The 144,179-nt window shown below is 39.2% G+C and overlaps 10 protein-coding genes across 10 annotated transcripts in view; 6 read left to right on the top strand and 4 right to left on the bottom strand.

Annotated features, from left to right (window-relative positions):
- Positions 1–11,134: 11,134 nt before the first annotated feature.
- On the bottom strand, positions 11,135–12,118 carry LOC142425729 (olfactory receptor 7G2-like). The gene has a single exon (XM_075531448.1). The coding sequence runs from the start codon at positions 12,071–12,073 to the stop codon at positions 11,135–11,137; it is 939 nt and encodes a 312-aa protein (XP_075387563.1). The 5' UTR covers positions 12,074–12,118.
- Positions 12,119–24,538: 12,420 nt separating this feature from the next.
- LOC142424817 (olfactory receptor 7G2-like) lies at positions 24,539–25,474 on the bottom strand. Its single transcript, XM_075530464.1, has one exon. It carries the CDS (start codon positions 25,472–25,474, stop codon positions 24,539–24,541), a length of 936 nt encoding a protein of 311 aa, XP_075386579.1.
- A 19,452-nt stretch (positions 25,475–44,926) lies between these two features.
- On the bottom strand, positions 44,927–45,874 carry LOC142430861 (olfactory receptor 7G3-like). Its single transcript, XM_075535902.1, has one exon. It carries the CDS (start codon positions 45,863–45,865, stop codon positions 44,927–44,929), a length of 939 nt encoding a protein of 312 aa, XP_075392017.1. The 5' UTR covers positions 45,866–45,874.
- A 13,128-nt stretch (positions 45,875–59,002) lies between these two features.
- On the bottom strand, positions 59,003–59,941 carry LOC142430853 (olfactory receptor 7G3-like). Its single transcript, XM_075535888.1, has one exon. It carries the CDS (start codon positions 59,939–59,941, stop codon positions 59,003–59,005), a length of 939 nt encoding a protein of 312 aa, XP_075392003.1.
- Positions 59,942–69,031: 9,090 nt separating this feature from the next.
- Positions 69,032–78,147, top strand: LOC142424046 (olfactory receptor 7G1-like). The gene is made up of 3 exons (XM_075529460.1): positions 69,032–69,062; positions 73,477–73,582; positions 77,205–78,147. The coding sequence occupies exons 1-3, from the start codon at positions 69,032–69,034 to the stop codon at positions 78,145–78,147; spliced, it is 1,080 nt and encodes a 359-aa protein (XP_075385575.1).
- An 11,534-nt stretch (positions 78,148–89,681) lies between these two features.
- On the top strand, positions 89,682–90,515 carry LOC142423092 (olfactory receptor 7G2-like). The gene has a single exon (XM_075528628.1). The coding sequence runs from the start codon at positions 89,682–89,684 to the stop codon at positions 90,513–90,515; it is 834 nt and encodes a 277-aa protein (XP_075384743.1).
- Positions 90,516–103,867: 13,352 nt separating this feature from the next.
- Positions 103,868–104,761, top strand: LOC142422114 (olfactory receptor 7G2-like). Its single transcript, XM_075527800.1, has one exon. The coding sequence runs from the start codon at positions 103,868–103,870 to the stop codon at positions 104,759–104,761; it is 894 nt and encodes a 297-aa protein (XP_075383915.1).
- An 11,874-nt stretch (positions 104,762–116,635) lies between these two features.
- Positions 116,636–117,529, top strand: LOC142462160 (olfactory receptor 7G2-like). Its single transcript, XM_075564196.1, has one exon. The coding sequence runs from the start codon at positions 116,636–116,638 to the stop codon at positions 117,527–117,529; it is 894 nt and encodes a 297-aa protein (XP_075420311.1).
- A 4,463-nt stretch (positions 117,530–121,992) lies between these two features.
- Positions 121,993–136,763, top strand: LOC142461225 (olfactory receptor 7G2-like). The gene is made up of 2 exons (XM_075563371.1): positions 121,993–122,060; positions 135,725–136,763. The coding sequence occupies exons 1-2, from the start codon at positions 121,993–121,995 to the stop codon at positions 136,761–136,763; spliced, it is 1,107 nt and encodes a 368-aa protein (XP_075419486.1).
- A 4,769-nt stretch (positions 136,764–141,532) lies between these two features.
- LOC142460137 (olfactory receptor 7G2-like) overlaps positions 141,533–144,179 on the top strand; it is a 6,763-nt gene continuing 4,116 nt past the window's right edge. The window contains exon 1 of the mRNA XM_075562500.1: positions 141,533–141,676. Coding sequence (XP_075418615.1) covers positions 141,533–141,676 — 144 coding nt within the window. The remainder of the gene's footprint in view (positions 141,677–144,179) is intronic.

The following is a 144,179-nucleotide window of genomic DNA, read 5'->3' as shown; positions in this document are numbered from 1 at the left end:
GGAAAGCTTGTCTGGGCAGGTTCCAAGTCCATGAGTCAGATGTTAAGCTAGTGACTTCTCCTTCCTGACTGAAGTAGCTTTCGGGGGTGATAAAGTCAAATCATGAGGAAGAAAACAGACTTGTGACAACTTCATTAATTCAGATGGCAAGCCACTGACAACTCCCAGCATGGACAGGAAATGTGTCAAGATATTGGCTCAAATTTAAATAACTACAATCCGAGTAAAGGTACTGTCCCCCACCATGACATTATTACAATAGATTGGCTACTTATAGAAGAGCCAATTTTTGAGAGGATAGTATATGTTGGGTCATGTCATAGGGGTATTGTCAGGTTTTAAGTGCTAAATCACAGAGATTACTTGCCCAATCAAGTTGACTTGCCATACTAATTACTAATAGATCGGTATTTATTTTTTACTTTATGATTACATGTGTTTACTTCTTGATCTCCCTTTTGAAAATTTCTGTTCAGATTTTTACTTCATCTCTTCTATTTGCTTTAACTACTTTCGTCAAAAACAAACCAGTTATTTTTGACATCAATATTGATGTTTTTTTCCTTGATCATAAATTACCTTTTGCTTTCTTAATGCACTCTGTTCCTGATATCATCTGACAGTTCATCAGATGTCTAATTATTACAGTTCAACGTACCAAATGCCTTCTTGAAGTGTACTCTAAATTCAGGTGGGATATACTCGAGGTGGTAATTTGGCTCTCAGGGACACATTTTAACTATCTCAACTTTGACCTGAACTTGCATATTAGGAATTGATAGTCTGTTCTATGGCGGGCCCCTTGTCTTGGTTAGGATAATAATCTAGTTTGTCTTTTCCTATTGATGTAGTCAATTTGATTCCTGGGCATTCCATCCATTGAGGTTCATGTAGATAGTTGCTATATGTTGTTGCAAAAAGTTATTCACGATGAAGAAGTCTTCCAAATTCTCTATCATAGACCATACAGCTTTATTTCTATCATCAAGCCCATATTTTCCAATTACTAATTTTCCATCTTTTCTTCCAACTTTCAAATTCTAATAATCATTAATATTTTAATGCATCTTAGTTACGTGTGTTTTCAATTTAAACTTTAGTGGTTGGTGTGCCAATTTGGACAATAGATGTATTATTTGGTCTTTGTTGTTGAAGCATAAATATTATGCTATTATAGATATCATCTCACTTCAGAATAGATCTTGAAATGTTTTGTTTTGTTTTGTTTTGTTTGACAGTGAATGCAATCATGTTCCTATATACTTTGTCATTTCTGGCAGAGTAAACCACGTGGTTGTCTGGTTCAAAATACGGAATACCAGGCCATTTCAGTTCACTAATGTCTAGGATATTGATGTTTACCGGCTCCATTTAATTTTATACAACTTCCAAATTTCCTAGATTCATATTACTTACATTTAGTATTCCGATTATTCATGGATTTTTGCAGCCATTTCTTTTCATTTTGAATTGTATTCCATTAGGTCTTAAAAGCTTATTTCCAAACAAGCAGGCATCCAAGTGAGATGTCAACTAAATCCACATGGAAAAAGCACAACAATGTCCATGACCCAAAAATTGTAAATCATATAATCCAAAACCAAAGGAAGAGATAGTATCAGAGCCTAAATGATTAGATTCTGGTATACAGAAGCCTGTGGATGACAGTGATACATTTGTGTGATCTATACAGAAAATAAACCTCCAGTGATTTTCCTTTATCTATAATGGATGGATCAGAATAAACTGATTACCAAACAGAGTACTGGAGAGATGATTATAGGAGATCACCATTATACACCTGACTTGTACAGTTAAAACTTTGTCACTCGATCCCCCTCTGAGGCATATTTGGCCTGATTAGGTTTTCAACATTTTGGGGCATTTTTTCTTTTTATCATATTTGGGGTATTTCTGATTTCTTTTGTAATTGTGGATAGTCCTCTTCAATTTTGCTAGATGTTTTTGTGGTATCTGAAAGCCAGGATTGGGGAACCTATAGGGACAAAGAATAGAATAAGGTTCCTTGGGGGATCCAGTGGGCAAGGGGGCTAAAGGAACTGATATCAAACAGTTCAAGAAGGAACAGAAAGTTGTGAAACTGATTGGGGTAGCAATTGTACAATACTGCTTGATGTGATTGAAAAGTGAAATGAAATAGCATCTGTTTTACTTCCCAATGATATGGTTTTGGAAGCAACAAAACCCATATGGAAGAAGCACACTAGCATGTATGATCCTGAAGTGTCAACACGAGAAGGTATCAGGCATCAGAAGACCCAAAACAATCATACTGATGCAAACGAGTGGGGTTGGATACCCAAAGCTCATTTGTAAACAATTAGACATCCCTTCGAGGAGGGGTCACAGGGAAGCAAGGAATCAGCTAGACGAGGGTGCTGTACAGCACTGACGAGACGCACAGCATTCCTCTAGTTCTCTAATGCTTCTCCCTGTCCCCTCCCCCTTCCTGTCATGACCACAGTTCTACCTTCCAAACCGGGCTAGATCAGAGCATGTACATGGGTACACGTAAGAGTTCTTGATACACAGAATCAAGGCAAGTATGGGAGTAGTGATACTCGAGGGAAGGGGGAAGATAGGGGGAGAAGGGTGAGAAAGGGGGAACCCATTTTAAGGGTCGACATATAATACTCCTCCCATCCCCCTGAGGGAGGCAATTGACAGAAACTTGGGTGAAGGGAGGCAGCATATGGTATAAGATATGAAAACAATTTATAATTTATCAAGGGTGGAAGTGGGCGGGGGGCAGGGGAAAAGAGGAGCTGGTACCAATGGCTTAAGTAGAAAGAACATGTTCTGAAAATGATTGTGGTAACATATGCAAATGTGCTTGATATAACATGGATTGTCACAAGAGCTATAAGAGTTCCCATTACAATGATTTGTTAAACAAAAAGAAAAAGGAAATGTCTGGAGCCATGAGGCCCGGCCATAACCTTGCCTGTCCGGAGCCATGAGGCCTGGCCATTGTCTTGATCTTTATTGCCTGAGCTCTGTAACTTTCCACACACAGGAACTGTTTGTTCTGCGGTCATTGTTCTCAGGGAAACACCTGCGGCTTGCTTCCCTCATTACTGGCCTATATAAGCTGTAACCTTCCATTCAATAAAGGAGACTTTATCAGACTGCTGTCCTGTCTCCATTTCTTGTGTCTCTTGTCCCCTCAATTCCTACTCCCTCATGCAGGGTCAGCGTTGAATTTCCCGTGGGTCGGGACAAGAAAAAAATGAAGGTTCTGAAAATGTTGCTCTATTGTCATTTAGGCCAATTTTACTTTGAGGAGGACATTCTTCCCCAATCTTTAGTGTCTTCCAACCTCATCTTCTGCCACTGTATTTGAAAATGTTCTTCTTCTAGTCATGTTTCGAGGGACTAATGTCTCAGAAATCGACAGCATATTCCTTCTTCCTAGTTCTTTGCCAGTCTCAATGACACGTGTTCACCATGGGTGAGCTGGCATGGGGTGCCCTGGTGACACAGATTCTAGCTTCACAGCAGCATGCAAACCACCACAGTACAAAAGGCTGGCATTATCAGTGGTGGTTTATTTACATACCCCTATAAGGATGGCACAGGACCTAACAGTTGCTTCATTCTGTTGTACATAGGATCATGATGAGTCAGAACCTACTCATCAACCTCCAGCAACATGAATTGCCAACATAAAAACAAGTGGAAAATGCTAGGAAAAGAGTGTAGTGGACCCCTCTTACCTCCCTTGGTTACACAAGGAAGAAGAATCTATCTCTACACTAGTCAAGGTCAATAGCCACAAGTCAGACATGTGTCCACCTTCCATCTTTCTTCACAGAATTCAAACTCCACCCATTCCTCCTGCAACACTCTACTTTTCTGCTGTGTTCAATAATTCACTGAAAGGACTACACAGAACTCATAGACAACACTCAATATTAGGAGAGTTTCTTATGACAGTTCACATGTTACCACAAGGCAGGATTAGAAAACATTTATACACATTACATTCAGCATTGTCATATATTTCTGTAACCAATGGGAACTCAACATTGAATGTGAGCAGATATTCTATTACCTTTTGAAAACTTTACTATGAATTGTTCTTAGTTTCCAATTAGTAGCTTCAGTATAGATGTATTTTAGTTATTGTGTTAGAAAGGGTTCTCTAGAGAAAAAAACAGGACACTAATAATTTTATATATATTTATATAGATACATAGATAACAAGAAATAAACAGTTAATTAATCTATAAAGCAGTGCAAATGGCCCAGTGCAACTCAGTTCCATGAGACAGCTAGTACACGGCAAGTCCTTCAAGTCTTGAGGGCCATGGAGTAGTCCTCCGTGAAACAATTCAGGCTATCCAGCCACAGGCAGTAGAGAGCAAGCAGGTCACCAACAAAAGCCAGATGACAGGGTCCGACAGTCCCCAGCTCAAGAGTTGTACCTTCCAGTAGTGTGGAGAAGAAGGACTTGAAGGAACCTCAAGTGACAGTGACACAGTCCACAGGTTAGGTGTCCCACATAGTGTAGCTTACAAATGGAGGCACCAAACAGGCAAGGCAACCGCACACTGGTCTGATGATCAAAAAGCAAGAGAGAGAGGTGAGGCTTGCCAAGCCATTTATCTCTCCACCCTTCAACTAATCTCACATGTGTTTATTGCCCATGTTGGCACAACAAACCTACCTTCCACAATTATGAATTGAGATTGTGACTCTTAATAATGTTGAAGTAGATTCTAAATGGTCCAGTAATCAAACTGTGACACAATGCATGCGATGGGTTTAATCAATTATTGTTTGAGGTGTATTCCTTAAGACATCACTTGTGATGGTAAATGGTGTGGGGGTAAGGAAGTGGTATGGGGGGTAAGGAAGTGGAGTGTGGGGTAAGGAAGTGGTATGGGGGGTAAGGAAGTGGTGTGTGGGGTAAGGAAGTGGTGTGTGTGTGGGGGGGGGGTAAGGAAAACCCAGGGACAAGGGAACAACAAGTGATCAAAATTGGTGGTGAGGTAGGTGTGGCAGGCCTGGTAGGGCACGATCAAGGATAATGTAAGGAAGCAGTATTGCTGAAACCCAGATGGGGATGAAGCATGATAGTGGGACAGGAGGAAAGTCAAGGGAAATAGAGGAAAGAGCTGGGAGGCAAAGGGCATTTATAGAGGTCTAGACAAAGACATGTACATATGCAAATATATATATGAGGATGGGGAAATATATCTATGTGCCTATATTTATAGGTTTAGTATTAAGGTGGTGAAAGGACATTGGGCCTCCACTCAAGTACTCCCTCAATGCAAAAATACTTTCTTCTATTAAATTGGCATTCTATGATACTCACCCTCCTGACACAACCGCTGAAGACAAAGCGGGCGAATAAGCAAATGTGGTGAAGAAAGCTGATGGTGCCCGGCTATAAAAAGATATAGCATCTAGGGTCTCAAAGGCTTGAAGATAAACAAGCGGCCATCTAGCTCAGAAAGAACAAAGCCCACATGGAAGAACACACCAGCCTGTGTGAGCACGAAGTTCCAAAGGGATCAGTTAATAGCAATCAAAGAACAAAAAATCATATCATTGGGTGCACACCGCCATGATAAGATCGCTGAGGACAAACAGGTGCATAAGCAAATGTGGTGAAGAAAGCTGATGGTGCCCAGCTATCAAAAGAGATAGTGTCTGGGGTCTTAAAGGCTTGAAGGTAAACAAGCGACCATCTAGCTCAGAAGCAACAAAGCCCACATGGAAGAAGCACAGCAGCCTTTGTGATCATGAGGTGTCAAAGGGATTAGGTATAAGGCATCATCAGAACAAAAAAATAGCATAGGGAATGAAGGGGGAAGTGCAGAGTGGAGACCCAAAGCCCATTTGTCTACCACTGGAGATCCCCTTGCAGATGGGTCTAGGGGAGAAGATGAGTCAGTCAGGGTGCGATGTAGCACTGATGAAGAATACAGCTTTCCTCTAGTTCCTATATGCTTCCTCTCACCACCACCACCCCCGCACACACACTATCATGATCTGAATTCTACCTTGCAAATCTGGATAGAGCAGAGGATGTACACTGGTGCAGATAGGACCTGGAGGCACAGAGAATCCAGGGCGGATGATACCTTCAGGACCAGGGATGTGAGTGGCAATACTGGGAGGGTAGAGGGAGAGTGGGTTGGAAAGAGGAAACCGATTATAAGAATCTACACGTGACCTCCTCCCTGGGGGACATACAACCGAAAAGGGGGTGAAGGGAGACATCAGACAGGGCAAGATATGACAAAATAATAATTTATAAATTATCAAGGGTTCATGAGAGCGAGGGAGCGGGGGGAAAGAGGACCTGATGCAAAGGGCTTAAGTGGAGAGCAAATGCTTTGAAAATGATGAGGGCAATGACTGTACAGATGTGCTTTACACAATTGATGTATGTATGGGTTGTGATAAGAGTTGTATGAACCCCTAATAAAACGTTTCAAAAAAAGAGAGAGAGAAAAAGGATTTTGTGTCAATTTGGTTGAACTACCATGCTCAAGTTATGAAGTAGTCATCCTCATGATGAGGTCTGATATAATGTAATCACCTCCATGATGATTCCACTGTTTTGAGTAGTATTTATGAAAAAATGGTGTTATAGTGAATGGGTCCATTATTTTTTTTAATTGGTCACTAAAAGTACTGTAAAATATACTTCACAAAGGATGGAAAATAAATGGAATAGATCATATGAAAGAGATTTAATCATCATAATACATATTGTTACATATTGATAGCTTATTCCTACATATTGTCATAATAAATGAAAATGCACCACCAGTGAAATGTAAACATTAGGGCCTCCTGATCACAGTGTAAATTGATTCTATCAATCAGGGAAATTCTTTGGAACTACACGGAGAACAAGACCTTTTCTATACCTAACAATTCCACCCAAAGTATAAAATCCTTGGTCATATGTACCTGGGATATGTATAAAAATATTCAAATAACTTTATTCACAATTTAAAAAACACTAGCTACCAAAGATTTCATGGACATCAAAAATAACTAATTTTATATCATTTTCCATAATATTAAAGTACATAACATTGAAAAAGAAATAAATTAGTTCTATCCCAACAGTAGAATTAAATATTAAAAAGCACGATGCTGAAAAAAAATCAAGATCCAAAATGCACATTATGATTAAACTTTTAACAAGTCTAAAAGAGGCATATTTATTCAATAAAATGTATAGGGATAAATATGTAGAATGATACATAAGGCCCTGGTGGTGATGTGGGATGCACACTGGATTACTAACTACAAAGTGGTGGGTTCAAACCCATCAGCCACTCCATAGGAGAAAGATGAGGCTGTCTGCTCCCATCCAGAATTATAGTCTTGGTTACCCTATATACAGACTGAATAGATTTGTTGACAGGGGTTGATGGGTTGTAAAATGAAACGAAACAAAACAAAAAATTTGCACTGCCATCGAGTCGGGATAGACCAGTTCCTGGAGACCATACTTGATTACAAGGGAGGGGCAGTGAAAACCGGAAGGCCTCAAGGAGATGGTTAGACGTGGTGGCTGCAACAATGGGTCAGGCTTAAGAGCAATTAGAAGGATGTCACAGGACTGGTCAGTGTGCTGTTCTGTTGGACAGAGGCAGGGTCACCATGGATTGGAAATGACTCCACGGCACCTAACAGCAACACCACATCAACTCAATTCTGAGTCACATGGGTCTCGAAGGACAAAGTAGAACTGTCCCTTTGGGTGTTTAAGGCTATACATATTTACCTGAGCAGAAAGCTTTACCTTGCTCCTTACTTGCTGCTGTTGTTTTGGAATGCTGACTTTGTGGTTAGAAGTCCAATGTGGAACCACTATGCCACCATGTAACGGTGGTAAAAAGATACTATTGTACACTGTGAAAATGCCAGTGGGTAGGATAAAACTTATCAACAATTGAAAATGTCATAAATCGATCTGATAGAAAAAACATTAAAGAAAATGATCAATACAGAGTTCAGGAGAGTAGTTACCACTAGGAATACAGAAGGTGATGTGATTGGATGAGTGTTCAAGTGGAATTTACAGTGATGTTAATGCTTTATATCTTAACTTAGTGTTGGGTGTATGGGTTTTATTATATACACAGTACTCTCTAATATTTGCATATATTTTATATACCACTTTGTATATATAGTTTTATTGAAAGACATGAAAGCCAGATCATTACAATGCATATTAATTTGAGCAAGGTATGGAACACAATGATTCCGCTTAAGTATAATTTGACAATTACTATTGTGTCAGGTGTTTTAGTGTTTCTCACAGTTAAAGAGGTTGATATCCTTACAGAAATTAGTTTTCAGACCATAAGTCTGAGGTCCATCTAGTAATATTTATCCCCACACTAGGATGTGGATTAAAAGAGTAATGAGTTGGGAAGGAAAGTTTGTTTGTTTTTAATAGGGAATATTTAAAAACTTGAATTAGGTGGGGGTTTGCATTTCAGATCACAAATTTTGTATTCAGCTATTTAAACTGAAGCCTGTTGCTCCAAAATCTGTTCTCTTTGTTATGAAAGTTTTTGTCTTTTCCTCCCCTCTTTATCAGAGTTGTCTCATACAATATTTGTCCACTTGTGATTGACCAATTCCACCCAGCATAGTGTTCTCCGGGTTCATCGGTGCCATATGGGGCTTCATGGATCCATCGCTGATTTTTAAAACAGTTTTATTGGCATATATGTCACATAGCATACCATTCAAAAGTTCAATCACATCAAGAAGAGGTGTACAATTATCATCACAATCAGATTTAAAACATTTTCTTCATTCTTGTATTAATCATTATTAGCTCCCCATTTTCCTGCAACCTCCAGCAATACCCCCAAGGAACCATCAGTCCAGTTACTGTCTCTATAGATTTCATACAGAGAAAAGCAGTTTTTTTAAAATTACAGAAAATAACAATAACAAGGTAAGACAGATAACAAATTCGATTGAAAAGAAAGCAGAAAATTGAAAACTAGAAGATATTGAAAATGGATCAAAAAGGGATATCAAATGATGTAGTGTTAAGTTTGATGAATTTTACCAGAACTGCGGTTGCAATAATCTACTTTCCAATGCATTCTGCATGATAGCAAGGCTATTTATTTACATCCCTGGTCTATGGCCAGAGGGAATTCACCAGAGGCTTAATGCATGTGTGGATCCAGCAAAAGGATTTTGGGCTTCTACTGTCATCCAGAACCTTCTGCAAACAAGGTGCTCACAAATTAAGTTCTGATACCTTTCCTTCCTTCAAATTTGGATTTTATTTTTTACAATCCTTGGATCACACAGCCTGATGTGTTTCTTTCATGAAGATTTAGTTGATTCATGCAAAGTACTCTGTGGGGTGTATGCACCACCGTTTCTTTATTATTCTTCTGCTAATGGAGATTTAAGTTATTTCCATCTTCTTGATATTTGAACAGTGCCGAGATTAACATGGGTGTGTGTATATCTGGTTCTGCTAAAACTCATACTTCTTTAAGATATATAACCAGCTAGGTTGTGTGGAATTTATATATCCAGTTGTTTGAGGTAAGGTCAATTCACTTTCCACAGTGGCTGTACAGGTTTACAGTCACACCGGCATTGTATCCAGTTTTCAATCTCCCTGCAGGTCCTCCAGCACTTATTTCCTGCCTTTGAATTTGGCCCTTGATATCATTGTAAGTTGTTACCTCATTGTTGCAATGATTTGCAACTGGGAGGGAATGTATTTTAATTGCTTGATGAAGAGGTCAATTAACAATGGAAATTGGAAAAGATATTAAGTTTTCTTTCCATAGGAATCATGTTTGGATATACCTGCATCTGATGCAGCCATCAGGAGACTGCAAGGAGAACCAATTCCAGGAAGCTAGCACATCATAGATGATTAAATAATACACACTGTCCTGTTTTTGTTTTTGTGCATTCTCTACTTCAGAAGTTCCTATGTTGTAACAAAAAACAATGGTTCTATTGTTTGAACATATTAGGGTCAGGATTACATTTTCTTATTATAACTGCTAAGTTTCCACATTTAGGAAATGTAAGCATCTCAAAACAATCTCAACTCAATTGAGAGAATCTAATTAGCCACCTGGCAGATGATTAAACGAAGCATGGTGGAAATGTATGCTGTCCTGGAGAGATAAGAATTACCGGTGACACGCTTTATTGGTGCAGTACTTAGAGGCCAGAGTGACAGTTGCAACTCAGATGAAACCTATCAGGAGCAGACGGAAACATTACCAGGTCCTCTGTCATCATCAAGCCATCTCCTATCTTCCACTGATCTGATACTTCGAAGAATATGACATAGGATTAGTGCTTCCTGCAAACATGTCCAAAATACATTAGACGAAGTCTTGCCATCCTTGCTTCTAAAACAGTGGTTGTCAATCTTCCCAGTCCCTTGACCCTTTCATACAGTGACTCATGTTGCGGTGACCCCACCCCCAACCATAAAATTATTTTCTTTGTTACTTCATAACTGTAATTTTGCTGCTGTTATGAATTGGGCATCCCCTGTGGAAGAGTCATTCGACCCCCAAAGGGGTTGTGACCCACAGGTTGAGAACCGCTGTTCTAAAGAGTATTACTTATACCAACACAAATTTGTTATTCTCCTGAAAGTCCATGGTATATGCAGTATTCTTCACCAACATATAATTCAAATGAATTGATTCTTATAATGTCTTCCTTATTCATTGTCTTGCTTCTACATGCATGTGACGTGATTAAAAATACTTTGACTTGGTTCTGGCACATTTTAGTCCTTGAAGTGACATGTTTTTTCCTTTTAACACTTCAAAAAGGATTGTTATTGTTGTTGATGTTTGGCAGCTGAATTGCTCAATACAATACAAAACATTGATATCTTGAATGCTGCTTCCATGGACATTGACTGTAGGCCAAAGTAAAATGAAATTCTTGAAAAATTCAATATTTTATATCTATTATTTTTTCAATGTATATAGTCATTATGTATCTAGTCATTTGATTAGAACTTGCTAATGAAACAATACAACATCCAAGATAAGCTATATTCCTTCCACTTTGACCCATCAAAAATCCCAAGGGAAAAACACATCCACATTAACTGATCTTATCCTACTGATCTGATCTCACTGATGACTTTCATCAGGGCTTCCTTCATGTCCCTGTTCCTCAGGCTGTAGATAAAAGGGTTCATTATTTGAGGAACCACACTGTACATCAAGGAAGCTACTGCGATCTTCCTGGGTGAGTGTGCAAATGCAGAACTGATGTACACACCAAAGCCTGTCCCATAAAATAAGGATACAACGGACAGGTGAGAGCCACACGTGGAAAAAACTTTATACATACCACCGGCTGATGGCATTTTCAAAACAGAGCTAACAATCCGAGTGTAAGAGAAAATGATTCCTGAGAGAGGAACAACAAAAAATAGAGTAGCCACCGAATATGCCAGGATGTTATTGATGAGCGTATCAGAACAGGCAAGTTTGAGAACGGGAGCAAGTTCACAGAAGAAGTTAGGAATTTCCAAGTCTGTGCAGAAGGACAGGCGCAACACCATCAGACTCTGAAGCAGTGCATTCATAAGGCTCATGAGCAAGGAAAGTAGGGAGAGCAAGCCACAGAGGGTAGGGTTCATGATCATAGTGTACCTCAGTGGATGGCAGATAGCCACATAGCGGTCATAAGCCATTACTGTAAGGAGAAAATTTTCCAAACCAGCAAAAACCAGGAAAGAGCAGATCTGTGTGAGACAACCTGTGTAGGTGATGCTCTGATTCTGAGCTTTGATGTTGGCCAACATCTTTGGGATTATGGTTGTGCTGAAACAGATGTCAGTGAAGGAGAGATTAGAAAGAAAGAAATACATGGGTGTGTGGAGGTGGGAGTCAAAGCTGACAGCCAGAACAATGAGTAGGTTTCCCAAGAGGATGATGAGGTATATGGACAGAAACAGGGTAAAGAAAAGCGGCTGCATTTCTGTGTCCTCGGTCAGACCCAGAAGAAGGAAATTTGAAACACTTGTATGGTTTCTGTGTTCCATGTTGGTGAATCTTATGGAAAAGATGCAACGACAGATAATCAAGTGTGTGGATCCTGACTACCAGCAATATCAATACCTGGGGGTCTTGTTTGAAATATGGCTTCTTGGTACCAACTCCAGTATTTTACACATTGTAACAAGGTGGGAAGATGGACTAAACATTAAGATGTGCTCTTCTGTCCTTCAGAATTATTCCATGTCTTCAAATGAAAAAAAAAGATACAATCTGCTTTTACAGTGTTGTAATCAAACTGTGTACTGCTTAGAATCCTTCTAAGGTCTCGTGAATATGTTAGTTCATGCTGCCATGAACCTGGCAGCATGTCAAAGGAAGGTGAAGCACAACAGACACAAGGTGCAACGTGAACGATAATATTGATTTCCAATAGTCACAGTATGTGACTGCTGTGTTGATGCTCCCGAATTATCTCTGTGAATAGTTCCTTATAGAGCACCATTAACACCCGTCATTAGTCACTCCGGGTAAATCAATTTCCTTCAATTCTTCTGAATGAAATGTTTTCCTTCTGGATATTTCTATGTCTGCCAACAAAAATCAGTATGCAGTTGGTGAATGACATCCATCCAGGTTCCCATTCTTGTTCTGAGATGAAGAAAAACATCTTCTAAAAATCTGGAATTAAAAAAAAAATCCTCATGGAAGCATGAGTCACCTATCTGCATTATTGTAAGAGAAGGCAGGGAACTGCATCAATGGAAACCTCAATTCTCTCATTATGAATCAATTATCATTTGTTAGTCTGGCGCCCTTTGATGGCATAGCATGCTGGGAGTTATTCCATGGATCTTTCAAACAGCAGCAGGGGCACCCGTGGTGGACAGGTTTCAACAGAGTTCCACATAAAGACAGTGTAGGAGGGAGTAGCTGGCAATCTACTGCTGGAAAAAAACAAAAACTGTTCAGAGAAGCATTCAAAAACAAAAGGAGAATACTGTCTGATAAAATGCCAGAAAGCGATCCACTCAGGTTGGAAGGCATTCAAAGCACATGTGGGGAAGAGCTGCTTCCTCAAGAACTGAGTTGGCTTCACTTATTCAATATGCATGCTGGGAAAACTTGTTGAAAAGCTGGACCAGAATAAGAAAGAGAGGACGGCATCAAGTTTAGAGAGCATTGTTCACTAACAACCGTAATTTTCAAATATCATAACCCTGTCTGCTTAAAGTGAACAAGATGTGAAGCAATTATTTATGAAAATTCAAACATAGCCTTCTACATTATACCTTGACAGAAAGAGAAAAAAAATTGTACTTCAATGAAAATAAAATAAGCCTCACAACTTGACAAATTAGAACACCGTAATAAATACAGAAAATACATTGCAAAGGATTTGGTTTTACTTGAATCTGTAATCAACACCCATCAAAGCCGCAGTGAGAACATCAAAGATATACGTATTGGATTAGGCAATTTGCTGTGAAAGGTCTCTCTGAAGTGTGAAAAAGCACAGATATCACTTTGAAGTGATACCTCATATGGATGTGAAGTTGGACAATGAGTAAGAAATGCTGTAAGAGAATTCATGCTTTTATATATAATATTCGCATGAGTAATAAGCCCATCATTGACTGCCAGAAAATGGAAATCTTCAAAGGAGCAGAGCAAGAATTCTCCTTAGAAGTGAGGATATTAAGACTTCTTAGAAAAGTGGGTGAAGGGAGATGCGGGACAGTGCAGGATATGGGAAAATAATAATAATTTATAAATTATCAGGTGTTCATGAGTGATGGGGAAGCAGAGAGGGAGGAGAAAAATGAGGAGTTGATATCAAGGGCTCAAGCAGAAAGCAAATGTTTTGAGAATGACGATGACAACAAATGTACAAATGTGGTGGACACAATGAACGGATGTATGGGTTTTGATGAGATGTATGAGCCCCCAATAAAATTATTTCAAAAAAAGACTGATTGTATACTTTAGACTTGTCCTCGGGAGGCGTTCCTTTCTTGTAGACGGACATAATGATCATAGAAGTAGAGGGTCAGCAAAAAGGTTAAAACCCTCAATGAGACGAGTCACCACAATAGCTGCAGAAACAGGCCTGAGCTAGGCACCACCGCGAGCCTGGCAAGGACTAGGCAGAGTTCTGTTCTGTTGTAGTGAGGTTTGTTATGAGCAGAAAAAACTTAGCTACCACTCCAATAACAACAATAGTGAAGGGAGGAAAGTGGAAGAGGGAATTATGTTTAGAAGGCACAATGTATTCTCCAAGTGCTCAAAGGCTTTGAAAATTGTTATCAAGAATGACCACACAACTTGAACATAACCAATATCCCTGAAGGGGATCTGCTGAATTTCTGAATGTTTTGCTCCATATATTTTCTTTTCTTTTTTAATCCTTTTATTGTGGGCTCTTGCAGCTCTTATCACAACGTTGTGTATATTTTCAACAAAATCAAATGGTAAACTTTACAGACGTCTTTCAACGATTAGAAATTATTAGGAAAACAAACAACCTGTTCAGTGCGTAGCATATGGGACCCTAACACAAACACTTGTCCTCCTGTGGATTTGTGTGCGAGTTATAATAGCAAACCCCAGAACAGAAACAACCACAAAAACAAACAAAAGAAAAACACTCACTGTCATTGAATCAATGAGGACTCCTTGGGACCCTGTGGGAGTTCTGGTCTCATAATGGTTCCCCATTGATGGGCGAACTGCAAGGTCAGCACATAAAAACCACCACCCGCTCTAGGGGAAATAGGGAGCTTCTATTCCTGTAAGAGTTGCTGTCTCTGAAACCCACGGGGGCAGGTCTACTCTGTTCTATAAAGTCACTAGACCTCAGCATCAACTCACTGGCAGTGAGTTTTGTGTAACCTTATAGGACGGAGTTGAGCTGCCCCGTGGGGTTAACAAGACTGTAGACCTTTACAATCAGAGAAAGCCTCATCTTGCTAGATGGAATAAAATAAAATAAAAACCCTTATATAGGTCTTGCAATGATTAGAAATTATTAGGGGGGAAAAGAACGTGTAGAGTGCTTAGTATATTGGACCCTAACTCGGAGAGCCCTAGTGCGCATTTGTGTGTGAGTCACAAATAGGAAAATCAGCACAACTAACCCAAAGACCTTCTGTCATTGAATCAATTCTAACTCCTAGTGACTATGGCAGTCCTGGTGGCAGGCCTGCTGGGCTGCCAGCTACAAGGTCAGCAATTGAAACGACTGGACGCTCTCTCTGAGAAAGAGTGGGCTTTCTACTCCCGCAGCGAATTACAGTCTCAGAACCTCACAGGGTCAGTTCTACCCTGCCCTAGAGGGTTGCCATGAGTCAGAATTGACACGATGGCAGTGAGTCATTGTTTATAGGACAGAGCGGAACTCCCCCCTGTGAACTGACAAGACTGTAAATCTTCAGGCGCTTACGATGTCTCATCGTTCTACTGCCAAGTGGATGATGGTTTTGAATGCTGGCCGTATAGTCAGTAACCCAATGTGTCGCCCACCAGGGTTTCTTGTCATGAGCAATACTCATTTGTCACCTTTTGCTCTGAGGGCAGAGGCAATGCATGGGGCAGTTGAAGGAAGAGAGAAACAGAGAACATCCCTAGCATCCTCGCTGCAGACTTCAGGGAGGAAATTGCATGCTGACACCAACTCCCCTCCCCCAGGAGTTTTGATCATCTAGAAAAGCACTTTGAATAAACACATCATGGGCAGCTGAAACATACACGGCGATGGAAATACATACATTCGGGTCAGATGAACCTGAAAAAAGTGTGTGGGGAAAATTTATGACAACCACTCTACAATGTGAAAAATTAAGTCATTTTTTAAAACCTAGAACAATTAGGAGTTGTGTTTTTTTTTTTTTAAATCTGTGTATTGCAAGCAGAATGAAAAGTAGAGGGCGAGGCAGTAAATGGCTGGGGATACACTAGCCAATGCTATCAGCTGACACATTTGACCATCCGTACTGTGGATAATTTTATTGCAACAAAATAATAAAAGTATATTTGTTGCTACTCATTTTATGCATTTTGCTCAGTGTTGACTATTTCTTCCACAGTGTTGAACACTGCATAAACTTCATATCATTATGTCACTGCATGTTTTGATAAATTTATTAAATTCTTCTGTAAAGTTACATATATTTGTGCTTCAAAGACGTTTTATTGTGACTTAGGTAGCGGTTTATATATCAGATCATTTTTAAATTCAACAACTTCAATGACTTTTCAAACCTCTCCTTGGCTTGCCCAGCTCCCCCTGCGCTTCCTAAGTAACTGCCTACTTTGCTTGTTCATCTCCCTTTTTCATGCTTTATATAAGCACAATCATACTATATATGTAACTTTCCAGTTGATTTCATTAACAAGTTTTCAACGAATGTTGATACATTTAGTTCTGTTTTATTAAGTCCAGTTACAATATAACATCCCATGATAATATACAATATTCCACTATATTACACAACACTTTTTATTTATTCCCTAATAATTATTACAGGTGTTTTCCTTCTAAATCTATATACAATTTAAAATTTTTAATTCTTTATTATCTCTTCCTCCTTCTACCTACACACATACCTACCTTATTGCCTGCCTGTCTACCTATCTATCTATCTGGAGTCCTGGTGGTGTTGTGGGTTATAGGTTGGGCTGCTAATTTCAAGTTTTGCACTTTGAACCTACCAGCCTCTCTGCAATAGAAAGATGAGGGCTTCTGCTTATTTGAAGATTTGCAGTCTCAGAAATCCTATATAGGAGTGCTTCAGGTTAAAATTGACTCTACAACAGTGGGCTTGGTTTGACACATATACATCTATGGATAGATAGATAGAAAATAGATAGATAGATAGATAGATAGATAGATAGATAGATAGATAGATAGATAGATAGATAAAAAGAGTGTATGTGGGGGGGGTATATCAGAGAGAGAGAGAGAGAGAAACCATGCAGCAGGGAACCCGCCATATGCAAGAGGAGGCTGCTTCTGGGAGGGAAAAAGAGCAACAGAGAGGATGACAAAATAGAGGCTTCTTGCATGGACATTTGTGTTGATTAAAAAAAAATACCTGGAGTTCTACAGCAAACATGTCACCAATTGCTCTTTCTAGAAAGGTATAAGAGGCAGTCTTTTTTCCCCACTGTCCAAAGTGTGTACAGTTCTATTTGAAATATTTGGTGATTTTGACAAAGACAGACAGGTAACGTACCACGGCAGTCTGCTAAGTCTGCCGGGATCTCCATTTCCACCTCCTGAGCCCTCAATGCCGGCCTCCTCGTGTAAACCAAGTCACCCCTAAAGACTGTGCCAAGTACTGTGAACCCCAAACCAAATGCTCTGCGCGACGCTGACTTGCTGTGCTATCGTGGATACTCATCGGATTTCTCCCCCCTCCCCTCCACGTCAGAGATTTCAAACGAGCAGGAGAAAGAGGAAGCATTCTAATCCCATAAAGAGTTCTGTAACATCACTGAAGATCATGGATAGGAAGATAAAATGAAGTTCACCAATGCTCCTCCCTACGATCTTCACAAGAGTACAAGTAAATGCCAGAATTGTGTAACCGCAATTTTGTTTGAGAAAGGGCAGATTCCTGCTCAAGAAGAATATGATCCTTGGCACTGTCGAGAGAGAGTAAGAGTCTAGTTGAATGAGGATATTTGGATCAAACTAAAGAAATGTGCCAAGAAGGTGGAAAACAGCCCCATCTTTCATCCAATGCCTAACCTGCAGCACCAGCATGACTCCTTTGGGGCTATTGGTACAGAGATAAAAGGAAACATGTCAGGAAGATGGAAGCTAGGAAGGGGCCTGAGAGTGACTTGATTCTAATAATTTTATGCATTACAGTTTCCTATGAATGAAGTTATTAGTTAAATCTTTTCCTCATTTTTCAAACATTAATGGCTGCCAAGTTACCTGGCTGGCATCACTGAGGAGTGGTGCTTGACAGCTCTTCCGGATGTTGGATAAAGGCGAAGGGACCCATGTGGGGCACCAGATAGCCATCTGGACTTGTGGATTATTCCTTAGAAGTTTTAGATCCAGACTGGAGAAGGGCTGTTGAAAAAGGCTGTCAAAGGCAGACTATTTCACTCTACATTTCCCTGGGGCTTCAATATCCAAAGCTCCTCATTAACCAAACCATTTTATTGTTATTTTATCCCAGGGAAGTGAAAATCCTGAAAGCCTAAGACAATAGTAGATGGGAGTTCAGGAGGCCTAATTTCCTGAGCCTTAGAGGCCATATATCTGTCTATTTCTCCTCAATAATATTTCACATACCTTGCATATCAATCTAAAGGCATCTCAACCACATTAATGATATTAGGAAGCCTGATTCCAATTCAGAATGTAAACATGTAGCTCAATGATATGATACAAATAATATAGTTATAATAGCAAAACTATGGGAAAATGGAAATACGCAGGAATTTATCTTTCTGAGAGAGGAATACTTCCTGAAACGTAATCTCTTTGTGCATATTTTATAAGAGAGATTTCAATGTATTTATCCTTTGTGGTCATTTCTTTCTATGATCAGTATATACAGACACATTCCATTCCATTTTGAGTTTAAAAACCTCCTTTTCAATTTTTTTTCTCCCCAAACAGTCTCAATGCATATTTTCTATACATTAAGAGACTATGAGTTTAAAGTATGGTTCTTCATTTCCAATATTGCTGTGAGGGAAACATGGTGTTGCTGGTTAGGCATTAGTTTACAGTTTAACAAAATTTTAGTGAATATAAGGAAATGGCATTGTGTACTTCATAAGTGATGATGGAGTTTCACATCACTATCCACTTAACTAATCTCCTGTTTTCATGAGTTCAATACTTTCATGTGATTATGATGTATTTTACTTTATGTGAATGGCATCCATATAAACTCTTTTAATATGTAGTTTCCTCAATATTTCATTTGTATGAGTGATTAAATCCTAAGGCATCTTGTTTCTGGAAAACTATCATCTACAACAGGCCCACTAGCATCCTTTTGAGTCATTGCAGAGATTCAGATGCCATTTTAATTATGTGTTATCTTATCTATGTGCTGTTCATTAAACCAAAAATATGACTATACAAGCCTAGGGAAGAGAAGTTTGGGTTAGTTTTAGTAATGTTGAGTTAAAGGTTGGGGTAATTCAAGTCCAATACATCAAAACTCCAGAACCAATTAACCTATAATTATGCCTCATTTTAACCTGTAAATGTATGCATATCCCAATCATGGTTCTTTCCTGCTTATATAGTGCCACTATTGTCGACTAAGGGAGCATTCATGGTATAGTTATTACAAGTTTGGCTGCAATCATCATGAACCCCCATTCGAAACTACCAGCAGCTTCGCAGGAGAAACACTGGGCTATCTATATTTTGTCTCAGAAACCCACAGCAGGTCACAAGGAGTCAGCATTGACTCGATGGCAATGAGTTGAGTCAGTGTCACTTAACCTTTGAATCTTTATCTGACTTTATTAGCCAAATAAATAAAGCGGACCCTGCATGCAAGAGAAACAAAGATATTTAATTGTCTGCACCCACAAGGGTACCCATGACCAAATAGAGTAGACTGTCTGAAATGAGGCACCTGGACCTTTAAGCCCTTTAGATTTCTGGGATTGTTCCTACCCCACCCTACATTCTAGCCCTCCTGTGTCCATAAATGGTGTTCTGGCTGCTAAGTTATATTTTCCCAGCTGTCCTCTAGATGCACCTCTTGATTCAAAATTGGGCTCAGGGAGCAAGGTGCATCAGGTAATGTGCTCTTTTCCAGTGATTCTTGGAGTGGAGGGTAGCTGGACAACACTGATGTGTGGACTACTCCTGCTCTCAGATCTAGTTGAGGCTAGAATGAGTTTCTAAGAAATGCTGATGGCCAGGAATTCAAAGATTAAGGATTTACATTTTTTAAAGAGTGACTGCTAAGCAGGAAGTCAAAGAAAAGGGGATATTGACTTAAGGGTTTTACCATCTGCTACAGCAATGAACTGATTTCCCAGCCCAATCATGATCTGGATAGGCTGTGGTTTAGGTGTTCGATTACTAGCAGCAAGGCCAGAAGTATAACCCTGTCAATTTCTACGGGAGAGAAAATTGAGGGTACATGCCCCCATAAAGATTTGTATTCTTATAAACACAAAGGGTCAGTTGGACTCTGTGATACAAGGCTGTTTTGAGCCATAATGAACTTGATAGGAGTGGGTTTTTGATCATCTTGATCTTGTGAGGATTTCCTTTGTTCTCTAGAATGTACAATGAACACCATGAGCAATTCAGGGGATTCCATCTTCCTCTGCATTGGGTACCATTACTGGCCAACCGTTTGCTTCATCTGGATAATAGCCTTTGGCTACACTTTTGTCTTTTCTTGTCTAAAGCAAAATAAAATGGCTCCTATAGAACAGCGTAAATCTTTTTCTTTTACCCTAGCACGCTTGAAACTCAAAGATGGCATTTTGATGTCACCCTTTGCCATTTTAACATCACTCACTTTAAACACATGAAATAAAAGATAAAATATACGAAGATATAGAGTGGTAACTTTAGAAAGAGACAAGAAGCATTGTCAAAGGGCCCCCCAAAATTATAGCTTGAGCACATAAAATGATTGATTTAGAACCTGCCCTCATAACCTATTCTAACTTATGCTTTAATATATATATACCATTTTAGTGGGGGCTCTTACAAGTTTTATAAAAATCCATACATCAATTGTATCAAGCACACCTGTACATATGTTGCCATCATTTTCAAAACATTTTCTTTCTACCTGAACCCTTGGTATCAGCTCCTCTTTTTCCCCTCCTTGCCCGCATCTCCCATCCTCATGAACCCTTGATAATTCATAAATTATTCCTACATTACTATTTTACACTGCACACTGTCTCCCTTCACCACATTTTTGTAAAAGAGCAATTGTATATTGAGAAAGCATCCCAGCCCAGTCCAGATCAAGTCTATAAGTCCAATATTAGCCCATAGGTCCAATACTAATCTACAAATTCCTCTTCAGACTCACACAACACATGCAATGATGTCAAATGCAGGAAGTCTCAAGGCATGTGGGTGGAAATTCTTTTGGATCTAGTGGTAGTGGAAGCACTTCAACACTGGCAGGGATCTCCACGTGGCTCCTCCAGCTCCAGGGTTCTAGCATAGGTCCATGTGTCTCGTCAGCAAGAAGATGAAGCAGAGAGTGTGTATGTATGTGGACTCCGTGAGCTATTTATTTCCATAGCACCGCCAAATGATGTCATCAAGCTGCGACCTGATTGAAAAGCTGGACTCCACCCCTTCCCAAGTTGACATGACATTATGTAACTGCCACATCTATCATGAAGGATGGATGATACATTGCCACACCTTATTTTAGTTAGCCTTAACAATGTATACTGAGATCATGACTCAAATGGTAACTGAAATCAGTTGTATAGAATTTCTTCAGGATATGTTAACAATATATGCAGTGGTGGCTTGTGTGCTGCTGTGATACTAGAAGTTATTTCACTGGTATTTCAAATGTCAGCATGGTCACCCACAGTGAACAGGCTCCAGCTGAGCTTCCAGACTGAAATCAGACTACAAAGAAAGAATTGGCTTCCCACTTCAAAGGAAATAGCCACCGAAAACTTTAAAAACAACTTTGATACTGAAGGCCTAACAAATGGAAACAGAACATTGTCTGAGATCATACCAGAGGATGACAACTCACGTCATGGACACTCAAAATGTGACTGTGGAGGAACGATGTTCTCAGAGTGGAATTCAACATGGTGACATGAGTGGAGTAAAGCCCACAGGAGTGGAGTCTTAGTTTGCTGATGGCACCTGACTAAAGATGGGAAGAAACAGTTGCAAAAATATACTAATGATATTAACTTAGAATGCATGATTATGAATCTAGGAAAATTGGAAATTGTCAAAAATAAAAATGGAATGCATAAAGATTAATACCCTAGGCTTTAGAGAGCTGAAATGTACTGGTATTGACCATTGTAGTCAGAAAATCATGTGACTTACTATGCCAGGAATGATACTGTGATAGGTACGTTGGTTGTACCAACATGGCTAATGAACACATGTGAGACTGGTTGAAGGGCAGAGAGATGAAAAGCTTGGTGAACCTCACCTCTCTCTCTTTTGCTCTTTGATCACTGAATGAGTGTGCACCTGCCTTGCTTGCTCTGTGCCTCCATTTGCAAGCTACACTACCTGTGGGACACGTAACCCATGGACTGTGTCACTTTAACTTGAAGTTCCTTCAAGACCTGCTTTGCCACACTACTGGAAGTTACATCTCTTGAACAGAGGACTGTCAGACCCTGTCATCTGGCTGACTGTTGGTAACCTGTTGCTGTTTGCTCCCTGTGGCCCGATAACCTGAATTGCTCCACAGAGGACTACCCCACGGCCCTCAAGACTTGAAGGACTGCTGGTGTACTAGCTGTCTCACGGGAGTGAGCTGCACCAAGTCATTTGTACTACTTTATAGATTAGTTAACTGTTTATTTCTTATTCTATCTATCTTTATAAATATATAAAAATTATCAATGTCCTGGTTTTGTTTCTCTAGAGAACCCTGTCTAACACAGATACAATAAAAACAAATGGAGTTGTATTCATTGTTGAAAGGCCCATTTCAAAATCATTGTTGATGTACAATGCTGGATTTCATGGGATTATATCTGTCCACCTTCAAGGAAATTCATTCAATACAACTACTATTTAAATATATGCACCTTCCACAGAATTTAGTGATGTAGAAATTAAAGAATTCTATAAGCCGAGTTTTTCAGAACATTTTTATACAGTTTTTATGCTAAAGTTGAGTGCATTGACTGATACTCAGGTCAGTATATACTCGAGTATATACGGTTGAGTGTATACAGTATGTGTTTTCAGTTATTAGTATTCTGCAAGTTCTAGAGGTACATTTTATACTCTACATTATATGTATATTTGTTGTGGTGAAAATAAACCTAACAAAACAAACACAAGTGCAACAATTTCTTCTTGTACAACTCTGAGATATTGCTTAGATTTTTCACATTGTGGAACCATTTTTACTATCATTTTCTAGTTAAATTCACCAGCTTTACCATAAAATCTTATGTGCAAAACTCCCCTTTCATCTCTCCATCCCTTGTCCAAACTGATCATCTTTGTTTTGAGTTCATTTATTTATTTTTGCTTAAGTAAGATCATCCAGTATTTATGCCTTTGTGGTAGGCTCATTTTACTCAGAATTGTGGTTTAAAGGTTCATTCATGCAATTACATGCATCAAAATTTCATTTATTTTTATGGTTGAGTCATAATCCATTATAAACACATGCCACGCCTGTTGATCCTTTCATCTATTGATGAGCATTTTGATTGTTTCTACCTTATGGATATTATAAAGAATGCTACAGTGAACATCTGTACACAGGTTATATTGATATTTTGACAAGTACAATTGAGCCAAATATTTCACATTTCAGAATGCAAATATATTCTCTCTTATATTATTCTAATATTAATATTTGGCTTCTCAGGCTTCAGAGTGTATAAGAATTTCATAAGGATGTAATTAAGCTGCTCACCCTTCTCATGCCTCTCTAGAAACAGAAATTTGTTTCATAATATTCAGGATGATCATTTACAACCAAGGGTTTCAGGTGTCGCCTGTACACAAGTGTTCTATGAGTGTCAATGGAGAAATGTCTGAAGAACAAGGTACCTTGGGTACTAAGTGAGGAACTCTTCCCCAGCGGACTAACACAGCCTTCCTCTCTTACCCTAGTGATGAACAATCAGGAGAGCACTCTACAAACTCCTTAATTCTCCTGTGACCCCTCCATTTTCCTCTAAAACTGTAGACACAATTCTGACTGATGGACGCAATTTGTATATTTGGGTGAGTGGGGTGGTAATGTGATCCTACTAATCCCGCCAACTTTTCTTTTCTTCCATCATGTTTACAATTCCTGCTTGAAGTAAATTTCTTCTCTGCAGAAAAGCTTGTTTTCTTCATAAACACCATTTGAGATGGGTTACTGAGATTCTTAGTACTTCAATCAACACTCTAAATCATCAGTTTTATTTTTCCAGGTTCCATAGAAGCAGAGACTAAGGAAGGAATTCATTTTCAAGATTTTTAGATAACAATCTATAAAGAAGCAAAGCATGAGACAGTGGATAACTTAGTGTTAAAAAATACACGTTGAAAGCTGTGGCTTACCTAGAGATTATCTCCATCTTGATCCTGTGCTTAAAGCCATGTGAACAGAAGCCAAAATTACTCCCTAATTAGTCCTAGTGAGATGAAATTCTTGGCATCTCCTTTTTTTTCATTAAGATGATAAAATATACCTAGACATTATCTTATCTAGTCATTTTTAGCAGAACTTGCTGATGGAACAGTAGGCCCTCAGCATCAGAAACATTCCTTCCATTTGACTCATCCTAGAATCCCAAGTCAAAGCCACAAAAAAGAATACCTAAATTAATCTTATCCTATTGGTGAATTTTTTCAAGGTTTCCTTCATGTCTCTGTTCCTCAGGCTGTAGATAAAGGGATTCATCATTTGAGGAACCATACTATATATTATTGAGGCTACCGCCGTCTGCCTGGAGGACTGTGCAAATGTAGAACTGATATACACACCAAGGGCCGTTCCATAGAATATAGAAACAATGGAGAGATGAGACCCACAAGTGGAAAATACTTTATACTTTCTACCTCCTGATGCCCTTCTCAAGACAGCAGATATGATCCGTGAGTAAGAGAAAATAATTCCAGATACAGGAACACCACCCAAAAATGTAATCACCAAATATGCTAGGATGTAATTGATGAAGGTATCAGAACAGGCAAGTTTGAGAACGGGAGCAAGTTCACAGAAGAAGTTAGGAATTTCCAAGTCTGTGCAGAAGGACAGGCGCAACACCATCAGACTCTGAAGCAGTGCATTCATAAGGCTCATGAGCAAGGAAAGTAGGGAGAGCAAGCCACAGAGGGTAGGGTTCATGATCATAGTGTACCTCAGTGGATGGCAGATAGCCACATAGCGGTCATAAGCCATTACTGCAAGGAGAAAATTTTCCAAACCAGCAAAAACCAAGGAAGAGCAGATTTGCATGAGACATCCTGTGTAAGTGATGTGTTGATTTTGAGCTTTGATGTTGGCCAGCATCTTTGGGATTGTGGTTGTGCTGAAACAGATGTCAGTGAAGGAGAGATTAGAAAGAAAGAAATACATGGGGGTGTGGAGGTGGGAGTCAAAGCTGACAGCCAGAATGATGAGTAGGTTTCCCAAGAGGATGATGAGGTATATGGACAGAAACAGGCTAAAGAAGAGAGGCTGCATTTCTGGATCCACGCTCAGTCCCAGAAGAATGAATTGTGAGACACCTGTGTGGTTTCTTTGTTCCATATTGGTGAATCTGGTGGAAAAGATGGGATGACAGATAATTCAATGTGTAGATCCACAATACTCAGCAAGAGCATCCACTGGTATGTTGTGAAAAACCCACGGTCTTGGTACCCACTCCAGCCCTTACTGATGATAAATTCTGGAAGAGGATCTCCCATTCTATTTTACGTACTTTTTACCAAGCTAAGTCGGTATTGTTGTTAGATGATGTCAAATCAGTTCAAATTCACAGGGACAATGGCCACAAGGGAATAAAACACGGCCCGGCTCTCCACTACCCTCAAGATCATTTTTAATGGTTGTGCCAACAGCTGCAGAAACTGTGTCTATCTACTAGAAAGTCATGCTCTTTTTTACTTTACAGAGCATTATTTCCTTTACTAGGAACTGGACTGTACTTATAATATTCCCAAGGTATTTGTTAGCCAAAAAAGCATAAATATATCACTGGCTGTCAGAATCATGAACAAAACTGTCTTCGATGAAGTACAGCAAGAATTCCCCTTAGATGTGACATGGTGAGGCTTCAGATCATGTGTTTATACTTGTTCTCAGGCAGTTTCAATCTTTAGAGAAAGACATCACACTTGGTATAGAGAGCAGGGGAAAAAAACTAAATTCCCCAATAAAATGTATGAGCATCGTGGAAGAAACAATATATTTTAATATATGGACCTGTGTGGGGTTAATATAGGACAAGACAGTGCTTTGTTCTGTTGTACATAGGCTTGAATTGAGTGGAAACAGACTCAATGGTACCTAGCAAAAGCAATAGTGATGAGAGAATTGGAGAAAGGGGAGTTGTGCTTAGGGCATGTGGCATGGATGCTCCTGATAGTGGGATATGTGGGGAACAGACAGCACATAACATGAGTGTAACCAATATCATTGAATTGTAAACGTAGAAACTGTTGAATTCCGTTATGCTTTATTGTACATATTTCTTTATTATGTACAGCTAAAATGGAATTTAAAACCTTATTGAAGTTTTGTATTCCTGATAAATGATTAGGAAAAGAGCAGCTTGTACAGTACAAAGAGCCCTGGCAGCTAGTGGGTACGTGCTGGGCTGCTAACCGCAAGGTCTGCAGTTTGAAGCCTTCAGCCAGGTCTGAGGAAGAAGGACAAAACTTTCTACTCCCATAAAGAGTTAGTCTTGGAAACTCACAGGGGCAGTTCTATCCTGTCCTATCAATTTTCTATGAGTCATACTTGACCTGATGGCAGTGAGTATAGTGCTTATCTTATGAGATCTTCATAACAGCATGTCCTATTTTGATTGTGTGTGTGTGTGTGTGATGAACAATAGTACTCCTAGGATACAAATAATATATGAAGCAGTTGAGGGAGGAAAACAACAGAACACTCTAAGCCTCTTAACTCCAAATTTCAGGAAAGAAGCTAAATTCCCCTCTGGGGGATTTATATATGTAGAGAACCTGAAGGAGGTAACACCTTAAATGAACATCAATGATATGAATATTCATTTGGCAAGGACAGATGATAAAATACATATAAATAAATTGGGTTCACCTGAACCACCACAAGTAATGGGGAAAATTGTATGGCAAGAATTCTAAGGCTTGTAAAAAATTAAATGTTAAAATATATAAAGAGATTTGCTGGGGTTTTGTCTTATTATAATTATGGATAATTCAAGCATAATGAAACTTACACCGTAAATAATGAATGGCTAGTTATCCATCAGTTGGTGCTATTGGTTCACACACTTATTCAGCTTCGATCGAGATATTTTTTTATTGAAAAAATAGTATAAATATATTTTAAGCTTCCTAAACTTTGCATTTTGCTCACTATTGACTCATTTCCTTCCCCAGGGCTAAGAAATGCATTCACTTGATATCCATGCTTCTATATAATTTTAATACACGCAGTACTGTTCTTTAGGTTTATACTGTTTTGTCTATTAAAAGCTTTATATAAGCACAAGATTATTGCATACGTAATTTGAGAATTGGCTCTCTTACAATGTTTATTTTTCTTTACTTTTATATGGAACTATAATTAAAATAACGCACAAATCCATGGTCCAAACATCTCAAGGAAGGCTGTGCTGTCATCACAAAACATTTTTGTAATCATTTTTAAATGAATCTCTATACAGTCATTTCTGCTTCCTTAATTTTTAAAATACAATTTGATAGTACACTACAATTTATTTCTTCATTCTCTAAATGTGAGTTATTTTATTTAATGCCTTCTAAAATCTGTGTGCCACTTTCAATTTATAGCTCTCTCTATCTCTCTGTAGGGGACCTGGTGACTTGTTGGAGGACTTGTTGTGACCAACGGGTCACTCTGTGAACTAAAGACTAGGGTTTTTATTCTGCTGCAATTCACAGCTTTTGGAAACCATGAATAATGCTGCTACAAGTGAGAGTTAACTCAGAGGCATTGAATTAGTTTTGATTCATTAATTGATACACACATATATCCATATATTACACACAAACATACATATATAGTCTTAGTTATATATGATGAGAGAAAGATAATAAAATCATGCGTGGGAAATAATATCACCCCACAATTGCTGTTTCTGGGTGGGAAAGAGAGCAACATAGAGAATCACAAAAAGAAGGCTCACTGCATACATATTTTATCACTAAAAAATACCCAGAGCTCTACAGCAGAACATCAACAATAGTTCAGGAAAGGTGTCACTGGTGGTCTTTTTCCTCTTTATTAAATTATCTGTATGGTTATAATTTAAAATATTTGGTAATTTTATCAATAGAAACATCTAAGCAGCCTGCTACTTGTGCCTACTTTATCTCCACATCCATCTCTTGAGCCTCATAGCCTTCCGCCAGGGATATGACCAAAGGACCCCTAAAGGTGGTGTATCAAGAACCACAGATAAGAAGATAAACTTAAGCTTGTGTACTCTCCTTCCCGTTAGCCACACGAGTACACATAAATTTCTGAGATTTTGTAAGTCTTTCTGCTTGAGAAAGTGAGGTTTCTGCTCAGGAAGAAAATTATCCTTGCCATTGTAGAGGAAGAATGAGACTAGTTCAATAAGAGGGATAATCGGGTAAAACTAAAAAGAAGCATGTCAAGAAGGTGGAAAACAGCTTCATCTTGCTGCAAACGCCTAATGCACATGCCGCCAGGGCTTCTTTGAGGATATATGTGCAGAGACAGAAGGAAGCATCTCAGGACAATGGAAGCCAGTTAGGCAGGAGTCCATGGGTGTTTTGATTTCAATAATTGTATGCATGGATGTATTCCCTTTGGTTTCCCATAGATGAAGCTATAGGGAAACACCTGTCCTCATTTTCAAATATTAATCAAATGATTCTAGATTACCTGGATGGCATCACTGAGGATTGATACTTACAATCTGTCCTGGATGTTGGACAAGACAGCAGCGAGGTCTGTCTTCAGGAGAGGCAGAGGGACCCATGTGAGGTATTAGCTTCCTGGGCATGTGGAGCATCGGTGATCAGAGAGGTTGTTGAGTTGGAAAAGACAGATTATTTCACTTTGTGTATGTATCCCTAGGGTTCAATATCCTAGCCTCCTCATTACCAAACATTTTTAGTGCCATTCTTATCCCAAGGGAATACAAATCCTGGAAGACCAAGACAATCAAAGGTAAGAATTTAGGATGAGTGATTCCCTGACTCTGAGAGGGATATGCCGCTTACTTCTCTCTGCCTGTTTCTATTCAGCAACATTTCACATCCCTTGCACGCCAGTCTTCCTTTTTTTATGTACAGCTAAAAACAGCAGTAGCTTATCAATGATATTAGGAAGTCCGATTCCAATTCAAAATATAAAAATATAGTTTACCTATATGATAAGCAAAAAACAAGCTCACTGTTTGCCATTGAATTAATTCCACCTCAGTAACCCCGAAGGACAGGATAGAATTGCCCCCATGGGTTCTGAGATGAACTCTAAGGGAGTAAAAAAAAAGTCAAGTTTCTCTCCCTTGGAACAGCTAGTGGTTTCACACTGCTGACCACATGATTATGAGCCCAATATAGAAGCACTACACCCACAGGGCTCCTTATATACAATGCAAATAAGGTATTCATAATAGCCAAAAGAAGTGAAAATGCACATACTTAGATGTTTACCTTTCTGGGAGGTTGAATGGTTCCTGAACTTTAATCTATTTTCTGCCTATTTCATGCATCAGATTCTAATGTATACTTTGTCATCAATACTATTAGCAATCAGTATATCCAAGCCTATTGCATACTATTTTCAGTTTCATAATCATCTTTTCCAATTTTGTCAAAAGAAATCTCAGCTGTATCTGTACATTATGAGGCTATGAGTTGAAAATATGGTTTTCAACTCTGGTTTCAAAATATGGTTGAAAATATAGTGTGAAAAATCAGTGTCACTGGCTAGGCATAAGTTTATAGGATTATCCATACTTTCAGTGAATTTAAGTAAATCACAATGCATATTTAATGAGTAGAAATGGAGCTTCACGTTAATATTCACTTTAAAACAGTTATACTTTAATGGACTTCAACATTCTTATGTGCCTATCAATTTCCATGCCACAAGTTAACTCTGTCCACGCGAACCCTGGTAAAGCATGGTCTTCTCTATTTATAATCTATATGGCAGCTTGCATTCTAAAGCACTTTGTGTAAAACTGCCATCTGAAGCAGGCACCGTAACTCCACTTCGAGTCTTGACATAAATCCAGACCCCATGGATTATTTGTGTTCCTTCCCCAATACTTGCTGACCATTGAGTCTACAATGCAGCTAAGCTTGAGCAAATCAAGGCAATCCTAAAGAAGGATAAGTGGCCCTCATTTGTTGTAAGTTAGTTTCCATATGGTTTTCAGTGCCTAATCGCTTGAAGAGGACAACCTATTCCTTCTTAGTGGCCTGTTCTTAGTCGGGAAGCCCTGTGGAAACCTGCTCACTTTGGGTGACCCTGTTGGTTTTTGAAACATCAGTGGCGTAGCTTTCAGCACCACAGCAGGACACAAGCCACCACAGTACCAAGAGCTGACAGACAGGTAAGTGGTGGAGATTACTTTGATGAGCCTGAGCCAAGCCATGATATTTTCAATTCTCTTGTGTGCTTGTGAAAGTTGGACATTAAATAAGGAAGAGTTAAGAAGAATCTATGCATTTGAATTATGGTGCTGGTGAAGAATAATGACATGGAGTGAGACAGAAATCTGTCTTGGTAGAAGTATAACAGGAATGCTCCTTAGAGGCAAAAATGGTAAGACTTCTTGTCACACATGATAGACGTGTTTTCAAGAGAGACTAGGCTCTGGAGAAGGACATCATGCTTACTACAGTAGAAGGGCAGTGGAAAAGACCTAATGCAAGGATTGACACAGTGGCTGCACCAATGGGTTCAGACATAAGAACACTGCTAGGGTGGCACAGGACCAGACAGTGTTGCATTCTGCTGTGCATAGGGTAGCCATGGGTTGGCAGCACCTCAGTGGCAACCTTTAACTCCAAGTTAAAGCTTGAGATACTGGTATCACCTTTTAACTGGTATTATCTTGTTAAAATTTTGTCACTATGACTCAGAGTTGTGTAACCATGAGTCATACCTCAATCACCTAGAAGCCATCTAATCAAAATTCCAGAACCTATTAACACATTAGACACAAATGGAAACCATAGAAGGAAGAAATCAGTGAATTAGAAGTCAAGGACTCTGAGATTACTCACTTTGAAGACCAAGTGTGAAATAATGAATGGGGCATTAGGCTCTGTTGGGTCCCAATTTTTCACACATGAGGAGAAATAATATACACATAATAGGAGTTCCTGAAACTGAAGAGAGGAAGAAAATTCTGGAAGATATTTTTAAAGAAATAATCATAGAAAAATGCCCAAATCTGGAAGATGGGCTCATCATCCAAGGTGCTCAACAAAATCCATGTAGATTAACCCTTAAGAGAAGAAGCCCTAGACATACCATAATTGAACTTACCAGGTACAAAGGTAAAGAAAGACTTTTGAAAGCAGCACAGAATATGGGAAATGCAAAATTGCTAATTTCTCACCAATACCTATGCAAGCAAGAAGGCAATGGTGTGACATAAAAATCCTCGAACTAAAATACCTATCAACCAGAACTAATTTACTCAGCAAAATTATCATTCAAAACTGAGTGTGAAATTAGAATTTTCCCAGATAAACAGAAATTAAAGGAATTTATAACCACTAAACTAGCCCTGTAACAAATATTAAAGAATATTCTCTAGAAAGAAAAGATGAGCCTAGCCCACCAATCCAAAATGATGACACAAAATAACCACATGAATACATCTAATATAATAGATTTTCAATCAGATGAGAAATCTGGGCTACACAATTGTTATTGACAATAACATAAAAATAAAATGGTGATATTTGTATGGAGAAGAGAACTTTCAGTTGTTATAGGGAGCCTAAGTGATTTGGTAGTAAAATTTTTCAAAACATAATGCCAAAGGAAAAATATATTCCTAAAAAGAACTCAACAGCGTAGATGGAGTGGGTGGGGGAAATGATTAACAAATTGTTTGAAGTAAATGATTTATTGATAATTAATTTCAGTTAATATAAATGGATTAAATATTCTACCACGAAACAGTGGTAGACTGGTCTATGACACATCTGTATGACAAGGGGCATACCTTAAGTACAGGTGCATAAATAGATTAAAGTGGGGGTGGAGCTACTTGATGTAACAAGTAAGCAGTAGTACAAAGCGAACAGGAGTGGCAATGTGTTGATACGTGCCAATAAGTTTTCAGTGAAACTTTATTATGAGACGAGGATATTATATGCACCACCTTCGGATGATGGATGGAAACATTTTAAAAGGGAATAAAATAACATAATACCTGCATAATATTAACCATTTGGACTTAAAAGACGTAGGACACACCACCAACAGTAGCATGGTACACACACTACATGATTGCACATATGCTTAATGTAGACTATTTTTAGACCCAAAGTAAAATTCAGTGAATTTTAAAAAAATTGAAACTGGCAAGCATCTAATCTGACCATAATAGAATGAAGCTACAAGTCAATAACTAAAAGAATGAGGAAAGCTCAATAAATTTATGGAAAGTAAACACTACTAAAATTTAAAATCCATTGAGTTATCAATGAAATCCAAAGAAATACAGAGAATCTTAAGATTATAGTCAAAGAGGTAAAAGTCATTAAATTTAATTGAATTTCGATCCTAGAGTACGCATCATTTTAGTAGCCTATGTGACGAATTGGGAAGGATATTTTATGTGCTTTGCTGTAGACCCAAATAAGATGCTTTCACTGCAGAAAGCTCTTGTGCGATTAAGTTGTGAGTTGGCCTACCCACAATGAGTAGCAAACAGGCGATGGCTATTTAAACATAATCAATTGGCAGACAGGTTCTCAAACTGCCTGTTTCTTCAACTGAACTAACTGTTCGTTGCCATGACAAAACGTAAATTACAATGCAGAAAGTAGGATTATGGAGAAATCTTTCCTGCCACCAGCGCTTCCCTTCGGGTGAGATAGATGGTGACATTAACATGTGAATTTTTTTAATAATGTCATGCCAACATTTAGAAGTAATGCATACAGCATTACTTGGTGAACCAGCATCTTCCAAATTTTACTAAAAATCCATTATAAATGAAAAAGTCCAATTGATTTTTAATGGAATAGTATAAAAAGGATATTGGTGAAACGATAATTTGTCACATTTGGGTGTTGTATCAAAGTGTTATTCCTGGAATGATATTAAAATATTTTTTCTTCACTCAAAATATACCCTGAAGTAGCCTCAAAGTTAGCAAACTTGTCTGAGCATTATTCTATTTTTACACCAGTTTATGTGGGATCAAATTTACAAAACATTCTTAAAAATTAGAGAAGGACTTTATAGGGGAATGAGTTTGTTGATAAGAGAGGGGACAAGTAGTTGTACAGCATCAAGAAAGTAACAAGTATCATTAAATTGTAAATGTAGAAACTGTGTTTTACTACGTGTGCTCTCAACAAAATAAAATTAGGAAAATCTTCCCTTTCCAGCTATTTGTGTGAGAACAAATTTTCTAAAGCTCCCTGGTGGTCTAATTATGTCAGTAATTTTGTACCCAAAGCGGTACATTGTTTTGCATAGCATTTGTTGTTTTAGAATGTAGGCCTGTAATTCTTGAGAAATTACTCGTTTTAATATCTCTAGTAGGCATTCCAGGTATGATAAACTTCTTCCGACAGTTAACATTTACCCCAAGTCACACTCAGGATTACCGCCAGGGAGGTTTTAAAGTGATTTGCAAATATTAAAGTGACAGCTCACTGAAAATAAAGGCATTGCTAGTTATTGGTGATTAGAAAGCCAAACATTGGAAATAAAATGGAAGGAACAACAATTGGAAGATATGACCTCAGTGACATAGTGAAGGCAGGAATAGCATGACGGTCGTTTGCAAGACCAACAACCTTTTTATAAATCACAAATACCCTTTTCAGCAATACAAAAGGCAGTTATCCCTGTGTACTTCTCCAGATGGAATACACAGAAGTTAAAGTTGACTACATCTATGGGAAGAGCCAATGTTGTGGTTGTTAGGTTCCATCCTGTCTAGTGTGACCCATAGCCACCTGATGCACAACAGAAAAACAGTTCAGTCCTGGGCCACCCTCAGAATTATTCTTGCTTAAGCCCATTGTTGAAGTCACTGTGTCAGTTCATCTCATTGATGGTCTTCCTCTCTTTTACTGCCCCTCTACTTGGCCAAACATGACGTCCACTTAGAGGAACTGATTTCTCCTGATAACATGTTCAAAGTACATGAGACAGAGCTCACCGTCCTTGCCTCTAAGGTGCACTCAGGCCATCTGAGGTAGTTAGCTTGTTGTGCCAACCTGCCCGATAAACTCATGTGGTGTTAATTGAAGGGCAGAGGAACAAATGCCTTGGTGAGCCTCATCTTTCTAGTTCTCGGGCCTCTTGCTTTTTGATGGTCAGACCAGGGTGCAGTTACCTTAACCAGTTCCTGCTTCAGCTGGCTCACATCCTGCAAGACATTCCTGAGGAGAAGCCACATGGCCCTACCCTGATGCAGCCCTGGGTGCTGGAGCAGCCATGTAGAGACCCCCGGCAGTGCTGAGATGTTTACTGGTTCACTGATTCAGTTTTTCTCCTGCAGTTGGCACATTGTGTGTGTTTTGTGAGATGGAGGAGATCTTCGTGGATTGGTGTTGGTCACATGGGCTAATATTGGACTTGTGGGCTTGGGCAGCACTGGGTTGGGATGTTTTCTTGTTGTGAACTTACCATTTATATAAAACTCTCTTATACATATGGGTTTCTGTGGATTTGTTTCTCTAAATTACCTAGACTAACACACCATCCTTCTTCCAAGATAGATTGTTTTTCGCTTTAGCAGTCATGGCACTTTCAATATTTTTCAACAGCACTATAATTCCAATGCACCAATTCTTCCTCAGTCTTCCTAATTCAATATCCAACTTTCATATGCATATGAGGCCGTCAAAAACACCGTATCATCAGGCAATACTCTAAAGAGGTCTTGTACTGCAGATTTACCAAATGCAATGTCTTTTGATCTCTTAATTTCTGCCCTCATGAACATTGATTGCATATCCAAGTGAGACAGAATCCTTGAAAACTTCAACTTTTTTCCATTTAGCATGTTGTTATCATACCTGATGTCCAGTGGTAAGGAGTTTTGTCTTCTTTACCTTGAGTCATAATCCACACCGATGGTCGCAATCCTTGGTCTTCATTAGCATGCACCTCAAGTCCTACTCACTTTCAGCAAGCAAGTTTGGATCATGTTTATATTGCAGGTTACTAAAAAGCCTTCCTCCGATCCTGATGCCTCATCATTCACCATCGAATTCAGATTCTCTGAATATTTGCCCAGTGTATAGATTGAATATGTATGGTGAAAGATACAATGATAGACAATTTTCCTCGTTGTAAACCAAGAAGTAATCCCTTGGACTGTTAGCCTAACTGACTCTTGACTCATGTACAAGTTCTACATGAGTACAATGAAGTTTTCTGGAATTTTAATTCTTCTTAAATTAATTCCTACTTTGTTATGATCCACATAGTCAAATTCCTTGGTATACACAATAAAACACAAGTGAACATCTTTCTAGTATTCTCTGCATTGAGCCAAGATCTATCTGACACCAGCAATGATATCCCTATTCCTGTGCTCTACTAAACCCAGCCGGAACCTCTGGCAGCTTGCTCCCAATATAGTGTTGCCACCATTGTTGATGAACTTCAGCAAAATTTTACCTGCATGTGATCTCAATGATATTGTTCCATAATCTGAATGTTCAGTTGGGACTTCTTTCTTTGGAGTGGGTGCAAATATGGATCTTTTCCAGTCATTTGGCCAAGTAGCTGCCTTCCAAATTTCCTGGCATAGATGAGTAAATGCTTCCAGTATTCTCAGCCTGTTGAAACATTTCAATTGGTTTTCCATCAATTCCTGGAACCTAATTTCCTGCTAATGCTTTCAGTGCAGCTTGAACTTCTTTCAGCATCATTTGCCCTATTCCATATGCTACCTTCTGAAATGGCAGATTGTCAGCCAGGTCTTTTTGGTACAATGTCTCTGGACTATCATCTTGTGTTATTTCCTGCATCATTCAAGATTTTGCCCTTAGAAACTTTCAATATTGAAACTCAAAGTTTGTATTATTTCTTCAGTTCATTTGATTTATGATATGCGTTGCATATTGTTCTCTTTGGTTTTTGTAGCTCTAGGTTTTTGTGCATTTCATTATAATATTGGACTTTATTTTCTCATGCTATTGCTTGATATTTTCTATGAAATGTTTTTACTTTATCTTTTCTTCCATTTGCCTTAACTACTTTAAGAGCAAGTTTCAGAATCTCTTTTGACATCCAATTTGATCTTTTCTTTCTTTCCTAATCAAGTACAATCTTGAATCTCCCCCACCTGAATTTTGAGAACATCCGAAGAACAAATTTGATGCATTGAATACTGATGACAGAAAACCTGATGAACTGTGGGAGAACATGAAGACATCATTCATAAAAAAATTCAAAAGGTCCTGAAAAAGACAGAAAGACTGTTTATAATCACACTATCAGAACGGTGAAATAAAATATCTGCCTGTTTATAAACATACTTTAGTAGATAAGTACTAATACATCTGCTTTCAATGTTGTTCCAATTTAGATAAGTACTAAAATATCTGCTTCCAATTTTGTTCCATATTTGCTCTCAAATTTCACTCAGCCTCTTGCTTTTTATCCCACCTGGGAAAATGATAAGACAGCTCCTGTACTTTCTCTTCAGAGTGTGATCGTAGCTTTAAACTGGGCAAGCCCCATAGCCGTACTAGAACACCTGTTCCAGATTCAGCCACCATACAAGGCACCAAAGTATGACAAACTGACTGCAGAGTGGTAGGGAACAGCCAATAGACAGGCTTAATTAGAACACAGAAGCATAAAGGAAACTGTGACAAACATATAATTGCCAGTAATCGACACATGAAGTTGTAGGTGTGAGTACAGAATTGGGACTCAGACCTTGATTGGGACATGTGCATTACTCTAGACAGAAAGTTAACAATATTAGTTCAGGACACTATGCCCAAGGCAGTCAGGGTATGACTCATGACTGTGTAACTGTTGTTGCTGTTAAGTTCTTTCCTGTTGGTTTTGACGCATAGAGACACAATGTAAAACAAAGGGAAACACTGCATGATACTGAGCCATCCAAAACATTGCTTAAATTGAGCACATCATGACGGCCACCATGTCTATCCTTCTTGCCAAGAGCTCTCCTTCCTTGTACCCAAATTTCCATTGCCACCCTAGAATCCCATTTTCCATAAAGGTTACACAGATTAAGTCCCTAAGGGCTACACAGCCTCTCTCTGGACTGGCTAAATGTGATACTAACCCATATCCTAATACACTCTGCTTAAGGGCAAAGCTGTCCACATTGCTGGAAAAATGGTCAGAAAGCATTCAATGGAGGTTAAATCTACTTGAAGGCTTAACATATATTTAATGTTTTCACTGTAAACCTTAGCCTTCTGCAAACTTGGCGCTAAGAATTTAAACCTTAGTACAATAGAGATACCTCAATATGTTTATGGAGGTAAACCATTCATCCTAATATCATAATACTTACAAGATATACATGCTGCTACAGATCAAAAAATGTTAAAGTAGAGGAAAATCCTTTTTTGAGACCAGAGCTGGTAATAAAAGTTAACATCAAGCCTCTTTCTCCAGCAATCACTAGCTTAATTAAAATCTTCCACAGCTCAAGAGTTTTTTTTACTTAATACCTTATTTTTATATACTGTCTGAAAAAATATTGAACGACAATTTTACATAAAATATATGTATTAAAAACTCTATTTTCTTTCTGTTTTTCTTTGAAACAAACTTGTATGTCAAAAATAATCCAATTCGTTTTCACTTTTACTCCTTTTAGTCACTTAGACCGTTGTTTAGTTCTGATGGGCAAGGAATCTGGAGGGTTTGTATGGCTGTGACCCTTCTCTTTCTCTCTCTCAAAATATTTAACTTTAATGATTTTTTTTTGTTTTTATTAACTTATATATTTATTTTCCCCTTTTGTGGAACATAGTGCATACACATAAAAACGTATGGAGTTGAACAGTGCCTCTGAGCAAATCAGTGACAATATATTTAAAGAAAAATAAAACACCTTTATGTGGTTCTTTGTTCTGATTGTCCTCTATTCCTCCCTCTGTCTTTCTCTCCCCCCTTATTTTCCTTTCTCTTCCTTCTCCACCCCCGTGTCCCACCCAAAGCTGGCCTTATCAGAGTCCTTGGTGTCTTAACTTTTGGTGTGAAACCCATATTTATTTTTTATTTTTGATAATAATGTCATAACATATTCACCAAAATGAGGTTCTCTAACTTTGTCGAGCATAATGTTCTCTAATTTTGTCTGTAGGTGTTTGACAGACTAATCATTGCTTTGTGCGGATATAAGCTATTCAATTATGTGCATATGACAGAGTTTATCCATTCCATTCCAAGCAAGGTTTTTTGAGCATTACCTTTTTTTTGCTATTATAGAAAATTCTGCAATAAAATGGGTGTGCATACATCTGTTCAAGTTTGTTCTTTATTTCTTTAGGGCATATACCAAGTAGAGAGACTGCAGAATCATAAGGCATTTGTATTTTCACTTGTTTAAGTGAATGTCATACTAAGTTTTAGTTTGGTTGTACAATTCTGCAATCCTACCAAGAATGTAGGAGCATTCCGATCCACCATTTATTATTTTCTTTTTTAAAAAAAATTGGTGAGTGTTGGTGTGCGGTGATATTAATTGTTTTAATTTGGATATCTCATGTTGCTAATATACAGAAACATTTGTTTGTAGGATTGTGAACCATCTTGATGCTATCTTAGTGAATTGTCTGTGCCCATTTTTGATGGAGTTATTAGTGTTTTTCTTATTTAACTGTTGTAGTTTTCTATAGATTTTTGAAATTAGAACTTTATCTGATATATCATTGATAAATATTTTTCCCAATATGTGGGTTCTCTTTTTACTCTTTAGATGAAGTCTTATAATGTACTTAAGGTTTTGATTTAAAAGGTCCCAGTCCTCTATTCTGTCTTCTGTAATGTAGTTATTTTTCATTGTAAGATACTGTAGTTATTCCTTAAGTTTTCTAGGGTTTACATTAAGCCTATAATTCATCTTGACTTCATTTGTGTACATGGTGTGAGGTATGAGTTTTATTTCATTCTTTTGCAGGCAGAGATCCAATTTTTCTAGCACCATTTATTTAAAAGTCTATCTTCCCCCTATCCAATGTATTTTATTGCTTTATCAAATGCCAGGTGTCTGTGAATACTTAGATGCATTTATAGGTTCTTAATTCTTATCTACTGGTCTATATGTCTATCATACCAATACCAAACTGGTTTGATTTTCATGGCCATATAATAGGTTTTAAAATCTGGAAGTGAAAGGTCACCTACATTGTTTTTAGTTTTTATTATGTATTATTAATTTTTATAAATAATTTTATTGGGACTCATACATATTTCATTTATACTCAGTTTCTTCCTTTCTATATAAAATTGGTTATTAATTTTTCCATTTTTTGAAGAGTTGTGCTGGTACTGGATCAAGTTGCATTGAATTGTTTCTGATAATATTGACAATTTCAGTATATTTAGTCTTCCTATCCACAGAATCACATATTATTCCATTTGCGTAAGTTCCATGGGTTCTTATGGCAGTGTTTCATAATTTTCTTTGTATAAAGTTTTTGTTGCTCTGGGAAGATTTATCCCTAGATATTTTATCCTTTGGATTATTGTTGTTGTTGTTGTTGTTAGGTGCCATCAAGTCAGTTCTGACACAGTGATCTTATGCACAAGAAAATGAATCACTGGCTGATCCTGTGCCATCCTCACAAATGCTCCTGTGCTTGAGCTCACTGTTGGAGCCACTGTGTCACTCAGTCTTGTCAAGGGTCTTCCCCTTTTTTTAAAAATCTTTTTATTGGGGCTCATAAGGCTCTTATCACAGTCTGTACATACATCAATTGAGCAAAGCACCCTTATACATTCGTTGCACTCGTCATTCTCATAATTCACCTTCCACTTGGGTTCCTGGAATCAGCTCGGTTTCCCTTTTTTCCCCCATCCCCCTCCCTCCCCGATCCCACCCCTGGTCCCTTGATAGTTTATAAATAATTATTATATCTTATCTTACACTCCCCGGCGTCTCCCCTCACCTGCCTCCCCATTGCCCATCTCCCAGAGATCTCCGAGATCGGTTCTCCCTTTCTACACCCCCTTCCCTCCTGGTGTCGCCACTCCCACCGCTGGTGTTGAGGGGTTCGTCTGTCCTAGATTCCCTGTGCCTCCAGATCCCCACTGCACCGCTGTACATCCTCTGGTATAACCAGGTCCGCAAGGCAAGGTAGAATTGGGGTCATGATGATTGGGAGGGGAGGAAGCGTTCAGGAACTAGAGGAAGGTTTTGAGTTTCATTGTTGCTACACTGAACCCTGAGTGGCCCATCTCCTCCACACTACCACTCTGGAAGGGGTGTCCAGCTGTCTACAGGTGGGCATTGGGTCCTTCTACTTTACCAAACATGGTGTCCTTCTCCAGGGACTGGTTTGTCCTGAGACCATGTCCAAGGTATATGAGACAAATCTCATCATTCTTACCTCTAAAGAGAGGCTGTACTTCTCCTGAGAGAGAGATTTGTTTTTCCTTTTAGCAGTCCATGATACCGTCAATGTTCTTCTCCAGCATCGCAATTCAAATACATCTGTTCTTCTTTGGAATTCTTTATTCAGTGTTCAACTTTCACATGCACATAAGCAGGTGAAAACACCATGATTTGGGTCAGGTGCACCTTAGCCTTTTAAGACAAATCCACGTTTTTCATACTCTAAAAATGTATTTTACAGCAGATTTATCCAATAAGACATTCTTGAACTGCTACTTCTCTGAGCATTGATTATGAGTCCAAGCAAGAAAAATCCTAGACAAACTTCAACCCTTTCTCCATTAATATGCTGTTACAGATTGGTCTAGTAGTGAAGATTTTGGTCTTCTTTATATTGAGTTGTAATCCACATTTAAGGTTCAAATCCTTGCTCTTCATCACCAAGTGCTCCACATCCTCCTCACTGTTACCAAGCAAGGTTTGTGTTATCTGCATATTGAATATTATTAGTAAGCCTTCCTTCAATCCTGCTACCACATACTTCTTTGTATAATCCAGCTTCTCTGGTTATTTTCTTAGAATACAGATTGAATAAGTATGCTGAAAGGATACACCCTGACTCACTCCTTTCCAGATTTTAAACCATGCACTATTCCCTTGTTCTCTTGTACAACTAACTGCCTCTTGATCCATGTACAAGTTCCCCAGGAGCACAATGAAGTAGTCTAGAAGTCGTTTAGGTAATCATTGTAAATGTTATTATTATGATAACCGCATCATCTTTTATTACAATAATCCAACTGATTTCTGTATGTTTATCTTATAGCCTTCTATGTCGCTAAATTTTTCATTTAGTTCCAGCAATTTTTTCGATAAATCTTTGAGGTTTTCTATATATAGGATTATATCACCTGGAAAAAAAAGAGAATTTTGTTTCTTTTGTGTCGATGATATGCCTTTAATATCTTTTGCTGTCCTATCACTCTGGCGAAGACTACCAGGGCCACATTAAATAAGCGTGGGGATAAAAGGCAACCCCATTTGGTTCCTGATTGGGGACTTGGGGGAGTTCAAGTTCTCGCCATTCAATGAGATGCTAGCATTTTATTCCACATATATGAGGCCTTTATTGTGTTGAGCTATCTTCCTCCTATTCCAATTGTATTGAGTTTTTAAAAATTAGGAATAGATGCTGAATTTTATCAAATGTCTTTTCTGCATTAATTGATATAAATGTAAGGTTCTTATCCCTTTTATCTTTATAGGGTGGATTGCATTATTTTTCCAAAATTAAACTAGCTTTAATAACTAGTGTGCATTCCAATTGATCATAGTGTCTGTGTGTGCATGTTCTTTTATTTATTTTTGTTGTTGTTTGGATGAATTCTACTGGCTAAAATTTTGTTGGAGTAAACATCTTTTCTTGAAATGTGTTATTTTCACATCTTAGCTTAACTGTAGAGGAACATTTTCTTAGATATTTGTAGCTTTTAGTAATTAACCTTGAGAGGAATGAGAAGTACACAACACTTTATTTTGCTTATGCAGAACCTTTACATGGATCAAGAGGCAGTTGTGTGAACAGAACAAGGGAATAATGCGTGGTTTGAAATCAGGAAAAATGTGCTTTGGAGTTTTCTCCTCTCACTATATTATTTAATCTGTATGCTGAGAAAAAATGCTGTTTAATGAAGGTTAAATCATAAATGTTAAAATGAACATCTAATCATAAATTCTGGATTATATGAAGAAGAATTAGAAATTAGAATCGGAGGAAGTCTTATTAACAACCTGCGATATGCAGGTGACAGCCTTGCTCACTGAAAATGAGAATGACCAGAAGTCCTTGTTGACCAAGATCAAAGACTACAGTCTTTGGCATGGATCACAACTCAAGGTAAAGAAGGCAAACAAACATTCCCACAACTGGAGCAATAAGTAACAACATGTTAAATGTAGAAAAGCTTGAAGTTGTCAAAGATTTTTTTTTTTCTTGCTTAGACTCACAACCAATGCCCATGAAAGCAGCATTCAAGAAACCAAAAGATGTATTATAAAAGGAAAATCTCCTGCACAGACCTCTTTATAGTATTGAAAAGCAAGGATGTTACTTTAAGGACTAAGGTGCCCCTGACCCAAGTCATGACATTTTTCATGGATTCGCATGCATGCCACAGCTGGGCTTTGAATAAGGAAGACAGAAGAAGGTTGAGGAGAAGGAGAAGGAGAGGGAGAAGGAGAAGGAGAGAAGCTTTTGAATTGTGGAGCTGGAGAAGAATATTAAAAGTACCATGACTGCTAACAGAACAAATGAATCTTAGGAGAAACAAGGTCAGAGTGTTCCTTAGAGGTAAGGATGGCAGTACTCCATCTTACATTCTTTGGATACGTTGTCTGCAAAGACATTCCCTAAAGAAGGATATCATGCTTGATACAGTGGAGGGGCAGCAAAAAGGAGGAAAACCCTTAACAAGATGTATTGATGCAGTGATACAATACGTTACAACAAGGGGCTCAAGCGTGGGAACAATTGTGAGGGTGTCACAGGAGAGTGCTCTGTTGTTGTTTTTTTGTTGTTGTTGTTTTTCTGTTGTGCATAGAGCCACTATGGCTTGGAACTGATTAGATGACTCCTGATCACCACCACAACAGCAATTAACAATCAGAAAACAGGAGCTTGTCAGAGAATCAAATATGAATTTACATAAAAATGAATATGTAATTCTTCTTGAACTTAGATAAATTTAATCAATCAATTTGGGTTAAAAAGCCCACATGGAGGAAGCACACCAGCCTGTGTGATCCTGAGGTTTCTATAGTATCAGGTATCGGGCACCAAAGACCCAGAACAATGTGAATGAGGGGTAGGGCAGAGTGGAGATACAAAGCCCATCTGTAGACAATTGGACATCCCCTTACAGAAGAGTCACAAGGAAGGGACAAGTCAATCAGTGTGCAGTATATCACCTATGAACTACACAACTTTCCTCTGGTTCTTTAGTGCTCCCACCCCCACCCCAGCTCTATTATGATCTCAATTCTACCTTACAGATCCAACCAGAATGGAGCATGTACACTGGTACAGACAAGAGCTTGCAATGCAGGGAATCCAGGACAGACAAACCCCTCAGGACCAATAATGAGAGTAGCAATATCAGGAGGGTAGTAGGGAGAAGGTGGGGAGAGAGAGGGGGAACCAATCACAGTGGTTGATACATAGCCCCCTCGCAGAGGTCAGACATCAGACAAGTGGTTGAAGGGAGACAGTGGCTGGTGTAAGACATGAAAAAATTAGTAATTTATAAATTATCCATGGTTCATGAAGGAGGGAGAGCTGGGGAGGGAGGACAAAATGAAGAGTTGATACCAAGGGCCTAAGCAGAAAGAAAATGTTTTGAAAATGATGGCAACATATATAAAAATCACACAATGGATGGATGGATGGATTGTAATAGGAGCTGTCCAAGCCCCAATTTTTTTTTTAAATAGTGAAAGAACAACAGGAGGATGCCATGAATTCTTGTTTACAAATCCATTTATTAAGCCTTAAAGACAACAAAGATTAAACAACCACAACTATCTGGATTTGGAAAGCCATTAACGTGAGGCTAAATAAGTTCAGTGACTTATGGCCTTGATTTTGGGATTAAAATGAGACCATTGTCGTCTCTACTCCAGAACAAACAAGCAGCGTACAGGGATGGATCTGAGGCTTTGACTGCCAGGATACATGACCATACAGAATCTTAGTCATGGTCACCAGGATTCCATTTCAACTGAAGTCAGATGACACGTGGCTTCTTATTAGTAAGTTCCATTACATGGAAGCCAATGCACAGTGACCTTATGTAGAAAAGAGGGATACCCTGCCCAGTTCTGTGCCATCCTCACAATTGTTACATGTGAAGTTGTTGTTGCAGCCGCTGTGATCACCCACTAAGACAACTACTGTCTTCACTTTAAGCTTCAAAGACACAGATTGCTAAAATTTTTCTTCTACAGTCTCTGTGTGAATTAGAACCACAAAATTTTAAGTTTGCAGTTCAGTGCAAGCCACACAGTGATAACACACAAGAAGTAAGAATAAAATAATGAAGAAACAGATGTTTTACCACTAACCAGTATAATATCTGAATCCCTACAACAAGGGAGTTACTCAGAATTTCTGAATCACTATTACTTATTTTGTTCTGATATCGTTTAATAACTTAAGCCACAAAAGTGATATGTCAATGGAAAGAGCACGTTCTCAAGATGAGTTTCCTCAAAGCCTCCATCATGTCCTTGTTCCTCAGACTGTAGATGAAAGGGTTCAGCAAAGGGGTGACCACCGTGTACATCACCGAGGCAACTGCACTCTTTTGAGACGAGAGAGAAGCTGCACTGCTGAGATAGACGCCAAACCCAGTCCCATAGAATAAGGAAACCACAGAGAGGTGAGACCCACAGGTAGAAAAAGCTTTATATCTTCCACCAGTTGATGGCATTTTTAAGAGAGAAGAGACAATTTGCATGTAAGAGAAAATAATCCCAAGAAAAGGTCCCCCACCCAAAACGCTAGTCATGAAATACAGCAGGATGTTATTCAAGAGGGTATCAGAACAGGCAAGTTTGAGGACCTGAGAGAGTTCACAGAAAAACTGGGGAATTTCCAGGTCTGTGCAGAAGGACACACACAACATCATCAAACTGTGGAGCAGGGCATTCACCATGCTAATGCACAAGGAAAGTAGAATGAGCAGGGCACAGAGGTGGGGGTTGATGATGGCCATGTACCTCAGTGGATGACAAATGGCCACATAGCGATCATAGGCCATTACCGCAAGGAGGCAATTTTCCAAACAGGCAAAGATCAACACAAAGCAGATCTGGGTGAGGCAGCCTGTGTAACTGATGGATTTACTCTGAGTCTGGATGTTCACCAGCATCTTAATGATTGTGGTGGTGCAGAAACAAATGTCAGTGAGGGACAGGTTGGATAGGAAGAAGTACATGGGGGTGTGGAGATGGGGATCTGAGCTGATGGCCAGGATGATGAGCAGGTTCCCAGACACGGTGATCAGGTACATGGTCAGGAACGTCCCAAAGAGGAAGGGCTCCAGTGCTGGATTCTGGGAAAGGCCCAAGAGGAAGAATTCTATTACAGCTGTTTGGTTTCCTGTTTCCATGTTATCAATGATCCTGGTGGGAGGAAAAGAGAGGGAATAGGCAAAACAGATGTACAAAGATGTCTTATTTGGAAGAAACACGCTAGCATATACTTCAGAGGAAAACACTAGCATATACTGTGAAGTGGACTGAGTGTTTTTTCTGTGATTACCTCCCTCTAGTTCATCTTTCTCTGTGTTGTCTTTCTTCCTACACTCTCATTTTTTTCTGTCCTCTTCCCACCACCTCTTCTTTTTTTTAGTCGTTTTATTAGGGCTCATTCAACTCTTATTACAATCCATACATCCATCAATTGTGTAAAACACATCTGTACATTCATTGTCCTCATCATTCTCAAAACATTTGCTCTCCACTTAAGCCCCTGGCATCAGGTCCCCATTTTCCCCTATCCCCCACTCCCCCATCCCTCATGAGCCCTTGATAATTTATAAATTATTATTTTATCATATCTTGCCCTGTGCAATGTCTCCCTTCCTCCACTCTTCTTAATCACATATTTTTCAAAGTTCCTTAAGTGCCTAATCTTTTTTCTGCATTTGTCAGCTAACCAGAGTACACTTTGAAATGCCATTTAATTTTTTTTTTCTACAGAAAAAATTAAGCTCATTAAACCAGCAAAAGATTGAAATTATCTGTTGGTTAATATGTTTTTTAGAGGATCCGTTCTCAAACTACCTTAGTCAGACTTCGTTGAAAGACTTGCTGAAAGTGGAGATTGCTGGGGCAACACCCTGAGTACAAGATTCAGAATGTAGGGAATTAGGGTTCCACAATGTTCCTTTCTAGTAAATTTCCAACTGCAGAGAGGTCTTGTGCAGCACATTTACACAATGAAATATATTGATTAAACTTTTGACTGCTGCTTCCATGAACACTGGCTGTAGATGCAAGCAAGAAAAATCCTTGTCAACTTGAATGATTTCTCCATTGTGAATATTTTTTTCCTTTACATTGAGTTATAAACCATACTGGTGGCTGCAATCTTTACCAGCAAGTGCTTCAAGTCCTGCTCACTTTTAGCGAGCAAGTCTATGATATCTGCGTATTGCAGTTGTTAGTTAGCCTCCCTCCAATCCTGATACTACATTCTTTTTCATATAATCTAGCTTCTCTGATTCTTTGCTCAGATTGAATAAGTATGAAGAGAGTATGCAGCGCTGAACACTCACTTTTCCTGATATTAAACCATGCCGTATTCCATAGTTCTGCCTCTTTATCCCTGTACAGGTTAGACATGAGCACAGTTAGGTGCTCTGGAATCTCCATTCTTCCCTAGGCTACCCAGATCCATGATTGGAAGAGATCCATATTTGTAAGCATTCCAAAGGAATGCGACCCAACTAAAATAAAAAATTGACTCTCTAAAATGATATGTACTCCCAACCTTCCTGCAAAACAGAGGTATGGGGGTAAAAATAAAAGGGATATGATCTTTAAATCTCTAACCCAACTAGAATTTTAAAGTAAGAAATACACAGGCATGCAAGTTTCTTGGTAGGAAGAGGGGAGTAGATGTTTGCTAAGTCAACCATAGAAGGGAAAATATATGTGGGGCGAAGTAAGTACACCAAGCAATCTGTAAATCTTTACAGGATAAATAGCATCCTTATTATCATCCTTAGCAGCTACTGGGTCTGAGCCACTGTACTTATGGTTAGCTGTACAATATTTAACCCACGACGCCACCAGCGTAGCTTTTAGGGTGTGAAATAATTGTTATATGTAATTACCAGGATAATTGGATAAGACAATGTGGTCTAATTTTTATGAAAACCTTATCTTACACATATCATACACAGTCATTTAAGAAGTAAGTACATAAACACTCTTTGCTGTTTTAATATTATTTATATTTTCAAATGAGTGAAATAGATAAAACAACATACAATTTTAAGTTGTAAATTTATAGGAGTAATGAATAATCTTAATTAAGGGATGACTTCTTCTAGTTTGTTATATTTCCTTTTTTAATGAACTTCCTAGATTTCCCATGAATTCTATGCCTCAATTCTGTTCCCTCTGCTTGTGACAGATGATGGCATTTCACTCCCTCTACTTGTGGCAGAGATGATTAATCCTCACTACTCAGAAGACTGACTCAATCCATATTCCCTTTAGGTTTTGAGTCATTGTCTTCAATTTATAATTACCAGATCATGTTAGAAAAAGGCATACTGAAAATCAATTGTGGAATTTCAGATCCTCCTAATCTAGTTTCCGGTTTATCCCATCAAAGTCTGACTAGGCCAGTGTCTTTGTTCACTGGATCCTCTAGGAATCCTGAGTCTGTATGCCATATATTTCCATTACCTGTGTTAAGATGAGGCCCCTGTGAATTTGATCACTAGATTCTCAAAAGCTGGCTAGGCTTGATAGCATATGTCTTGTAATGTTTATATATTTAACTATAGTTTTGCTTATGAACCAATTATTTAGAACAAGTTTCCAAAGGAATCCAATAAAGGAGCAGTTCATGAAGATTCTTTTGTTTAGGGTCAATGGCCCTAGTCAAGGCCTGTTTCACAAACAAGAGCATCTAGGCCCTAAATATGGGATGTGACAACAATCAACCCTAACAGAATCAGTAATTTACTGGAAGGTTTGGAATCAGACACGTGAGGCTGTTCCCAGCTCTAGCACTTGGTTTGGGAATGAGAAAGTTTTCACAGTTCTTCAAGAAGTCTCAAACTTCTCCTTTGTCTAGTGAAAACCATCCTAAAGTCTTATAGGGATATTGCAAAGATGAGAAATTAACAGACACATCATCAAGCACATTGCTCATCTTATGACACCCTCTCCATGTTTCTATTATCATTTGTTTTATGAGGGCCTGGCCTGACAGCCTGGCAGTGATCATTATGGAAGAAGTGAGACCACGTGGAGTCAGATTAATGAGGTCAAGGGAAAATAATGTAACCTTCAGGAAGCAACGGAAGAGTTTAGGAAAGGAAGACTGGGTCAAACTGCACTGGGAATCTTCCTCACGCACAGGGGAGCAATCCTGCAGGAAGAGGGAATAAGCAAAGTGGCCGTCAGTATAAAGGGAGCCCGGTGCCCACAGATCAAGAGTTTGGCTGAGAGAGGACAGGTTAGCAGTTTGAACCCACTAGCAGCTCTGTCAGAGAAAGACCTGGCAGTCTGATCCTGTGAAGGTTTTAAGTCTTTGAAACTCTGTGGGGAAGTTCAGCAGCTCCCTCTAGGGCTGCTGTGAGTCAGTCAACTGAACGGTGATGGCTTCATCGTATAGCACTGTTCCTTCGGCATGGACGCAGGATGCAAATGCTATCAATGAAGATGAATAAATTAAACCCAGACACATTTGGAAACAAAAGCAAAAAGAAATCTCTCTAGCAAGCCCTATACAGTGTAGGAAAATTAAAATAAGATTTAAAATTACACATAAGCATTTTCATTTTTGTTATGAAATATATTGACCATACTGAAAAATGCACACAAAAAATAAAGGCCACATGATGTTCCACTTAGCACCAAAAAATTAAAATATATGATCATGTTTGCATTAGATCCTTTGAAATATCATGGAATTTTCCATTTAGTTATGCGCTTACATTTATTTAAATATTTTTGTGTGATTGTGTATAACGTATTCTGTATTTCTAAAGGGAAATGTAATTCTTCAATGCCTCCCTGTTTATTATTTTAAAATCTATTTTCTCACCACCAGGGGAACCAGGCCACTGAACGTGGTGTTTCTTATTCCCATGTGCTTTCACTACTTTCAGCCTGATTTTCTCAACAAACAATGTTATTGTTCTATGTTTCCGTGATTTACTTTCTGTTAATATCATTTCACCTTTGGTTTCTTAAAATTTGATGTCATCCATCTTAATGTATGTCAGTGTGGTTCGTTACCTTTACCTACATTAAGGTGTTCCATTCATTCTTCTAATTCATCAGAAATTGCTTTTCACTCAACAAAAGAATGCCATTTTTATTACGCTTTTCATGCATCAATGCCTGAAATATATCATATTTAATATTGGTTGCCAATGGAGAAAAAAAGACTATGAATGGAAACGGAATTGAATATGAAAAGGAGATCTCTTTGTGGACATTATTTTTTACGTTAAGAAGAGAATTGTGATAAAGATATTTGTTGTGGTTGTTTAAATTCTAATAGAATTGGTATGTAAGCGTTTCTCTCATAATGCTGGTTATCCTATCTTAAAATATTTCTAGAGAGGATTAAAAGCACCTATTGATAACAAGATTGAACTCTGAATCTTAGTGCCGTATTATGTAATAACCAAGTGAAATATATCCCCTAAAAAGCACACAAAAACAGATAAGAAGATGATAACATAAGAAGCATCCTGCTAAAGAATCACAAGAAAATTCTAGAAAATCCATCAGGTCTTAAAGGGTATTTTTTTTCGTTGTTGTTGAGAACAGAAAAAAATTTTCTTGTAATTTCAGGTGAGAGTAGGATATTAGCAGAATGAAAGCTTTTCAAGGATTCATGCAAAGGTGCAAGGAGATGATGGAGAGTCACAAGAACGTCCATTCTCCTCATCTTCTGACGTACTCACCTCACAACTGTCATCAGAAAGACGAATAGACCAATTCATCTTCCCAATTATAGAAAAATCAATTTTGGGTCTCCGTACATCCGGAAAAGCATCACCAACAGCAAATGGCATCTGGTTCTCCTCTGTCTGCTGAAAGATAAAAAATGGTAATTCTGGAATCAAGAAACACAGAAGTCAGAGTAGAAGTAGATTCCTGTGGAAAGCGAGAGAAACATTGTTAGGCGTTCTCTCTCGTGACCAAGGCAAGAGTGTTGACTGCATGGTCAGAGGCAGACGATGTGCAGCCCCTGTGACCCTGGGGGGTTTCAATCTCCAAAGCTCCTCATTAGTAAATTTATTGTGTGATCATTCTGCTCCCAATGCAGTGCAATCCTTAATGAGCAAGGTTCATATGAAACATTTGTGTTGAAAAATTCTTCACATTAATAACACTGATGTATGCAGACACTTTGCATCTTAATCCACTCACACGCATGCCAAGTGCCTTACACACCTGGAAACACCTCTGTTCTATGATTGGATTAGTCTCTGTTTACATTCAAAAGTACTCCAATGCTAACAGCACCAGGAAGACTGATATCATGTTTAGCCTAATGTATACTTTTGATATCACTTTGAGGATAAAGGTGCATATGACCCACCCCATGGTGTTTTTAGTCTCCTTAGATGCATATGAAACTTGGACATCAAATAGGAAAACCGAACAAGAAAGATTGCATATGAATAATGGTGGCGGTAAAATGTAGAATGAATCACATTGTTATTTGGTGCTTTGAGTCCATTTCAACCCCTAGCGACCCTATCTACAGGGGAAGAAACCTTGCCCAGTCCTGTGCCATGCTTACAATTGTTCCTGTGCTTGAACCCATTGTTAGAGCCACTGTGTCAATCCAACTCCTTGAGGGCCTTCACATTTCAGTGTCCCTCTGCTTTACCAAGCATGATGTCCTTCTCCAGCACAGGTCTCTCCTGGACACATGTCTGAAATGTGTAAGATGAAGTCTCACTGTCCTTGTCACAAAGGAGCAATCGAGCTGGACTTCTGCCAGCACAGATGTGTTTATCTTCTAAGCCGCCCATGGTACTTTCTGTATTCTTCTCCAGCAGCATAGTTCTAATATATCAGATCTGCCGTGGTCTTCCTTATTAAATATCCAACTTTCACACGCCTATGAGGCCAGTGAGGATACCGTGGTGTGGGTCCGGCACACTCTAGTCCTCCTTGCTTTTCACTACTCTAATGAGGTCTCGTGTGGCGGATTTACCCAATGCAACAGCCGCCTATGTATTCTTCAGTATCTCACAATGTTTTGAAGTTATGCTTAAAGTTTTTAGTGGCTACTTGCTATGAAATGACCAACCACTTCCTTAATTTCCTGTTTTAGTTCAAAAGCTCTGTGAAACCTGTTCACTTTGGGTGACTCTGCTGTCATTTGAAATACCAGTGACATATCTTCCAGCATCATAGCAACACGCAAGCCTTCACAGTATGACAAACCGACAGGCAAGGGGTGAAAAGTACCATGGATCGTCAAAAGCCAAAAATAATTCCATCTTGCAAGATGCATAACCAGAATGCTCTTGATGTGGCCCTCCACAATTCTTAGACTTTCTTCTTTGTATCAATGATTTTTCTCATAATTCACCATTGAGACAAGTATCTTCAAGTTTACTGATTCAGGCCTACATTTCTTCAATTATTTTTGCTTATTTAATGTATTATCTATTTCTAATATCTTAGCATTGATCACCTGGATTTGTACTTAGTGTTTTTGTATAATTTCTAATTTTCTATTTATATTGTTAAATTGATCTTTTAGTATTACCTTTAATTCTTGTGTAACATATTTTTTCCACTTAGTTTGCCTTTTGTAGTACCTAAGAATCCATCTGCTGAGTTCTGTTTCTGGTTCCAATTCCTTATCTTCCCTCAAAAGGTCTTTGGCTCTAAATACTTGTTGTCTTGTTATGCCATTGTCTCTTCTTTGTATTGATTGTAATTGTCTGTTGTGTCTGCCACATCCAGGTTTGTTGTAGTTGTTTCTAAAGGTATTTTTATATTATTAAGCATACAGTTCTGGAGGGGGTGATAGTCCTTGTCTACTAGTTGAAGCTGTTAGTGGTGTATGTGTGACTAGGGCATGCATTGATAGTTGCCTTCAATGAGTGGAGCAATAAAAGTTTGATTTAATTTTTTTCTTAAAAGGACATTCACAAAAAGCCCAATTTACAACCGCAAAGTCCATGCAAACATGTTAACCAACAAATGTACTCACCATCACCACCACCACCAACCAAAACAAGAAAATGTTTTAAAAACAGAAAAAAAACCTCAAAATACATAATGATAATAATAAATAATTAGATGTAAATAAAAATTCAAGAAGACGATTCAGACCAGATGCAAGAGCTGTTTCCTCCTTTTTGGGGACCCGCACACGCTGTTCAGGATTCCGTTGTGCTGTGCGCTGTAGAAGACATTCTGAGAATATGTGCTCCCATCTAACCTGATGGTTTAAAAACATTCTGAACTTAGGGCATTAGCACAGGACCCCTGTGAATGTGTGTCTGCTTCTTTTCTATTACTTTAAAAAATACTGCTATGCTGACAAGTTCAAGCCCAAAGCCTTGGATCCCTTGACTCTATGTGCCCTGGCTACAGCACCATTTTCCAAAATGGCTATGCACTGGCTGTTTGGGCCAAGACCTAAGAAGCCCAGAATTTGTGTGCTCTAGCCACTGTGCTTCTTTCAGAAGTGACTGCAGGCCAGTTATCTGGGCCTGGAGTCAGAGAGCCCTAAAATTCATGCACGCTGATGCTCTGTTATTGCCAAAAGAAACTCTCAGCTGGCTCTTTGGGCTCAGAGAACTAGTAACTCTGGGCTCAGAGAACTAGTACCTCCACCAATCCCACCAGTGCCGATAAATGCCTGGCAGTCACTACTAGGAATATAAATGTGAGTCCAAGACCCCTCTGCACACCAGGGGGCCATGGAGAAATGGGAATGATTCAGGCTTAGGTTAAAAAAACCTCCCAGCCTGTTGGTGTTCATATTTCCCCTTCATTCTTGTTTTAAAATATCTCTGTTGAGGAGGGTTTACAAAGTAAGTCTGCCTAAGATGCATCTTTACTGGAAGCCCTTTAATTTTTCTGGAATTCTATTCTTGGCAATATGACCTATAGGGTGTTTTTGATGCACACAATCAAATGCCTTTTCATAGTCAATAAACACAGTAAAAATAATTCTGGTGTTCTCTGCTTGTAGTCAAGGGCCATTGGACATCAAATGTCCTCTTCTGAATCCAGCTAGAATTTCTGGCAGCTGCTTTTCAATGTACTTGTTGCCTGATTGTTTTTGAAGAATCATCAGGGAAATTTTAATTCTCTGTGATATTAATACCATTGTGCAATAATCCAGTTACTCGTTTGCATCACCTTATTTTGAAAAAGACACAGTTATATGTCTCTCTCTTCCAATCAGTTCCCAGGATAGCAGCTTCCAAATTGTTTGGCATTTGTGAGTGAGGCTCCCATTGTTTCATCAGCTTGTTGACACATTTCAATCAGCCGTCCATCAACTGCTGGAGTCGTGTTTCACAGTGAAGCCTTCAGTGACACTGTATTTCTCCCTTCAGCACCAGGGGGTCATGATCATATGCTACTCTTTACATGGTTTAATGTCTATCACTTCATTTTGATACAGTGACTCTGTGAATTCCACCTGTCATCTTTGATTCTTCCTGCAACACTCAATATTTTGCCCATAGAATCCTTCAGGTTTGCAACCGGAGGCTGTAATTTTTCCTCCGTGCTTTCAGTTTGAGATTTGCTGAATGTGTTCTACCTTTAGGCTTTCTATCTCCAGATCTTTGCACATCTGTCCCACCGCTGTGGAGGTTTATTAGGGGAGTTCATAGGTTATAGGTTTGCCCTAAGTCAGCATCAGAAAACATCAAGGATACAGTCATTGGTGCACAGCAACACTGCCCTTCAGCAAGCCCCCAAGGCTCTCTCTAGTTTGCCTCTATGCAATGTGGTCCCTCGGTTTCTGACACCATGGTTCAGGAAGCCAACCTACTGTTCTACCCCACAGCCTCAAAGCCTCACAGCCTCACAGCCTCACAGCCTCACAGCCTCACAGCCTCACAGCCTCACAGCCTCACAGCCTCACAGCCTCAAAGTCTCACAGCCTCACAGTCTCACAGTCTTTTTGCAACTCCTCTTCTCTGTCATAAGGTGTCTGGACTCAGTCTTTGATCCTAGCATGACATGCCCTCTGTTGCCTCTGGTCTCAGCCTCCAATTTAGACAGGTAACCTCACTTCCTAGGTCTTAGGTCACAAAGGAATAGCTTTCATGAAGGTGTGCAAACTTCATTTTAGCATTTCATTGTGTCTTTTGACTTCCCTTTGAAATGTTATGCTCAGCTCTTGAATTTAATATTTTTAACATTTGTTGAAGCTATTCTGCATCCAAGAACAAGTTTCAGAGTCTCATGACATGCACGTTGATTTGTTGTTTAACTTTGGCCTTTTAATGACCTTTTCCTTTTTTCATGTTTGCTTTACTTGATGTCATTAGCTGGTTCTCCAGCTCTTCCATCATTTGTGTGCAATGCATTAAATGTATTCTTGGATTGATATCTTAAATCAGGTATGGTATACTCAAGGTCATAACTAACTTCCATTCAGTTCATTCTGATTTATAGGGACCATATAGGACAGGGTAGAATTTCTCCCATGAGTTTCTGAGATGGTAACTCTTTAGTCAGTAGAAATCCCTGTCTCTCCTATTGAAAACACTGGTGCTATTGAACTACTAAGCTTGGGGTTAGCAGCCCAACATGTACCCACTGTGCTGCCAGGGATCATGAGCTTTTAATTCTCTTCAGGATTATCCTGAATTTGTTGTTTTTGTTGTTGTTTAAGGTTCCATTGAGTTGATTCGAACCCATAGCAATGCTGTGCAAAACAGAATGAAATACTGCAGTCTAGTGCCATTCTTACAAGTGCTCAGGTGCCTGGTCTCACTGTTACAGCTACTGTATCAATTTGTCGCATCAGGGACCTTCTGCTTTTTGTTGCCCCTCTGCTTTACCAAGCTTGATGTCCTTCTCCAGGGACTGGTCTCTCCTGACATGTCTACAGAATGTAAGATGAAGTCTTGCCATCCTTGCCTCTAGAGAGCACTCTGGCTGTACTTCTTGCAAGACAGATCAGTTTGTATTTTACATGTGAACAATTGATGGTCTGTTCCACCATTGGACCATGGCCTCCTTTATGCTACTGATAATTGAGCTTGTCTACCATCTCTTCCTACATATCTAGTCAATTAAAATCTGGTGTGTTCCTTCCAGTGATGTCTATGTATACATTAGCCATTGATGATGTTTCAATGAAGAAGTTGTTGTTCTTACATAATTCTATGTTGCCATCTTCAGCTTCGTTTTTAACACCAAAGCCACATTTTCCAACTTGTGTTTCTCTTTGTTTCTAACATTTGCTGGGTATCCTACCACATTTAAGGCATGTGCTATCTGTGCAGGGATAGAGACAACTGATGCAACACATGGGATTTCAATGAGTTGGAATTGATTTAAATAAATACGTTTGACTTATTTTTTAATTGCCCAGAAAAATAGCATACAACTCTAACACTGAAATGAGCTGTGCAGAAAGAGTACAACAGCACAGTTAGTGAATAGACTTGTATAAATAAGAAACTGGGGCATAAAATAAATGTAGATTCTTGTTCACATCAGTGAAAAATGTGAATTCCAGATAGATCCATGATAAAAAATGTAAAAGGGAAAATATAATTCTTTCATTTTGAAACAGGTTGGAGTTTCACAAACATGATCTACTTAGAAAAAGTCATATAAAATTGCTTGACAAAGTCGAATATATGAGGGTGCTACCAAAAGTTAATGGAAAAATTCTTTATCTTTTTATTGTATTTTATCAGTGAACTTTTGATTCAAAATTACAACTTGCACATGGGTTTACCAAAACATTACTGTAAAACATACTTTTAAAATTCCATACACCTAAGAATAAATTATCAATGTAATACATGACAAGTTACAATTATCCCAATTTAAAAGTGCATGTATAAAATTAAAAGAATGTAAATAGTACAATAGAAAGACTATGAACAAATATTTCATCAAACGATAAATGACATCAAATTCTTGGAAGATAAATGTGAGTTTATCTTTATAACATTTTTTACAAATAACCTAAGTGTAATGTACTGAATAATATTTTACATCTACTTAGGCTTCCACAGAAAGTTATGCTGTGAGGGTGATAACATAGGACGTTAGGAACTTCTATTGGGAGTGTAAATTGATTCTATCGCAGAAATCTCTTTGAAACTCCTACAAAAGGGTATACACACTTCCCTATATACCATCACTCTACCTAAGCATAAAATTCTGAGTTTTTCCCATCAGGGGACATTCTAATAGCTTAATTTGTAATAACAGAAAACCATGTACTAAAAATTCCATCGATAGGATAAAAGATAATTAAAATTATACAACATTGAAAATCAGCAAATGGATTAATGCTACACTCAAACCAGGATTCAACCTGAGAAAAGTGATCAAGACATAAATTCTTACTAAAATTATAACAGGTTCATAAAGAGACATATTTAGTGAACTTGTAGGTATATAAATATAGACAATAAAAACGTGGTTGAATATCCTGATAATGCCGTTGTTGTAGAGCAAAAATGATGAAATAACAGCAGTGTTGACATAATAGGAAATGATAAATATAAGATTTTATGATCATTATTGAATTCAGTCAAAATTTGAACAATCCAATTATTAAAAATAGGCACAATACTTTACTGGGTATTTCATATAGTGCATATCAATGCTCAGAGGAGTAAAACTAAAAGGATGAAAAATCAAAACTGTAATGAAATACACTCTTTACCCTCAATATGAACGCTGTGATTTTTTGTAAATGTAAATAACAGCTGCTAATAAGGGGTTGTGGTTGATCTATAATCGTTTGTCGATTTGAGGATTTAGAGTGTAGGGGTGGAATATAGCTTGTCAATCAGATCATAGCCAATGAGGCCTCTGTGTGGGCCTGGCCTTCTCGTGAGAATTCTGGGAAATCTGGTACTTCCTCCTTGGAGGTCGCAGACACTTCTCTCTCTGCTCACACACTGAGAGACAGAGCAGCTGATTAAGACACAGGGAAATGCCCTAGTGCCCTGAGCCAGACAATCCACATGGATGCAACCAGATCTCTGAAGTTGGAGAAGCCACAGGGAGATCCCTGCCAGCGGTGAGATGTTTTCAATGCCACTGGATCCAAAGACTTTCTCGCCACTAGCTTGTGATTATCTTGCATTTGGCTTCATTGCATATGTTTCATGAATCTGAAGAGGACTTTATAGATTGGTATCGGACATATGAGCTGATATCAGACTTATGGCCTTGGACTGGACTGGGTTGGGATGTTTTCCCAATGTCCAATGGCTCTTGTATATAAACCTCTCCCTTATATACATATGCATGTTTGTGAATTTGTTTCTCTAGTCTACCCAGACCAACACAGGGATATAGAGAAAGTGGAATTTCCAACCATTTCTCATGAATTGTAAAAATGGTACAGCTGCTGTGGAAAATTTAGCAGTTTCTAAAAAAAATTATACATTGAATTTTCATATAACACCAAACTCCCAAACTTAAGTGTGTACCCAAAAGAACTGATAATAGCAAAAACACAAAATAAAGCCCGTATAACACTACTCCTGGCTGCGCTATTCACAATAGGCAAAGGGTGGCAATATATTTACTTTTCTGTGGTGAAGCTGTTTTCATGGATCTGACCTTCATAACTATAAGACAATTTGTGTTATTTTCAGCCACTACGTTTGTAATCTGTGATTTCTTATAAAAGCAAAAGAAAACTTAAGCAGTGCACATGGCCCACTTCTAGCTGGTGATGAAGAAAATGCCTTCTGCATGATACTTTGGGAATACCATCTCACATGATAAAGACGCGAAGGAGAGGCAGCCATGCTCTTGCGTCTCCTTCTGCATCTCGAAATGACGTGTGTGCAACTTCAGTCCTGGGAGAACATCGAGGGATCTCCCTGAGGAGGAGCCTCACACATGAGAGAGTCAACTGCAGACTGCTACCTCGGGACCTGGGCTCACTCTGGGTCCAAGCTCTTTGTGGGCAACAATAATTTTTATTTTAATTAGTTTTTCCCCTAACACTTATCCTTGTGTTTGACACGTTTCCTTCCAAATAACTAAAACATTCTCACTGAGAAAATTGAAGTATCTCAAATCTTCCCAACCTTGCCAAATTGTGAGTCAATGGGATTTTGATAATTTTCTACATAAGGAAACAATTTAGAGGATTGAAATTAATTTTCAAACACCATGGAGCTCCGGCAAAACAGATTCAAACCATGGTGTTTCAAAGCTCTCAACGGCAACCATCACATCTCGGGTCTCCTTTTTCCAAAGACCTTGCTCAGATTTCTTTGAATGACTCATCATTTATTCTCTCTAACATGTTCCAGCAACATAAGGGTAAAGCTTCTGACACGTCAATGGAAAGAAAGAATTCTCCAGATGAGTTTTCTTAATGCTTCCATCATGTCCTTGTTCCTGAGACTGTAGATAAAAGGGTTCATCATAGGGGTGACCACCGTGTACATTATTGAGGTGATCGCACTTTTCTGGGTGGAGGGACTACCTGAAGAACTCAGGTACACCCCAAAACCTGTCCCATAGAACAAGCAGACAACTATTAAGTGTGATCCACAAATGGAAAAGGCCTTATACTTTCCACTAGCTGATGGGATTTTAATAACAGAGCAGACAATTTGAGTGTAAGAAAAAATTATTCCACAGAGAGGAATAACTCCCAAAAGACTGGTCACTACATAAACCAAGATGTTATTGATGAGAATATCAGAACAAGCAATTTTGAGAAGCTGAGCTAATTCACAGAAGTAGTGGGGGATCTGAATATCTGCGCAAAACAACAGCCGCAATGCCATCAACGTGTGGAGGAGGGCATCCAGAACACTGATGCCAAAGGACAATACAACCGAAAGTGCGCAGAGTTTGGAGTTCATAATGGCCATGTATCGCAGTGGGTGGCAGATGGCCACAAATCGATCGTAAGCCATCATGACTAGAATTCCGTTTTCCAGTCCAGCAAAAGTCAGGACAAAGCATACCTGGATGAGGCATCCTATGTAGCTGATGGACTTGTCCTGTATCTGGATGTTCGCCAGCATCTTGGGGATTATGGTGGTGCCGAAGCAGAGGTCTGTGAAGGACAGGTTGGAGAGGAAGAAGTACATGGGTGTATGGAGGTGAGAGTCAAAGATGATCGCCAGGATGATGAGCAGGTTCCCAGCTGCAGTGATCAGGTATATGGTCAGGAAAATCCCAAAGAGAAGGGGCTGCAGATCTGGATCCTGTGAGAGTCCCAAGAGCAGGAATTCTGTCCTATCTGATCGGTTTCCTGTAGCCATGCTGTCGATCAATATGCTAGAAAAGATGGAAACAGATAGGAAATAAAGGCAAAATAAATCTCTATAATCTTGTCAAATCAGTTTTAAGTATCTTCTTGTGCTTATTTTTCTTGTCTTCCTTTCCTCCCCTTCACGTACCTTTATTACCTTCCACTGCTTTTCTTCATTACTACATATTCTTTTTCAAGGAGTCACTGAATGAAAATCAAAGAATGCATTACATAGCAATCTGCTCCAAAAGATCTTTCTGAAGTGTTGAATAGCAAGATGCCACTTTCAAAATGAAGGTGTACCTGGTTGAAGCAATAGTGTTTCAATCACAATAGTGTTTCAATATACATTCAAATGCTAGACAATGGATAAGGAAGAATGGAGAATTAGAAATATAAAACCATTTATAAGGGATACTCTCTCATCAAAGAAGCTGCTGATACTGGGAGGAAAGAGAACAATAAAGAAGATTACAAACTGGAAGTTTACTGGGTGTTTAATTTATCACTTAAAATTACCTGATGCTCGACAGCAAGGATGTCAGTAGTTCGTGAAAAATAAATCAGTTTTAAAAATACATTATCTGCGTGTTTCCAATATTACTTCATACATTTTTAAAGAGAACAGATAAGCTAGTGCAGACCTCGGGTAATTATGTCTGTGTGTCCACTTTCATGCCTAGAGCAAAGCACTCCTGAAGATGACGCCTCAAGGACCACAGAGAGGAAGCTAATGTGAGATAACCACCTGTCCTCCCCACCATCAGCACAAGAGTGCAAGTAGATGTCAAATAATTTGGTAGCCGCCATTATTTTGTGAATGGGTAGGTTTACACTTAGGGAGGAAATGATCCCTGCCATTGTAGACACAGAGTACGAGACTAGTTAAGTAAGAGCTGGAAGAGAGCGTCCCGGTGATACAAAGGAACCTGTCAGAGTTTCCCTTGGACGAAGTTGTAGAGCAACATCTGTCCTCATCTCCAAAAAATGAACTAAGGGATTTAGGTTACCTGGTGGCATTACTGATAATTGGTGTTTGACCTTAGTGTCGGGTGAAGTAGCTGGAAGAACTGTCCTCAGGAAGGACAAAGGAATCCAGGTGAGGCACAGACTCCTGGGCAAGTGGATCCTCTGAGGGCAGTCTCAGATGATCTTGACTAGAGAAGGTTTGCTCAAAAAGCTTGTCAGAGGCAGATTCTATGTAGCCTGCGTATCCCTGGGGTCTCAATATCCAAAGCTCCTCATTAAGCAAACAGATTTGTTGTCGTTCTGATCCTTGGGAAGGGCAAATCCCGAAAGACCAACAGGAGATAAGAAGTCTGTATGACTGATTCTCTGACCCTTAAAGGGCAGGCACTTTCCATTTACTTCTGTCCTGTTTTAGCTCAACATCTCACATACCTAACACACCTCTCTCCTTTTTTGATGTACAGCTAAAAGCAGTTCTAGCTCATCAGTGATATGAGGAAGTCTGATTCCAACTTAAAGTGTTAAAATAGACTTTATGTATATAATACAAATGATATATTTTTAATAGACAAAAAGAACTGGAAAAAGCAACAGGTGGTTTTGAGTCATTGAATGTTTCCTGATCATTAAACATCATTCTGCTTGTTTCAGACAGCAGATTCTAATGTATTCCATGTAGTCAATTCTACCCATGGTCAGTAAAGGCAGAACTATGCTAGCCTACTTTCACCCACTTAACCGCCTTTGTCAATTGTGTCAATATCCCTCATTCCATTAATAGACCATCGGGTAAAAGTATGCTTCTTAACTTTTAATATGGTTATGAGAAATCAGTGTCAGTGACTAGGCACTAATTTGTGGACACTAGTTTCTATACTCTCAGTAAACTTAAATGATAGATAATATTTAATAGGTAAAGATTAAGATTCCTATTAATAATTATTTTAACTTTTTATCTCTTAATGAAGCCAGTATTTTCATGTGTTTATCAATTCATTTTACCACATACTAATTACAATCATATGAAATTTGTTAATATGTGATCTTCCCAAGTTATCATTTTTTGTGGGGGTTTAAATGCTAAAGTATTTTGTGAAAAGTAACCATCTTCAGGAAGTGCCCTAACTCCATTTAGTGACATACTGAAAGCGGACATAAATTTAGAAGTCATTTAAATTTTTTTGATTATTTCCCCCAAATTTGAAGTACATTAGACCAACAAAATGGCTATGTTTCAACAAATCTGAGCAAGACTAGGAAAGGACAGTTGACTCTAATGTTATGTATTGTAAGGCAAAGTGGGGCCCTTGGCATTGTCTTGCCACTGTGACTCAGCTTTCCATGATGATCAGTCGTATCCAACCACATCAGAGCTAGAGAACGAACCCCCAGAACCAATCAACCTATACTCATGTACCTTTTTAACCCGCAATGATGTACATGTCCCATCATAATCCATTTCTTCTGTACTCCTTCTGTTATTGTCCAACTTAAAGATCCTTGTCCTAACTTATTAGCGTATTCAAATAAATTGAATATTTTATTTTTCAAGAGAAATGAAAAGAGATTTTTTTTTATCTGCAGAGCATAGCATGGAGTGTCGTGATCAAAATGCTCTGGGCTTTCTAATTCCTATGTAGTTAATGATGTTAGGAGTCATCAATAAAGTTCCAAATCACAAACCTGTGACTGACATTCTCAGTGATTATTATTTTAAAATTTCCCTAATAATTGACCCCCATTGTTTGTGTAAATAACATCCAGCCATGAAAGGAATGATTCTGCACAAGTGAATAATGCAGGTACTGTGATATGAAATTAGCCTACTTTGGCCCCATATCCTTTTCTCAACAGGGGTTTGAAAAGTAGTACCAGGGGCTAAACAAAGACAACATTAGTAGAAGATTGTTAAGCCCCAGAGGGATGGTCATAAGACTCTCTGCCATAAATTAACAAGGAGGCTTTGAAAGGGAGCCAAGGTGAGATTAAAACCAGGAATGTGTTTTAAGCTCACACTAACTCCCAGCTCCAATTTAAGAACAATACTCACCCTCCCCCGTAGGAAAGGAGCACAGGCAACATGGGTGCTATAGCAAAATGTGGTGATTAGGATTTACCTATTACTCGCAAGGGTGGAGGTCCCCCCCTACCACTAGAAACCTAGCCTCCCAGGCTCCTTTGGGAGACAATGAAGGATTCGTCCTTAAACACTCTCTTCCCATTCTCTGCTCCTCACGGTATTTGACTTATGCGCGAACTTCAAAAGTGCCATAGAGACCGTATGATTCTCCTTCATACGCCTTAGCTTTCTATACAAGCAACACGTGATAGCCAGGACGAAAATTGTGATAATGAGCAGCACTGTTAGGCTGGAACACAGGCTATGAGAAATACTTTGAACCCAAGCACGAGGGTCCAATCCTTCCATGCCCCTCACCAACTGCTTAATTATATCAGAGCCAGGAGATGCCTCAATTCTATCTTTGAATGTATAGAAAATATCCTTTTTAAACTGATCAACATCTAACGAAATGTTTCCCTTAAACCCTTGCAAATGTTTCCTAATCAAATCCCAATCATGCAATGTTACATTATATAGGTAAGGAGTTACACAGAAATCAGTTACATTCAATTCACATTGTAGCATCGACAAGTACAAAATCTTGATCTTTTAGCAAAACAACAGTCTGTAGTAACAGTCCAGTCACTATTATATAAAATGTTCAGTTATGATAGCGTCCCAGAGTCTCTTAGCATCAGCAATGGAAGAAATATTTCAGCGGTCAGCAATCACAAGGAAAGTCCAACAGCTTTATTCTGTAAAAATATAAATGCATTAGCCCTCTCTCCAGGTGAATGAACCTGGCTCCCAAACATGGTTTCCATCTTCTTCAGATTTCTTAGGATCAATTTTCTCTGTGGAATTGAAAACGTGTTTATCTTCCCTAATTTTAATACAAGCTTTTAGTAAGGAGAAAATTATTTTGGTTAAAATGACTAAATGAACTTTGTCACATATAAGATTCCTCTTCTCACCCTTCTGGTTTAACAATTCAGATTTCAAAGCATTGCTGTCAATCTCAGTTAACTTGCTAGGTCTTGACTCAGTATAAGGGCTAGTTAGATAGCCTTCATTGTTAAGTAAATTTTGGCTTCCAGCTCTCAGGGAATCTGGAGAGCTAAGATGCAAATTTCGGCTCCCAGCTGAGAGAATTAAGAGAGTTGACTATTTGGGATAGCTTCTTACCATGCTTTGAAAGACTGAAAAAAATCCTAATACATTTGTTCAATCTGTCCTTTAAGTAACTTATCAAACAGACGTTTTTTTCTCCAAGCGAGAGAATTAAGAGAGTTGACTATTTGGGAGAGCTTCTTACCATGCTTTGAAAGACTGAAAAAAATCCTAATACATTTGTTCAATCTGTCCTTTAAGTAACTTATCAAAAAAAGTTTTTTTTCTCCAAGCTTACCAATAAGGTTACAGGCTCAATTAAGCCGTTTTGCCCTTCAGGCTTCTCACACTGTATGATTTTGCAATCTTGCAATTGTCTCTCTTGGTTAACTTCACTCATTCCTTCCATGCTGGACTTAGAGGAAGTTAATGGGAGGGTCCTAGGCCCTCCTGAATGCCCTAAGGAAATGACTTCGTATCCAAAGTTTAAAAACCTTTTCCCTTCAATTTCTAATTTCATGTGGGGGCGCTGGTGTTTCCCCACAACAGCATCCAGAAGACCCCTTGATTTAAAGGGTGGTCGAACTTCTCAGGTACTCTTTCCTGATAGACATACATTTTTACTCTAGGAATGCAAGGAAGTAAAAATTGGCTTAAGCAATCTTCTACTATAAACCATGATATATCAGAACTCATCACTGCTTTAATTTCTTCATAACCCTGATCAATAATTTCAGCAACAATCTGAACACCTTGAGAATTTACATGAGACTTTCCTAATAAACATCCTATAGTTCTTTTTGGTAGCAGACTCGGATTACCGCTCTTAATAATTTTTAATTTATTCACAGATTTTGGCTTTATTTCATAACTCTGATCAACTGCAGTATCAATTTTAATTCCCTGAGTACTGAGGTTAAAACTCCCTGATAGAAACTCTTTCAATAGGAGGTTCCTGCTTATTAGAATCAACAGGCTGCTGCAAGGGCTTCTGAGGCATTTCTTGGTTATTCAAACCAACTGCAGCGAGAACAGAGGCTGAGCTTTTGCCTGTTTGGCTAGGTCTGGTCTCCTGCCCTGAGGCTAGGAGATACCTGCCATTTCGGCCATTCAAAGATTCTCTCGCTGGGTTAGGCAGAGGCTTTGCCTTCTGAGCTCTGTTAAGCGGGACTTGGATCAAGCTCCTTTCTCTATTTTCCGGCGGGAAGCCTTTGCTAATGGCAACCCTTCACTGTTGAACTTTGAGCGACTTTGGCTCCGCCCATGAGTTCCCTCCCTACAGCGGGGGCAGAGTTCAGGTTCTTTTAAACCGGAATTAGGTGGCCCTGGCCCATGCTCTGGTGCAGGCCGCAGTTTGCTTTTCACGGCCAGGCTGATCGGCCTGTGCTGTCTGTACTCTCTTTGAAGATGACCTGTCTTTCCACAACTAAAGCACTCTTTCCTAGGTCTGATATAATTTGTCAGCACAGCTGCCATGAGGTCTGCCTTGTGTTCCTCTGCCTCTACACTCCTGCATATCCTAAGACAATCCAGCAGTGTGCCCTGTTCCCTATAGGGACATAAGGCATGTTTACAGTGCTTATTAGAGAAATTATAAGATAACTTATGCACTAGGTCTCTTACTGCCTGGACATTCTTCACACATTTGGAAATAGCATCTTCCAGTCGGGACACAGTCAGCATAAGGCTCATCATTCTGTTGTCTTATAGCCATGTAAATCGGCTTTCTCTCTTCTGATGGAATTAACCTTTCCCAGGTCCTTAAGCAAACCTCACGTATCTGTCCTATTGTCTGTTCAGTAAACTGTAGCTGAGACTCAACTGTGAAATAATTCTCATCTTCTAGCAATTGATGAATCCCTATATCCCATCCTCCGCATTCTTCTGAGCTTATGCAAGGGCTGCTTCCTTCCACAGCATTTGATATTTCAAGGATTCTGAAGAGTAAAGGCAAGTTTCCCCCACAACTCTCCAGTCTGTAGGCATCCAGCTAAGGCCCTTACCATGCTGATTACAAAATGTGAGTCTGGGCCATAATCACTGACTGCTTGAGATCTTTTAGCAAGTTGAAGGGAAAGGCACTGTGAATTCCTTGTGGGTGTTTCCTGTAAGGCTGTCTGCTAACAACTCTAACAGGATAAGACATTCTAAACTCTAAATCTCCTGCAATCCCTCTTTCTACTCTTGAAAGTAAAGATGTTTTCCTATACTTCTCTTTGCTGGTCTTCTCAACTACTTCTGTGTTACCCCTCCTTGTTTCATCTCTTTGGAGCTAATCTCTCTACCTCCAGCACTGGCTTACTTGATAGTATTGTGGTTCCCTGCGCTATACTCTGGTGGGGCAGATGCTTCTACTCTGCTATCTCCTGATTCAAACTTTGCCTTCTCAGCTAAAATCTTCTCATCTGCCTGAAACTCATTCTTCCTGCTTCTCACCTGATTTAAGTCTGCGTAGCTTACAGGTTTCTCACTACTCTGCTGGTCTTGATCTTTCGTTCTCTCACTTTGCAGGGGCTCCAACAACTGCTTTAATCTGCACCCACAGCTCCCAGGTCTCCATGGGTATGCTCTGTCCTTCCCTGGGAGCTTTTCTTAAATTAATGGCTACCTTTTCCCAGATCTCCATATCAAAGGTTCCTGACTCCAGAAAAGAAGGATTAAATTTCTTTACCGATTGAAGAAACTCATTCTCTAATTTGTTACCCCTACATTTTGTTTCTGCAAGAGGTGGCAAAGAGTGATACCATACTCTGTATGCTTGCTTTTTGCCTGACCCATATCTTACTTGGACTAAAACACACTTAAAAAATAAACAAACAAAGTCTCGATTCACCCTCACTGTCCGATGAGGCCGTACAGTTGTTACACGGGATATAACGCAAAAGAGTTCTTTTTCTACAAGACCCCACCTACTGGGCGCCATATGTCAGGGGAAGCCAGCCCCTAACCTACTTCTGATGACCTCCAGGTACAGTCATTCCCAAGCAGCTGTCTGGCATATATTTTGGGGAGACAGCTTGGGAGAAATCCTTCTGTATGTATCCCACACTCTTCTATTTTGTAACACTACTTCTGCTAAAGGGTCTACTTGACCTTGAAGATCTTGTATGGTGCTTCATAAAACTTGCACATCTGAAATCAGTTGTCTAGACAGTTTGGTATATTGGGAAAGGAAACATATTGAGTACCTGATTATGAAAAGCTGAAAAAAATGCAATAAGGGCTTATCAATTGTCCCAAGGCTGGGCTTGGTTGCCGGATACCATCTTCTCCTTTCCCCAATCCTTTTCCAGGGCTATAACCCCGAGCTAGCCTCTGTGCAGTGACTATATCACTAGGGCTGCACATTACAATTTTCATTTGGGAGAGTAAATCCCTGCCTCAAAGGTTAACAGGCAATTAAGATATGATTAACAGCTAAATGAGGCCTGAATTATGTTCTTTGTCCTTCCAGGTGATGTACTTGGAACTTTGTTTGGGATTACTACTTTTCCCAATTCCTCTCAAGCTAGTTAATGTCTCCGAGGTGGGCCAATTAGAGGGCCAATCTTCCTGCTTAATAATGGTCACATCAGTTCCTGTATCTATCAATCCCATAAATGGCTTGCCATCCAACCATAAGGTCCGGGAAGGCTTCCAATTAGTAATTGGTTGTACCCAATATACATTAGAGGATCCAAAGCCTCCTGTCCCTCTTTAAGAATATTGACTCTTATTATCAGTCTTAACAAATGGTAGCAGAATCATCTGTGCTATTCTTTCTACTTGAGGTATAGTAATGATAATTTCAACAGCTTTGGCCATAATTTTAATTTCTCCAGTATAATCAATATCAACTACTCCTGGGTAAATTTGCAAACCTTTCATGGTAACACTACCTCTTCCTAAAATTAATCCAAAGGCTTCAGGGGGTAGGGGACCGTGCACCCCAGTGCTTAAGGCGTGTGCTCCCATGTCAGGGGTTAATACTGTGTGGGAAGTGGAACAGAGGTCCAGCCCTGTGCTCCCTGGGGTTGCTCTACTAAGTCCTGAAATGGGTTGCTGCTGTTTGCTGGAACAAAGCTGACCACCCCAGGAGCTTGTTTCAGGGCCTGGGCTGGTCCCTCATCCGGTTTCTCTGCTGGGGTGGCAAGGGATTCCTTTGACTATCAGTTTTAGACTTACATTCATTAGCCCAATGTTTCCCTTTTTTTCACCTTGGACAAGGGCCTGGAGCCCTCGTCTCAGCACTCCTATTTGAGTCCCCTCGACAATCCTTAGCAAAATATCCAATCTTGCCACATTTAAAACAACCCTTTTTATTTTTGTTTCTGTCATTAAGAAAATCCTTTACTGTTTGCCCACTAAAGGCTGCTGCCATGGCCATACCCTGTTGATATGAAGGCCCGATGCCTGCACAAAGGTGGATATATCCTTTCAAGTCTGTCCTCTACCTGTGGGAACCAAGGACAAGAATCTTCTATAAAGTCAAAAAGTTTAAATAAATCACAACTTTTAACTTTTAGTCCTCGTGTCTTTAAAGCTTCTTTCAATTGTTTCACATAAATCTGATGCTGGCTTAATTCTTGTCCCATTTTCAGGAGCTTTTACTCACCTTCAGTCTCGGCGTGGCAGGCTCCCGCTGCAATCAGGTAGAAGGAGTTTTCTTTCACTTTGACTCACCAGCCTCCTTTGGCACCTTTTTCCTCACGGTATCTCCCATATCAGGACCCCACATTGGGCGCCAGATGTCCTGACCTGCGGGAACTTCAACGCGGACCCTGGAGGACGGAGTGGGAATTGAGGAGACAAGACACACGAGAAATGGAGACAACAGAGTAGCCTGATCAAGTCTCATTTATTGAGTAAAAGGCTACAGCTTATAAGGGCCAGGGAAAGGGAAACACCCATCACACATGTAAATTAGGCCACTTTGGTGATAGACAAGTCAAGGAGTTCGGGGAGTGCGCCCTGCCCGTGATGTCAGTAACGGCTTACAGAGTTCAACCAGGTATGTGGAGTGACATCATATTATGCAAATCAATTTCAGACACTAGATATGTAAATAGGGCGAAGACAATCTTTTACCCAATCAAGGGGAAGCAGGATATAGGTGCTTGAGCAAGAGACAGTAACAAAATTTTCCCAAGTGAGAAACCATGAAGCAAGCTGCTTCCTGTGAGTGGAAGGTTGGCAAAAACAAACTGTCAGCCCCTTCCCTAAAAGAAAACAGGCAGCACTAGTAAATGGCAAAATAGAAATTTACAGGGCTCAGGCAGAAAAGATCAAGACTATGGCGGGGCCTCATGGCTCCGGCCAACCTCCCTTGTCTTTATTCTCCAACAACTGTCATTTGGCAGCCACCCGATGGTTTCCAATCAGTCACATTGTAACTGTCAAAATCAATTTTTGCTTACATAACCACAATAGTATTAGAGAATGTTAGGACTTACTTCATAAACTCTTTTCTTAGGGTTGGGGTATATAATGTGTCTCTTGAGCATTACATGTGTGTGTGTTGGAATCTAAACTCATAAATTCACTCTAACATGCCAACCTCCCTAAGTTTGACTTTTGAGTATGTCAAGGCAAGTCTGGTCCTTTATTTTGGTACTGTGTTATCCACCACATATTCTATGCTTCACAAATAAAGTATAGGGTTAACTTTTCATCTCTCAGTACAAACGTTAAATGAAAAAAATCAGTGGTTAGTGAGCCCACACAATGAACTTATTCAACTTTAAGTTCCTTGCAGCATTCTCTTACATCCTTACTAGCCATTTTTGTGTATATTCTCCAGTTTGGGTTTATCTATCAGGAATATCAAGTTGTTCATTTGGAGTGTACTATCCCATTTCCTATGTCACCTTTGGGCCTTTCTGGGATTTATGCTCAGTGTCAGAGTGGTTATTGGTTGAGCTGCCAACTACAAGGTCAGCAGTTGGAAACACACAACCACTTCATCAGTCAAAGTCAATGCTATCTACTACCAGAGAGGGCAACAGTCTCAGAAACTCACATGGTTAATTCTGTTGAAAGGTCTGAGTAGGTCAATATGAATCAACTTACATTTGGTGGTAGTGAGCTCTGTGTTTATAGGTCTAGATGTAAAAATGAGTGCTAGGGTAGTTCTTGAACACACTCGATACTGTCATGGAAAGCATCTGTCTCACGTGATGCCCAAGAAATGACCCAGGAAATATCATAGGTAATATCAGAATCATCAGACACACCCAAGTTCATCACATTCATTGGAGGTGAGAGTGCTGGATCTTTTGGCTGGAGTCTTGCAGTGGAATTTAAGGACTAGTGGCCAGATCCCTGGTTTGTGGCCTATAAGTCCCCATCCTTAGTTCAAGATTCCATTTCTTCCCATTTAGTAGCCTCAATTTCACTACAGAAATCTTTTCTAATTGAGATTACATTTGGCATTATAACTAGGCCAATTTTACTCTATTATATGAAGTGTAATTTTCAGCAATCCAAGCTTTGTTAATCCAGAAAAAAACAATTTTACTAAAAGAAATAACTCTCTTAACCTCCCTGGTGGTATTATGACAGAAATTTTGTACCTAAAACGATATATTGTTTTGCATTAAATTTGTTGTTTTATATAGCTGGCCTGTAATTCTTAAGAAATTACTCACTTTTAATCCCTCTAGTAGACATTCCAGGTATGATAAACTTCTTCTGACAGTTAACATTTACCTCAAGCACATTCAGGATTACCGCCAGGGAGGTTAAATGGAACCCAACTAAATGATATGTATTTTATTGAATGTGCGCTACTTGGTAGAAAATGTATTAAATAATTAGTGTGGTTTTGCATAACTTCCCAATGGAGTTCATTCGAGGTATTCATTTCCTCATATACATAATTAATTTAAGAAGGACATTATAGATTAAAATGTATTCTAGTTTCCTTGGCAGCCATATAAAACTACTAAAAATGGACTACATTAAAAAAAGAAATGTATTGTCACAAAGTTCGGAATTCCATAAATCCTAAACAAAAGTGTCAGCACATATGCTCCCTGAGAAGGCTCTAGACAAGAATGCTACTATTGTCTCTTCCAGCTTCAAAAAGAGCTATTGGCTCCAGCAAGTCCATGGCCTAGGGCCCTATGATCCTAATATTTCCCTCTGGGGTTTTGATTCTTCCTAATTTTTACCTGTTTTCCACACTGTCCACATTACAGGAATTTACACGATTGCAAGTAGGCCTACCAGGAACCTATAGGCTTAATTTCCTCTGAAAATATTAAATAGTCAAATAAGCTATCAGTCACCCTTTAAGTAATATAAACAGGTTTTAAAATATTGAATGAAAAATTAGAATTTGGGAAGCAGCCATCTAAAATCCTACAAGAAGCCTATTTTCTCATGTCTCCATTGAAAATGTATTAACAATAGGTCCAAGAAGTCCAATAACATTTCTCCATGTGGATACTATGTGTGATAATACATTTGCATCTGCAAGAACACTCTAGAGACCAAGAAGAAAGACACAAGCTTCAGGACTACTGCCCCACTTTGTTGTACTCCCTACTCCTAAATCCTTTTGAATGCATGTCTATTGATTATTTTAGCATAAATGTTAGCCTGGATTGATTAGAAAAACAAATCAGTGACTCAGAAAGACCTTTATATCAATGAGTAATTGAAGGTCCAGAGAACAACCCAGCCCAGTCCAAATCAAATCCAAAAGTCTGATACTAGTCCATCAATCCCTCTTCAGACTCACTCAACTACATGCACTGATGTAGAATGCAGGAAGATCACAGGTCACTGAATGAAGAGATTTGTGCTTTCAATAGAGGAGAAAGGATATAAAGGACCTGACAGGTGTCAGCCAAGTAGTTCGCCAACAGAGGGGTTAAGCAAAGAGAGAGAGGTGGCCCCTAGTGAGCCAATTATCTCACTTGCACCTCCCAAAGGAGTTATCACACTGTGACCTGGTTGACAGGCTACACTCTACACCTACACTTTACTTATCAAGTTGACATGAAAGTATATAAATAACACATTATATTAGTGCTTGAGATTATATGAAGTATTAGACAATTCCAATAACTTCTCCACGCATGATGCTGAAATATCTCTCAATCACTGAAATAACCTTTTTAAAAAGCCCATAAAGGAAAAGAAAGGCTGCTATTTAATTGATTCTGATTCATGTTCATTCTAAAGACTTAGCAGAATTGGTCCTGTCAGTATATGTAGCTGTAAGCTTTTATGCTAGTAAAAACCCTCATCTTTATTGTGCCGAGCAGATGCTGAATTCAAATTGCTGACTTTGCCATTAGTAGCTCAGTGAATAATCAGCTATGCTGTCATGTATCAATCTTCTAAACCTACAAGAAGATATAACTGTGATATTGATAAATAAACCTGATGATGGTTGATGTTGATGCTGAGACTCAGAATGAATTCACCAAGAATAAGCCTGTTGCCCCCAACATTTTTAATAGGCCAAAATGCATGTGTCATACAATTGAACATTTCAATCATATTAAGGGGACTTGTGGAATCTGTACCGCATCTATCTTAGAGCATTCCCCCCACAATACCCATAGTTAAATCGCCTTTAAAATGAGTTGTGCAATCACGATGAGTTGAAGTGCTCCCTTCCCCTCCCACGTTCATTATTTACTCCTGAAATCCCTTTTCATTCCCAATCGCCAGTCCCACACCCCTGCATTCCCTATAACCCCTTGTATGAATTATTTTCATTATACCTCCATGCCTCCTGTCCTTTACATCTGGCAAACTCAACAGAAGAAATGAGGAAAAAAACCATACTAAAGTAGCAGGGATAGGATCACAATAGTATAAAGCCAAAATGCAAACAATGTATGAGAGGGAGAAGAGCCCTAGCATAAGTCCAGGAGCCAGAGAAGAAATTTCTGGAACATCTAACAGATACTTGCCCCCAAAACTGAGCTTGGTGTGTTAGTCTGGGTACTTTAGGGAAACAAATCCATGGAAATTCATGTACAAGAGAGTTCATCAAGAAAACATCACAACACAATGCTAACCCAAGCCCACAAGTCCAACACTAACCCATCAGCCTGCATATTCAACACCAATCCAGAAAGTCATTATCCATTTAACAAAATAGACACAATGATGCCTACTTCAGAAGGGAAGTTGAGTCAGTGAATGTGTAAGCATCTCAGCACTGGCAGCGGTCTCCATAGGGGTGTTCCAGCACCAAAGGCTGCATTGGGGTTGATCCATGTGGCTTCACCTCAGGGATGTCTTCCAGGAAGTGGGTCTTGCCAGCTAAAGCAGAGAACTGGGTAAGGTAAGTGCACCCTGATCCGACCATCACAGAGCAAGAGAGCCGAGAACTTGAAAGGCCAGGCTCACTGAGCCATTTATCCCTCTACCCTTCAAATAACTCCATATGTTTTTATGGCCAGGTTGGCACAATAAACTAACTACATCATCCACACCTGTGAGGAAATCAGTTGGTGAAGTATCCATTTCGATCCACCTTAATCAAGATTACAATGGCCTGACAGTAAGGTATTTGGAACTCTAGTCTTGGGCTAGAGGGAATCTCCCATGAGCTCAGTCTCACTAGAAACTGAAGATGTGTTTTGTGCTCCCACTGTGCTCCTTAGCCTTCTACAACTTGGTGTTACAAATGTTAGCTCTGATATTTCTCCATCTCCATATTCAAATTTTATAATTGTTATCTTTGAATGGCACAAGCTCGTGTGCTTCTTTCTGATGGGTATGGTTGACTCCTTGCTTAGATGGCTGCTTTTTAGAATACATGCCTTCAAGATGCCAGACACTATTCAATTTGATAGCCTGGCACCATCTACTTTCATCTCCACAAGTTGCTATATAACCCTTATCTTCAGTGATCATTTCATGTAGCTTAGTATCAAACAAGACCATGTTATCAAAACTAATTGTTCTTGACCTGGGTCTAGAGTTCAGTAGGAACCCAGACTCCATTTGTTGCTCTCTGGAGATTGAATATGTCAAGTTGACTTTGGTGGTAGTAATATGACAACGTCAGAACCATTTAAGACCAAGTGTATCAAAAACAACAAACAACAACCAGAAACTAAATAAAGAGAACACGAAAGGAAAGAAGGAAGGAAGGAAGGAGGAAGGAAGGAAGGAAGGAAGGAAGGAAGGAAGGAAAGGAGAAGGAACGATGAGAGAGAGTGAAAGATGGAACGGAAAGACTCAAAGATACAAGCAGTAAAGCAAAACCCATAGAGTCAAAAAAGAAAATCATTGCCAATCACCCCCTGTGGTATCAGTCTATTGCATTATGATCACCATCAATTTTCCCAATGACCTAGCACTCCAGACACTGTCAGTGTAAGGAGTCTATGTGAGTATACTTCCACCTTGAGCTTCAACACACGAGGTTTTGCTCACCAATTAGAGCAGTGTCTGTTCACCCTCAGAATGGGGACTGATATCAGGGGGGAACTTCTGGGATCAATTCTTCCAAATGAAGATCCCTGCTCAATAGACCAGAACATGTAGTGCCACGTCAGGTGGGTACAGAACTATTACTGTCTGATGATCCTGACACCCTTTCCATTAAACACCCACTGAGCTGAGGGTTCATCCAAGGTCCAATACTGGCCACCTCTACCTTGGTGTGGCCCAACTCTCTGCCACCTCTCCTATCTAAGTATCCAATCCTCATTCCAAGAGTGCTGGCAGCTTCGAGGCAGTTTCAGCTCATACAGCAGGGCCTCTATGTTAAGTCCTTTTGGTGTAGCCCCAGCATTATGCTATGCTGCCTGCAAGGCCAAGCTTCCATGGTCATCATGGTGATTAGACTATGGAGTGGTTCACTGAAGGTTGGGTGGAAATATTCATAGTGTGCACCCAGGAAAATGAATCTGACCTATGGCCCGCTAGGTTCCCTACATTTATTGTTTAGCATCCCTTCCCGCTGTGAACTTAATCTTCCCCAATTGCCCATCAAACTCTCCAACAAATATGCTCATCTTATCCATGATGTAGATGGTCCCCTCTCCTGGTGTTGACTTGAAGTTCTGAAAAGTTTCTGCATCCATTCCTGTGTGGGACCAATGATGTGCTCCAGGCTTGTTTCCATGTTGTATGGCCTCAATTGGATGGTCATCCACCAATTCTCCCTCTTAATGAAGTGCCCCCTGTCCATGTGAGGTCTCCTCCTTCACATGGGCTCTTGTGAAGCGCGCACAAGGGCCATGAGGTTTGATCCAGGGCCAGTTGGTAACCTTCTCTCCTTTTGTTCAGGAATTGATTCCTAAAATTTGTTTAATTGGTGTTTCTTCTTACAGTATATATATTTGGAGCAACATAATATTCATCTTTTTGTGATATACTTACTCCAGTCTGCATAATGGTTTCCAGGTCATTTAATGTCATGTGGTGTTTCATGCTTTCATCACTGATTTATAGGAATGCTTAGTATTTCATTCTGTTTAGGGATCATCATTTCCGTATCCATTCTTCCACTGTTGCATATTTGGGTTGATTCCCATAACCAGCTATTGTAAACTGTGATGCTATGAACATGGAAGTACACATCTCCACTCATATTATGTCTCTTATTTCTTTAGGGTATATGTCTAATAGTGGTATTGTTGGATCCTATGGTTATTCCATTTCCAGTCGTCCCAGAAATTCACAGGGAAATTAACATACTGACCTATAGAGTTACTATGAGTCAGCATCAACTCAGTGGCAATGAGAGAGAGATATGGATATTTACAAACCTATTTTCTAAATACTCAAATATTTGAACTGTACTTCTATACCTAATATTTAATTAGCATTTTCTGAGACCATTGCTCAAGAGAGAATTCTATGGTTATTTGAAAAGAAAAGATTGACTTCCACCAGGAAAATAATTGTGGACCCATGTTTATAACATACATGCTGTAGAAAAGTACAGAAATAGGGAGAGTGTGTCAAACAAGTTGAATTGACCTCACAATATTAGAAAATTAACAATATATACAGTCTGGGATAATAGACACAATACATGTGTTGGTTTAATGAGGACCTTTGGATATTGATCCTCCAGGGATACAAAACCTGCAAATAGCGTGTGTATGACATTACTCATAAAGGCTACTTTCCCTGTAAGGAGGGATTATACATGACCATACTGCCGGAGATGATCTTTTGTGCCCAGGAACGTAGTGATTCACACAGACTTTCTGTCTTTCCTGAGGAAAGACCTACTCTGTTCTACATCCAGAGTAGATGTCACCCATTAATCCTTGAGGATGTCAGCCAGGTAACCTAATGTCCATTAGTTTACGTTTTGAAAGGGGGGGGGGCGGGCAGGTGTTTGACTACAGGAAAGACCAAGAACACATGCATGTGAGTAAAATAAGTGCAGGAAAAAATTAAGCTAGAATTCTCATGGGAAAGTTTTTTGTTCATAATTTTCTGGTCAAGTTTCTTTTGCTCTGCCCCTAAATCAAGATGATTTACAGTTGAGAAAACCACAAATGTTTTCAAACCATAATGAATCTGTCATTCTCGACAGACCTGGAAATCCCCCAAGTTTCTGTGAACAAAATTTCATGACATTTAATAAAACTTTATGGTTTAAAAGATAAATTGAAACAGTGGTTGAACCAACAAGCTCAAGGGTAGAAAAATTAGTAAAGATGGCTCAGGATTGTAAGTGTTTCTTTCTGTGGTGCAGGGGTCATTAAGAGTTGAAACTGATCTGATGGCTCCTAACAACAATGTGGTTGTGGTGGAAGGAGAAGGATTGTCATATCCAGTTTTCCTCTTCATTCTTAGAGTATCTTTTTATCATCACTAATGTGTGTCTCTGACCTACAGGGAATATAATAGTGTCCCAAGTTTACTTATCCGGATGACACCCAGGTTTACCATATTATCATTAATAGAAAAATATGTAAATGTACACATAAACATAGATATTGGAAATAATAAAACTATAAATTCAAGTCCATTTATGAAAACTGTGTTTTTTAATATTTTAAAAGATTCAATACTCAAACTTAGAAGTAAGCTTATGACATTCTCTTTATTATGCGATTCCTTTCCCCAAGAGACAGTCTGTGTCCAGTGGTTCTGCTGCTGTTGATGTTTCCAGGAACACACATCTAATTCTCTTTTTCCTTCATCTCTTTATCAGAGGCATTAACAGTCTAACACCCAGAAACCAAACAGTCATTACAGAGTTCATTCTCCTGGGACTCACAGATGATGCAGAACTTCAGCCCATCATTTTTAGCCTGTTCCTGATGGTGTACCTGCTCACTGTCCTTGGAAACTTGCTCATTGTGTTGATTGTCATCTCTCACCCTCACCTGCACACACCCATGTACTTCTTTCTCTCCCATCTCTCCTTTACTGACATCTGTTTAAGCACAACTACCATCCCAAAGATGTTGGTGAACATCTTCACACAGAACCAGACCATCACTTTTACAGGCTGCATCAGCCAGATTTTCTTGGTCCTGGTTTTTGGTGCTTTTGAAAATTTTCTTCTAGCAGCAATGGCCTATGACCGCTATGTGGCCATTTGTTCCCCACTGAGGTACACAGTCATCATGAATCCCTGCTTCTGTGGCCTGCTCATGCTGCTGTCCTTGCTAGCCAGTCTAATGCTTGCTCTTCTGCACAGTCTGATGATTTTGCATCTGTCTTTCTGCACAGACCTGGAAATCCCTCAGTTTTTCTGTGAACTTGCTCAGCTCCTCAAGATTGCCTGCTCCAGCACCCTCATTAATAACATCCTCATCTACTCTGTTGCTTCTATTTTGGTGGGTGTTCCTCTGTCTGGGATCATATTCTCTTACACCCAAATTGTCTCCTCCGTTTTGAGGATTCCATCATCTAGTGGGAAAGTGTTTTCCACCTGTGGGTCTCACCTGTCAGTGGTTTCACTCTTCTATGGGACAGCTTTTGGTGTGTATGTAAGTTCTTTATGTGCACAGTCTTCCAGAAAAACGGCAGTAGCCTCAGTGATGTACATTGTAGTGCCCCAAATGATGAATCCTTTCATCTACAGTCTGAGGAACAAGGACATAAAGGTGAGCTTGAGAAAACTCTTTGTTAGGACATCTTCCTTATAATGATTATATCATCTCTGATAATTTATTGATTACTCAGAACTGCCTCTGATAATTCCTTTTCAGTAGCAACATCATTGTCACTCCATTTCATTTAATCATATAACGTGATAATATGTGCATGATTATTCTTAATAATAGCAGATTATTTCAGCATCCTCAGTGATGAAGCCTTTGGGATTAAAACTTAAGCGTCTTTGCTCAAAAAGTAGAATAAATGAGATTTCTTTTTTGAAGGATTTTTAGAGCATTTACCAAATACAACAGAAGTCTTAACATGGTGGCTTCATCCTAGGACTAATTTTCCCACGATTCTCTAGACAATCATTGCACATGTAGATATAATACCATAGAGAGAATGTAATAGGCACAGAAAGAAAATGTCCATGCTTTCTCAAGCTTATTTTTCTTAAACTGTTCAACAAAGATATCAGAAGGCATGTGTCCTGTAGGGTAAGTGTTTGATCCTATTCTACTCTTTCCACCTCCTATTATTTGGAACTTTGAATATCATTAACATGATAAAGAGCGGCTTTTACCTTTATTGAATAAAGCTTCTTTGCATAGGTGTTTAGTGAATGGGGATGGCTTGGGCTTTGTGATATTATGATCTGGAGTTTGTAATCATGGTATAAAAGAGAATGTCTATGAGTTGTTGCAAGAGAAATGGATTTTCTTTTGCCACTTTCAGCTACTAATTAATTTTGTATAAAGTCTTATTTTCAAGGAGGAAATATTTGAGGTTTCATAGAGGAATTAAATTGAGCATCTCTCTAGAGGACCGCTATCCTCTATATCTTCAAGTACTAAGTTTATTTATTTCTATATCTTTAGCTTTCCCCAAGAACACATGCATTAGGGTCTCTTAGAATATACATATCCTACTGCTGTGGGATTTATTCCAAATCTTAATGACTTTACACAAACACAAATAAAACACATAACATCCTCCCTGTGGGTTTCCAAAACTGTCATTGTTTATGGGAGTAAAAAGCTGCAGTTCTCTTGAAGAAATGCTGTTAGTCTGGAAAGGTCAACCACGTGGGTCACAGCTCAATGAGGAACATCTATACCACCACGGCTCCTCCAAAGACCTTACATAGGATTTTGAAATCTGTCAATCTTCATGGGAGCAGAAAACCTCATCTTGCCCCTACTGTAAGTATGGTGGGGTTGAACCACAGAAAATGCCTATAGTTAGCAGTCCAGTGCTTAACTTACCATGCCCCCAGGTGAGCATCCAAGGGACCATCATTTTTAATAAGTTCATTTTGAGATCCTGATGTACTCAAGTCTGAGACAGATGATTTTTTTTATGGTAAGACTGTGGGAAATCATATATACATTCTAGAAATTGTAAGGCCTCTCCTCGGTTTTACACCTTAGAGCATTATATGAAATCTGATGTGCAAAATCTGTCTTTATTTGTATAATTTGTCAAGGGTTCATGGGGTGGGGGGTATCAGGGAATGAGGGGAAATAAGTAGCTGATACCAAGGGCTAAGTAGAAAGCAAATGCTTTGAAAATTAGAAGGGATACATATGAACCAAAGTGCTTGACACGATGGATGGATTTATGGATTGTGATAAGAGTTGTAGTGCCCCCAATAAAATGATATTTTAAAAAGAATAGCAATATTATAACACAATATGAATTCATTACACGTTTAAGAAATAAAGCATCATCATCAATATGAATCCAATTGAACTGCCTCTCAGTTTCATCACACTTCCTGCCTTCAGTGCTGATGTCTGGCCTGAATTTCCCTTTGATTATTGCTTTTATGCTCTATTATTCATTGATTCTTATACAAATACTAGGATTTGTGAGCATGCTGGTATTTTCTTAACATGTCACTGCATCTTTCTGTCACCCTGCAGCAGTCCTTTTCCTGCTGTATGTTTGTTAAGGGTTCGGCTTCTAAATGAAAGGTCAACCGTTCAACATCCCAGTGGCTCTGTGGGAGAAAGATGAGACTTTCTATTCCTATAAAGAGTTACAGCCTTGGACACTCACAGGGGTAGTCCGCCCCTATTTTATAGGGTCATGATGAAATGACACAATGGCAATGACACCAAGAAATTATGTTTTATCCAATTTCTTTGTGTTTTGCTACAGTCTACCCAACACATTGGTTACTTTTTTAGCTTGTTTGAAAATCTTATCAATTATCCATTTTGTCATTTATTATTTTGGGGGGAAATGCACATAGTGTAAATTTGCATGACAAAAATGAGATTCCATTTAAACAGCATTAATAACATGTACATTGTTGCAAAACCCTTAACCACGATCCTGCTCCAGGAACATTTCATCACCTGAAAAGGAATCCCATACCTGCAGCCACTCCCCTGTCTCCTCTGGACACAAACCTAGTCACCACTACCCCACTCTTTGTATAGATTTTCTCAAATTTCTTCTCTGTGTTAATATAAGTTATAATATGTGGACTTTGGGGTTTGACTTCTTTAACTTAGCACAAAGTTTTCAAGGGCTATCTATTTCATAGATGTTAGATATATACAGAGTTGTGAAGGAGATTGAACTACCCGTGCGCACTAGAACAACTAATGCTGAAAGAGATATATATCAGCACTTCATTTCTTTTTCAAGTGGAATAATATATTATCACATGCTGTACCACACCTTATTTATCCAAACATCTGTTGATTGGCCTTTAAGAATTTTTAATGCTTTATAATGTAATTTTACAAAATATCCTGTGCGGACATATATTGTCTTAACTTCAAGCACTAAATTCATCTAGGCATGAAATCACTACGTCTAAAGTGAACCCTGTATTTATCCATTTGAGAAACAGCCAAATTATTTTCTAATGCTACTGCATCCTTTTATATTCCCACAAGCCTTGTATAATTTTTCCCGATTATTTTCAACCTTATCAACCCTTCATATTTGTACTTATTAGTAATATTTTTTCAAAGAGCTTTGGCCAGGTATACAATATTTGCCTACTGCTTTACTAAAATCCTTGGATCGCTTGACCTTGTGCTGCAATATAAAAAAGGCCTGTTGGTCTGATTCCATATAAAAATGTGTGTTTTACCATTGTTAGGTTCCACTGAGTCACCTTTGATCATGACTTTGAGTTTTACTCATTATTGTTAAACTTTCCCAAACTATTCCACCACTATTAACATACATTAACATAAGAAACCTTTATCCATGACAGCCATTGGTGGAATTTGGTTTCCTTTATGTCGAGGTGTAAGTATACTAAATGTTGTCCTTTTCATCTCCATCATCTAATGCTTCAGACCCTCTAAGTTCTCAGTAAACAAGGTTGTTTTATTGTTATACCAGAAGTTGTTGCTAAGTCTCACTGAAAACCTGATGTGTGTTCTTCATGTAGACTAGTTTCCCTGTTATGATAGGAACACTAGTTGAATTATTTAATGCTTAGCTTTATGGCAACTGGACAAATCTGAGTGAAGGAAGGGGTGGAACCTAAACAACCCATCAGGCTCTAGCCTGATGTGAGCTTCCTGTGGGTGTGGCCCTTTGTATAAGAGACCCTGAGCAGAACCAAGCTCCCTCTTACTCCTTCACCATGTGTTGGATCTTGAACCAGCCCCTAATTCATCAATCTCCTCTGATGTCATCTGCCAATCCCAGAGACATCAGCAGATTGACAATTAGGAGATCCTTCTGCCTAAACCTGTTCATTCAGCTATGACCTTACTGACCTGTGACCCTCTTGCTTCACCTTTCTATTTCATATCTGTCAATTCCTGTAGCTACATGAGTCAGACGAAGCTTCCAGCTTACCTCTGCCCCTTAAATTAATGAAGGAAGGGGCAAGAGATGAAATCATTGAAAATGAAAATAGAAAAAATAATAAAGTAAGAAGCAGAGCATCTATTTGTGTATATTTTAGAGCCACTGATCTTTCCTGGGAACTTTGCATTTGATGTGGGTGCTAACTTGTGGATTGAGGGGCTAGAAAACAAACACAAAGTAAATTGAAGGCAAAAATAGTAAAATAATAATTACATGTATACATTTATATAAGTGTACATGCAGATCCTTACATAGACAAACAGATGGGAAAGTTCTTGTTAAGGATGAATTATAGGAATAGTGCACTACTTTGTTTTAAAGAGGGGTAGGATATAGAAGTGGAAAATGCACAGCAACAACATTTACTGCACAAGAACAGCTGGGTCTAGACCTTGTTCTGGGGGAATATCAGGAATATGAGGGACAAGGGTTTTTTAAGCAGTTTAGGACAGTGTCTGATTGGCTGGGTAGGTTTAAGATTAAGGCTAAGGGAATGGTTTGGCCTAGTAGCGCAGGGATGTCTGTATTCTTATGTTTTAGGTTAATTACCTCAAAGGAATAGACATCTGGTAGGTCAAGTTTCATCAAATAGTGTTATAATTTTGTGGATTACATAAGTGGTTGCATGGGTATGTGTAAGGAGGGTAGGATTTATTCTAGCTGCCTACCTACGTGGTCTAGCAGGGAGGGATTATAAAATATCATGCTCAGAGGGCAGGTTGTTGATGTGAGTAGCTTGGGGTGCTGAATATCAAGTTGTTCATTTGGAGTGTACTATCCCAATTCCTATGTCACCTTTGGGCCTTTATGGGACTTAGTGCTCGGTGTCAGAGTGGTTATTTGTTGAGCTGCCAACTGCAAAGTCAGCAGTTGAAACCCACAACCACTTCATCAGTCAAAGTCAATGCTATCTACTACCACAAGGGCACCAGTCTCAGAAACTCACATGGTTAATTCTGTTGAAAGGACTGAGTAGGTCAATATGAATCAACATACATTTGATGGCAGTGGGTTTCTGTGTTTATAGGTCTAGATGTAAAAATGAGTACTAGAGTAATTCTTGAACACACTCGATGCTGTCATGTAAAGCATCTGTCTCACGTGATGCCCAAGAACTGACCCAGGCAATATGATAGGTAATATCAGAATCATCAGACACACCCAAGTTCATCACATCCATTGGAGGTGAGAGGGCTGGATCTTTTGGCTGGAGTGTTGCAGTGGAATTTAAGGACTAGTGTGCCCAGATCCCTGGTTTCTGGCCTATATGTCCCCATCCTTAGATCAAGATTCCATTTCTTCCCATTTAGTAGCCTCAATTTCACTACAGAAATCTTTTCTAATTGAGATTACATTTGGCATTGTGACTAGGCTAATTTTACTCTATCATATGAAGTGTAATTTTCAGCAATCCAAGCTTTGTTAATCCAGAAAAAAAAACTATTTTACTAAAAGAAATAACTCTCTTAACCTCCCTGATGGTATTATGTCAGTAATTTTATAACCAAAACGATATATTGTTTTGCATTAAATTTGTTGTTTTATATAGCTGGCCTGTAATTCTTAAGAAATTACTCATTTTAATCCCTCTAGTAGACATTCCAGGTATGACAAACTTCTGACAGTTAACATTTACCTCAAGCTCATTTGGGATTACCGCCGGGGAGGTTCAATGGAACCAAACTAAGTGATATGTATTTTATTGAATGTGCGCTACTTGGTAGAAAATGTATTAAATTATTAGGGTGGTTTTGCATAACTTCCCAATGGAGTTCATTCAAGTTATTCATTTCCTCATATACATAATTAATTTAAGAAGGACATTGTAGATTAAAATGTATTCTAGTTTCCTTGGCAGCCATACAAAACTACTACAAAATGGACTACTTAAAAAAAGAAATGTATTGTCACAAAGTTCGGAATTCCGTAAATCCCAAACAAAGGTGTCAGCACATATGCTCCCTTAGAAGGCTCTAGACAAGAATGCTACTATTGTCTCTTCCAGCTTCAAAAAGAGCTATTCTCTCAAGCAAGTCCATGGCCTAGGGCCCTATGATCCAAATATTTCCCTCTGGGATTTTGATTCTTCCTAATTACTCCTGTTTTTCACACTGTCCACATGACAAGAATATACACGATTGCTATTAGGCCTACCAGGAACCTATAGGCTTAATCTCATCTGAAAATATTAAATAGTCAATTAAGCTATCAGTCACCCTTTAAGTAATATAAACAGGTTTCAAAATATTGAATGAAACAGTATAATTTGGGAACCAGCCATCTAAAATCCTACAAGAAGCCCATTTTCTCATGTCTCCATTGAAAATGTATTAACAATAGGTCCAAGAAGTCCAATAAGATCTCTTCATGTGGATACTATGTGTGATAACACATTCGCATCTGCAAGAACAATCTAGAGACCAAGAAGAAAGACACCACCTTCAGGACTCCTGCCCCACTTTGTTGTACTCCCTACTCCTAAATCCTTTTGAATGCATGTCTATTGATTATTTGAGCATAAATGTTAGCCTGGATTGATTAGAAAAAAAATCAGTGACTCATATATGTGTACGAAACACCTTTATATCAATGAGTAATTGCAAGTTCAGAAAACAACCCAGCCCAGTCCAAATCAAGTCCATAAGTCTGATACTAGTCCATCAATCCCTCTTCAGACTCATTCAACTACAAGCACTGATACAGCATGCAGGAAGATCACAGGTCACTGAATGAAGAGACTTGTGTTTCCAATGGAGGAGAAAGGATATCAAGGCACTGGCATGTGTCAGCCAAGTTGCTCGCCAAAAGAAAGGTGAAGCAAAGAGAGAGAGGTGGCCCCTAGTGAGCCATTTAACTCACTTGCACCTCCCAAAGGACTTACCACACTGCAACCTGATTGACAGGCTATACTCTACACCTACACTTTACTTATCAGGCTGACATGAAAATATATAAATACCACATCATATTAGTGCCTGAGATTATATGAAGCATTAGTCAATTCCAATAGCGTCTCCACACATGATGCTGAAATATCTCTCAATCACTGAAATAACCTTTTTAAAAATCCAAAAAAAGGAAAAGAAAGGCTGTTATTTGATTGATTCTGATTCATGTTCATTCTAAAAACTTAGCAGAATTGGTCCTGTCAGTTTATGTAGCTGTAAGCTTTTATGCTAGTAAAAACCCTCATCTTTATTGTGCCGAGCAGATGCTGAATTCAAATTGCTGACTTTGAAATTAGTAGTTCAATGGATAATCAATCAGCTATGCTGTCAGGTATCAATCTTCTAAACCTATAAGAAAATATAACTGCGATATTGGTAATTAAACCTGATGATGGTTGATGCTGATGCTGAGACTCAGAATGAATTCACCAAGAATAAGCCTGTTGCCCCCAACATTTTTAATAGGCCAAAATGCATGTGTCATGCAATTGAACATTTCAATCATATTAAGGGGAATTGTGGAATCTCTTCCACATCTATCTTAGAGCATTCCCCCCAGCACTTCCCACAGTTAAATCACCTTTAAAAAGGGTTGTGCAATAACGATGAGTTGAAGTGCTCCCTTCCCCCTGCCAAGTTCATTATTTACTCCTGAAATCCCTTTTTGTTCCCAATCGCCAGTCCCCCACCCCTGAATTCCCTATAACCCCAAGTATGAATTATTTCATTATACCTGCACGCCTCCTGTGCTTTACATCTGGCAAAGTCAACAGAAGAAAATGAGGAACAAATCATACTAAGGTGGCAGGGATATAATCATAACAGTATAAAGGCAAAAATGCAAACCATGTATGAGAGGGAGAAGAACCCTAGCAACAGTCCAGGAGCCAGAGAAGAAATTTCTGGAACATCTAACAGACATTTGCACCAAAAATTGAGCTCGGTGTGTTAGTCTGGGTACTTTAGGGAAACAAATCCACAGAAACTCATGGACAAGAGAGTTTTATATAAAGGTATGTACGCACCCTTCAAATAACTCTACATGTGTTTATGGCCAGGATGGCACAATAAACTAACTACACCACCCACAGCTGTGAGGAAATCAGTTGGTGAAGTATCCGTTTCGATCCACCTTAATCAAAATTAAAACGGCCTGGAAGTAAAGGTGTTAGGAACTCTAGTCTGAAGATGTGCTTTGTGCTCCCGCTGTGCTCCTTAACCATCTACACAGTGGATGTTCCAAATATTAGCTCTGATATTTCCCTTTCTCCATATTCAAATTTTATAATTGTTATCTTTGGATGACACAAGGTGGTGTGTTTCTTTCTGGTAGATATGGTTGACTCCTTGCTTAGATGGCTGCTTTTTAGAATACATGCCTTCAGGACACCAGACGCTATATTGATAGCTTGGCACCATCTACTTTCATCTCCACAAGTTGCTTTATAACCCTTATCTTCAGTGATCATTTCATGTAGCTTAGTATCAAACAAGACCATGTTATCAAAACCAATTGTTCTTTACCTGGGTCTAGTGTTCAGTAGGAACCCAGACTCCATTTGTTGCTCTCTGGAGATTGAATATGTCAAGTTGACTTTGGTGGTAGTAATATGAAAATGTCGGAACCATTTAAGACCCAGTGTATCAAAAACAACAAACAACAACCAGAAATGAAATAAAGAGAACATGAAAGGGAGGAAGGAAGGAAGGAAGGAAGGAAGGAAGGAAGGAAGGAAGGAAGGAAAAAATTAGGAAGGAAGGAAGGAAGGAAGAATGAGTGAAAGAAGGAAAGGAAAGACTCAAAGATACAAGCAGTAAGGAAATCCCATGTAATCAAAAAAGAAAAACATTACCCATCACCCCCTGTGGTATCAGTCTATTGCATTATGATCACCATCAATTTTCCCAGCCCCAGCACTCCAGACACTGCCAGTGTGATGGGTCTGTGTTAGTGTAGTTCCACCTTGAGCTTCAACACACGAGTTTTTGATTTGTATAGTTTGATCACCTATTAGATCGATGTCTGTTCACCCTCAGAATGGGTACGGATATCAGGGGGGAACTTCTGGGATCCATTCTTCCAAATGAAGTCCCCTGCTCAATAGATCAGAACATGTTATGCCACGTCAAGGTGGGCCAGAGGTATGGTGATCCTGGCACCCTTTCCGTTAAACACCCACTGAGCTGAGGGTTCATCCAAGGTTCAATAATGGCCACCTCTACTTTGGTGTGGCGCAACTCTCTGCTACCTCTCCTATCTAAGGATCCAATCCTCATTCTAAGGGTGCCCGCAGCTTAGAGGCAGGTTCAGCTCATACAGCAGGGCCTCTATGTTAAGTCCTTTTGGTGTAGCCCCAGCATTATGCTACGCTGCCTGCAAGACAAGCTTCCATGGTCATCATGGTGATTAGACTATAGAATGGTTCACTGAAGGTTGGGGTGAAACATATTCATAGTGTGCACCCAGGAAAATAAATCTGGCCTATGCTTCACTAGGTTCCCTACACTTATTGTTTAGCATCCCTTCCTGCTGTGAACTTAATCTTCCCCAATTGCCCATGATACTCACCAACAAATAGCATCTTCTCCACAATGTAGATGGTTCCCTCTCCTGGTGTTGACTTGAAGTTTGAAAAGCTTCTCCTTCCATTCCTCATATGCTCCAGGCTTGTTTCCCTGTTGTATGGCCTCAATTGGATGGTCATCCACCAATTCTCCCATCTTAATGAAATGACGCCTGTCAGTGTGGGGTCTCCTCCTTCACATTGGCTCTTGTGAAGTGCGCAAAAGGGCCTTGAGGTTTGGTCCAGGGTCAGTAGGTAACCTCTCTTTTTGATCAGGAATTGATTTCTAAAATTTGTTTAATTGTTGTTTCTTCTTAAAGTATACATCTTTGGACCAATACAATATTCATCTTTTTGTGATAGACTTACTCCAGTCAACATAATGGTTTCCAGGACATTTAATGTCATGTGGTGTTTCATGCCTTCATCGCTGTTTTATAGGAATGCTTAGTATTCCATTATGTGTATGTACCATCGTTTCTGTATCCATCTTCCACTGTTATTTGGGTTGATTCCCATATCCAGCTATTGTAAAATGTGCTGCTATGGACATGGGAGTACACATCTCCACTCATATTATGTCTCTTATTTCTTTAGGGCATATTCCTAATAGTGGTATTGCTGGATGCTATGCTTATTCCATTTCCAGTTGCAGTCCAGAAACTCACAGGGGAATTAATAAACCGACCTATAGGGTTGCTATGAGTCAGCATCAACTCAGTGGCAATGAGAGAGAGATAAGGATATTTACAGACCTATTTTCTAAATACTCTAACATTTGAACTGTACTTCCATACTAATATTTCATTTGCATTTTCTGAGACCATTGATCAAGACAGAATACTATGGTTATTTGAAAAGAAAAGATTGACTTCCACCAGGAAATAATTGTGGTTCCAGGTTTATAACATACATGCTGTCAAATAAGTTGAATTGACCTCACAATGTTAGAAAATTAACAATATATACGGTCTGGGATAAAAGACACAATACATGTGTTGGTTTAATGAGGACCTCTGGATATTGATCCTCCAGGGATACAAAACCTGCAAATAGCGTGTGTATGACATGACCCATAAAGGCTTCTTTCCCTGTAAGGAGGGATAATATGTGACCATACTGCCAGAGATGATCTTTTGTGCCCAGGAACTTAGTGATTCACACAGACTTTCTGTCTTTCTGAGGAAAGACCTACTCTGTTCTACATCCAGAGTAAATGGCAGCCATTAATCCTTGAGGATGTCAGCCAGGTAACCTAATGGCCATTAGTTTACATCTTGAAAGGGTGGGGGGCAGGTGTTTGACTACAGGAAAGTCCAAGAACACATGCATGTGAGTAAAATAAGTGCAGGTAAAAATTAAGCTAGAACTCTCATGGGAAAGTTTTTTGTTCATAATTTTCTGGTCAAGTTTCTTTGTATCTTTACATGGCTGTCAAAGAAGTCACCAATTTGTTTGGTCTCTTGCTCTGTGCCTAAAATCAAGATGATTTCACAGTTGATTAAACCCCAAATATTTCAAACCATAATGCATCTGTCATTCTCGACAGACCTGGAAATCCCCCAGTTTTTCTGTGAACAAAATGTCATGACATTTACTAGAACTTTATGGTTTAAAAGATAGATTGAAACAGAGGCTGAAACAAGAAGCTCAAGGGTAGAACTATTATTAAGATGTCCCAGGACTGTAAGTGTTTCTTTCTGTGGTGCAGGGATCATTAAGAGTTGAAGCTGAGTTGATGGCCCCTAACAACAACATGGTTGTGGGGGAAGCAGAAGGCTTGTCATATACAGCTTATCCTCGTCATTCTTAGAGTATCTTTTATCATCACTAATATGTGTCTCTGATCTACAGGGAATGTCATAGTGTCCATATGTAAATGTACACAGAAACATAGATATCGGAAATAATAAAACTATACATTTTATTCATTTATGAAAACTGTATTTTTAAATATTTTTAAAGATTCAATACTCAAACCCAGAAGTAAGCTTTTGACATCCTCTTTATTATGCGATTCCTTTCCCCAAGAGAGAGTCGGTGTCCAGTTGTTCTGCTGTTGATGTTTCCAGGAATACACATCTAATTGTCTTTTTCCTTCATCTCTTTATCAGAGGCATTAACAGTCTAACACCCAGAAACCAAACAGTCATTACAGAGTTCATTCTCCTGGGACTCACAGATGATCCAGAACTCCAGCCCATCATTTTTAGCCTGTTCCTGATGGTGTACCTGCTCACTGTCCTTGGAAATCTATTCATTTTTGGGGCTGTCATCTCTGACCCCCACCTCCACACACCTATGTACTTCTTTCTCTCCCATCTCTCCTTTACTGACATCTGTTTAAGCACAACTACCATCCCAAAGATGTTAGTGAACATCCTAACAAAGAATCAGACCATCACTTTTACAGGCTGCCTCAGCCAGAATTTTTTTGTCCTGTTTTTTTGTGCTTTTGAAAATATTCTTCTAGGAGTAATGGCCTATGACCGCTATGTGGCCATTTGCTCCCCACTGAGGTACACAGTCATCATGAATCCCTGCTTCTGTGGCCTGCTCATGCTGCTTTCCTTGCTAGCCAGTCTAATGCTTGCTCTCCTGCACAGTCTGATGATTTTGCATCTGTCTTTCTGCGCAGACCTGGAAATCCCTCAGTTTTTCTGTGAACTTGCTCAGCTCTTCAAGATTGCCTGCTCCAGCACCCTCATTAATAACATCCTCATCTACTCTGTTGCTTCCATTGTGGTGGGTGTTCCTCTGTCTGGGATCATATTCTCTTACACCCAAATTGTCTCTTCTGTTTTGAGGATTCCATCATCTAGTGGGAAAGTGTTTTCCACCTGTGGGTCTCACCTGTCAGTGGTTTCACTCTTCTATGGGACAGCTTTTGGTGTGTATCTAAGTGCTTTATGTGCACCGTCTTCCAGACAAACGGCAGTAGCCTCAGTGATGTACATTGTAGTGCCCCAAATGCTGAATCCTTTCATCTACAGTCTGAGGAACAAGGACATAAAGGTGAGCTTGAGGAAACTGTTTGATAAGACACCTTCCTTGTAATGATTATATCATCTCTGATATTTTATTGATTACTCAGAACTGCCTATGATAATTCCTTTTCAGTATCAACATCGTTCTCACTCCATTTCATCATATAACGTAACAATATGTGCATGATTGTTCTTAGTAATAGCAGACTATTTCAGCATCCTCAGTGATGAAGCCTTTGGGATTAAAACTTAAGAGACTTTGTTCAAAAAGTAGAATAAATGAGATTTCTTTTTTGAAGGATTTTTAGAGCATTTACCATAATAGAACAGAAGTCTTGAAAATGGTGGCTTCAACCTAGGACTAATTTTCCTCATGATTCTCTAGACAATCATTGCACATGTAGATATAATACCATAGAGAGAATATAATAGGCACAGAAAGAAAATGTCCAGGCTTTCTCAAGCTTATTTTTAGTAAAGTGTTCAACAGAAACATCAGAAGGCATGTGTTCTGTAGGGTAAGTGTTTGATCCTATTGTACTCTTTCTACCTCCTATTATTTGGAACCTTTGAATATCATTAACATGATAAAGAGTGACTATTATCTTTATTGAATAAAGCTTCTTTGCATAGGTATTTAGTGAATGGGGATGGCTTGGGCTTTGTGAAATTATGATCTGGAGTTTGTAATCATGATATAAAACAGGATGTGTATGAGTTGTTGCAAGAGAAATGGATTTTCTTTTGCAACTTTCAGCTACTAATTAATTTCGTATAAAGTCTTATTTTCAAGGAGGAAACATTTGACCTTTCATAGAGGAATTGAATTGGGCATCTCTCTAGAGGACCGCTATCCTCTATATCTTCAAGTACTAAGTTTACATATTTCTATTTCTTTAACTTTCCCCAAGAACACATGCATTAGGGTCTCTTAGAATATATATATCTGAGTGTTGTGGGATTTATTCCAAATCTTAGTGACTTTACATAAACACAAATTAAACACCAATTTTCCTGTCATTTAATCAATGCTATCTCATAACATTCTTTCTGTGGGTTTCCAAAACTGTCACTGTTTATGGGAATAAAAAGTTGTCTTTCTCTGGAAGAACTGCTTCTAGTCTGGAAAGGTCAACCACGTGGATCACAGCTCAATGAGGAACGTCTATGCCACCACGGCTGCTCCAATGACCTTACATAGGATTTTGAAATCTGTCAATCTTCATGGGAGCAGATTACCTCATCTTGCCCCCACTGAAAATATGGTGGGGTTGAACCACAGAAAATGCTCGTAGCTAGCAGTCCGTGCTTAACTTACCATGCCACCAGGCGAGCATCCAAGGGACCACCATTTTTAATAAGTTCACTTTGAGATCCTGATGTTCTCAAGTCTGAGAAAGATGATTTTTTTTTATTGGGAAGATGGTGGGAAAATTTATATACATTCTAGAGTATGAAAGGCCTCTCATCGGTTTTACACCTTAGAGCATTATATACAAAATCTGATGTGCAAAATCTGTCTTTATGTGTATAATTTATAATTTGTCAAGGGTTCATGGGGTAGGGGGGAGCAGGGAAGGAGGGGAAAAAAGCAGGAGCTCATGCCAAGGGCTTAGTAGAAAGCAAATGTTTTGAAAATAAGAGGGGATGCAAATGAACCAAAGTGCTTGACATAATGGATTGATTTATGGATTATGATAAGAGTTGTATGAGCCCCCAATAAAATGATTTTTTAAAAATAATAGCAATATAATAACACAATATGAATTCATTACAAGTTTAAGAAATAAAGCATCATCATCAATGTGCATCCAATTGAACTGCCTCTCAGTTTCAGCACACTACCTGCCTCCAGTGCTGATATCCGGCCTGAATTTCCCTTTGATTATTGCTTTGATGCTTGTTTATTCGTTGACTCTTATAGAAATACTAGGATTTGTAAGCCTACTGGTATTTTCTTAACATGTCACTGCATCTTTCTGTCACCCTGCAGTAGTCCTTTTCTTGGTGTATTTTTGTTAAGGGTTCGGCTTCTAAATGAAAAGTCAACAGTTCAACATCCCAGTGACTCGGTGGGAGAAAGATAAGACTTTCTATTTCTTTAAAGAGTTACAGCCTTGGAAGCTCACTGGGGTAGTCCGTCCCTATTTTGTAGGTTCATGATGAAATGACACAATGGCAATGACACCAAGAAATTACGTTTTATCCCACTTCATTGTATTTTGCAACACTCTACCCAACAAACCAGTTGCTTTTTTAACTGGTTTGAAAGTCTTATCAATTATTCATTTTGTCATTTATTATTTTTGTGGGAAAATACACATAGTGTAAATTCGTATCACCAAAAAATGAGATTCCATTTAAACAGCATTAATATCATGCTCAGCGTTGTAATACCCTTAACCACGATCCTGCTCCAGGGACATTTCATCCCCTGGAAAGGAATCCCATTCCTGCAGCCACTCCCCTGTCTCCTCTGGACACAGACCCAGTCACCACTGCCCCACTCGCTGTATAGATTTGCCCAATCTGCGTCTCTGTGTTAATATAATGTTGTAATATGTGGACTTTTGGGTTTGGCTTCTTCAACTTAGCACAATGGTTACAAGGCCTATCTATGTCAAAAATGTTAGATAGACACAGAGTTAGTGGAGAGTGAACTACCCTGTGTACACCAGAACAAACAACAACACTGAATATATATATATATATTAGCACTTCATTTCTCTTTCAAGTGGAATAATATACTGTCACAGGCTGTACCACACCTAATTCATCCAAACATCTGTTGATTGGCATTTAAGAATTTTTAATGTTTTTTTATGTAATTTTACATAATATCCTGTGTGGACATATATTGTCTTAAGTATAAGCACTAAGTTCAACTAGGCATGAAATCACTAAATCCAAAGTTAACCCTAAATTTGTCCATTTGAGAAACAGCCAAATTATTTTCTAATGCTGCTGCATTCTTTTATATCCCCACAAGTGTTGTATAAATTTCCCAGATTATTTTCAACTTATTCAATCTTTAATATTTGGACTTATTAGTATTATTTTTGCAAAGTGCATTGGTTATGTACACAATATTTGCCCTACTTCTTGACTAAAATCCTTGGATCACTTGACCTTGTGATGCAATATTAAAAAGGCCTGTGGTCTGATTCCATATAAAGATGCTGTGTTTTACCATTGTTAGGTCCCACTGAGTCACCTTTGATCATGACTGTGTTTTACACATTATTGCTAAAGTTTTCCAAATTATTTCACTACTATTTTAACATATATTAACATAAGAAACCTTTGTCCATGACAACCATTGGTGGAATTTGGCTTCCTTTATGTTGAGGTGCAATTTATACTAAATGTTGTAGTTTTTATCTCCATCATCAAATGCTTCAAACCCTCTAAGTTCTCGGTAAGCAAGGTTGTTTTATCAATATGCCAGAAGTTGTTGTTAAGTCTCACTGAAATCCTGATGTATTTTCTTCATGTAGACAAGTTTCCCTGTTATGATAGGAACACTAATTGAATTATTTAATGTTTGATGGTTTTTTATGTAGCCTTCAACACAAACCTGGTAATCCCTTAGTTCCCCGTGAATGTGCTCAGATACTAAAGCTATCCTGTTTCAGTGCCCATATTAATAAGAAATAGTTCTGTTTTTCAGTTTGCATTTTGGGTGGAGTTCCTCACTCTGAAATCATAGTCTCTAAACATTGAAATTATACCCTCTATATGGATGATAACCGCAGCTGGGGGGATGTATAAAGCTTTCAATGCATGTTGGTGTCACCTTTCAGTTGTTTCTTCATTCTTTTTTTTTCCAGATTGAAAGAAATTTGTATTTAGAGTAGAAGTAGAATTACAGTGTTGGCCTTACCTGATTTTTTATCAAATATCGGGTAGTTATTTCTCTTCCAATAAAATAAAATTCTTACAGATACAAAACGAAGGTACACAGAATTATTCACACTAGACTTGTATATTATTCATCTAAAATCAACCATTATTTTTTTTAATTTAATCATTTTACTTTGGCCTCATACAACTCTTATCACAATCTATACATACAGCTATGTGTCAAGCACATTTGTACATTTGTTGCTATCATCATTCTCAAAACATTTGCTTTCTACTTGAGCTCTTGATATCACCTCCTCAATTTCACCCTCCCCATGAACCTTTGATGATTTGTAAATTATTATTCTTATTATTTTATTAATCATCCTATTGGGGACTCGTACAATTCTTGTTACAATCCATACATACATCCATTGTTTCAAGAACATATATACATTTGCTGCCATCATCATTCTCAAAACATTTGCTTTCTACTTGAACCCTTAATTTCAGCTCCTTGTTTTCCCCCTCCCTCTCTACTCTCCCCTCTCTCATGAGACCTTCATAATTCATAAATTATTATTATTTTGTCATATGTTACACTGTTCGACATCACCCCCACCCTTTTCTCTGCTGTCCATTCGCTAGGGTGGAGACAATACGTACATTCTTTTCATCGGTATCCCCCTTTCCACACCACATTCCCTCCACCATTCAGGCATCACCACTCTCACCAATGGTCCTGGAGGGGTCATCTGTCCTGAATTCACTGTGTTCCCAGTTGCTATCTGTACCAATGTACATCCTCTGGTCTAGCCAGATTTGTAAGGTAGAATTGGGATCATGATAATGAGGACAAGGAAGCATTTAAGAACTAGAGGAAAGTTATATGTTTCATCATTGTTACCCTGCACCCTGACAGGGTCATCTCCTCTCCACAACCCTTCAGCAAGGGGGCATCTGGGTTGGCTAAGGATGGGCTTTGAGTCTCCACTCCGCACTCAACCACATTTACACTGATATGATTTTTTGTTCTTTGATGCTTGACACCTGGTCCTTTCAACAGCTTGTGGTCACACAGGCTATTGTGATTCTTCCATGTGGGCCTTGTTTGTTGCTTTGGAATTAGATGGCCACTTGTTTATCTTCAAGCGTTTAAGACCCTAGACACTACACCTTTTGATAGCCGGGCACCATCAGCTTTCTTCACCACATTTGATTATGCACATGTCTGTCTTCAGTGATCATATCAGGAGGGTGGGCAACCACCGATATGATTTTTAGTTCTTTGACATCTGATAACTGGTCCCATCTACACCTCGTGGTCAGACGGGCTGGTGTGCTTCTTCCATGTGGACTTTCTTATTTTTGAGCTATATGGCCGCTTGTTTATTTTCAGCCCTTAAGGCCCCAGACGCTATATCTTTTTATATCCGGGCACCATCAGTTTTCTTCACCACATTTGCTTAGGCACACACTTTTCTTCAGCAATTGTGTCGGGAAGGTGTGCATCCTGGAATGCCAATTTAATAGAACAACGTGTTCTTGCATTGAGTACTCAACTACATGCACTGTTGCCGAATGCAGGAAGAGCACAGGTCATTGGATGAAGAGACTTGTGGTTCCAATGGAGGGGGAAGCATATCAAGGCACTGGCAGGTCTCAGCCAAGTAGCTCACCAACAGGAAGGTGAAGCAAAGAAAGAGAGGTGGCCCCTAGTGAGCCCTTTATCTCACTTGCACCTCCCAAAGGAGTTATCACACTGTGACCTGGTTGACAGGCTATACTCTACACCAACACTTTACTTGTCAAGGTGAGATGAAAGAATTTCACTACCACATCATATTAGTGCCTGCGATTATATGAAGTATTGGTAAATTCCAATAGTTGCTGTATGCATGATGCTGAAATATCTCTCAATCACTGAAATAACTTTTTTAAAAAGCCCCAAAAGGAAAGAAAAAAATCTGCTATTTGATTGGTTCTGATTCATGTTCATTATAAAGACTTAGTAGAATTGGTCCTGTCAGTATATGTGGTTGTAAATTTTATGCTAGTAAAAACCCTAAACTTTATTGTGCCAAGCAGATGCTGAATTTAAATTGCTGACTTTGCAATTAGAAGCTCCCTGGATAATCAACTATGCTGTCATGTATCAATCTAAACTTATAAGAAGATATAATTGCAATATTGACAATTCGACTTGATGATAGTCGATACTGATGCTGAGACTTAGAATGAATTTACCAAGAATAAGTCTAGTTTTACACCCCAAATTTTAATGGGACAAAATTTATTTATCATACAATTGAACATTTCAATCATGTTAAGGGAAATTGTAAAATCAGCATCACATATATCTTAAATCATTCCCCCAAAACTACCCATAGTGAAATCGCATTTAAAATGAGTTGTGCCATTCTCACCACTGGTCCTGAAGGAGTCATTTGTCCTGGAGTCCCAGTGTTTCCAGTTGCTATCTGTACCAATGTACATCATCTGGTCTAGCCAGATTTGTAAGGTAGAATTGGGATAATGAGAGTGTGGGGAGGAAAGGGGAGGAAGAATTTAAGAACTAGAGGAAAGTTATGTTTCTCTTTTTAAAAAAAATAAATCATTTTATTGGTGCTCATACAACCCTTATCACAATCCATACATACATCAATTGAGTAAAGCGTCCTAATACATTGGTTTCCCTCATCATTCTCAAAATTTGCCTTCTACTTGGGTTCCTGGAATCAGTTCATTTTCTTTTTTCCCTTCCCCTCCCTCCCTTTCCTGCCTCCCTCAGGAACCCTTAATAATTTATAAATTACTATTTTATCTTACCTTCCACTGCCCGGCATCTCCCTTCACCAGTTTCCTGTTGCCCATGCCCCAGAGAAGAGGTTCCCCTTTCTATACCCCCTTGCCTCCCGGTATCGCGACTCTCATCGTTGGTCCTGAGGGGTTCATCTATCCTAGATTCCCTGTGTTTCCAGATCCCAACTGTACCGCCATGCATTCTCTGGTCTAACCAGGTTTGCAAGGTAGAATTGGGATCATGATAATTGGAGGGGAGGAAGGGTTTAAGAACTAGAGGAAGGTTGTGAGTTTCATTATTGCTACACGGAACCCTGAGTGTCTCATCTCCTCCCCATTATCCCTCGGGAAGGGATGTCCAGTTTTCTACAGATGGGCATTGGGTCCCCATCATGCACTCCTCTCATTCATGATGTTATGATTTTTCCCAGCCTTTGTTGCTTGAAACATGGTCACCTCAGCCCTTCATGATCACACATGTTGGTGTGCTGCTTCTGTGTGGGCTTTGTTGCTTCTGGGCTAGATAGCTGCTTATTTACTTTCAAGCCTTTAAATCCCCAGATGCCATATCTTTCAATAGCCGGGCACCATCAGCCTTTTTCACCACACTTACTTATACACACATTCGTCTTCAGCGTTTATGTGGGGAAGGTGATCACACAATGATGGTTTTCATTCTTTGGTGTCTGCTATCTGATCCCTTCAATAGCTCGTGTTCACTTAGGCTTGTGTGCTTCTTCTCTGTGGGTTTTGTTGCTTCTGAGCTAGATGGTCGCTTTTTTGCCTTTAAGCCTTTAAGACCCAAGACATTATATCTTTTTGATAGCCGGGCACCATCAGCTTTCTTCACCGCGTTTGTTTATGCACACGTCTGTCTTCAGCAATCATGTAGGGAAGGTGGGTATCATGAAATGACCCTTTACCTGAGCATGGTGCTATTGCATTGAGGGAGCGTGCACGAGGAGGCACAATGTCCACCTGCCACCCTACTACTGATCCTATAAATATATGCACATAGGTCTATTTCCCCCATAATCACAAATATATTTACATATGTACATGTCTTTATTTAGGCTTCTTTATATGCCCTTTGCTTCCTACTCCTTTCTTCTATTTACTCTTTCCTCCTGTCCCCTACCATATTTAGCCTTCATTCTGGTTTCAGTAATTCCTCTGGTTACCTTATCCTTGGTCACTCCCTACCATTCCTCCCATCTCCTCCCTCCACTGGTTATGAACCCTTCATTTTTCCCTTGTCCCTGGGTTGGCCAACACCTCCTCCCTTCCCCTACCTCTCACACTCTCATGTCCCTCAGGGACCGTTGGTCCCGTTATTTTCTCCTCACATTGTTTGTCAGCCTATCTTATCTAGGTGGACCTGCAGATATAGCAATATGTGCATAAAAATTCAGATGGCTTTGACAGCACGAAAGTCGCACATAAGAACATAGTGTCAACAGCAGCAACACTGACACAATAACAAACAAAATAGCCACTGACATACAAAATTTAAAAGAAGAGAAAAAGAAGGACAGCAAAAAAAGAAAAACACCTGTAACTAGTTCGAGGTCTGTGTGTTGACCTTTAGGAGTGTTTTCCAGAGGAAGCATTTAAGAACTAGAGGAAAGTTATATGTTTCATCGTTGTTACCCTGCACCCCGACTGGCTCATATCCTCCCCACAACCCTTCAGTAAGGAGGTGTTCGGTTGGCTTTGAGTCTCCACTCTGCACTCACTCACATTTACAATGATATGATTTTTTTGTTCCTTGGTGCCGGGAGGGTGTAGGGAATATGGGTTAACAAAGGGAACTTATTACAAGAATCTATGTATAGCCTCATCCCTGGGGGATGGACAGCAGATAATAGGGCTGGGGGAGACGTTGTACAGTGTAACATATGACAAAATAATAATAATTTATGAATAATGAAGGGTTCATGAGGTAGGGGGTAGTGAGGAAGGAGGGGGGAAATGAGCAGCTAATATTAAGGGCTCAAGTAGAAAGGAAATATTGTGGGAATGATAATGGCAACAAATGTACATATGTGCGTGACACAATGGATGTATGTATGGATTGTGATAAGAATTGTGTGAGCCCCCAATAAAATGAATGTTTTTTAAAAACTGACAAAAAATGAGTTGTGCAATCATGATGAGTTGAAGTGTTCCCTTTCCCCACCCCCACGTTCATTATTTACTCCTGAAATCCCTTTCCCTCCTGATCACCAATCCCCATCCCTGTTTTCCCTATAACACCTTGTATCAGTTGTTATCATTATACCTCCACACCTCCTGTGTTCACATCTAGCAAATTGAACATAAAAAATGAGTAATAAATCATACTAAGGTAGCAGGGATAGGATCATAATAGTATAAAGACCAAAGTGCAAACAATATGTGAGAGGGAGAAGACCAGGATCCAGAGAAGAAATTTCCATCATGGAACATCTAAGAGATACTTGAGCCAAGAATAAATTGAGCTCCATGTGTTATTCTGGGTACTTTAGGGAAAATAATCCACAGAAACTCATGTATAAGAGAGAGTTTTTATAAAGGTTAAGTGCGCATCACGAAGACATCCAACCCAGTGCTGCCCAAGCCCACAAATCCAACATAAACCCACTAAGCCATATATCCAACACCAATCCACGAAGGCCTAATCTGTCTCAAAAAGCACATGCAATGATGTCAACTGCAGGAGGAAAGCCGATTTAGTGAATGTGTTAGCATGTCAGCAGTGTTAGGGTTCTCCACAAAGGTGCTCTTTCACCCAGGGGTGCAGTGAGGTAGGTCCACGTGGTTTCTCCTCTGGGATGTCTTGCAGGAAGTAAGCCTTGCCAACTAAAGCAGGGATCTGGCTAAGACAACTGTACCCTGGTCCGACCATCACAAATCAAGAGACACAGGAACTCGAAAGGCAAGGCTCCCTGAGCCATTTATCCCTCTGCTCTTCAATTAACCCCACATGTGTTTCCTGTCCAGGTTGGCACAATAAACTAACTACCTCACTCAGGCATGTAAGGAAATCTACTGGAGAAGTATCCATTTTGATCCACCATAATCAAGATTACAATGGCCTGAGCCTAAAGCTGTTTGGAACTCTAGTCTGGGTATAGAGGGGATCTGCCATGAGCTCAGTGTGACTAGAAACTGATGATGCGCTTGTGCTCCCAATGTGCTCCTTAGCCATCTACAACTTGGGTGTTCCAAATATTTGCTCTGATACTTCCCCTTCTCCATATTGGAATCATATAATTGTTATCCTTGAATCACACAGCTGGTGTGCTTCTTCCTGGTTCATATAGTTGACTTCATGCTTAGATGACTGCTTTCTAGAATACATGCTTTTAATATCCCAGACACAATTCAGATTGACAGCCAGGCACCATATACTTACAACACCACAATTTATTATATAATCCTAATCTTCAGTGGTTATTTCATGAAAGTTAGTATCAAACAGGACCATGTTATCAGAATTAACTGTTCTTGAACTAGGTCTAGGGTTAACTAGGAACCCAGATTCCATTTGTTCCCCCCTGGAGATTGAACATTTCATGTTGAGTTTGTGGTATGACAACATCAGAACCATAAAAGACCAAGTGTATCAATAGCAACTAAAGACAACCAGCAGCTAAATAAAGAGAACACAAAAGGAAGGAAGGAAGAAAGCAAGCAAGAGAGGGAGGGAGGGAAGGAGGGAGGGAGAGAGAAAGAGAGAAAGGAAGGAAAGAGCGAAAGCTACAAGCAGTGAAACAAAACCAATAGAATCAAAATGGCACAGCCCTGCCCATCACGCCCTGTGGTATCAGTCTATTGCATTACCATCGCATCGATTGTCCCAATGACCCAGCACTGCAGACACTGTCAGTGTGAGGAGTCTATCTGAGTGTAGATCCACGTTGAGCTGCAATACGTGCTTTTTTGCCTCGTAGAGTTGATCTCCCATTCGATCGGGGTCTGCTGATCTTCAATATGGGGACTGATGTCAGGGGGGAACTTCTGGGATCAATTCTCCCTAAGGCAGACCGCTGCTCTATGGGTCAGAACTTGTTCTTCACTGCAAGTTGCGCATAGAGCTACTATATGTATGGTGATCCTGGGGCCCTTAAACAACCACTGAGCAGGGGGCTCCTCCAAGTCCATTAATGGCCACCTCCACCTTGTTGTGGCCGCAACTATCTGCTTCCTCTCCTATCTAAGGAACCCCTATCCTCATTCCAAGCGTCCAGGCAGCTTAGAGGCAGATTCAGCTCATTCAGCAGGGCCTTATGTTAAGTATTTTTCGTGTAGCCCCTGCATTGTTATATTGCCTGCAAGACCACGCTTCCATGATCATCATGGTGATTAGACTATGGAGTGGTTCACTGAAGGTGGGGTAGAAACATATTCATAGTGTGCACCCAGGAAAATAAATCCACCCATGCCCCGCTAAGTTCCCTACACTTATTGTTTAGCATCCCTTCCCGCTGTGAACTTAATCTTCCCCAATTGCCCATCAAACTCACTAACAAATATCAGCATCTTCTCTATGATGTAGATTATTCCGTCTCCTGGTGTTGACTTGATGTTCGAAAAGCTTCCACATCCATTCCTGTGGGGGACCAATGATGTGCTCCAAGCTTGTTTCCATGTTGTATGGCCTCAATTGGATGGCCATCTACCAATTCTCCCCTCGTAATGAAGTGCCCCCTGTCCATGTGGGGTCTCCTCCTTCACATGGGCTCTTATGAAGTGTGCAAAAGGGCCTTGAGGTTTGGTCCAGGGTCAGTAGGTAACCTTCTCTCCTTTGTGCAGTAATTGATTCCTAAGATTTGTTCAATTGGTGTTTCTTCTTAGAGTACCCATATTTGGACCCATACAATATCTGTCCTTTACTTACTTCAATCAGCATAACAGCTTCCAGGTCATCTGATGCCATGTGGTGTTTCATGCTTTCAGCGCTATTTTTTAGGGATGCTTCATATGCAATTATGTGTATGTAATAGTTTCCTTATCCGTCCTTCCACTGTTGGGTATTTGGGCTGCTTCCCATAACCAGCTATTGTGAACTGTGCTGCTATGAACATGGAAGTACACATCTCCACTCATATTATGTCTCTTATTACTTTAGGGCATATGCCTAATAGTGGTATTGCTGGATCCTATGGATATTCCACTTCGAATTGCAGTCCCAGAAACTCACACGGGAATTAACACACTGACCTATAGGAAAACTAGGAATCAACATCAACTCAGTAGCAATGAGAGAGGGATAGGGATATTTACAAACCTATTTTCTAAATACACAAATATTTGAACTGTACTTCCATACTTAATATTTAATTTGCATTTTCTGAGACCTTTGATCAAGAGAGAATTCTATGGTTATTTAGAAAAATAATTGACTTCCACCAGGAAAATTATTGGGGGTCCATGTTTATAACATTCATGATGTAGAAAAGTACAGAAATAAATAGAATGTGTCAAATAATTGGAATTGACTTCACAAGGTTAGAAAATTTACAATGTACACTGTCTGGTATAAGAGAGACAATACAGGTGTTGGCTTAATGAGGACCTTTGGATATTGATTCTCCAGGGATACAAAACCTGCAAATGGCATGTGTATGATATTGCGCTTAAAGACGTATCTCCCTATAAGGAGGGATCATAAATGACCATGCTGCCACAGATGATCTTGTCCCCCAGGAACGTCATAGTGCTTCACACAGACTCTCTGTCTTTCCTGAGGACAGCGCTCCTCTTTTCTACGTCCACACTACTCCAGATATCAGCCACTGATCCTCAAGGATGTCAGCCAGGTAACCTAAAGTCTGTTAGTTTATGTTTTTCAGGGGGGGCAGGTATTTGGCTACGGAAAATTCCAAGAACACATGCATGTGAATAAAGTAAGTGCAGGGAAAAATTGAGCTGGGACTCTCATGGAAAGTTATTTGTTCATAATTTTCTGGACAAGTTTCCTTGTATCTTTATATTGGTGTCAAACCATCACCAATTCTCTTGGTCTCTTGCTTTGCACCTAAAATCAAGATGATTTTACACTTGAGCAACAGCCAATCATTTTCAAACCATGATAAGTCTGTCTCTCTGTTCAGACTTGGAAATCCTCCAGTTTATCTGTGAACAACATTTTATGACATTTACTAGAACTCTATGGTTACAAAGATAGGTGGAAACAGTGGCTAAAAAGACAGACTCCAGATTCAAGCAATTAATACAATTACCCAGAGTGGTACAGTGCTTCCTTCTATTGTGCATGTGTCAGTATGTGTTTAAAATGATCTGCCATCACCTAACAGCAATATGGTTGTGGTGGAAGCAGAAGGCTTGCCATATTCAGCTTATGCTTTTCAGTCACAGCGTATCTATGTATCATCACTAATGTGTGTCTCTGATTTTCAGGGAATGACATAGTGTCCCTAGTTTACTAATCAGGATGACATCTAGGTGTATCATAATGCCTTTAAGAGATAATTATTTAAATGTACACAACACATAATTATTGTAAATAATTCAACTATGTCTTCTAGTCTGTTGATAAAAAATGAATTTTTTCCTTTTTAAAATGAGTGAAAAAACAAATGCAGAAGGTAAGCTTTAGACATCTCCTTTATACTTCCTTTCCTTTAAACAAAAGAGAGTCTGTGTCCATTGGTTGTGCTGATGTTGAAGTTTCCGGGAACACACATCTAACTCTTTTTCCTCGATCCTTTTATCAGAGGCATCAACAGTACAGCACCCAGGAACCAAACAGTCATTGCAGAGTTCATTCTCATGGGACTCACAGATCATCCAGAATTTCAGCCCATCATTTTTTGCCTGTTTCTGATGGTGTACCTGGTCACTGTCCTTGGAAACCTGCTCATCGTCTGGGCTGTCATCTCTGACTCCCACCTGCACACACCCATGTACTTCTTTCTCACCCATCTCTCCTTTACTGACATCTGTTTAAGCACATCTACCATCCCAAAGATGTTGGTGAACATCCTCACACAGAACCAGACCATCCCTTTTACAGGTTGCCTCAGCCAGATGTTCTTTATCCTGTTTTTTGGTGCTTTTGAAAATTTTCTTCTAGCAGCAATGGCCTATGACCGCTATGTGGCCATTTGTTCCCCACTGAGGTACACAGTCATCATGAATCCCTGCTTCTGTGGCCTGCTCATGCTGCTTTCCTTGCTAATTAGTCTAATGCTTGCTCTGTTACACTGTCTGATGATTTTGCATTTGTCTTTCTGTCCACGTCCGGAGATCTCTCAGTTTTTCTGTGAACTTGCTCAGATCCTCAAGATTGCCTGCTCCAGCACCCTCATTAATAACATCCTCATCTACTCTGTTACTTTCATTTTGGGGGGTGTTTCTATGTGTGAGATCATATTCTCTTACACGCAAATTGTCTCCTCTGTTTTGAGGATACCATCATCTAGTGGGATGTATAAAATTTTTTCCACCTGTGGGTCTCACCTGTCAGTTGTTTCACTCTTTTATGGGATATCTTTTGGTGTGTATCTAAGTGCTTTATTTGCACAGTCTCCAAGAAAAATTGCAGTAGCCTCAGTGATGTACATTGTCGTGCCCCAAATGCTGAATCCTTTCATCTACAGTCTGAGGAACAAAGACATAAAGGTGAGCTTGAGAAAACTCTTTGCTAGGAAATCATTTTTGTAATGTTTTTATCATCTCTGGCAATTTATTGATTACTAAGAACTTCCTGTGATAATAACTTTTTGAGCATCAGTATCCTTCACATTCAATTTCATTTCATCAATTAACAATAATATGTGCATAGTTGTTCTAGGTATAGTAGGCTATTTCAATATCCTCCATGATGAATCCTTTGGGGTGAATACTTAAGAGCCTTTGCTCAAAAAATAGAACACAAGATTATATATATATATATATATATATATATATATATATATATATATATATATATATATATATACACACACACACACAACATTTAGATAATTTACTAAATAGAACAGAAGTCTTGAAGAGGGCGACTCCATCCTCGGACTAACTTTCCTCACGATTCTCTAGATAATCATTGCACATGGAGCTGCACACGGAGAGGACGTCACACCTACAGAAAGAAAACGTTCAGGTTTTCTCAAGCTTATTGTTAGTAAAGTGTTCAACAGAGACCTCAGATGGCACGTGTCCTGTAGCATAAGTGTTTGATCCTAGTTTGCTATTTCCATATCCTATTATTTGGCACCTTTGAATATCATTAGCACAATAAAGGGTCGCTGTTCCATTGATGGAAGAAATCTTCTTAGCGGAGGTGTTTAGTTCATAAGCACAGTTTAGGATTTGTTATATTATAATCTGGGGTTTTAATCACCATAGAAAACAGGATTTCTATGAGTTGTTGCAAGAAAAATTGATTTTTTGGGAACTTTGAGCTAATATTTAATTCACTATAACAAGTTATCTTAAAGCAGGGAACATTTGAGGTTTCATAGGGGAGTTAAATTGAGCCTCTCTAGAAGACAGCTATCCTAGATATCTTCTAGAGCTAAGCTTATATATTTCAATTTCTTTTATTTTCCTCAAGAACAAATGCATTAAGATCGCTTAGAATAAACATATTCAACTGTCATGGAATTTACTCCAAATTTTAGTGACTTTACATCACCTAATAGAAAAGACAAATTTCACTGTCATCGTGTCAATGGTGACTCAGAGCATACCCCCCTGTGGGTTTCTGAGACTATAAAGGCTTATGGGAGTAAAAAGCTAATTCTTGGTCCTGAAGGGCTGCAGAATTTGCAACTGTCAACCATGTCCATGAGCAACTCTAAACTAACACGACTCCTCCAATGACCTTATATGGGATTTTGAAATCTGTAAATCTTTATGGGAGAAGATAACCTCATCTGACCCTCATTGAAAGTATGATGGGTTTGAGCCACAGAAAATGCTTGTCATTAGCAATAAAGTGCTTAACTTACAGTGCCACCAGGTGAGCATCCAAGAGACTATCATTTTTAATAAGTTCAATTTGAGATCTTTATGTACTCAAGTCTGAGAAAGGTGACTTTTCTATGGGAAGACTAACATAGTTTCTGTGGGAAACTAACATAGAATCTACAATATGAAAGACTTTTCTTTGGTTTTACACATCAGAGCATTATATAAAAGTTGATGTGCAAACCTTGTATGCATTTCATTAAGAATAGCAATACAATGACAAAATATAAATTCATTACGACTTTAAGAAATAAAGAATCATCATCAACACAGCATCCAACTGACCTGCCTCTCAGTTTCGTCACACTTCCTGCCTCCAGTGCTGATGTCTAGCCTGCATTTCCTTTTGATAATTTCTTTGATGCCCTTTTTATTCATTGAATCTTATATAACTAATAGGATTTGAGAACATACTGGTATTTTCATTAAGTGTAACTGCATCTTTCTATCACCCTGTAGAAGCCCTATTCCTAAATCAAAAGTCAGTCAAAAGTCAACAGTTCAACATCCCAGTTGCTCTGTGGGAGAAAGATAAGACTTTCTATTGCTATAAAGAACTATATTCTTGGAACCCCACAGGGGGAGTTCAACCCTATTCTGTAGGGGCGCTATGAAATGACACAATGGAAATTAACCACAAAAACAAATTTTATCACATTTCTTTGTATTTTGCTAAAATCTACCCAACAAATTGGTTGCTTTTATAACTGGTTTGAAAGTCTTATCATTTATTCATTTTATCATTTATTAATTGGGGGGAATATACACATAAAGAAAATTAGAATAATCAAAAAATGAGATTCCAGTTAAACAGCATTAATAACATGTTCAGTGTTGCACAACCCTTAACCACGATCCTGCTCCAGGAACATTTCATCACCTGGAAAGGAATCCCATTCCTGCAGCCACTCCCCTGTCTCCTCTGGACACAAACCCAGCCACTGTCCCACTATCCATATAGATTTCCCCAATCTGCATTTCTGTGTCAGTAAAATTTTATAATATGTGTAATTTTGTGTTTGGCTTCTTTAACTTAGCACAATGTTTTCAAGCCTCATCTATGTCAGAGATGTTAGATATACGCAGAGTTAGTGAACGAGAGTGAACTAACCCGTGTACACCAGAACAGACATCAGTGATCATATCAGTACTTCACATATCAGCACTTCATTTCTTTTTCGAGTGGAATAATATACCATCACATGGCTGTACCACACATTGTTTATCCAAACTGCTATCGATTGACATTAAGAATTTTTAATGCTTTATTATGTAATTTTATATAATATCCTATGTGGACATATATTGTCTTAACTACAAGCAGTAAGTTTATCTAGGCATGAAATCACAAGGACTAAAGTAACCCTTCATCCATTTGATAAATAGTCAAATTATTTTATAATGTTGCTGCATCATCTTATATCCCCACAAGTCTTGTATACATTTCCCACATTATTTTCAACCTTACCAACACTTAATATTTGGACTTCTTAGAATTATTTTTGCACCATGTTCATGTTCACAAATTTTGCACCATTTCCATCCAAAAGTTTTTGGTTCACTGCACTCTATGATGCAATATAAAAAAGGCCTGTCCATCTGATTTCATATGAAAATGTTGTGTTTGATGATTGTTGGGTGCCACTGAGTCGGCTGTGATAATGACTACCCTATGACACTAGACTGAACGATACTGGCCCTGCACTAAACGCATAATTGATGCAATAACTAATTGAGCCCATTGTTGAAGCCACGGTGCCAATTCATCTTCTTGAGCATTGTCCTCTCCTTCTCTAACCCTGAATGTGCCAATCTTGATGTCTTTCACCAAGGACTGGTCCCTTCTAAAACTCGTTCAAAGTCCTCAAATGTAGTCTTGCCACCCCCAATTCCAAAGAGCATTATGGCGGTACTTTCCTTTGTTTAGATATGCAGTATCTGGCAACACTTCGAAGCTATGCATAAAATTTTGAGTAGCTTCCTCCTCCACAGCTTGGAGCAGAATACGTCTTTGTTGTCTGCTTTTATCCTGGAATCTCTGCTGAAATGTGTTCGCTTTGGGAGGTCTGACTTGTATTTGAAATGACAGTGCCCTGCTTCCAACATCATGACAATGTACAAACCACCACAGGATGACAAACTGACAGACAATTGGTGAGGGACATTTATTAACAATGAAGAAAGGTCTTTGTAACTTGTGCTTACCGAACAGCTGTCTCATTTTTGACTTGCATGGCAACATGTTCAATCCTTAATATACACTGTGATCATGCATTTTGTCTCTGGGGACTATGTGGCCATTGCAATGAATTATAAACACTAGATGTGAAAGTAAGTGTTTTGTAAGATAGAACACACTAATATACTCTCTCATTACCAATGAAAGCCTTCATATGTCCCTCCTTAAATTAAAATTCCTGAATGGTTGAAATGATTACTCTATGAACTTTAAGGAGCTCTGGTTGTAAAGGGGCCTAGAAAATGAGCTGCTAACCTAATTTCAGTGGTTTGAGCCCACTGGTTTCTCCATCAGAAAAGAGAGATGGTATATGCTACAGTGAAGATTTAAAGCCATGGAAACTCTCAGGGACAGATTTATTCTCTCCTCTAAGACTGCTATGATTTGGAGGAGACTCTCTAGCTGTGAATTATAAGATCCTTAAAAGGGACCTCTTGGTCCTGTTTTGTTAAAGAGGGTTAGGGAACAGGAATGGGAAAATACACAGCAACATCAATTCCAACTCAGGAACAGCTGCGGTCTGAACCTTTTCCTGGAGGATAGCAGGACTATGAGGAACAGGGGTGTTTTTTGAGAAGCTGGGGACAGGTTCCAGTGATAGGTTATTTTACTCAGAAGCTCATATGCTTAATTTTGCTGAAATATCTGAGATGGTCATTGTGAATCAACATAGATTTGAAGGCTTTGAGTTTCTGAGTTTATAGGTCTAAATGTAAAAAATGAGTGTGAGGGGTAGTTCTTGAACACACTCACTACTGTCATGGAAAGCGTCTGTCTCACGTGAAGCCCAAGAATTGACCTAGGCAATATCAGAGGTATTATCTCAGAATCATCAAATGCACCCAAGTTCATCTCATCCACTGGAGGTGAGAGGGCTGGATCTTTTTTTCAGAGTGTTTCAGTGGAATTTAAGCACTCAGTGGGCCCAGATCCCTGGTTTGTGGCCTATATGTCCCCATCTCTAGTTCAAGAATCCATTTCTTCCCAGTCAGTGGCCTCACCTTCACTACAGAAATCTTTTCCAATTGAGATTACATTTGGCACAGTAACTAGGCCAATTTTACTCTATCATATTGGGTGTAATTTTCAGCAATGTGAGATTTGTTAATCCAGAAAAAAAAGTATTTTGCTAAAAGAAATAATTCTGTTAACTAGAAACCAACTAAATGATCAGTATTTTGCTGAATGTGCACTACTTGGCAGAAATTGTATTAAATGCTTAGGGTGGTTATGGTTAACATCTCAAGGGAATTACACTTGAGGTATTCGTTTCTTCATATACATGATTAAATTAAAAATGACATTGCATACTTGTTTCTTTGGCAACCATATAAAACTACTACAAAGTTGACTGCTTAAAGGGAGGAATTTATTTTCACACAGACCTGAATTCTGTAAATCCGATACAAATGTATCTGGAGATTGTTCTCCCTTAGAAGGCTCTAGGAAAGAATGCAACTATTGTCTCCTCCAGCTGTAGGCAGAGCTATTGGCTCAAGCAAGTCCATGGCCTGTGGCCCTTGATCCCAATATTCCCCTCTGTGGTTTTGTTGCTTCTGCCTTTTACCTGTTTTCCATACTGTCCAAATTACAAAAATGTACATGATTGCAAGTAGGCCTACCAGGACCCTGTAGTCTTAATCTCCTCTGAAAACATAATGTATTCAATTAAGCTAGCAGTCACTCTTTAACTATTTAAGTAATATAAACAGGTTCCAAAATATTGAATGTAAAAGTAGAATTTGGGGAGTATCCGTCTAAAATCCTACAAGAAGCCTATTTTCTCATGTCTCCATTAAAAATGTATGAACAATAGGTCCAAGAAGTCCAATAACATTTCTCCATGTGGATACTAAGTGTGATAATACATTTGCATCTACAAGAACAATCTAGAGACCAAGAAGAAAGACACCACCTTCAGGACTACTGCTCCACTTTGTTGTACTCCCTGCTCCTAAATCCCTTTGAATGCACGTCTATTAATTTTTGAGCATATGTGTTTGCCCATATTGATTAGAGAAACAAACCAGTGACTCATACATGTGTAAGAAAGACCTTTACATCAATGAGTAATTGAAGGTCCAGAAAACAACCCAGCCCAGTCCAAATCAAGTCCTTAAGTCTAATACTCGTCCATCAATCCTTCTTAAGACTCAAACAACTACATCCACTGTTGCAGAATGCAGGAAGAAAACAGGTCATTGAATGAAGAGACTTGTGGTTCCAATGGAGGGAGAAGCATATCAAGGCACTGGCAGGTGTCAGCCAAGTAGCTTGCCAACAGAAAGGTGAAGCAAAGAGAGAGAAATGGCCCCTATAGAGCCATTTATCTCACTTGCACCTCCCAAAGGAGTTAGCACACTGTGGCCTGGTTGACAGGCTATACTCTACAGCGACACTTTACTTATCAAGTTGGCATGAAAATATGCAAATACCACATCATATTAGTGCCTTAGATTATATGACGTGTTGGTAAGTTCCAATAGCTTCTCCACACATGATGCTGAAACAACTCTCAATCACTGAAATCACTTTTTTTGAAAAGCCCAAGAAGGAAAGAAAAAAAAGCTGCTATTTAATTGATTCTGATTCATGTTCATTCTAAAGACTTAGTAGAAATGTTCCTGTAAGTTTTTCTATTTGTACACTTTTATGCTAGTAAAAACTTTCATCTTTATTGTGCTGAGCAGATGCTGAATTCAAATTACTGACTTTGCAATTAGTAGCTCAATGGATAATTAATTATGCTGCCATGTATCAATTTAAACTTATAGCAAGCTATAATTGCGATATTGATAATGAAACTTGATGACAGTTGATGCTGATGCTGAAACTTAGAATGAATTTATCAAGGACAAGTCAATTTTGGCTGCCAAATTTTAATCAGACAAAATTTACGTATCATACAATGGAATGTTACAATCATAATAAGGCACATTGTAGAATCAGCAGTACAGATATCTTAGAGCATCCCCCCACCACTTCCCATAGTTAAATAGTGTTTAAAATGAGTAGCGCCACTCTCAAGACATGTCCTGAAGGAATCATTTGTCCTGGATTCCCTGTGTTTCCAGTTGCTATCTCTACCAGTGTACATCCTCTGGTCTAGTCAGACTTGTAAGGTAGAATTGGGATCATGATAGTGAGGGTGGGGAGAAGGAAGCATTTAAAAACTAGAGGAAAGTTGTATGTTTCATCATTGCTAGCCTGCTCCCTGACTGGCTCATATCCTCCCCACAATCCTTCAGTGGGGGGCGGGGGGCATTGGCTTTGAATCTCCATTCTGCTCGCACCCACATTTTCAACGATATGGTTTTTTTGTTGCTTGATGCCTGGAGGGTGGAGGGAATATGGGGTGGAAAGGGGGAACTGATTATAAGAATCTATGTATAGCCTCTTCCCTGTGGAATGGACAGCAGAGAAGAGGGTGGGGGTGATGTTGGACAGTGTAACATATGACAAACTAATAATAATTTATGAATTTTGAAGGGTTCATGAGGTGGGGGAGGGGGACAGAGGAGGGAAATGAGCAGCCGATATTAAGGGCTCAAGTAGAATGCAAATGTTTTGAGAATGATGGCAACAAATGTACAAATGTGCTTGACAAAATGGTTATATGTATAGATTGTGATAAGAATTGTAAGAGCCCCCAATAAAATTATTTTTTTAAAAACTGACAAAAAATGAGTTGTACAATCATGATGAATTGAAGTGCTACCTTTTCCCCCAACCCACATTCATTATTTACTCCTGAAATACCTTTTCCCTCCTGATCGACAATCTCCCACCCCTGCATTCCCTATAACACATTGTATCAGTTGTTATCAATATACCTCCACTCCTCCTGTGCTTCACATCTGGTAAACTGAACAGAAGATAACAAGTAATAAATCATTCTAAGGTAGCAGGGATAGGATCATAATAGTATAAAGGCAAAAATGCAAACTACTTGTGAGAGGGATAAAACCGCTAGCAACAGTCCAGGAGCCAGAGAAGAAATTTCTGTCATGGAACATCTAAGAGATACTTGACCCAAGAATAAATTGAGCTCCATGTGTTAGTCTGGGTCCTTTAGGGAAAATAATCCACAGAAACTCATGTATAAGAGTTTTTATAAAGGTTAATGTGCATCAAGAAAACATCCCAACCCAGTGCTGCCCAAGCCCACAAATCCAACATAAACTCACTAAGCCATATATCCAACACCAATCCACAAAATCCTCAACAGCCTCAAAAAGCAGACATAATGATTCCAATTGCAGGAGGAAAGCCGAGTTAGTGAATGCGTTAGAATGTCAAAGTGGCAGGGGTCTCCACAAGGGTGCTCTATCACCCAGAGCTGCAGTGAGGTAGGTCCACGTGGTTTCTCCTCTGGGATGTCTTGCAGTAAGTGACCCTTGCCAAGTAAACCATACATCTGGCTAGGACAACGGCACCCTGGTCCAACCATCAAAAATCACACAATAACTCGAAAGGGAAGGATCATTGAGCCATTTATCCCTCCGCCCTTCAATTAACACCACAGCTCTTTCCTGACCAGATTGGTACAATAAGTTAACAACCTCACTAAGGCATGTAAGGAAATCGGCTGGAGAAGTATCCATTTTGATCCACCATAATCAAGATTACAATGGCCTGAGCCTAAAGCTGTTTGGAACTCTAGTCTGGGTATAGAGGGGATCTGCCATGAGCTCAGTGTGACTAGAAACTGATGATGTGCTTGTGCCCCCAATGTGCTCCTTAGCCTTCTACAACTTGGTGTTCCAAATATTTGCTCTGATACTTCCCCTTCTCCATATTGGAATTGTATAATTGTTATCTTGGATCACACAGTTGGTGTGCTTCTTCCTGGTGGATATGGTTGACTTCTTGCTTACATGGCTGCTTTCTAGAATACATGCTTTTAATATCCCAGACACAATTCAGATTCACAGCCAGGCACCATCTACTTACATCACCACAATTTACTATATAACCCTTATCTTCAGTGGTTATTTCATGAACGTTAGTATCAAACAGGACCATGTTATCAGAATTAACTGTTCTTGAACTAGGTCTAGGGTTAACTAGGAACCCAGATTCCATTTGTTTCTCCCTGGAGATTGAACATTTCATGTTGAGTTTGTGGTATGACAACATCAGAACCATAAATGACCAAGTGTATCAATAGCAACTAAAGACAACCAGCAGCTAAATAAAGAGAACACAAAAGGAAGGAAGGAAGGAAGGAAGCAAGCAAGCAAGAGAGGGAGGGAGGGAAGGAGGGAGAGAGAGAGAAAGAGATAAAGGAAGGAAAGAGCGAAAGCTACAAGCAGTGAAACAAAACCAATAGAATCAAAAAGGCACAGCCCTGCCCATCACGCCCTGTGGTATCAGTCTATTGCATTACCATCGCATCGATTGTCCCAATGGCCCAGCACTGCAGACACTGTCAGTGTGAGGAGTCTATCTGAGTGTAGATCCACGTTGAGCTGCAATACGTTCTTTTTTGCCTTGTAGAGTTGATCTCCCATTAGATCTTGGTCTGCTGATCTTCAATATGGGGACTGATGTCAGGGGGGAACTTCTGGGATCAATTCTCCCAAAGGCAGACCGCTGCTCTATGGGTCAGAACTTGTTCTTCACTGCAAGTTGCGCATAAAGCTACTATATGTATGGTGATCCTGGGGCCCTTAAACAACCACTGAGCAGGGGGCTCCTCCAAGTCCATTAATGGCCACCTCCACCTTGTTGTGGCCGCAACTATCTGCTTCCTCTCCTATCTAAGGATCCAATCCTCATTCCAAGCGTCCAGGCAGCTTAGAGGCAGATTCAGCTCATTCAGCAGGGCCTTATGTTAAGTATTTTTCGTGTAGCCCCTGCATTGTTATGTTGCCTGCAAGACCACGCTTCCATGATCATCATGGTGATTAGACTATGGAGTGGTTCACTGAAGGTTGGGTGGAAACATATTCATAATGTGCACCCATGAAATATATCGACATATGCCCCACTAGGTTCCCTACACTTATTGTTTAGCATCCCTTCCCGCTGTGAACTTAAATTTCTCCAATTGCCCATTGAACTCACCAACAAATATCAGCATCTTCTCCATGATATAGATGATTCCGTCTCCTGGTGTTGACTTGAAGTTCGAAAAGCTTCCACATCCATTCCTGTGGGGGACCAATTACGTGCTCCAGGCTTGTTTCCATGTTGTATGGCCTCAATTGGACGGTCATCCACCAATTCACCCTCGTAATGAAGTGCCCCCTGTCCATGTGGGGTCTCCTCCTTCACATGGGCTCTTGTGAAGCGCGCACAAGGGCCATGAGGTTTGGTCCAGGGCCAGTAGATAGCCTTCTCTCCTTTGTGCAGTAATTGATTCCTAAGATTTGTTCAATTGGTTTTTCTTCTTAGAGTATACATATTTGGACCCATACAATATCTGTCCTTTACATACTTCAATTAGCATAACAGTTTCCAGGTCATCTGATGCCATGTGGTGTTTCATGCTTTCAGCGCTATTTTTTAGGGATGCTTCATATGCCATTATGTGTATGTAATATAGTTTCTTTATCCGTCCTTCCACTGTTGGGTATTTGGGCTGCTTCCCATAACCAGCTATTGTGAACTGTGCTGCTATGAACATGGAAGTACACATCTCCACTCATATTTTGTCTCATTTCTTTAGGGTATATGCCTAATAGTGGTATTGCTGGATCCTATGGATATTCCACTTCGAATTGCAGTCCCAGAAACTCACACGGGAATTAACACACTGACCTATAGGAAAACTATGAGTCAGCATCAACTCAGTGGCAATGAGAGAGGGATAGGGATATTTACAAACCTATTTTCTAAATATGCAAACATTTGAACTGTACTTCCATACTTAATATTTAATTTGCATTTTCTGAGACCTTTGATCAAGAGAGAATTCTATGGTTATATAGAAAAATAATTGACTTCCACCAGGAAAATTATTGGGGTCCATGTTTATAACATTCATGATATAGAAAAGTACAGAAATAAATAGAATGTGTCAAATAATTGGAATTGACTTCACAAGGTTAGAAAATTTACAATGTACACTGTCTGGGATAAGAGAATACAGGTGTTGGCTTAATGAGGACCTTTGGATATTGATCCTCCAGGGATACAAAACCTGCAAATGGCATGTGTATGATATTGCGCTTAAAGACTTCTTTCCCTGTAAGGAGGGATCACTCATGACCATCAGCCAGAGATGATCTCTTTTCCCCAGGAACATCATAGTGCTTCACACAGACTCTCTGTCTTTCCTGAGGACAGACCTCCTCTTGTCTACGTCCAGACTAGATGTCAGCCACTCATCCTCGAGGATGTCAGCCAGGTAACCTAAAGTCTGTTAGTTTATGTTTTTCAGGGGGGGTAGGTATTTGGCTACGGAAAAATCCAAGAACACATGCATGTGAATAAAGTAAGTGCAGGGAAAAATTGAGCTGGGACTCTCATGGAAAGTTATTTGTTCATAATTTTCTGGACGTTTCCTTGTATCTTTATATTGGTGTCAAACCATCACCAATTCTCTTGGTCTCTTGCTTTGCACCTAAAATCAAGATGATTTTACACTTGAGCAACAGCCAATCCTTTTCAAACCATGATAAGTCTGTCTCTCTGTTCAGACCTGGAAATCCTCCAGTTTATCTGTGAACAACATTTTATGACATTTACTAGAACTCTATGGTTACAAAGATAGATGGAAACAGTGGCTAAAAAGACAGACTCCAGATTCAAGCAATTAATACAATTACCCAGAGTGGTACAGTGCTTCCTTCTATTGTGCATGTGTCAGTATGTGTTTAAAGTGATCTGACGTCATGTAACAACAATATGGTTGCGGTGGAAGCAGAAGGCTTGCCATATTCAGCTTATGCTTTTCAGTCATAGCGTATCTATGTATCATCACTAATGTGTGTCTCTGATTTCTAAGGAAAGACATAGTGTCCCTAGTTTACTAATCAGGATGACATCCACGTGTATCATACTGCCATTAATAGATAATTATTTAAATATATACAAACACATAATTATTGGAAATAATACAATTGTACGTTATTGTCCTTTGATAAATAAATGCATTATTTCCTTTTTAAAAAGAATCATAAAACAAACACAGAAGGTAAGCTTTAGACATCTCCTTTATACTTCCTTTCCTTTAAACAAAAGAGAGTCTGTGTCCATTGGTTCTGCTGATGTTGAAGTTTCCGGGAACACACATCTAACTCTTTTTCCTCGATCCTTTTATCAGAGGCATCAACAGTACAGCACCCAGGAACCAAACAGTCATTACAGAGTTCATTCTCATGGGACTCACTGATCATCCAGAACTTCAGCCCATCATTTTTAGCCTGTTCCTGATGGTGTACCTGGTCACTGTCCTTGGAAACCTGCTCATCGTCTGGGCTGTCATCTCTGACTCCCACCTGCACACACCCATGTACTTCTTTCTCTCCCATCTCTCCTTTACTGACATCTGTTTAAGCACATCTGCCGTCCCAAAGATGTTGGTGAACATCCTCACACAGAATCAGACCATCACTTTCACAGGCTGCCTCAGCCAGATTTTCTTTGTCCTGTTTTTTTGTGCTTTTGAAAATTTTCTCCTAGCAGCAATGGCCTATGACCGCTATGTGGCCATTTGTTCCCCACTGAGGTACACAGTCATCATGAATCCCTGCTTCTGTGGCCTGCTCATTCTGCTTTCCTTGCTAACCAGTATAACGCTTGCTTTGCTGCACTGTCTGATGATTTTGCATTTGTCTTTCTGTCCACGTCCGGAGATCTCTCAGTTTTTCTGTGAACTTGCTCAGCTCCTCAAGATTGCCTGCTCCAGCACCCTCATTAATAACATCCTCATCTACTCTGTTACTTTCATTTTGGCGGGTGTTTCTATGTGTGAGATCATATTCTCTTACACGCAAATTGTCTCCTCTGTTTTAAGAATACCATCATCTAGTGGGATGTATAAAGTGTTTTCCACTTGTGGTTCTCACCTGTCAGTTGTTTCACTCTTCTATGGGACGGCTTTTGGTGTGTATGTAAGTGCTTTATTTGCACAGTCTTCCAGAAAAACAGCAATAGCCTCGGTGATGTATCTTGTAGTGCCCCAAATGCTGAATCCTTTCATCTACAGTCTGAGGAACAAGGACATAAAGGTGAGCTTGAGAAAACTCTTTGTTAGGCAATCATTTTTGTAATTTTTTTATCATCTATGGCAATTTATTTATTACTCAGAACGTCCTGTGATAATAACTTTTTGAGCATCATTATCGGTCACACTCAATTTCATTTCATCAAATGATAATTTGTGCATAGTTGTTCTAGGTATAGTAGGCTATTTCTATATCCTCCATGATGAAGCCTTTGGGGTGAATACTTAAGAGACTTTGCTCAAAAAATAGAATACAAGATATATATATATATATATATATATATATATATATATATATTTGAAGGAAATTTAGATAATTTACTAAATTGGACAGAAGAAGTCTTGAAGAGGGCGACTCCATCCTCGGACTAACTTTCCTCACGATTCTCTAGATAATCATTGCACATGGAGCTGCACATGGAGAGGACGTCACACCTACAGAAAGAAAACGTCCCGGTTTTCTCAAGCTTATTGTTAGTAACGTGTTCAACAGAGACCTCAGATGGCACGTGTCCTGTAGCATAAGTGTTTGATCCTAGTTTGCTATTTCCATATCCTATTATTTGGCACTTTTGAATATCATTTACACGATAAAGGGTCGCTGTTCCATTGATGGAAGAAACCTTCTTAACAGAGGTGTTTAGTTGATGAGTACAGTTTAGAATTTGTGATATTATGATCTGGGGTTTGTAATCATGATATAAAACAGGATGTCTATGAGTTGTTGCAAGAAAAATTGATTTTGGAGAACTTTCAGCTAATAGTCAATTCACTATAACAACTTATTTTAAAGCAGGGAACATTTGAGGTTTCATAGAGCAGTTAAATTGAGCCTCTCTCTAGAGGACAGGTACCCTAGATATCTTCAAGTGCTAAGCTTATATATTTCAATTTCTTTTATTTTCCTCAAGAATAAATGCACTAAGATCTCTTAGAATAAACATATCCAACTGTCATGGAATTTATCCCAAATTTTAAAGAGTTTACATAACCAAATAGGAAAGACAAATTTCACTGTCATCGTGTCAATGGTGACACAGAGCATACCCCCTGTGGATTTCTGAGACTCTAACGGCTTATGGGAGTAAAAAACTAAGTCTTGGTCCTGAAGGGCTGCAGAATTTGGAATTGTCAACCATGTGGATAACAGGTTGATGAGCAACTCTAAACCAACTGGCTCCTCCAAGACCTTATATAGGATTTTGAAATCTGTAAATCTTTATGGGAGCAGATAACCTCATCTTGCCCCTACTGAAAGTATGATGGCTTTGAACCACAGAAAATGCTTGTAGTTAGCAGTCATGTGCTTAACTTACAGTGCCACAAGGTGAGTATCCAAGAGATCATTATTTTTAATAAGTTCAATTTGAGATCTTGATGTACTCAAGATGACTTTTCTATGGGAAGACTGTGGGAAGCTAACAGAGAATCTACAATATGAAAGACTTTCCCTCAATTTTACACATTAGAGCATTATATAAAAGTTGATGTGCAAACCTTGTCTGCATTTCATTAAGAATAGCAATCGAATGAAAAAATATAAATTCATTACGACTTTAAGAAATAAAGCATTATCATCAACACAGCATCCAATTGAACCGCCTCTCAGTTTCATCACACTTCTTGCCTCCTGATGTCCAGCCTGCAATTCCTTTTGATTATTTCTTTGATGCTCTTTTATTCATTGAATCTTATACAACTAATAGGATTTGAGAACATACTGGTATTTTCATAAAGCGTAACTGCATCTTTCTATCAACCTGTAGAAGCCCTATTCCTAAATCAAAAGTCAACATTTCAACATCCCAGTTGTTCTGTAGGAGAAAGATGAGACTTTCTATTGCTATAAAGAACTATATTCTTGGAACCTCACAGGGGGAGTTCAATCCTATTCTGTAGGGTCGCTATGAAATGATACAATGGAAATGACACCCCAAAAACAAGTTTTATCACACTTCTTTGTATTTTGCTAAAATCTACCCAACAAATTGGTTGCTTTATAACTGGTTTAAAAGTCTTATCATTTTATCATTTATTAATTAGGGGGAATATACACATAAAGAAAATTAGCATCACCCAAAAAAATGAGATTCCAGTTAAACAGCATTAATAACATGTTCAATGCTGCACAACCCTTAATGATGACCCTGCTCCAGGAACATTTCATCACCTGGAAAGGAATCCCATTCCTGCAGCCACTGCCCTGTCTCCTCTGGACACAAACCCAGTCACCACTGCCCCACTGTCCACATAGATTTGTCCAATCTGCATTTCTCTGTTAATAAAATTTTATAATATGTGGATTTTTTGGTTTGATTTCTTTAACTTAGCACAATGTTTCAAGGCTTATCTATGTTACAGATGTTAGATATCCACAGAGTTAGTGAAGGAGAGCAAACTTCCCTGTCTATGACAGAACAAACAAACGTGATAGAGATATATATCAGCACTTCTTTTCTTTTTCGAGTGGAATAATATACTATCACATGCCTGTAGCACACATTTTTTATCCAAACTACTGTTGATTGACATTTAAGAATTTTTAATGTTTTCTAATGTAATTTTATATAATATCCTGTGTCGACACATATTTTCTTAAAAACAAGCAGTAAGTTTATCTAGGCATGAAATCACGATGGACAAATTAACCCCATATTTATACATTTGATGAACAGTCAAATTATTTTCTATTGTGGATGCATCATCTTATCGCCCCACAAACAGTATACAAGTGTCCCAAATTATTTTCAACTTTACCAACACTTAATATTAATATTTGGACTTATTAGTATTATTTCTGTGAAGCCCATAGTCCATGTAGACAAATTTTGCGCTATTCAAAAGTTTTTATTTCACTGCACTCTGTGATGCTATATAAAAAAGGCCTGTCCATCTGCTTTCATATGAAAATGTTGTGTTTTATGATTTTTAGGCACCACTGAGGGAGCTTTGATCATGACTACCCTATTGCATTAGACTGAACAATATTGGTTCTGCACTAAATCAACAATAGATGCAATGAGCTAATTGAGCACATCGCTGAAGCCACGGTGTCAATTCATCTTGTTGAGAGTTGTCTTCTCCTTCATTAACCCTGAATGTTGCCACTGTACATTCTTTCGTTTAGACTTTCAGTATCTGGCAATACTTCGAAGCTATGTCTAAGTTTTCAGCGGTTTCTTCCTCCAAAGCTGGGAGCAGAGTCCTTCTTTGTTGTCTGCCTTTATCCTAGAAGCTCTGCTGAAACTTGTCCTCTTGTACTTGAAACGACAGTGTCATGCTTCCAATATCATGACAATGCACACACCACCACAGGATGACAAACTGACAATTGGTGAGGGACATTTATTAAAAACCAGGAAAGATCTTTGTAACTTGTGCTTACCAATCAAGTATATCATAATACACTTGCATGACAATGTGTTCAATCCTTAATATAAACTTTAATCATGAACTTTGTCTCTGGGACTATGTGGCCATTGCAATGAATGATAAACTCTTGATGTGAAAGTCAGAGTGTTTTATGAGATAGAACACACTAATATATTATTTCATTACCAATGAAAGCTTTCATATGTCCCTCCTTAAATTAAAATTCCTCACATGGGCAAAATTATTACTCTATGAACTTTAAGGAGCTCTGTTGGCAAAGGGGCCTAAAAATGAGCTGCTAACCATAATTTCGGGGGTTTAAGTCCACTAGTCGCTCCATCAGAAAAGAATGATGGTATGTGCTACAGTGAAGACGTCAAGCCATGGAAACTCAAAGGGACAGTTTTGCTCTGCCCTCTAAGGCTGCTATGAGTTGGAGGAGGCTCTCGAGCTATGAATTATAAGATCCTTAAAAGAGCCCTCTTGGTGCTGTTGTGTTAAAGAGGGTTAGGGAATAGGAGTGCGAAAATGCACAGGAACATAAATTCCAACTCAGGAACAGCTGTGGTCTGCACCTTGTCCTGGGGAAAATCAGGACTATGAGGAACAGAGGGTTTTTGAGCAGTTGGGGACAGGGTCTGGTGATATGTTATGGTTCTTTCCTTTGGTTTTTTAGGATGGCAGGGAAGGGTTGAGATCAAGGTTAAGGGAATGATTTTGTCTGGTAGAACTTAATTCCTGTATCCTTAAGATTTGTGGTAATTATCTTTAGGGAAAATACTTCTGGTGGGTCAGGTCAGAGGAGATGGATTTGATTTTTTTTTAAATTATGTAAGTGGGTACATGGGTGTGGGGGCTTACCACCTAATAATTCTGCCACCTAATGAGGTGGTCTAGGAGGGAGGGGTTAGGAAATAGCTTACTCAAGGGCAGGTTGTTTATGTGAGTGGCTTGTTGTGCTGACCAGGGGCTCATGTCATATGACAGGTGAAGGATGAGTAGCTCAGCCTGTCTAGTATCTCAGCCTGTGGCATCCTCTGAACTTGGTCTCATGAGCGGCCCTGTGTTATGCATACATTCCCAGGGTGAAAACTGTGGTGAAGTGTCTGCTTGAATTGTTATGCTAATACCTTGCTAATGGTTCAGCTGTATGCTTTCAGCCAACACAGAGATGGGAAAGTGCTTGGGAATGGCCAAGCTTTCAGGTATGTTAAGATAGGGCCATGCAGGTCTGACTTCAGGGTGGACAGCCTAAATATGCCCAGTGGGGCTGGAGCGCCCCCAGCTTGTATGGAGAGTTAGCTCATTCACTACTGACACCAGCTCCAGGTTGCCCTGTACAGTGATCCTCAGGCAGTTTGCTAGACTGTGCATTAACTAATATCTGGGCGATATTACTTAGAATGAGTTGGACTGGAGCTCTCCTAGATTGAGCTGAAAACTGAGTATGCTTGTGGATCTATCTGTCCCAGGACCCCTGCAGCTTGGCCAGTCAGCTTCTCTAGCTATCTCTGGGATCAGGAACATTTAGTCCAGAGTAGAGTTAGGCACTACATGCTTCGAGATTGTGGCAAAGACCCAATGACAGAGGGAAATGTATTGGATGTAGAATAAGGAGACCCACGGAGAGGGAGGAGAACATGGAAAGTACCATGGATTGCTAATGGGATGAAGAGATCTGTATTGGAAAAAGTAAGACCAGCGTGTTCCTTAGAGGCAAGAATGGCAAAACTTTCTCTTACAGCCTTAGGCTATAAAGTCAGGAAAGAGTAGGGCATTATGTCTTGTAAAGTGGAGAGGAGGCAAAGTAGAGGAAAGTCCTTGAGAAGATGAACTGAGACAGGGGTGGCATCCATGGGCTCAGTCATAGGAACAATTGTGAGGATGGTGCAGGACCATGCACTGTTTCATTCTGCTGAATGTTCATGCTGTTGTTCGTATGGTCAGTACTCGATGACACCAAACAAGAAGAAGAAATTTGGGATATACTTCAGGGATACGAAGCGTGCAGATAACCTGTGACATCTCATTTGGATATTCTTCTTTTGTCATACCCATATCACTGTCATTGGGTCTGTACTGGCTCATGTATACCCATTAGGTTCTCACAGGGGAGAACTACCACAGTGGATTTCTAAGAAGACTTAACCCTTTACAAGACGAGAAATCTTCCTCTTTCTTCCAGTGATTGGACGGAAGATATTTGAACTGCTGACCTTGAATGTGGAAGCCCAATATGTACCTCACTGACAACTGGGCTCCTTCATCCCCTTTGAGGGTGTGGAATATGTGATCATTTTTCCTTAGATGACAAAGCATCTTTCTTTCTTAAGGATTTATCTCGGTTCCTCTTGATCCTTCCTCAAGATAATGTCTGCCTCCTATGGTGTTGCTACAGCTTGAAGTCTGTCAGCGATACATTTGATTGTCTTGTCATTCAATGTTTTAAATCAGATTCATTAATATAGAATACAGAAACCAAACACGTGTTTCAAAGTCCTTTCTCCTTGGACTAGCAGAAGATCCAGGACTGCTGCCTCTCCTGTTTATCATATCTGTGACCATATATATGCCAACTGTACCTGGAAATCTGTCCATTGTCCTGATTGTCACCTATCACAACCATATTCACACCCCATGTTCCTCTTTAAAAATTGCCCTTTAATCATGTATGTGTAAGAACCACTACTATCCCCAGATTGCTACTGAACAAATATCCTGAAAAATCTGAGCAAAATTTACATAAGATGCCTCAACCAGACTACAGTTGTCCTGAGTGTTACTTTGTTAGAACATTTTCTTCTAGCACATTGGATATCATGTCTGCAGCATGGTTTAAGTCACATGCTGAGGTACACAGTTTCATGGAGTCCTGCATGTTTGCTCTACTCATTCCACTTTCCTTGGTCATTACTATGACAGATGCCTTTATCTATCATTAGATGGTGTTTGCTGTATCCTTCAGCACAAACTTGGTCATCCTTTAGTCCCACTGTGAATGTGATCTATTACTAATGCTAGCCTGTTTCAGTGCCCATTTAAATAATACATTGTTTTGTTTTTCAGTTTGTATTTTGGGTGGTGACTCTCTGTCTGTGATCATATTCTCTTAACACTAAAATTGCATTTTCTATATTGAGGATGCCCTCAGCTGGATGTTGGTCTCATCGTTCTGTTGTTTCTTCATTCTATGACATACCTTTTGATATGAGTTTGTAACCTTATTGGTGAAAATGTCTTTGCGGAGAAAATTGAAGGAGGGTTATCCTGACAGCCCTGCTGGCAATTAAGGACATTCTTGTAACATAGGCACTGCAGAAAATACAGAGAAAAGTAGGATGCAACAGGATCACATGGAAAACATCGGGATCATATGGTCACAAATCTACGAGTTCCTGGAGCCCCAAGCTCCTGTTGCAGCTGCCAGTGGCAATATATGCATCCTCCTCAAGGCTCTTTCAAGTTTTCCCGCTCCTGCTGCTCCTTGGTGTCTGATTTGTAACCTTCAAGACTGGTAGATAATAAACGTCTCTTTAAAGCAGCCAAGTCATTTTTATTCCAAAGAAACTGTACTCTTTAATCAACACTGAGAGTAGGCTCATGTGTGCTTCTTTTCTTAAAAATAATTGTATTGCCATTTAATTCACATATACAATTAAATAGTTCAATCATATTTAAAAGAGATCGAATAATCATCACAACTAATTTTCCCAAAATTTCTTCTTTCTTATATTCTTTGTTATTAGCTCCACATTTTACCCAACTTCCCTGGCAATACCCCTAAGAAACCATTAATTCTATTACTGTCCCTATAAAATTACCTAACCCAGATTTCATAAAAAGAAAACAAAAACACAATGACAAAAAATCAACTAAATATCAAAGTAAAAGGGATAAAAATGTCAATGAAAAGATAATAGAAATATTTTTAAATAATTAATTGGGTCAAAAAGGAGAACAAATATTAAGGTGCTCAATTTGACCCTATCTGCATCTGCAATAACCCGTGTCCTGATGCTCTGAGCAGCTATTGCCAAGGTCAGCAGTCTGAACCCAGCAGTCGACTGAGGCTTGCTGAGTCAGCATGGACTCCGTGGCAGGGATTTGTTTGTGGAGCTTTGACTCTGTTGCTCCCTCCAGTAGCTGCACCTCCCTTGTCTCTATTCTCTAACAACTGCCACTTTCTACTCACCCCCATGGTTTCCTGTCAGTCACATTGCATTTATTTCTTCAAGTAAGGCCACTTCCAACATCAATCTTTTTTGCATAACCACACTGGTCTTCAAGAATGGTAGAACTCTCTTCATGAGCTTTTTCTCTTTTTTATGGTTGTGGTATACAATGTGTCTACTGTGCATTCCATGTGTGGGTTTTGGGATGTAAACTTATAGATTCCCTGTAACGTGCCAACCTCCCAAAACTTCATTCTAGAGTATGTCAAGGCAAGTCTGTCTCTTTATTTTGGTATTGTGGAATCCATCACATATTCTATGCTTCACAAATAAAGTATAGGGTTAACTTTCCATCTCTCGATGGAAATCTTCAATGAAAAATCGGTGCTTAGTGGGCCCCCAACAAAGAGCTTAGATGTATTCAACTTTATGTTCTTTACAGCATTCGCTCACATCCTTACTGGCCAGTTTTGTGTATATTCTCCGGTTTTGGTTTATCTATCTGGAACATCAAGCTGTGCATTTGGACTGTAGTATCCCAATTCCTGTGAAAACTTTGGGCCTTCCTGGGACTTAGTGCTCAGAGATATAGTGGTTATTTGTTGAGCTGCCCACTGCAAGGTCCGCAGTTGAAACCCACAAGCACTTCATCAGAGAAAGACTATTCTATTTACTCCCACACAGAGTCACAGTCTCAGAAACTCACGTGGTTGGTTCTGCTGAAATGCCGGAGAGGGTCACTATGAGTCAACATAGACTCGATGGCAATGAGTTTCAGTGTTTATATGTCTAGAGGAAAAAATGAGTGCTAGGGGTAGTTCTTGAACATACTCAATACTGTCATGGAAAGCATCTATCTCACGTGATCCCCAAGAACTGACCCAGGCACCTTCAGAGGGGATACCTCAGAATCACCAGACACACCAAGTTGATCTCATCCCATGGAGATAAGAGGGATGGAGCTTTGTGCTAGAGTGTTGCCATGGAATTTAAGCACTTAGTGTGCCCCAGTGTGCCCCCCTGCTTTTAGACCTCTATGTCACCATCCCAACTTTCAAGATCACAGTTCTCCCATCAGTGGCCTCACTTTCACTACAGAAATCATTTTCAATTGCGATTACATTTGACAGTGTAACTAAGCTACTTTTACTCAATGATATTGCATGTAATTTCCAGCAATCTCAGTTTTGTTATTCCAGGAACCAACTATTTTGAGAAGAGAAATAACTCTTGTAAATGGGGCCCAACTAAATTATATGCATTTTATTGAATATTGGCTACTTGGCAGGCATTGTACTAAATACTTCTAGTGGTTTGGGTAACTTCCCAATGGAATTACTGTTGAGGTATTCATTTCCCCATAGAAATAACTGAAGAAGGGTGTTGCTGATTAAAATGTATACTTGTTTCTTTTGACAGCCAGCTAAAAATACTACAAAGTAACTACGTAATAAAGAAATTTATTCTGCAGAGATCTGAATTCAGCAAAATGTGCTCACTTAGAAGGCTCTAAAAGCATACAATTATTGTCTCTTCTAGCTGCAGGAAGAGCTATTGACTCCAGCAAATTCATGGATTGTGACCCTATGATCCCCAAATTTCCCTCTTTGATTTTGTTGCACTGTCCACATTACAAAATTACACATGATTGCAAGTATGCCGACAAGGATCATCTAGGCTTGGTCTCCTCTGAAAATATAACGTATTCAATTAAGCTACCAGTCATCCTTTCACATATCAGCTATATATACAGGTTCCAAAACATTGAACATTAAAAAAAAAAAAAGAATTTTGGGAGCAACCATCTTATATCCTACACGTTTCATCATGTCTCCCTTTAAAATTTATTAACATTATGTCCAAGAAAGACACTAAGTTTTCTCCGTGTGGCTACTATGTGTGATAGTACATCTGCATCTACAAGAACAATCTAGAGACCAGGAAGAAAGACACCACCTTCAGGACTCCTGGCCCTCTTTGCAGTCTCCCCAATTCTAAATCCTTTCAAACGCATCCAGATTATTTTTGAGCATATATGTTAGGCCTGGTTGACTAGGGAAACAAAACCAGTGAGACTTATATGTGTCTAAGAAAAAGTTTTATATCAAGAGTTATTGGATATTCCATAAAACATCCCAGCCCAGCCCAAATCAAGTTCATTAGTCTGCTACTTGTCCATAAATCCCTCTTCAGACTCACACAGCTGCATACAATGATGCAGAATGCTGTAAGATCACAGGCCATTGCATGCAGAGTCTTGAAGATCCAATAGAGGTGGACCCATCTAGTTTTGGACTTGTGTCTGGATCTTAAGACTGAATACTTAAAAATCAGGCACTATCCAGTCTGAGTTCTGCCTCATATTGTAGATTTTGAATGAATTTGGAGCTCATACGTAGTTTTACACCAAATCTTAGAACAATTGGTTCTTATGATATGGCCCTGCTCAATGCTCACCATCATAAAGGGATCTCTGAAGATATGATCTAGAACGTAAGCAGATGGTGCCTGGCTTGGAGTCTCAAAAGATTGCCTTCAAACCAGCAGCCACCTTAGTGAAATGTCATCTAAACCCCTAGTCTGTGTGATGCAAGAATTTTAAATGATAAAATCCAAAGCAATGTATTGGGTTTGGTGAGATTCTATCTAGTTTGTTCCAATGTATAGCACCCGATGCACAACAGAGCAAATCATTGGGTTCTCCTGCACCGTCCTTGCTATTGCTCCTATGCCTGAGCTCATTGTTGTAGCCGTGATGTCAGTCCATCCAATAGAGGGTCTTCTTCTTTTCACTGCCCTTCCACTGTGCCATGAATGATGTCCTTCCCCAGGAACTGGTCTCTCCTGACAATATGTCCAAAGTGTGTAAGGTGAAGTCTTGCCAGCCTTACATCTAAGGTGCCCTCTGGCCATACTTCTTGGAAGATATATATGTCCTTTAGAGATATTCTTCTACAACACCACAATTCAAATTCATCAATTCCTCGTGGAACTTCTTTATTCAATGTCCAACTTTCATATACATATGAGGCCATGGAAATAACCACTGCTTGGGTAAGGCACACCATAAGCCTCAAATTAACTCAAATCCTTTCTTCACTTTCCTTTTTTTTTTAACAAACATCCTTTATTTTCCATTATTTTTAAACGATCTTGTGTTACAGATTTATCTACTGCAACACATCTTTGTCTATGGACTGCTGCTGCCGTGGGCATGGATTGTGGATCTGAGCAGGATTAAATCCTTGACAATTTAATCCTTCTCTCCATTTATCATGATGCTACCTATTGGTCCACTTGTGAGGGTTTGGGTCTTCTTTTCATAGAGTTGTAATCCACCCTGAAGAGTGCAATCTTTGATCTTCATCAGCACCTGCCCCGAGCCCTCCTCGCATTCAGCAACCAATGCTGTTCACCTGCATGTCAAGATAGTTAATAAGCTTTTCTCCAATCTTGATGTCATATTATTCTTCATATAATACAGCTTCTCTGACGATTTGTGCAGCATACAGATTGAACACACAGGGTGAGAGGATACAACCCTAATACACACCTTTCCTGCTTTTCAGCCATGCCGTATTCCCTTTTCCTGTCGGCACACCTGCCTCTTTATCCATGGGCAAGTTCCTCATGTGGACAGTGAAGATTTCTGAAATCCCATTCTTCTCAAGCTTATCCACAATTTATTATGTATGCTCCACACAGTCGAATTCTTTACATAGCCAATGGAATACAAGGAAACATCTTTCTGGTATTCTCTGCTTTTAGCTCAGATCCATGTGTGACATCAGCAATGATACCCCTTGTCCCATGTCCTCTTCTGAATTCAGCCTGAACCGTTGGAGGCTACCTGTCAGTGTACTGCTGCAATCATCGTTGAGAAGTTTCAGCAATGCTATACTTGTATCTCATATCAATGATATTGTTCTGTAATTTGAGAAATCGATTGGGGCATCTTTCTTTGGAATTGCCACAATTATTGATCTCTTCCAGACAAATAGCTATCTTCCAAACTTCCTCATCTCTGAGTGGGTACTTCCAGTGCTTCATCAACTTGCCGAAGTATTTCAGTTGGTATTCTATCAATCCCCAAACCTTGTGTTTGGCTAATGCATTTAGGACAGCTTGAACTTCTTCCCTCAGCACCGTTGGTTCTTGCTCATAGGCTACCTCCTGACATGGTGCACTGTCAACCCGTTCCTTTCAGGAGAGAGACTCTGATTTATTGTCATCTTTTCGTGATGCCTCCTTCATCACTTAAATTTTGCCTGTAGAATTTTTTTAAATTGCACCTTAAGGCATGAATTTTTTCTTGAACTCTTGTAATTTCAGATATACTAACCATTTTCTTCCATGTTGGTTTTCTAATGCTACCTCTAAAAATTTCATTATAATATTTGTCTTTGTTTTCGCAAGCTGCCATATATATTTTCTATCAGTTCTTTGACTTCGCCCCTTCTTCCCTTTGCTTTAGCTACTCAAAGATTAAGAACAAGTTTCAGAATCTCTTTTGACATCCACTTTTGCCTTTTCTTTATTTCCTGCGGTTTAATAACCTTTTGTTCTCTTCATAAATGATGTTCTTATTCTCCCACTGCTCCTAGGGTTTTTTGTCATTAGTGTTCAATGCTTCAGATCTATTCTTAAGATGTTCTTGTAATTCAAATGGGATAGCCTCACGGTGATAGTTTTGTGGTTTTGTTTTTCTTAACTTATATGTGAGCAATTAATGGTCTGTTCCACAGACAGCCCCTGGACTGTTCTTAGTTGCTGATTCTGAGCTTCTCCATCATGTCTTCACACAGATGTGGTCAATTTGATGTCTATGTATTCCATCTTGGAAATTCATGTATGTAGTAAATTTTTGTGTTGTTCAACAAAATGTATTTGCTCTGAGTAAATACTGGTTCTGCGAAATTCTATCATGAGATCTCCAGCTTCATTCCTATCCCCAACATCATAGTTTCCAACCTCTGTACCTCCCTCTTTGTCTCCATCTTTTGCACTCCAAGTGCCAATAATTATCAATGCATCATGAATGCATGTTTGATTAATTTCAGACTGAAATTGTTGGTAGAATTCTTCCATTTTTTCCTCATTAGCTCTTGTGCATAAATTTGAATAATAGTTTTATTGATTGAATTTCCTTGAAGATGGACAGACATGATCCTACTACAAACAGCATTGAACTTTATGATGGATTTTGCAGCATCCTCTTTGACAATGAATGCCATGCCACTCCTCTTGATTGTGTTGTTTCAGGCACAGGAAAGGGAATGTTATCATGAGGAATTCTTTATGCCTGGTTGGTTCAGGAAGAGAAAGGCCCTGCCTGGTTTCCAGCTGGCCTAATACAACATGCAAGTAGAAGTGGATCCACGAGAGCAGCTATGCTGCATTCCCTGTGAGTCCTCTTTGAAGGTCAGTGGTAACAGAGATTCTGCAAACAGGCAGCATCTGAATGGTGTGCCTGGTTTATTTTGTTTGGAAGGAGCAAGTCCAGATGTGTAGCTGCATAGTGATTTTTGAGCGGGACTAATGATTTGTTGGGATGATAAAGAACTGGGATGGGATGCAATTGGAAAACTGGTGTCAAAGAGATAAAGGAGAAAGTTATGTGGCTGAACCACATTGAGTGGATCAAAGACATGCAAAATACTGTTTGGGACGTGAAGGTCCATTAAAGGGTGCCCTCAGCAGAGTAATGTGTTAGCAATCAAATGAAGAATGCGACACATTCTGTGGAAACCAGTCATCCTCTTAGCACAGGCTTTCCTAGCATGACCTTTTGGGCCCATGAATAAAGTGGCAATGGGAGCGAGGGTGGCACTTCTGTAGGATTGTTCATAGAAGAAGAGAGTTCTGAGTACCAGATACCTCCTTGTTGCCAGCAGCAAAAAAAGATTGTAATTGTTACATATATTCCTTCAGTGCATGTGTACATCAAATATTTTTTGTCACTTACATATTATGTAAATGAGGCCAGTGAATTTTCGTTTGGAAGTGTGTTAGTTATACCACATTACACAAAAGTATCCATCTATCCATCTTCTTTTATGTTGACCTTCTATGAAACATGCTGTGTTTCTACAAGGACTGGTCCATTCTGAAAACTTGTGCAACAAATGTGCAATAAGGTCTTGCCATCCTTGCTTCTAAGGAGCATTCTGGCTGTTCCTATTAAAAGAAAGCTTTGTTCTTCTGACATCGCATGATAAAGTCAATAATCATCACTAATACGATATTCCACGGCAAAACCTTTTCCTCTGTCTCTCTTATTTGTTTTCCATCTTTCACATACATATAAGGCTACTGAATATATGATTGATTGGTTCGGTTGACTGAAGGTTCAGAGAAAAACAAGTTTTAAAGAGCCATAAATCATCCATCTGGAAACCACGAAAACTGTATGTTGCACTGTTACCACTGCTAAGTGCTGATGCCGCCCAAACAGCTGGTTCTGATTAGAATGTGAGAAAAATGCACAGCAAAACCCAGGTTTTTTACTTTCAAAAATCCAGACAAATTGTAGTAGTAGAGAACCAATGACTCCCTGACATGAAACGTTACCTTGAGACACACTTTGAACCTAAAATTAAACCTATGCCCCGAGATCACATTATAACAAAGGTTCCCAAAACATAAAGTTCGATGCCCTTCTTTTAAAATAACAGCATAAAGTCAAAAGATCATTTGTTTTCTAAAAATAGTGATGAAATTATAAAGGGCAGGTAAACTAGAGTAGTACAAATGACAAAATAGAGCACAATGACAGAGAATGTTGACACACTGTCGAACCTAACTACAATCAATAAACCACGTGTATGGAAATTCATCAAATGAGTACTTCCAGGCTGGGTAAAAGTCACCAAAAATTGTATTAAATATTTCCTTTCCTCTAATTCTTAAATGCTTCCAGATCCCCGCTCCACTATCATGATCCCAATTGTCTTACAAATCCGGCTAGACCAGAGGATGTACAGTTGTGCAGATAAGAACCAGAGACACAGGAAATCCCGAAAAGATGATCCCTTCAGGACCAGTGGTGAGAGTGACAATACCAGAGGGTGGGGGAAAGGTAGGCTACAAAGGGGGAAATGATGATAAGGATGTACATATAACCTCCTCTCTGAGGGATGGACAACAGAAAAGCGCATGATGGGAGATGTTGGACCATGTAAGACCTGAGAAAAAAATAATAATTTATAAATTATCAAGGGTTCATGAGGGAAGGGGGAGCAGGAAGAGAGGAGGAAAATGAGGAGCTGATACCAAGGCTTAAGAAGGGCTAATATTTTGAGAATGATGAGGGCAATGAATGTACAAATGTGCTTGTATGAACCCCCAATGAAATTATTTTAAATAAATAAATTTATTTATGACCAAAAACATTATTAAATATAATTTTTTAAGTATTGGCTTAATTGCAACTTTTATTTGAAACTCAAGTGTAATCCCCAGTGCAGCTATACAGCAAGTCTTTTCTTACAGAATTTGTATCATTTGGTGTTTTACCAAGAGAATCCAACCAGTACAGCCAGAGAGCTCCTTAGAAGGAAAATGGTGAGATTTTGAAAGTATATAATGCTGTATATGTCAAAATGTTCTGGTTACCCTGGAAGTGCTGTGAAGAAATCACCACTTTTATTGTAGAAATGTCTACTTTTTTAGTTCTTTCAATATTTTCTGATTGTGGATTTTGCTGGTTTGCATTGTTAAGATAACATTTCCTCATGGGTTATACGATTTATCTGACCCTTATTGAATAAATAAAAGTCCCGGGATGGTGCAAGACCTTCACTCATGTGGTTAATAAGAGGGGAAGATTAGGTGAACACAGAAGTACCTTGAAAGGGAACCTATGGATCTCTTTCCCAATCAATCACTGAAGACCCTAAGGAGTTTTGTTCAAATATGACATTCTTAGGGTCCCTAGGATTAGAGATGACCCACCTGCCACTGATTTTGATCATATATGAATTTGAACATATTTTACTCACATGTCCTTGAAAAGCAGGTTCACAATCATTCTGACTAATCATCCTCTTATCCTACATTCAGTTTACTAACTGAGTCCTATTGATGGGTTCTATTGAGACAATCACAAACCCAGAAATTCATCAGCAAGAGGCTTTGTTTTCTCTTTAGACATGAAATTGAAAATTTTTAAGTCAACACTCTTGGCCCACACAATGTTCCAAACATCGTGTTCATCCTCATATCCCAAATCAAGAAGTACCACCTCTTCCCTTGCCTTCAACTATCTCTTCTTTTAGGACATGCAGTGCTTATATCTTGGACAGAGGAACATGCCGGCCACCGTTTTTGTTATGAACACGAATCCACAGAACGGCTTTGCTCAACCGACTCACCACATCCTACTGGAGCTGTCCCGTGACCCCTAGAAAAGCTTGCCTTGTTTTAAAGACTCTGTTCTGTGGAGGAATATGAAACATTTTACTCTATTATGTTTCATGTATTGTTGCATGAGTGTGAAAGGAATGCAATTTGAGGCAAAGGGTCTCAAGAAGAATAAAAATTTGAAATATGGTGGTAGACATTGTAAACTTATGCTGATCTAACTGAATTATGAATTGTTGTAATATCTGTAAGAGTTCCTATAAAATGGTTAATTTTTTAAGAGAAGACAAAGGGTGACATAAGAATGATGACTTTTCCCAAATAATTCTTGATAGATTGATTGAGTACAGGATGACAAAATTTCTGTACATATACAAACATCTGTAAAACAAATGGATAAAATGTCGAATTGAAAGTGTGAAAATTTAGGTAAATATTCATATTAAGTACCATCCTTGTCATTTATATGGCATTGAAAATATAATACATTTTACAGAATTATAGATAAACTGAAAACCAATGCCTTGAGTTTCATTTTTCTCAATGAGAATTGAATATTTAACACCAAATTTCAAGCCAGTGTTTCCCAATAAAAGCAAAAATATATGTATGTGTTTAATTTAGGAAAGGCTTTTATAAAAATCAAAGGAGGTCATGCATTTATGTCTGTATTTACTAGATTCTAAATTAAGGAAAAATAGGTTTTAATGTCCCCAATAAAAGTGGTTACATTTGGGCTGCTAATCACAAGGTCAGCAGTTCAGCCTTCAGCCGCTGCACAGGGGAAAGGTGAGAATCTCTACTCTGGTAAAGAGTTCGTATATTGGAAAATCACAGGGGCGTTTTACCCTCTCCAACAGGATCATGCATGACTCAATGGCAGTAAATAGAGTTTAATAACATGCAAAATATAGGTTCATGGTCAAAAGAGAGTCGATTAATTTTAGAAGAAACATTGGTGTGTTTGAATTTTAAACACCTTTAAAGGTATTTTCTACAAATTTCTAAATATTCAAATATTTGGACTGGACTTCCCTACCTAATATTGAATTTGCATCTCCTGAAGCTAATGACAACAATATCATTATTAATTACTTAAACAAAAAGATGAATTTCCATCAGGAAAATAATTGTGGGTCCATGTTTCAGCATGTGTGACACAAGTGCGTATAGAAATAAAAGGAGAATGTCAAATAATATGCAATTGGTCTGGCAAGGTTAGAAAATTAACAGCATTTACTTCCCAGGGATCAGAATGACAATACATGTGTTGGGTAAATGAGGAGCGTTGAATATTGAGCCTCTAGGGATAGAGAAACCGCAAATAGTGTGTGCATGACATCTCTCTTAAAGAGTTCTTCCCCTGTAAGGAGGTAGAATGCATGACCGTATTATCAGAGGTGATCATTTATGCCCAGGAACCTAAGACTTCACAGAGACCGTCTGTCTTTCCTCGGGGTGGACCTTCTGTTTGCTCCATCCTGAGTAGATGCCAGCTATCATTCTTCAGGGATGACCCCCAGGTAACCGAAAGCCTGCTAGTCAATGTTGGGAAAGAAGAGCAGGTGTTTGCCTAAAGACACATCTACAAAAGCAGTGGGCATCAGCAGATGGGCAGTACCGATTGGAGCTAAGAATTCCATGGGAGTCTTTTTTATCTATCACTTTCTTTTTTTCATTCTTATAGCTTTATAAGATATTAAAGATATTTCTCACTCCGTGAGTCTCTTGTTCTGCCTGTAAAATGAAAAGATGATTTTCCTCTTGAGAAACCCCTAACCTTTTGGAAACAGGATGAAAGTTACAAAATTCCGTGGCATTGACTAACAGTCTGTGATTGTGGTAGTGGAAGAGACCTGGTCACGTTCATCTTACCCTCTCGATGTTCAGTACATCTTTTTAATTATTTACAGCACATGGCTCAGATCCCTGAGGAAAGACATTTGTGTCCTAAACGGACTACTCAGAATGCCACTTGGTCTATCATTTTCTATGTGTTTAATTATTAAACATTTAAACGATATAGAGAAACATAGAGAGTGTAATAATAAACAATGGATGCAAAGGGCTTAAGTGGAGAGCAACTGCTTTGAAAATGATGAGGGCAAAGAATGTGCAGATATGCTTTATACAATTAATGTATGCATGGATTGTGATAAGAGTTGTATGAGCCCCTAATAAAATGTTTAAGAAAGTAACAGTAATAACAGTGGAAAGTCAAGCCCTTTCAGAACAAATGAATGTTGACCCTGCAACATCGACTTCCTGTTTCCTTATAAATAACTCAACAATCATATCCTTTTTCATATCCCCCTTTATTCCTCTCTGCCCTCAAGCAATATAATAGCTGCCTCCAGGGGTTCTGCTGCTCTGTGTGTTCCAGGGAGCACACCTCTGATTGTCACTTTACCCAATCTTTTCATCAGATCCATCGACAACAGAGAACAGAGAAACCGAACAATTGTTGCAGAGTTCGTTCTCCTGGGACTGACAGATGATCCAGAACTGCAGCCCATCATTTTTAGCCTGTTCCTGGTGATATACCTGCTCACTGTCTTTGGAAACCTGCTTATTGTCTTAACTGTCACCTCTGACTCGCACCTGCAAACGCCCATGTACTTCTTTCTCTCCAATCTGTCCTTTAATGACATATTCTTAAGCACAAGTACCATCCCAAAGATGCTCGTGAATATCCAGACACATGTTCGGAGTATAACTTTTACAGGCTGCATATGCCAGAATTTCTTTGTCCTGACTTTTATTGTGTTTGAAAATTGTCTTCTAGGAGCAATGGCCTATGACCGCTATGTGGCCATTTGTCACCCACTAAGGTACAGAGTCATCATGAACCCCTGCTTCTGTACCCTTATGGTTCTACTTTCCTTGGTCATTAGTATGATGATTTCTCTGCTCCACAGTCTCATGATTTTGCATCTGTCCTTCTGCACCGATCTGGAAATCCCTCAATACTTCTGTGAGCTTCCTCAGCTCCTCAAGATTGCCTGTTCCAGTACCCTCATTAACAACATCGTGCTGTACTTCGTGGCTTGCATATCAGCTGGTGTTCCTCTTTCTGGGATCATAATCTCTTACACTAAGATTGTCTCTTCTGTTATGAGCATCCCATCAGCTGACGGAAAGTATAAAGCGTTTTCAACCTGTGGGTCTCACCTGTCCGTTGTTTCTTTATTTTATGGGACGGGGGTTGGTGTGTACATCAGTTCTATCTTTACACAGTCTTCCAGAAAGACAGCAGTAGTCTCAGTGTTGTATATGGTTTTCCCTCAAATGATAAATCCTTTTATCTACAGCTTGAGGAACAAAGACATAAAGGTAAGTTTGAAAAAACTCTTTGTTAGGCTCTGTTCCTTGTAGTCACTGTGTCACCTCTGCCACGTCACTCATTACTAAGAACTGTCTGAGCTCAACCTCTTCTGTGTCAGCATCAGCCTCAGCCACGTTCACTTCCATTCTCTATTTTCTTAGTGCTTTAGGTGGTCCAAGATAGGGCATCATCTTCAGGGAAGAAGTCTTTGGGGATAATATTTAAGAGAAGCTCAGACACTGTCATGCTCCAAAGGAGATATTGCTCTCCTCCCGTCAAAATTTGAAGAAGAAAATGTACAGAATTAAAACAGTAGGATTGAATTTGTTGGATTCCTTGTAGGAGTAGTTCCTCAGGGGCTGTAGATAATTATTTTAGTTTCAGAGATAGAAATTGTACTGTCCTCCCCAGCCTTATTTTTAATACAGATTTTAACAGAGACACCAGAAGGCATGCCTCCTGCCGGGCGGTAAGTGCTGACTCCCCATGTTCTAGTTCCACGTGCTATTTTGGGATCCTCTCCATATGACGGGCAGGATAAAGAGTGAACATTGCCTTCTATTGAAGGAGGCGCCTGTGTATCTTAGTTGAAGAAAATGGACTTGGGGGAAGTGATAATACAATCTGCGGGTTGCAGTGACTGATGTGAAATGGTATGCATGAATATTTGAATGAAAAATTGATTTCCTTTAAAACTTTCACCTAATAATTCATTATAGAAACTTTGGTTACAGAAGAGGGAGTTGTAGAATGTTCAGGGATCATTTATGGGGGCGCCAAAAGGATGCACAAGCACCCTATATACTCTCTAGCGCTTTGCTTCTTCCACTCCTGTGCACACTCCACCGGGCTCCCTACAAATCCTGTACTTTCCACAAGAAATACTGCCTTAGAAACTCCTAGAAGATATATATATATATCTCCCACTGTGGTGGATTCTATTCCAATTTGTAGTGACCTTATATAAGTAGTTTTTTGTATTTCTTTAAAATAGCCATATAATGACAAAATAGAAACTCATCACAAATTCAATCAATAAAGCATTATAAACAGCGTAGCATCCAATGGGCCGACTCCCAATCTCATCAGATGCCTCATCTCCAGTGATCACTGTGAACTTGAATTTCGTTTTTATTGTTCCTGTTATATTCTTTTATTGAATGAATTTTATGAAATAGCCGGTCTATCAGAATATGCTGGCGTTTTCACAACATAAGACGGCACCTTTTTATCACCCTTGCATGTATCTCACTAAAATTTATCAAACAAATTGGATGCTTTTTAAATTTGTTAATGGTTTTACCATTTATTCTTTTAGATATTACTGTGGGAATGTCCACATAACACAAATTCCTCACTCTTGTAACCCCCAAAAACAATTTAAAGATTACAATTAAGCAGCATTATTGAGTATCAGTGTTGCACAACCATTACCAGTCTCTGTCTCTAGATAGATTTCATCACCCCAAAAGGAAAACCAATACCTACTCATCAGTCACTCCCCAGTCCTCTCTTCTTCCTAGTCATGGACACCACTTACGTGCTCTTTGTTTACAGATTTGCTCAGTCGGATATTCTGTCTTAATAAATGTAGCTGATGCTTGACTTTTGTACTTGGCTTCTTGTATTTAGCATAATGTTTTCAATTTCTATCCATGTTGTAGCTTATGTCAGTATTTATTGCTCTTTGTTGTGCAATAAAATATCTTCACATATTTGTATCCCTTTCTGTTTATCAATTCATCTTTTATTTGCATTTAAAGTGTTTTCATGTTTTAGTAAATATTTCTGTATAAGGTCATGTGTATACATATATTGTCATAGCTCTGGCTATAAACCTAGGTATGAAATCATTGTGTCAAAAGGTAATCCTATCTCTATCCATTTGAGAACTTGCCAAATTATTTTCTAAAGAGGCAGTGGCATTTTACATCCTAAAATACATTGTATATAGTTCTCACATTATTTTGAACCTTGGCAACACTAAATACCTTCATTATTTATTTTGATTTTTGTAAATCCCAAAGGTTATGAAAATAATTCATGCCTTAACTGAACTGAATTCTTAGCCATTGAGTCAGTTCTGGCTCCTAATTATTCTCTAGGAGAGAGCAGAAATGCCTCTGTGGTTTTCAACGACTGTTATCTTTACAGAAGTAAAAAGCTCCATCCCTCTCCCATGGAGCAGTGGTGGTTTCAAACTGCTGACCTCATGGTGAGAATCTCACATTGTAACCCATTCTGCCACCAGGGCCCCTTCATTTATGTATTACCTAACCAAAAGGTCGCTGGTTCACTGCGGCACATAAAGAAAAAAAAAAGGCTTGTCAATCTGCTTTCATTAAAAATATGTTATTTTATTTTTTATTATTATTCTTATATGTCATTGAGTCTGTTCTGACTCAACATATGTACTTATAACAAAACAACGCCATCCTGCACCACATCCACAACTGATGCTACCTGAGTGTCCTGGTGGCATAGTGGCTCAGTGTTGGGCTGCTAAACACAAGGTTAGCAGTTCGAGATCACCAGCTTCTACTTAGGAGAAAGACATGGCTTTCTTCTTTCAAAAAGAATTACTGTCTCAGATGGTACTATGATTGGAATCGACGTAACTGCAGTAGGTTTAGTTTTGCGTTCAGTAAGCCCATTGCTGAAGCCACTGTATTTGTCCATATGGTTCAGGGTTCTCCTCTTCATCACTAACCCTCCATGGAACCAAGTACGATGTCCTTCACCACGGACGGGTACCTCCTTCTAGCAAGTTCCAATTACTGGAATATCGTCTTTCCATCCTTGATTTTCAGAAGCATTCTGAATGTACTTTTCTGAAAAATATTTTTTCATTACTCTAGCAGTGCGTGTCATATCCCTCTCTGACGCCATCGTGCAGAGGCAGCATTTTTCAGTCTGTGTATTTCTTGCCTGACTTTCGTAGGCGCATGAAACCATGGAGCATAGCATGATTCGGGTCAGTCTGTCTACGTCTGAAAGCTCGGCAGAAACCTTTCCACAACAGCAACGCTCGCTCCTTCGCCGTCTGTACCATCACACTTATGTTTCAGCCCAGTTTAGCAGTAGCTGTCAGTCCATTTTAATTAAAGTTTTCATTTTGTGGCTAATGCTCTAATTTACCAAATGTCATTTAGTCCCTCCAGAGAGCTTGTCCTTGGAATGTGAGATGAAATCCCATAATCCTCATTATAAAGAACATTTTCACTGTCCTTCAATATTTGTTGATTCTTTTGTCAATCCCCATGTAGGTATTTAATAGTTCTACCATGATCAGAATTCAAAGGCATCAATTACTCTTCAGACTTCCTTAATAACGGGCATGCTCTCTCCTTCACATGGGGCAATTGAAAATACCTTAGCTTGTGTCAAGGTCACTTTAGTGCTAAAAGTGATAACTTTCTTTTTTAACAACATAAAGCCATTTGTCCACTTGATTTTCCCAATGTTTGATTTCTTGACTGCTGCTTCCATGTGAGATCATTGTGAAATCCAAAGCAAAATGTAATCTTGACATCAATCTTTTCTACATTTATGATGATGTTGCTCATGGCTCAGTTACAAGAATTTTTATGTTCTTTTAAATTTATTTTTAACAATTTTATCAGAACTTCCTCAACACATCATATAATTGCATAATTCAAGAATTTCAATTATCACCACATTCAATCCTAGAACATTTCTTTCTTCCCTGTACTCATTATTATTCATGTTTTTTTTAATTGTGGCAAAAAGGCACACAATAAAACATTCTTTAATTCCACAACTTCTACATGTATATTTCAGTGCTATTGATAATTCTCTTTGTGTTGTACACATTATTGTTAACCTTTTCCAAATCATTCCACCACCGTTAAGAAAAGAATCCTTCATCCATGACAACCATTGGTGGAATTTTTGTTTCTTTTATGTCGAGGTGTAACTTATACTAAACGTTGTGGTTTTCATCTCCATCATCAAATGCATCAAACCCTCTAAGTTCTCAGTAAACAAGGTTGTTTTATCGATATACCAGAATTTGATAAGTCTCAATGAAATTCTGATGCGTGTTCTTCATGTAGATTAGTTTCCCTGTTGTGATAGGAACACTAGTTCAATTATTTAATGTTTAGATTTATGTCAACTGGACAAATCTGAGTGAAGGAAGGGGTGGGACCTAAACAACCCATCTGGTGCAGTCTGAGGATAGCTTCCTGTGGGTGTGGCTATTTGTATAGGAGACCCAGAGCAGAACCAAGCTCCCTCTTACTCCTTCACAATGTGTTGCATCTGGACCCTGCACCTAATTCATCAGTCTCCTGTGATGTCACCTGTCTATCCCCAAGACATCAGCAGATTGCAAATTTTGGGTTCCTTCTGCCTAACTCTGATTAATTCAGCTCTGCCTTTGCTGGCCTGTGCCCCTCTTATTTCACCTTCCTGCATTGTATCTGTCAATTCCTTCAGCTACATGAGTCAGAAGAAGCATCCAGCTTACCTCTGAACCTTAAAATTAATGAAGGAAAGGACAAGAGATGAAATAATTCAAAATAAAAATAGAAAAAAAATTAGAGTAATTAATGTATATTTTTTAGTCTCTCAGATTTCCCAGGAAGTTTGTCTTTGCTGTGGGTGCTACCTTGTGAACTGAGGGACTAGAAAACAACAACAAAAAGTAAATTGAAATCAAAAATAGTAAAATAATAATTACATATATACGCTTATATATGTGTATATGTAGATCCTTACATAGACCCACAGATGAGAGAGTCCTTGTTAAGGGTGAATTATAGGAAAAGTAGACTACGTTGCTTTCAAGAAGGGTATGGCATTGGAATGGAAAAAGGCGCAGCAACAGCAATTACAACACAAGGACAGCTGGGGTCTAGACCTCGCCCTGGGGGAAATCAGGAATACGAGGAAGGAGCAGAGATTTTTGAGCTGTGGGGGACAGTGTCTGAACGGCAGGGTATGGTTGAGATTGAGACTAAGGGAATGGTTTGGTCTGGCATACCTCAGGTTTCTATGTTCTTGTGATCAGGTTAATCATCTCCAACGAATATACATCTGGTGGGTCAAGTCTCAGGAAATAGGGTTACATTTTTGTGGGTTATATAAGTGGTTTACATGGGTGTGTGTAGGGAGGGTAGGACTTATTTTGGCTGCCTACCTAAGTAGCCTAGCAGGGAGGGCTTATAAACTAGCATGCTCAGGGTGCAGGTTGTCAATGTGAGTGGCTTGAGGAGCTGACCAGGGGCTCATGTCATGTGACAGCTGGGTGAGTATAGCTCAGCCTGTCTACTGTCCCAGCCAGTAGCAGCCTCTGAACTCTGGGTCTCTTTGTGGACCTTGTGTTGTGCACAAGTTCCCAGTGTGAAACCTGTGGTGATCTTTCCACTTGCATTGTTATAGTAACACCTTGCTAATGGAGCAGGTGGGTGTTTGCTAGCAACATAGAGAGGGGAAAGTACCTGGGAATGGCCATACTCTCATGTGTTTTAAGATTAGGCCATGCAGGTCTGAGCTCAGAGAGGAGGGGTTAGATATGCCCAGTGGGGCTGGAGCTCCCCCTGTTTCTGTGGAGAGTTAGCTCATTCACTATTGACCCCAGCTCCAGGTTGCTCTGGACAGTGATCCTCATGCAGCTGTGCATGCCTGCAATCAGGGAGATATTACTGCAAATGAGTTGGTCTTGAGCTCTCCTGGAAAGGGCTAAGAACCAAGTATATTTGTGCTTATGTCTGCCCCAGGCTACCTATGCAGAACTACGTCCCAGTGTGACAGATGCCCTTACTCATGCACTTTGATGGTTTTTGATGTAGCTCTTCAGCACAAACCTGGTCATTCTTTAGTTCCCCCGTGAATGCGCCCAGATACTAAAGCTAGCCTGTTTCAGTGCCCATGTTAATCATACACTGTCCTGTTCTTCAGTTTGCACTGTGGGTGGTGATCCTCTGTCTGACAGCATAGTCTCTTAACACTAACTACACTTGCACCCTCTCTATGGAGGAGGTCCTCGGCCGGGGGAAGTACAAAGCTTCCTATGCATGTTGGTCTCACCTTTCTTCATTCTAGAACACATCTTTTGGTTGTGATTGTTACCTTTTGAGTGAAAACATCCTTGCAGAGGAAATTGAAAGAGGGTTATCCTGAAAGCCCTACTTACAATCAAATGAATTCTTGTCACATCAACAGTGCAGAAAATACAGAGAAAAGTAAGAGGCAACAAGGTCACATGGAGGAACATGGGGATCACATGGTCACAGGCCAAGGAGTTCCTGGAGCCACCAAGCTCTTCTTGAAGTCAGCAGGGACAGTGAATGCATTTGCCTCAAGGACTTCTCAAACATTCACACTCCTGCTGCTGCTTGGTTTCTGATGTATAACCTTTAATCTATGAGATAGAAAATTTCTCTTTAAATCAGCCAATTATTTTTTATTCAAAAGTACTGTACTATTTAATCAACAATGAAATTAGGATCATATGTCATTCCTTTTAAAAACATAGTTTTATTGCCAACTAATTCACATATCATAAAATTAAGCAGTTCAATCATATTTAAAAGAGATAGACAATCATCACCATAACCGATTTTAGATAATATTCTTCTTTCTTATACTCACTGTTATTAGCTCAACTTTCCCCCCTAACTTCCCTGCAATACCCCCAATACACCATCAATTCAGTAACTGGTATTTTCATAAAATGTAACTGCATCTTTCTATCAACCTGTAGAAGCCCTATTACTGGTGGAATGGTGGTTAAGTGTTAGGCTGATAAACAAAAGGTCCACAGTTCAAAATCCCTGGTGCTCTGTGGGAGAAAGATGAGACTTTCTATTCCTATAAAGAGTTCCAGTGTTGGAAGCCCAGGGGGGTAGTTCGATAGGGTCAGTATGCAGTGACATAACATAAATGGCACCCCAGAAATAAGGTTTATCACAGTTGTTTGTATTTTGCTACAATGTACCCAACAGATTGGTTGCTTTCATAACTGGTTTGAAATTTTTATCATTTATTCATTTTACCATTTATTGTGGGAAAATACACATAATGTAAATTAGCATCAACAAAAATGAGATTTCATTTAAGCAGCATTAATAACATGTTCATTGCTGCACAACCCTTAACAATGATTCTGCGCCAGGAACATTTTATCACCTGGAAAGGAATCCCATTCCTGCAGCCACTCCCCTGTCTCCTCTGGACACAAACCCAGTCACCACTGCCCCACTGTCCACATAGATTTTCCCAATCTGTGTCTCTGTGTTAATAAAATTTTATAATACGAGGACTTTTGTGTTTGGCTTCTTTAACTTAGCACAGTGTTTTCAAGGCTCATCGACGATACAGATGTTAGATAGACACAGAGTTACTGAAGGAGAGTGAACTCCCCTGTGTACACCAGAACAAACAATGCTGATGGAGATATATACCAGTATCGCATTCCTGTTTCTAGTGCAATAATATAC

This window comes from Tenrec ecaudatus, chromosome 1 (assembly GCF_050624435.1).
Source record: "Tenrec ecaudatus isolate mTenEca1 chromosome 1, mTenEca1.hap1, whole genome shotgun sequence".
Classification (NCBI taxonomy): domain Eukaryota; kingdom Metazoa; phylum Chordata; class Mammalia; order Afrosoricida; family Tenrecidae; genus Tenrec; species Tenrec ecaudatus.
The sequence above is the reverse complement of the archived record's forward strand: the minus strand, read 5'-3'. Positions and strand labels throughout refer to the sequence as shown.

Excerpts from the sequence above, each read along its gene's own strand:
- LOC142425729 (XM_075531448.1), bottom strand. The coding sequence starts at position 12,073 with ATGGAACACAGAAACCATACAAGTGTTTCAAATTTCCTTCTTCTGGGT.
- LOC142430861 (XM_075535902.1), bottom strand. The coding sequence starts at position 45,865 with ATGGAAACAGGAAACCAAACAGCTGTAATAGAATTCTTCCTCTTGGGC.
- LOC142422114 (XM_075527800.1), top strand. The coding sequence starts at position 103,868 with ATGGGACTCACAGATCATCCAGAATTTCAGCCCATCATTTTTTGCCTG.
- LOC142430853 (XM_075535888.1), bottom strand. The coding sequence starts at position 59,941 with ATGGCTACAGGAAACCGATCAGATAGGACAGAATTCCTGCTCTTGGGA.
- LOC142461225 (XM_075563371.1), top strand. The coding sequence starts at position 121,993 with ATGGTTCAGCTGTATGCTTTCAGCCAACACAGAGATGGGAAAGTGCTT. Across the intron at positions 122,061-135,724 it reads GGGAATGGCCAAGCTTTCAG|CAATATAATAGCTGCCTCCA; the intron begins GTATGTTAAGAT and ends TCTGCCCTCAAG.
- LOC142462160 (XM_075564196.1), top strand. The coding sequence starts at position 116,636 with ATGGGACTCACTGATCATCCAGAACTTCAGCCCATCATTTTTAGCCTG.
- LOC142424817 (XM_075530464.1), bottom strand. The coding sequence starts at position 25,474 with ATGGAACAAAGAAACCACACAGGTGTCTCACAATTCATTCTTCTGGGA.
- LOC142423092 (XM_075528628.1), top strand. The coding sequence starts at position 89,682 with ATGGTGTACCTGCTCACTGTCCTTGGAAATCTATTCATTTTTGGGGCT.
- LOC142424046 (XM_075529460.1), top strand. The coding sequence starts at position 69,032 with ATGTCAGTAACGGCTTACAGAGTTCAACCAG. Across the intron at positions 69,063-73,476 it reads GGCTTACAGAGTTCAACCAG|GTTGGCACAATAAACTAACT; the intron begins GTATGTGGAGTG and ends TTTTATGGCCAG. Across the intron at positions 73,583-77,204 it reads TACAATGGCCTGACAGTAAG|AGGCATTAACAGTCTAACAC; the intron begins GTATTTGGAACT and ends TCTCTTTATCAG.